We start from the raw sequence: 144179 nt of genomic DNA, 5'->3' as shown, positions 1-144179 counted from the left end.
TGACTATCTCCTTCCGCAAATTTAAGAATGAATACAAAAATTTACCACTCTTGATAGCACATGTAAAGTTCAACATAGGTTCCAAATGTAACAATAGCTACGAGTGTTTGTAGGCGCAATGATTCCACGGGAAGGTTTTTAAATGGCATTGAGAAGTTGATATGGATCTGACGATAAAATAGTACGGATGATCAACTATTGATTTCAGATGTGGTGAGTGAGTTTTTGTTTAATGCTGTTATGAACAGTATTCCAGTTACATCACAGCGTGTCAGCTTAATGTGGGTGGAATGCAATAAGTGATGCAGGTCTCAGACATTTACAACTTTGGTGAAACCCACGAGCACAGGTATGGTGCTGACAAACCTTGAAACAATTGGGGCAAACCGGGATTCAAACCCAAAATCATTGGTTTTTTATGTGTCTAAGGGACGCAACTCTGCACAGCAAATTGTGCACAGGTATGTGCTGACAAACCTAGAAACTATAGGGCCAAACTGGGATTTATAGGTTTCCGGCGTGCCTAAGGGACACAATTATGTACAGGGAATAATGGTGCCTTAAATGACTGGGCCAGTTGGGCCCTCTACAGTTGTAGTGATGTTTCAGTGTAGACTCTGATTTCATTATCACTGGCTCAAGGTCATAAAGAACTTGATCTATCATACAATTTTATCGTTAGTAACTTCAAGTGGATTATCTTGAACAATGATTAGAGCTGTCTTGATTATGATTAACATATTCTTTATTGAAAAAATGTGACATCATCCTAAATTGATACCATATGTAACATCAAGGTACGTAACTCTTTAACATCTTTAAATACTGGCCATTGCAATTTCACATTCTCCTAAAGAAAAATTTACAAAACCATAGAGAAGCCAACTTACCCTTTAGACTTCTTTGGTTGTTGAAAACAAGATCACAGTATTTGCAGGTGAAGATGCTCTTGACCTTGAGGTCCAAGTCACCTTGACCTTCCTCCCAGAGCGGAGGTGTTGTCACAGGGCTCGCAGCAATGAAGGAGGACTCAGACTGCTTCATCTGACCAAGGGGTGGGGTGAGTGATCTCAGCGGGGTGGGGCTGTGACTTTGTGGCTGTTGGGGGACGGCAAGAATTGACTGACCAAGCTGTTGGGGGAGCAAACATGGGTTCACCTGAGAGAAAATGAACCTGTCTGGAACAAACATGGCTTGTGGGTAGATGCGTTTCAGATCCTCGACTTCTTTAGATAGTTTGCTTTTGGTATCACAAGACAACTGAGATTTAGCGATGGTGGATGGTACAAAAGCATGACCCAGTCTTGGGAAATATTCATTGTTTTCTCTTTTTTCAATTTTCGCAATTTTCTTGGCATGAGATTCTTTGCCCCTTACAAGCTGCCTTGGGGCCAGGCTGAATTGTGCCAGAAAGTCTTGCTGGGAGACAGAGTGAGGGTCAACAGCGTGACTGTCTTCCAGACCCCGCTGGGATATGTGTTTTACCATGTGTGTCTGCATGATGTCCTGCTCCACAAACTCACAGTCACAGAACGGGCACGAGGTCAACTGTTTCCCAGTGTGGACAGGAGTATGCATCAGGAGGGCAGCCTTACAAGGGAAAGCCTTCTTGCACACGGTGCAGTCGAACCGATGGTATTTGCTACTGGGCTGACGTGTACAGTGCTCACACCATGCTTTGGCTATCAGGGGAAACTTGTTGCTTGTGAAGTCAACAAAGTCCAGATCATAAAACCCAACAGAGATTCCAGCCTCATTTGTGTCTAGACTGGGTGTGGAGGACGTGCTGGGTTCGTCCTTGACCTTGACCCCATTTGGGTCAAGCATCTTGTGACAGATTAGTGTCCGAGTGTTTGGCAGGGAAGGCATGACTGGGAAGGCCGACTCATCTTCTTCCTTGGTGCATGGCTTGCCAGACTGGGCCTGCAAACATCATCATCATCATCATCATCAAGAAATATATCTAGAACTTACTTCGACACAAAAGAATCTTTCATATTTTATGCTATATATATTGAAAATAAAGGTTTCCATCTCATCACAATACTTTCCTTGAAGTTTCCTTTTTGTCATGTGCAAAAATGTTGGAAAAAAACTGAATCAAAACAGCATCATGCCATGAAAGGAAAATATAAACACACGTCTTGTATTACAATGAAGAATATGAGTGCAGGAGCATTGTGCAGCAAATACTATTGTCTGCACAACTTATTAGGGATAACTGACAGTGGAGAGGACTTCTGTGCACGTGATGACAGCCAAAATACAGAATTGATGGCAATGATGTAATATACGCAGGATATTCACAATAATTACTATTTTTTTACTTACATCATTTTGTATTACAATAAACACAATGACACTGAGTAGCACAACAATAAAAGCTTCACATGAACGTTTAAATCAGGAACGTCAGCTTCAGTGCAACACTACCACTTACAGGCATCTGACGGATGGTGTTTTCTATATTCTGCTGCTGCCGCTGTTGTTGCTGCTGCTGCTGCTGCTGCTGCTGCTGCTGCACTGTAGGGAGGGTTGTCATTGACAGGGACGGAGGAGGGTGCAGAGCAACACCAGGAACCATGGGCATCTTCAGGGGCAGCTGATGATCCCACTGGGACTCTTCAGAAGGTCGCTTGCTGCCACCAAATTGTGGCATGTCCATGGGGGCCATGGCATGAAATGCAAACTGAGCTGGCGGTCGTTCAAGGAATCTGGAGGCAGCTTCAGGTGTACTGAGATCGAGGTCTTGCATAGAAGGGTGCATAGCTGTTTTAGGGCGCCATCCTCCCTTGCCACGGCGAGAACCAGACTTGATGCCATGCAACATCCCCTGCTCGGCTTCCTTGCTGTGGATGCGCATGTGTCGGTGCATGTTTCCGTTGGTTGTGAAGGACATTTTACATACTCGGCAAGAGAATGGACGTTCACCTGAAAGGGATAGCTATATTTTAATACAGGGTAAGTACAGAAAATTATCCCAGGAACATCAGACCAAAAAATCGTGGGGTTTCCAACCTGACAACCTATGACCACCAATCCAACTTAAATACAATATATTTGGTTTTGGTATAAATAAGTATCTTTGGTTTTAAACCTAACCATAATATCATTTATCAGCAAATGAGACAAGCCGGTGACCTATTCCTGCAAACAATCATTGCGCCAAAGTGGCCTGGTATCATCATCATTTGATTGTGAATCATTAACACATGCTCATGATAACGTCGTAACCATACAATGGACTCTCACTTCTCATATTTATGGGAATGGTCTTGTCGCTCTCTACCCGAGGACCAGTGAAGATCAGTGGGTAGCATTGGTCTTAGCAACCCATTCTTGCTGTAAAAGGCAACTATGCTTGTCGTAAGAGGTGACCAACGGGATCAGGTGGTCAGACTCGCTGACCGGTTTGATGCATGTTAACATATGATGTTTTCATAATGTCAATCACTGGATTGTCTGGTCCAGACTCGATATTTACAGACCGCTGTCATATAGCTGGAATATTGCTGAGTGCAGCGTTAAACAACAAAGAAACAAACAAAAGTCTTTACCTGAGTGGACCAACATGTGCCTGTCCAGGGAGCTCTGTGAGCTGAGGATCTTGCCACAGATGGTGCAGCTGTTGGCGGAGTTGGAACTGATGGCGGTTGAGTTGTGTTGGCGGATGTGGACGGTGAGATCATGCAGTGTGCTCATCTCATCCTTGCACACTGGGCACACGAACTTGGCAAGGCCATCTTTACCTGCTACAGGGAGAATCTGGGAGGAGAGAGAGAGTGAGTGAGTTTGGTTTAATACTATCACTGTGTGTCAGAGTGAGTGAGTGAATATGGTTTTACGCCGCTTTTAGCAATTATTCCAGCAATATCACGGCGGGGGACACCAGAAATGGGCTTCACACATTGTACCCATGTCGAGAATCGAACCCGGGTTTTCTGCGTGACGAGCGAACGCTTTAACCACTAGGCTACCCGACCGCCCCACTGTGTGTCAGAGGGATGTGGGAAGAATGCACAAGTCCAGATGTTAGATGCTTAGCATTTTGGTTAAACCTGTAAGCAATGTGATGGTGCTGACAAACCTAGAACCAAAATCAGGACGAATCTGTGATTTGAAGCCATGTTTATAGGTTCCTGACATGCCTTGGGGAAGCAACTCTAAACATCAAATTAGACGCCTTTAGCAATTGGCTAGCACTGAGTGTCCTCTGGGAAGAGAAACTTCAGATTGTCAGAACAATATCATTGCAGGGGATATAAACATCTGTTGTCATTGAAACGAATCATAAAACCCTGGAAACAATGCCACAAACAGCAAACAATTTTATAAATTTTCAGAGACTAAGCATTAGTCTACACACAGTGTCAATCACAAATGGTTATTTCTGGTATGACAGTGACCAAGACATAGACTGATTTATTAATTAAATAATTTCCTGGCATCATAGAACCTGCACAATATTTAGATTTACAAAGACACTAAAAACTTAGGCTAAATGAATGAATATCATGATCAAAAAATAAAACTGACTTTTCAAAAACCCTATCTTGTACTGACAAATCAGCAAATCAGCAAATCACAGAACATGTTTTGCATGTGACACACAAGATTGGATAAGACAACAATGCTGACCTTCTGTTCTTCGCTGATCTTTGCCCCCCTCTTAATAGGCCGGGAGGATGACGGGAACGCAGGGTAGTTTTGGCTGGAGGAATATAAGCTGGACGGATTGCTTGGGGACGGAGGGCGTGACGACCCTGCCTCACTCGGAGGGCCGCTGTGTGACTCGGGTTGGTTAATACTGGTCGGTGGAACCTGTGAACTGGAGCGATCTGACAGGGACAGCTCGGTCGCAATCTCCTCATCTTGGAAGTCTGTGTTGATTGTCAGAGGGTTCTCTTCGTCATCATCTTGAAAGTCAGTGTTGATTGTCAAAGGATTCTCCCTGTCATCATCTTGAAAGTCAGTGTTGATTGTCAAAGGGTTCTCCTCGTCATACATTGAACTCTGAAAGAAGGAGGACGGCCATTTGTCAAGACTTCAATGGACAAAGTTAAGAAAATGAAACCATTTGGTTTAAGGCAATAACATTGATGAGAGTTCGTTACTGAACCTTTTTCTCAGGGAGAGGAGTCTGGGTATTTCAGTTATGGTCACAAACATATGTCAAAGCAGAAACAAAATGAGGACTATTTTTTTCCAGTACTACCCGGTATGTTTCCGTTGTTCTTGACCATCACCATTTCCTGTCAATATCCAGCACAAGGTCAGCGATCACAAAGCTAGTCCAAGCTGTCAAAGCTAGTTGATTGCAAAATGTTTGTTTGTTAATGTTTTTGAAACCACACTCAGCAATATTCCAGCTATGTGAATAAGTGCCTGTGAGTAATCGAGCCTGGAATAGACAATCCATTGATTGATATTGTGAGAAACGATCAATAGTTGTTAACCATTACAGTAGCATTGTGAAATTTAGGCCTTGATTATCATTCTAATCAATGTAATAGAAATGAATAAAGTATTGCTGACAACGTTAAAGTTGGCTAATTTACTCTGGCCTGTCGCTACTCAAACCAAAGGGAAGTAACTCTGATCTGAAGTTGTCGTAATCTTTGCTAATCAACACACAGCAGGGTTGAAATTCAACTGAGTCTTCTGACACATAATTTATTATTTATTTTGTAACTAATTGCAACTATTGTAACTGTCAATGTTATGCATATCGACAATACCATTGGTGTTTTTACATTAGTATTAATATAATACAATCATTGGGCCAACAACTGCAACACATCAATAGTGCAGTAAATCCTTACACTCCTGGTCCTGAGTATATGACATTGTAGCAGCTCTGCCCTAATGTTAAATGTTTTATGGGTCCCATCAGCTGACACTACAACAGTTCCTTGTTGTCCGTGCTACAGGTAGGTTCCTTCGGTTGAAGAAGTTGTAGGTTAACAAGAGGAAATCATTGACAGCCGAATAACAACATATCTTTGTCTCGATGCAATAATTATTATTTCCTCATCTTGAAAAATTCAATATTCAATATATCACATCCTTTGTAAGAATTGATTGTTAACAAAGGGTTAAGAACAAGTGTTTATGTACATAAACTGTCAAGTACCACAAAGTCAAGTACACGGACAAAAATTTATACTCGGAAGTTGCGCATATGATATATGATTTTACAAGACAATTATTTCCTTGGGGGAATACCTGATCGTTGTGGAGTTCTTCAGTTGCCATGACGACTGGATCAACAGACTCTTCCTCTTCGTTTTGGCCAACCCCATTAGCACACACTGAAATGAAAGCCCACTGCATATAGACATCCATATACAACTGACCCTATACTACTGCACATATACAAACATATACTGTTGCATATACAACCATATACCACTACATGTACAATGGTTTACCACTGCACATATACAACTGTATACCACTGCTCATATACAACTGTATACCACTGCACATATACAACTGTATACCACTGCACATATACAACTGTATACCACTGCTCATATACAACTGTATACCACTGCACATATACAACTGTATACCACTGCACATATACAACTGTTTACCACTGCACATATACAACTGTATACCACTGCTCATATACAACTGTATACCACTGCACATATACAACTGTATACCACTGCACATATACAACTGTATACCACTGCTCATATACAACTGTATACCACTGCACATATACAACTGTATACCACTGCACATATACAACTGTATACCACTGCACATATACAACTGTATACCACTGCTCATATACAACTGTATACCACTGCACATATACAACTGTATACCACTGCTCAAATTCAACCATATACACCTACATATACAACTGTTTACCACTGCACATATACAACTGTTTACCACTGCACATATACAACTGTATACCACTGCACATATACAACTGTATACCACTGCACATATGCAACTGTATACCACTGCACATATACAACTGTATACCACTGCACATATACAACTGTATACCACTGCACATATACAACTGCATATCACTGCTCATATGCAACTGTATACAACTGCATATACAACCATATACACCTACATATACAAACGTATACCACTGCATCCATACAACCATGAATTACTTAATATATTCATTTACGGATGATTGCAGTGAATACAAAATGTATATTCTCCAATGCATGGATGAGCAAAAAGTAATGTATGAAGGTAGTAGAATCTTGTTATTTCCTTAATTAGCATCAACATAGACCCCATGACAGCGACCCCTCTATTTACACCAGTCATGGTTTGGATGTACTACCAGCCTGTAAAACAGCCTCTTATCCTGACAACATGGGCAACAAAGAAACAGTCCAGATGATATACTAAATGACTGACTTAGAATCAGCCTTCTTTCAAGTAGATCCCTTCCTCGTAATCTGTGGATGGGAATCCATCATAACTCTACATTCATCTCCATCAAGTATCAGGGTTAGTCGTGAGACTCTCCATCACCAGCTACCTGCTGCCATCCATCACTCACATCTGATAAGCCTGTATCTGACAGCTGGTATGATACATCTAATAATGACATCCCACATTCATTATTGCCCTTCTCAACCCGTTAAGACCTGTGGGTCTTCAGCAACCCATGCTTGTTGTAGGAGGCGACTACCTGCACCAGGTGATCATGCTTGCTGACTTGGTTGATGCATGTCATTGTATCCCAACTGCATAGATCAATGCACATGAAGTCAATCACTGGATTGTCTGGTTCAAACTCAATTATTCACATACCGCCATCACATAGCTGGACTGCAGTGTTAACAACAAACAAAGAAACAAACAAATTGCCCTACTCAAGATACAGCTCACATGCTTGGTTTTAAGGGACAGACAAATATGAGCCAAGTATGCTCAAATGTAGAAAATGGATGCAGAAAAAAAATAACGCATCCCGAGGGACGCACAATAATATTCGTCATACCCACAATGCATCAAGAGCAGTTACAGATGTCTGTTGACCCCTGAAGATCCGGGGTAGAATAGGTCTTCAGCAACCCATACTTGGCGTAAAAGGCGACTATGCTTGTCGTAAAAGGCGACTAACGGGATCGGGTGGTCAGGCTCCCCGACTTGGTTGATACATGTCATCGATCCCAATTGCGTGGATCGATGCTCATGATGTCAACCACTGGATTGTCTGGTCCAGACTCGATTATTTTACAGACCGCCGTCATATAGCTGGAATGCTGCTGAGTGCGGCATTAAACAACAAACCAACCAACCAACCAACCAACCAACAGATGTCTGTTCTTTCATCCATCAATCATGACCATTGATTCATTCCAGGCTCTCAAGTACTTATTTAAACATACAGTACACAACTGGGTGTCCCTTGGACCCCAACTTTTGTATGTCAAGGTAAAACCCTGTCACATGCATCCAAAATAACAGTAAAATATTGACAGCGAAACCCTGTAAGTCTGATCCCTGAAACTCTTGAAGCCTTGGCTGTTTTAAACATCTATATGTAGTCAAGGAACAGCTGTAATATGATCCATTAATATGGAAATGTGTCAATCTAGATGGTTCAATTGGGAATACCATGCAAATTAACATGGTTTCAGTGTATTAAGATAACTAGCCATGAAGGCTTGTCACGCTGTCAAAATGCATCCTCGAAACGAGTCACTGGTCCTGTCACCTATGCTGTGCTACATATGATCTGGATGTTGAAACATAACACGTATCATTTCCTATGTCAATATTGTCATATCGCCCTCCACGGAGACATCCTCCTCATCTCACAGGCCTCGTCCCAGCACCCAGCAGTCCCATCACTCAAGGATCATATTTTCCTTCAAACTGCTTCCCTTTTGATGAATCATCATATACAAAGCAACATAAAAACCGTGTCTGGTGAACTGCGAGATGACACCAGGAGACTAATCGCTGATGATCAAACGGTACAGAGACAAAAAGCTCCGTCAGCGATGTTGTGATTGATGCATCAGTGACAGCAGTCAGGACAGAGGAAGGGTTCGCACCTCGGGCAAAAACATCAGCTATAGGAGCCTGAGAGGGAGACAGAGAGGAAGACATACAACATGATGGATAGAGGGACTCATTTCTAGTGGTGTTTCTCAATGTCATAAAAGGCCTACCATACTTATTCATCCTTAAAGGGAGGTCGGGTAGCCTAGTGGTTAAAGTGTTTGCTCATCACGCCGAAAACCCAGGTTCGATTCCCAACATGGGTACAATATGTGAAGCCCATTTCTGGTGTCCCCTGCCGTGATATTGCAGGAATATTGCTAAAAGCGGCATAAAACCAAACTCACTCACTAACTATTCATCCTTAAACTGCCAGGCTGCTACAAGTGGATTCATCATCTCATCAGATATAACACACTAAACACTCTAATGAACAATCCCAACCAATCAGCCTTCATTCAATGATGGTATCTTGAAACAATCACAACGAATTTGATTTCATTTAATGACCTTATCACAAAACAAGGCAATCCCAAACAATTTCACTTTATTCAGTGGCTATTTCAAAACAGCCCAAATAATTGGACCGCGTGAAGGGATGGGTACACAAGTGTAACAGCCAGATAGTGACAATGTAACGGCTGTTTTATTCTTTATCCTATGTGCTGACAACTACTTCAACATGTCCAATACACAAACAATGATTAAGGTTATATTCCGCTTACACCAGATCTGTAGCAATGCTCAGGAACTCTTGCACTAGGACAGGCTTTAACAGATTAGAATGGTGCAGATGTCTTGTATCAATAAGGGGTGGTGGGGAAGCCTCGTGGTTAAAGCGTTGGCTCATCTCGCCAAACACCCGGGTTCGATTCCCCACATAAATACAATGTGTGAAGGCCATTTTCTGGTGTCCTCTGCCGTGATATTGCTGGAATATTGCTTAAAGCAGCATAAAACCAGACTCACTCACTCACTCTTGTATCAAACAACCCAACTGATGGGTGTCACCATGACTGTGAAAGTCAAGAGAAGATCTTGCATACTTACTTAATATGACGTATGCCCTCATGTCATCATCTAGCGATAGCATTTAGAGATGCTGAGTTATCGTCAACACATCAGACAGTTCACCTATCCCGTGATACAAGACAAGATGAAACAAGCACCTGTTGAGGCTCGAGAAGTGTTGCCCGAGAAGCACTCATCCATGTAATGATGTAGACATCAGCATGTCACAACAGGAGATGCATGTGTCAGGGGGTGTGGAGGGCTGCCAAACAGTGGCCTGTGACAAGTTGGTAATATGTAGCGTGATACTTCTGTTGTGGTACAATGGACAACAAGTCATTGCATGATCATATATATATATATATACATGTACACACTAGTATCAACAACAGTAGGATGTATATAAAATATATATATATATATATATCCTACTGTTGTTGATACCAGTGTGTACAAATATATATATATATATATATATATATATATATATATATATATATATATATATATATATATATAAAATCAAACTGTGGTTTTAAGAGATTTAACATAAAAATATTACATTTTCTGCAACTGTTGAATTATCGAATGCCTTATTTCCTGATATGACGACTACAGGTCTCCCAAGAAAACCAATGAAGATCAGGCTGCTGTGCTTTCTAAATAGTCTCCAAAGTCTGTGCCATCAGTATCACGCTCTCACTATCAGTACATACACTGGAATTCCTGGAGCTTGGACACCCATGTTTCAGGGATACCCTAGACCAACTCTTAGCCTCTGAAAATATATATTTTGGATTTAAACAAGCACATGCAATTAAATTGAAAAGGAGCCCCTGAACCTGTGGAACATCTAGACTTGCTTCTATGACAGGCTCTGTGATGCTAGGAAATTCATTCATTCATTCATTCATTCATTCATTCATTCATTCATTCATTCATTCATTCATTAGATTGTATCTTGATCACTGTCATACCAGAAATTGACATTGTATTTCTAGACTTTTGTAGCTGCCCCGAGAGTTGAAGGTCTGTGGCTCAATCTTTGGCCGTGACAAAACAAAAGATGGTTAAAAGACGGTACTTGGCATTAAGGGAATTAAACAAGAACAAGATACTGTGTCTGAGGATATCAGTATTTAAACTGTGTCATGGTATTTCAGTGAGCTAGCACTATAGAACCCGCATTACTCCACATGCATCACATATACACATCAATGGATGTTGCTATATAAATGCCTTAATGTTGAACCCCATTCACTCCTCACATAGTCAACCAGTGCGTTTTCAATTGCAGGCTAGTTTATATCAATCATATATCACCAGGACGTCAACAACCGTTATACAACGTTCCTCATCAGTGAAATGTTGACAGAGTGACAGGAAGAAAATTATGTTTTCTCATGAAGTGAAATAACAAGCTGATGCTGTTTATACTCTCATATTGACAATAGAAGCTATCAAATTCATTATTGACAACTCATTTATGACTGCCTACAGTCAGTGGCAGTAGTGAAGTCCTGTACATAAGCTTCCTGTTGTTCCCAGTGACCCCCGAGTCTACTCTACACAAGCACATCTATAGTGATATGGTGTAGGAAACCTCACCAGAGAAAGCATTCTCCAGGAAATACTATCACCATACAGTTGCTAGGGGTGTGAGTCAGAGCTTGTCGCAAGGACTGTGCAATGTATACAACTGTATACAATGTATAGTATTGCTTACTATTTCCCTTGTAACACACACGTTTGAGGAGGATATATACAGACGTATAACCTTTAGTCACAGGAGGATACGCAGTTAGTGATTAGTATTCAAAGGTGCTAACTCATGAATATTCATGAGTTTCCTGGACATCAGCCTGACTTTACAGTAATCCAAAGCTTTCTCCTGACTATGTGTGATGTTACGTAATCATCTCCAAAGTTATTTACTTAGCTAAACATCCAGTTTATTCTGAGTGAGTGAGTGAGTTAATATGGTTCTATGCTGTGAGTTAATATTCCTGCAATGTCATTATGGGAAACACAAAATAGGGGCTTCACACATTTTACACATGTGGGGGATCTGAACCTGGGTGTTATGGGTTACGATTTAATATCAGATAAATCAAGAGGAAACTAAAATTATCTATTACCCTACCAATGTGAAATGTTTCAGAAACTAAAATCCGACCTTGGGACAGGATTACCTTTTTAAACAGTAATTGACTTTTGCCTATGTATTGATTAGTTAGCAGGTAGGTCAACATGTTAACTGATTGACAGGGCTTGAAAAGATTCTTAAACCCAACTTATCAAGTAGATATTATTTTGTATACTCTGCAATATTTTCACTTGTCCTATTAAATCATCTTATGTTCTTAGTTAGTTATTCTCCTTTCCTGTTATTAATCTTTGAGTTAAGGGTATTTACGATTAGCAGTACAAAATAATTCACAATCACTGCCACCCACATTCATCTCCGCCGATTCAAAGTCTTTCGGCCATGAACATTTAGTCATACTGAGTTTTTTTTAAATATATTAATTTTTTGGGCCTGTTTGGTAATGAAATCATGTTTTTTCACACCAACCCCTCTATTCCCAATTGAAAACAGCCATAACCCTCACAAAATCATTCACTTTCAATTTGACATTTGAGAATCAGTAACTCATGAATATAATTGCACCCCTGTAATTAATAGTTTCGAAACCTGCAGCACAAACCCACCTTTTGTTTATTTCTTCAGCAGACAGTTGCCAAGTATGCCAAGTATAAAAACATACTTTAGGTTCAAAATTATCCTGCATATTTGATTGAAAACAATTAAATGAATTGATACGATTGAAATAAAAATATCGCCCAGTAGGATGACTGTTTCTTTACATCTTCCTCGCCCTGCACATACTGCCACTCGTCAATACGATCCCCAAACCCATCCCACCGCCAACCCCCAATATATAGCGACCTATATGGCAGATGAAGAGGATTAAATGATCTTTCAACCCTAAAGTGTGTAACCATTTGTTAGTCATCACACTCACCCTCCAGAGGGCGCTCTGAGGGATTTGCTAATTGTTGAACTAATGCCTAAGGCAAAATATTTATCAATCCAATCCAATTTTTTCCTTGTCATTACTAATTAAATTTATTGAAATACTGCAAATAACTGTTTTTATTACTTTGTGTATTATTTTTATTTGCAATTATTGATTGCTTCTCTTTGCTGATTTGCAAAAAAGTAATACCTTCTGAGCCTTGTGCGTATCTTAATATCTTTTATGAAAATGATGGTTTAAAGAAGGGCACTTGCTACATCCACTACGGTAGGTACACCTGTCATCTGGACAATAAATCAATCGGCATCATAACAATATAAACATAACTCAGTACACAGGATCCTCTTGAGCATCCAGGCCAGTGCACATATAGTTTCAACACGCCCTTGAGGGGGGCCATAAACATGATAAAAGTCAGCACGTACATCCCTCCATCCCCAAGTCAAACACTAGAGCCCCCAGTCAGAACAAAGGTAGTGGGTGTGGCAGGCAGTCACAATGCTCACTAGCCTTGTGTCAGGCATTGCAGTGATGCACGATGTCAGATATTTCATCCACGCTCCCATATCCAGGCAGAGAAAGATTCTATTGTGTATATAGGGCCTTTCAATGACACTTTTTAAAAATGAACCACTTCACAAATGTTAAGTTGTTTAGGCAATTTAAAAAAATAATTTTAATCAATTTTCATTAAAAAAAGCATATAAATATTAGTTGGTATGAAGTCAACAAGTCAATCATGATCAAAGTGTTTGCCACACTGGATGCAGAAAGAACCTGCTGTAACCAATCATATTGACTTGAGTCATGGTGGGTGGGATGGGTGTAGTGGTGGTTGGTATTAAAGTGGAGGGGTGGTGATTGGTGGGGTGGAGGGGGGGGGGGAGAGAAGGAGAGGGAGGGATCAATATTGGGGTAGGAGATTTGTTGTCCTGTTGCCTGTGAGAGTAATTTCAGGATGTAGTACATTCCTTATTGTCAAGTGGTGTTACGTGTGGCTAAACACAACATCCATTAGGTCTGCATCACCTTAAGGTAAACATGTAGCCAGACAGACCTGGTGTATCACCACTTGAATATCGCCTCCGACAAGAACTGCGGCTGACAGCTTGAAGTATACAGGATGTATAGGGGTGTTATCAGGAGGGGCTGGAATGTGGGGTGGGGGGTGGCAAAAGTGTTGAATCATGATGGAGATAGGGAGGTGAAACAAGAGATGCCTGTTGAATGCAGGAGTCTGTTGTAGCTGCAGACCTTGGTGGATGTTGAACAGTTACTGTGACAAGCCTACACAGCCTCTACTCTTGAAACAACAAGACATCGACAAACTTGGTACAAATGCACTTGGAGGGGGTGGGGAGATGGGAGGGGACTTGGGTGGAAAGACGGGGTTGGGTAGGAAGGTGGGGTAGGGGATGGGGTTGTGAGGGGAACAGGGTGGAAGATGGGAGAGGACTCGGGGTTGAGGAGGGGTAGAGAGTAGGTAGAAAGGGGGACTAGGGGGGATGAAGTTGGGAAGATAGGGTAGGGGATGGGTAGGGAGGATTGGGTCGGGTGGGGTAGGTCGGGATGGGAGTAGGGTGGGGATGAGGGTGGGAAGATTGGGTCGGGTGGGGTAGGTCGGGATGGGAGTATGGTGGGGATGAGGGTTGGAAGATGGGGTTGGGTGGGGTAAGTCGGGATGGGAGTATGGTTGGGATGAGGGTGTGAACATGGGGTTGGGTGGGGTAGGTTGGGAGGGGAGTAGGGTGGGGATGAGGTCGGGAAGATGTGGTTGGGTGGGGATGAGGGTGTGAAGATGGGGTTGGGTGGGGTAGGTCGGGAGGGGAGTAGGGTGGGGATAAGGGTGTGAAGATAGGGTTGGGAGAGGGCAGGGTCGAAGGGGAGTAGGGTGGGGAGAAGGGATTGGGTGGGGGCTGAACAGTAGGGAGATTGGACAAGGAAGAAGGACAACACCTGTAGACAAACATAACCCTGGATGCGGGCCACCCCCTCCCTGAGCTGAGTGGCACCCTGATGTGGTCGACACCCTACCTGCATATCTCCATCTCAACTGCGGACTCCTCTCGACAGGGACATGCATCTGTATCTGTGGTGTACCTAGCTTCATGCTGCCAGGTTTCCGTCACTACACAGACAGGAGGCTGCAGCGATCACTTACGGATGAAGTCAAGGGGAGCAGGTCACATCACTGTGTCAAGCTTGTCATGTGTCTCCCATGAGAGATAGTATGTTGCAACATTCACTGTCACTGTTAATCTAGTATTGCTGTATTTGAAATTGATTCAATTCCCCAGCAACACAGCAACTGCAGAGACACGTATACAATCTTCTCTCTATGAAGTGCTTTGAGCCAAATGTGCGGGATGACAAGTCAAAAAGACCCGGACTTTTACAGCAAGGATGTAGACACCAGAGACCTCACCTTGACTGCACCCTTTTCACAATAGTCATAGAAACAGCCCTTCAAATTCCACACAATATTTATAAAGCTGCTCAGAAACAAGAATACAATGCCATGCTCTGCAGCTTCAATGCACAGTATGGCCCATTGAACTGCATCTTTGATTCAACTATGGAGTTAGTCTGACTGAATGTTTCAAAAGACTGCGTGAGAATTAAGTTTCCGTAACTGATGTGACGAGAGTGTAATCCAACATCTTCCCTTTGAAAAAAGTCAGGTTGTGAAATGACAGTCCCACCTTTGTTGGTCATACAGAGTTAGGGTATCATACATACCCATTAACAAGGTCTGTTCATCTAACCGTCTACAATGTGATGATGTCCATGGGCCCTCCGTATTTTACATATATTTTCACTTTTTTTGTTATCTACGTTTCACTTGATCAACACCAGTGTATATATAAAATGGACGTCCACCTCATCAACTCATCCACAAATCCAAGTTTGAATCTTGTCAACCGAGTTCACTCCGTTCTTCAACCTGTACACAGTACAGTATACAATATATACAGTAAGATGCACGATTATCCTGATCACAACTGTCAGTACATATGTCCAGTTTCTCAATGTCAATCTTCCTTCAACTGTGTCTACACCAAACCACAATCCTTTCCTCGTTTCAATGCAAGTGTCCAGTTTCTCAATGTCAGTCTTCCATCAACTGTGTCAATGCCAAGCCACAGTCCTCTGCTCGTTTTAGTGCAAGTGTCCAATTTCTCAACTGTGTCTATGGTGAAGTACAGTCCTCTCCTCATCCTCGTCCGGTAAACACGTCCAGTCTGTCCACCGTCTGACCCTCTGTCCTTTCCTCTGAGGATCCACACCGTCTGTGTCACCACCTACTCTGCCCCGAGCAATCTACACTTCTCCTCTCATCACTCGCGACATCCTCACGCATCAGACGCCTTCTGGCAGCTCCAGGCTGAAGGCAGTCATCATAAAGCGTTATCAGCGTGACAGCTGCAGAAGCAGCAGATACATATCCATGTCTCCAGCGACTTCCTTCACCGAGCAGAATCTGCCCCAGGGTGTCCTGTCGCGATGTGTGCGCTCCCCCCGGCCCTAACAGCCTTGGCCCCATCATCCTAATTCATCATCTCCCCTCCTCATGCACCAGCGACAACTTGGGCCGCTGCGTCTAGATTATCGCCTGGTCTCTCTGTACAGGCACTTCCTGTCCCTGACACATGGTTCATACCCTCAGCATCGTAAACCCTACATCACCGTAACATACATCGCTGTCTGCAACACCAAACTGTCTGTTGCGTGTTTTGCCATGTTTGGCTTGAAACTTCCGTCAGGAGATGCATGCATCATAATTCTAAATGCACATACCACAGTAAAACACATCCTCCTGCATGATCTCATCTCAATCTGCTGCTCACCTGGGCATCGCCACCAAGACAATGAATGTGTCAAAAACAATAAAATTCCCATTGTCGACTTCAACTGATACATAATTGCTTTTTCCTGTGTAGAATGTATTAAAACAAACCAGTAATTTATTAGGGGCAAGGAAGGGGGGGAGGGGGGAGGGGGGGAGGGGGGAGGGGGCAGATAGTCAAGAGTTTTTGATGCACTTACGTACTGAAAATAATACATGATGACCTTCTCCTCCCCGTGACATTGTTCAATTTTTTCAATAGCCTTCCTTTTCTAAAAAGACAAAATGCAAAAGCACTTTATTTTTTATCATAAAATGTCCATTTTCACATGACCCTCTCCTAATATGGGTATTATCTTTGTATGACCATGCCCTACAGACTGTCAAAAATTCGGGGCGACCCTCTGACTCCACTCCCCATCACAAATAATCGGTCCCTTAGAAGAAGTTTTTTTACGACTACTTCATCCATTCACAAATACTTCATCTGACTATTTTCCTTCTCATACTTCGCAATTTTTCAGGAATTTATACTTTCTAAATTTTTTTTGTTTTTTTCTATATGCAAGAATAGTATAGTCTCTTCATGGTGGTGTAATTGGTAGTTGTGTAGAGGCAGCCCAGATTACAAATACTGTTGTATACTGATCATGCTGGGATGAGTTTGGTAGCATACATTAATAAATTGTATATCTTATTGCATCAGACCCGTGAAGATTCCGGGGTAGAATAGGTCTTCAGCAACCCATGCTTGCCGTTAAAGACGACTATGCTTGTCGTAAAAGGCGACTAACAGGATCGGGTGGTCAGGCTTGCTGACTTGGTTGATGCATGTCATCGATCCCAATTGCGTGGATCGATGCTCATGATGACAATCACTGGATTGTCTGGTCCAGACCCGATTACTTATACAGACCGCCATCATATAGCTGGAATATTGCTGAGTGCAGCGTGAAACAACAAACCAACCAAACCAATATTATTGCATCAGTTATTTAAGCTCTTTCCTTCACACGGCATTGATAGAGACTGGCACAACCTGAAGATGTACTGATTCTCCCTGTTGGATAACGAATACATGAAACACCATGAAACAAACACTGAAACACATCATCAAGTCAGACCTGTGATGATTCAAGTTGGCGTTGATATTCAGCAACCCATGATTGTTGTAAGAGGCAACTAACAGGATCAGGTATTCAGCCTCTCTGACTTGAGTCATGCATGTCATCATATCCTAATGGTATAGATCGATGCTCAACTTGTGAATCACCGGATTATCTGGTCCAGACTGGATTATTTACAGCTCATATAGCTGGAATAGCATCAAGCAATTATCAAACAAACCATCAAAACAAGAATTTATGAGGGTTCAATGCCATGCTTCAGAAAGACTGAAACATCTGGAGTAGAATAGCTCTTCAGCAACCCATGCTTGCCGTAAAAGACGACTATGCTTTGTTAGAGGAGACTAATGGGATCAGGTGGTCAGGCTCACTGACTTGGTTGATGCATGTCATCATATCCAATTGCGTAGATCAGTGCCCATGATGTCAATCACTGGATTGTCTGGTCCAGACTCGACTTATTTACAGACTGCCATCACATAGCTGGAATAATGCTGAGCGCGGCATTAAACAACAAACAAACAAACAAACCACTCCCTATGAAATCAGAAAACTGACAACAAGGTTCCAAACTCATTGAGCACCACCGAGAAGCTTTTGATGTTGATCAATACTAAGGTACTATGCTGAGTACACACAGTGACATGAAACACCCTCTAATGTTGTTTACACATAAAACAATACAAACATTGAAGAACCTAATCATAAATCTATTAAATCCATAACTCAATCAAGCCTAATACCAAACCACCTTAAAAACAAATAATCTTCACCTTACCCCTTCCTTGTAAACTAACCATTTTCATAAATAAACAATGAATACATTCATCATTGAAGACTTAATTAAAACAACAGGTAGTGGCATGGATCTGTATATACATTCAATAAGCTCTTGAATCAAGGAAGTAAAACACTCATTGTCTAATCTTATCTTGATGACCTCCAAGCTTTGATCAGCTGACCGGACTCAATACCCTTGGGTCATTTCTGACCAGGATTACCACATTGTTATGATCTGCTGGATGCCTGGGGAATATCATCAGGGGCAATCACTATGTCAACATAAATGAGTGCAAACTATACTACTCAAAAGAAGTTAAGAACACCCAATTTTCCATAATACTGCAGTTCATCAATCATGTCATGACAGTTTCATTATAGTCATATGAATGTGTTTTCAAACTTCTCTTGAGTGGTATATATAAAATACAGGTTTACATAACTTATTTCTATAATTAGAGTTTAGAAATGCATCTCAATCCAATACTTCCTGCCACGCCCATCAAATTTGATGTAGTTTTCTTCTTAGTACTGAGACCAAGTAATCTTATTATCCATTAATGTTTGTTCATCAAGTCAATAATCTTTATCTGGTGACTCCCGCAGTGATATTGCTGAAATTTTGCTGAAAGCAGCGTGAAACCCAACTCACTCACTCACTAATCTTTCATCACTGAATACATCTGGACCACCAGGGATATCTCCACCTCATTGTTGTCGCACGCACGCACATGTAAGTGCAATAATCTTGGACGTTAAACCCCATCTCACCTTACCTCTCCCTCCATCCATCTCCTTCCCTCGTCTGTACCATGCAACAATCAGTAGAGATACCGGTTGTGAATGATGCTCACATAAGTGACCCCAACTTCCTTGTTGAGTCATCTTTATCAATTTATCATATCTTCATCTTTTTACAGCCAGCCAGTCCCTGGTCAGAACACATTCCTGTAGCCTCTGTTTCAGATCCCTGAGTAAATATTTCATAAAACAATCACATCCATTCTATTTGCAACCCCTTGTCTGCTCTGCCCCTTGCCAGCTCTAGCAGTCTATACCCATCCCCTTGCCCGCTCTATCAGTCTCTTCTCATCCCCTTGCCAGCTCTAGCAGTCTATTCTCATCCCCTCTTCAGCTCTAGCAGTCTATTCTCATCCCCTTGCCAGCTCTAGCAGTCTATTCTCATCCCCTTGCCCGCTCTAGCAGTCTATTCTCATCCCCTTGCCGGCTCTAGCAGTCTATTCTCATCCCCTTGCCAGCTCTAGCTGTCTATTCTCATCCCCTTGCCAGCTCTAGCAGTCTATTCTCATCCCCTTGTCAGCTCTAGCAGTCTATTCTCATCCCCTTGCCAGCTCTAGCAGTCTATTCTCATCCCCTTGCCAGCTCTAGCAGTCTATTTTCATCCCTTTGCCAGCTCTAGCAGTCTATTCTCATCCCCTTGTCAGCTCTAGCAGTCTATTCTCATCCCTCTTCAGCTCTAGCAGTCTATTCTCATCCCTTCTTCAGCTCTAGCAGTCTATTCTCATCCCCTTGCCAGCTCTAGCAGTCTATTCTCATCCCCTCTTCAGCTCTAGCAGTCTATTCTCATCCCCTTGTCAGCTCTAGCAGTCTATTCTCTCCCCTCTTCAGCTCTAGCAGTCTATTCTCATCCCTTCTTCAGCTCTAGCAGTCTATTCTCATCCCCTTGCCAGCTCTAGCAGTCTATTCTCATCCCCTCTTCAGCTCTAGCAGTCTATTCTCATCCCCTTGCCAGCTCTAGCAGTCTATTCTCATCCCCTTGCCCGCTCTAGCAGTCTATTCTCATCCCCTTGCCAGCTCTAGCAGTCTATTCTCATCCCCTTGCCAGCTCTAGCTGTCTATTCTCATCCCCTTGCCAGCTCTAGCAGTCTATTCTCATCCCCTTGTCAGCTCTAGCAGTCTATTCTCATCCCCTTGCCATCTCTAGCAGTCTATTCTCATCCCCTTGCCAGCTCTAGCAGTCTATTCTCATCCCTTTGCCAGCTCTAGCAGTCTATTCTCATCCCCTTGTCAGCTCTAGCAGTCTATTCTCATCCCCTTGCCATCTCTAGCAGTCTATTCTCATCCCCTTGCCAGCTCTAGCAGTCTATTCTCATCCCTTTGCCAGCTCTAGCAGTCTATTCATATCCCCTCTTCAGCTCTAGCAGTCTATTCTCATCCCTTTGCCAGCTCTAGCAGTCTATACTCATCCCCTCTTCAGCTCTAGCAGTCTATTCTCATCCCCTTGCCAGCTCTAGCAGTCTATACTCATCCCCTCTTCAGCTCTAGCAGTCTATTCTCATCCCCTTGCCAGCTCTAGCAGTCTATTCTCATCCCCTCTTCAGCTCTAGCAGTCTATTCTCATCCCCTTGCCAGCTGTAACAGCTTCATCTTCCCAAGACAAGGGTGTCAACTGAACGTGAAAGTCCAATTTCCACCCTTGCCCAACTATGCTGGAATTTCTGGGCTCGATCCTAGCCAGTGGCTATTATGAGTTATGTCCCTTTTGTGTCCCTCCTATTGACCAATCAGATTCCACTTCTCATATCATTTGCATTTGCTTTAAACAAAATGGTGGTGCCCCATCAGCATGATCTGATTGATAATCAAGATCTATGTTGTAAAAAACATTATAAAAAGGGTCTTACTTCACAAAGTGAATCAAATCATGTGAGTACCTTGATTAAAAACATGAAAAGATTTGGAAAATATCTGTTGACGCCAAGTTTGAGTTACACATGCTTTGCAAATCCAGCAATCCACCGAAATCTGCACAGCATTTTATGAAACAGATGTCGATTTCATAAGATGATTTTGATTGGACTGTGCATAGACTCTTAAGTCCAGCCAAAATATAACTCCATAATTCTGAATTAGGAGCATTGGGGGTTTCTTTATTACTTGTACTTAACCTTACATACATTTGATTTATTTCAGAACAGCATGTTAGTCTAACATCTCTGTTGCTCTGTCTCACAAGGGCGGCATTTCCCAAAACGAGCTGACATCACAACCATTCAGTATTCACCACTCGTATCCGTCTCACAATGGCGACATTACCCAAAACGAGCTGACATCACACCTATTCAGTATTCACCACTAATATCTGTCTCACAAGGGCGACACAGGGGCGGTCGGGTAGCCTAGTGGTTAAAGCGTTCGCTAGTCACGCCGAAGACCCGGGTTCAAATCCTGACATGGATACAATGTGTGAAGCCCATTTCTGGTGTCCCCTGCTGTGACATTGCTGGAATATTGCTAAAAGCGGCGTAAAACCATACTCACTCACTCACAACGGCGACATTACCCAAAACAAGCTGACATCACACCCATTCAGTATTCACCACTCATATCTGTCTCACAAGGGCGACATTACCCAAAATGAGCTGACATCACACATGTTCAGTCTCCCTCCCCTGACCAAAACTACGAAGAAGTGAACCAGTCCAAACTGTCACATTGAGACCAACTAGGTCACAGTTCTTCAAGGCAGCCCAGAGGATTAAGACATACAGAGCTAGTCCCAGTGTTGTCAGTACTCAGTCATAGCCTCCATCCACCATCCCAGGCTTAAAGTGGGCTCTGTTCAGTTGCATGGTGCCAATTTTCATTACAGGACTCAATGTTGTAATTAAAGCCGTTTATGCAACTGGGACATTGTCTCTTTGTCATTAGAAAGATCACTGATTGTCAGGTTGATATACATTGAAGAGTTTGAATACAGAGATGTGTAAACAACTGCATCCATCTTGCTAGGACTGTCAATTTGCCTGAGTGTAGTCCCCCTTTAAAACAATTACAGCCTTAAATGTCTTTGTTGAACAGAGGCTAAGAATGGTTAAACCAGGTTCTCCCTCCCATTACTAATTTTTCAGTACCTGAATTTACCAGAGCCCAAAGCTGTCCAAATGTACACCTGACCAGGCCTAAAGATACCAGCCACCTAGGCTTCCATCCCATCCTAGAAGAACATCCCACCGCAGACCAGACTGTACCCAAACCCCAGACTGCCTGACCAGATGATAGTTAAGCAAGACACGACTCCCCTTCCCCCTCCCCAACCCCTCCCCCACTCATCTATCCATCCATCTTCATTTGTCGTGTCTAGTCTCGCCTGAGTGGCCACTAGGTGGCAGGGTGCATCTCTGCCATCTTGTAACTCACACTTGAGATGCTAACAGAGAAGGGCACACCGGGAGAAGCAAGATGCCTTCTCTGCCTCCATGCTGCACGCAAACAAAGATCAGAATCTCGGCTTCCTGGACCTCCCAGGGTGGCTATTTGTCAAGAAGGGAAATGTAGAATTCCTCTCTGATAAATTATAGATTGAAGAAGTGCATTTTGCTTATACAGATCAGAAAGCCATTAACCTTACCGTCTATGTGTGACGCTGGTAAATGAAAATTTAATGCTTTTACAAAATTGAATAACAGTCTGTACACATATTCAGCATGGTATCCTTACAAAAACATTTTCTTCATCTTATTCAGAAGCAAGTGGTGCATAGAACAAAGAAATCTCTTAGAAAATAGAACACAATTTAATTAAATCATCATTCGTGTTCAGTGAATAACTGATTGGACTACTAAATATAATTGTTCAGCAGGATTATGGCCAAAATGAAACCACTTTCCAACAAAATTAAAATAAGAAACTATTATCCTTTCTGCAAATTAGCCTGCCTAACATTCCTTATATTCATGTTCTCATATTTTTCATTACACAACAATAAAAGAGTTTATAATAAGCCTACATAATTAAATCCAACTGCGGTGCAAGGACAGAGAGCCAGACAGGAGAATGTGACAAGATGACAAAATCAAAGACTGTTTTGTGACATATTTTTGTTTATATTAGAAACATGACATCACTGTTTTAACCCAATGCAAGATATTTGACATTCTGTATGACAGGTTACTTCATACTCATACAACAGTGTTCCTCCTTTGTCTCATTTCTCCATTTCAAAGCTTGATCAGTTCAATAATGACAAGAATGCAGATGTATGTTTTAAACAAACTGCACACCCACCTTCATTGAAACTCAACCTTTGAAATACGGCCGAGCTTTTTTGCTGAAGAAATCATCCCTAAGATAACGCCATAATTGCTGTCAGGCATGACAGGAGGGGCATACAGATAGCATGATACAAGTTAAATAATACACAGGGATTTGTGATTTACTGATAACAACCAACAGAAGACCACCTTGATTAAAATGGGAATCATGAAACATCTAGCTGTGACTCGAAAAACCCATCTTTTTGTTGCCGTGTACACAGCCCGGGCAGTAAAAACTTTATTCACCGGGCTGTGCTTTATATGAAAAGTCCCGTTACTTTTGTCAATGGGGAAATAAACCGCGAAGAAAACATCTTTGTTGTGGCGGTATTTATAGTGATTTCATGTTGAGGCTGGCTTTCTCATCGATGTAACTGCTACCCGGCTAACGGATCGCATTGTGCTCGCTGAAGCAAAACCGGCTTCCGTGGCCATGGAAAGATTATCTGCCCTGGGTAGAATGCAGCTCCCAGCCCTAATTGCCGTCATCATGGCTCGTCAGGGTGCTAGTACACACCACACATGCATGTGTATGCGATGAACCCCACTACGGCTTTGTTCCGCCAAACAACTGCCTCCTTAAGGTGGGGCACCTCCATCTATAGTCCGCCTTTCATTACCGTCTATTGAACATTTGCCAATGCTGCTTGGAGACTCTGATAACAAGCCATCCCATGACAAAGAACGGTGTATGTAATATATTGTGTGCGGTTAATCTTTGCTGATGGACATGGTAAAATCCTCTCAGCCTTCTTGTATAAGCTAAGGCCTACCCGTCAGCCGTTTGCCAATATGCGTTGTGTTGGCGGGTAGACTTTCCCGAGCCCTAATCTCATGGTTCTAGATACAGCCTAGCATGACTGGTTCAGACATCTTCCAAACAGGGTATTAAGTTCTTATCTCCCGGGTTCTCGCTGCCCTGCCATTTGTCTTAGTGACTGCTTCATATCACGATGATATATCTCTACACACTTGTTTCTTCACAGTCTGAGTAATGGGGAACAATGGACATTCGAAAACTTAATAAAGTTTCTATATCATGCTTCAGAATAAAAATGGTGAATGGGGAAAACGGATTGCATGTGAACATATGATTTAAGACATGAGTGGGTGGACATTCAAGGGTGGGACTAAATAATTAATTTATTTTACAAATATGTTAATCATGGCTTGAACTGCAAAGGAAAATATCAACAGAAGCTTTTATAAGTGGTGGAAAATTTTGCTTGTGACATCAGGGAGACTGGCCTTATAGTCAATGTCTACTTCTTTACTGTTCCAGAGCATAAACTGTTAAGCCACTTTCACCTAGTTCTAATATTCACACTCAAATAGCCACATGAAAAAGATTATCAACCTCGTTATCATTTGGGAAACTCTGAATATTCAGGCAGTGGATGTATGTGTGACTGATTATAATGTATTGCTTGGAAATATAACTGATACAAACAATGTAGAAGAAGAATTGAAAGAAATGTAATGTGGAATGTTTTCAAAGCTACCAACCTCCCCACTATCACTCGATCCTCCACCCTTTATAACCCCAACCAAAACCTATCCATCCCCTTCAGTCACAGGCCCTATTTCTATCACCCCCACCACCCCCTTCTATCATCCCAAATTTCACCTTCTATCAGTACCACCCCCCTCCATTTCTGTCACACCTACCCCTTCTATCATCCAACCCTACACCTATTCATCTCTATCATCGGCACCCCTTTTTATTGTCCCACCCAGCTCCTTCTATCATCCCAACTCCACCCCCTCCATTTCTATCAACCCCACCCGTTTCTATTGTCTAACCCCCACCCTCGGCCTCTTCTATCATCCCAACCCCCGGCCTCTTCTATCATCCCAACCCCTACCCTCTTCTATCATCCCAACCCCTACCCTCTTCTATCATCCCAACCCCCACCCCTTCTATCATCCCAACCCCCACCCCTTCTATCATCCCAACCCCCACCCCTTCTATCATCCCAACCCCCATCCTCTTCTATCATCCCAACCCCTACCCTCTTCCATCATCCCAACCCCCACCCTTCTATTGTCGCACCCCCCACCCCTTCTATTGTCCCACCCTCTTCTATCATCCCAACCCCCACCCTTCTATTGTCCCACCCCTACCCTCTTCTATCATCCCAACCCCCACCCCTTCTATCATCCAAACCCCCACCCTCTTCTATCATCCCACCCCCCACCCCTTCTATTGTCCCACTCCTACCCTCTTCTATCATCCAAACCCCCACCCCTTCTATTGTCCCACCCCTACCCTCTTCTAGCATCCAAACCCCCACCCCTTCTATTGTCCCACCCCCACCCTCTTCTAGCATCCCAACCCCCACCCCTTCTATTGTCCCACCCCACCCTCTTCTATCATTCCAACTCCCAACCTACATATCTATCACCCCGCCCCGCCCCAACCTCCACCCCTCCAGGCCCTATTATCACCCCAACTTTGGACAAAGATGGCAGCCATGTAGAACACGCACCCCTACCCTGAATGAGACAGAGGATCAAGTGTACTGTATGGCTCATGGACAGATTACATTTATCATATGTGAGCATTGTACCCTCACATCCTGAAATGGTCTTAGCTATGGGTTACCAAATGTCAGTTGCCTGATTATAAGGCTCAGCTCTGGGAGATGTCCAGGCACGTTGGTCCCTGGTCCCCCATCCCAATCTAAACTACCTAGTTATGTGAGGCTATAGCTAAAGATGTATTGAACTAGCAATATTTGCCCAGCTAGGTCCCGCAATAAATACATTCTCCCATCGCCCACCAAGCTTGCAGTCAACACAAGCACCGGTAAATAAAACCTGATCAAACACCCCACTCTAATAAAATCAGAGCTGACAGTAAGTTAAACTTGAAACTGCATCCTGCATACCTGTTGCTAAGATACTCGACAAACACAAAACAATTTTCACACAACCCTTTCTTGCTTCATACACATGCTGGGAAGCCATCATAAATCGTCCAGCCCGCTCGGTGCTGGATAACTGTGACCCTAACGCTTAAAAATCGCAGCCATCATTATTCAAAATCGATTGATATGGTTTTTTTCAGCTGAGGGGTATCTAACAGGTAGTAAGCATTGATTCTGGATTGAACTTGTGACCCACGTTTTTCGGTGGTGCAATTCTGGCTGGATGATACGATAACGTACATGATGTTTGAGGACAGACAGAGGACACAGGAGGACAAATCAACGACAAGGCAGTCATGGACGAATATTAGATGAAAGAAGCTTCACCCCACATTACTCGCTTTCCATTCAACACACAAGAGGATACGTTAGTCATTTGTGCCTCAAATAGCAATGCGTAACTGCATTGACAAAACTCGTCGAGGAATATGTACAGACAATTGTGTAGTATAGCATGAATAAACATGATAAATGGAGAATAAACATATATCATCCATTGAATATTGGAGTGCAGCTATCTTATTGTATGGAGTATCAGTTGCCACCAACATTTCTTTGTACTTCTCCACAAGGAGGTGTCCCAACAATGATGACTTTACGAGACGCGCTATTTTTTATTATTTAATGGCTTTTGACATGTTGGTTTTGATTAGTTTAAACATGCTACGCATGCGTTTATATCCAACACGGCCGAAGTAGCTATACATATAAGATGAGCACTAATTATCTGTAAGTATTAACCATGTATTAATTTCCCTGTATTCAACTTTATCCATAAAGGCTCAGACTAAAAGACTCAAGCTACAGTGAGTGAGTGAGTGAGTGAGTGAGTGAGTGAGTGAGTGAGTGAGTGAGTGAGTGAGTGAGTGAGTGAGTGAGTGAGTGAGTGAGTGAGTGAGTGAGTGAGTGAGTGGTACTTTACGCCACTTTTAGCAATATTCCATCAATAACATTGGAGGATACCAGATATGGGCTTCACACATTGTACCCGGGAACGTAAACAGCGAGACCATGTTAACCTGGACAGAATTCCCAGAGAACCAGGATTCAGACCCAGGCTCACTGCACGCTTATATCAAGGAGAAAACAGGGGCACACACCATTTTCACAACACAGACTTTGATGCAAAAGAAACCAGTTGCAAGAGAGAGAATTTTTGCATGTCACCTTCTTTATGATGAGGAACACAAGTTCGGAGTACATGCATACATCATCAGGTGAATGAATGTTTGGGTGTACATCCAAAAAGAAGGAAAGTTATAACACAAAAAAGGTGGAAATATTAACAAGCGAAGCCAACAGTTAATTAGCACTGATTGGTGATTAGCAAGGGACAAATAGAAGCCAGGAGTTAATTAGTGAGTGAGTGAGTTTGGTTTTACGCCACTTTTAGCAATATTCCAGCAATATCACGGCGGGGGACACCAGAAATGGGTTTCACACATTGTACCCATGTCAGGAATCAAACCCTGGTCTTCGGCGTGACGAGCAAACGCTTTAACCACAAGGCTACCCGACCGCCCCCAGGAGTTAATTAGAACAAAGGACAAATAGAAGGCCTTCTATTAATCATAAAATGCTCATGAACTAATTTAACTGTCCCAGACCTTTTTCTATTTTGTTTGGCTTTATCTGTGATTATAAAAAAAACAACTAATAAATTGACTTATGGAAAAATATGACCCAGGTTGACATTAGGATTTATATTCTCTACCCGATTAACTGATGCAACTATTGTGGAGAAGATGGGGAGGTGTATATGGACAACAGTCCCCATCAACAATCATGTGCTCATGTCACTGCACTTAACGTTTTGTGACCAAAGTCCATATGTAGACCCAGTCTGACTTGTGTGGGTGCAGCTTGCATATTCTCTCAACCTGGGCTCGGCCTGTGTGCAGCTAGAGTACCCTGAATCCATAATCACCCTCCATCAATCTACCACACTATAGTCCCTAGCAACCAACTGCCACACTATAGTCCCTAGCAACCAGCATAATGTGCAGCCCACAGTAACACGGACCACGAGGCGGTGACAAGCTGGCTGGCAGGCGGGCGAGTCTCCCCTCCCGATGGTACAGCAAGTCACTTCACGTACATCAGGGGCATTGTGGGAAGAGGACGGGAGTGAGGGGGCTTAGTTGTAGGGTACTACATGCACGAACCACTTCACCGCCTCTCAGCTGATAACACTACATGGTGTTCCCTCATAATTGATTAACATATACAGCGATGGAAACTAACAGTTTTAGTCCACTCGTCCTTATAATGATAACATATAGCAAAACCCTCAAAAGGAAAATTTCTAGTAGTCCTAATGACACCTTAAATGTTGGGCAGTTTGGCAAGGACAATATGAGTCAATAAGCGCCAATTTGTAATGCCGATATATGTCATTTCAAATAATTATAGAACAGACAATTGGTACATATATTAAATGTATTGGAAAAATATTTGACAAAAATAAATGTATTGGAAAAATATTTGACAAATATAAATGTACTGGAAAAATATTTGACAAAAATAAATAAGATATAATGGAAGATAGAAGATATACCTTGTGTAAAGGCTAAATGAATCATTCAGGATGTAAAATAACAATACTGTTGAATGCTCAAGTGAAACCTTGTTTTGAAGTTCAAGGGACTATGGAAAATGTCTTGAGACCAGCTGTGGGTAGACATTGTGGGGTTACTGAGATGATACAGTGACATCATCTCAAACAACATCTTGAATTAAAGGAGTTCCACTTCACGAGATTTCACTGTATATTATTTCTCAAAACATTTTGATTATACTGCAATCCTCTACGTTAATTTGTCTCGGAAGGACTATGAATTATTTCAGACAGCATCAGCAGGGATACATTGAGGCAATATTGACACTTAAAATGGTTGACTTCTGAAAACAGTGTTCAATAGATTGTATTAATCAATGGCATCAATATACCTGATTTGATGTCAAAGCGACTCACAGGGCAGAATGGAAGAAGATCCATATTTGTTGTTATTACAGAATACATTCATCCTTCTGTACAAGTGACAGAGGCTGCCTTGATCCTGGGCCTGCCATCACTAAGATGCAAAGGCAATCTTAAACTACCTCTTGTCCAGACAAAACTGAAGGTGTGATGGAGTTGGGTCTTACTCGTCTTTTTGCAATATTACCATCACATCACGTAGGGCTGGGACGGGTAACTCGGGTACTCGGGTCGGGTGGGTACTGAGTAGGACCCGGGTACCCACAGGACCTGGACCCATGGTTAGTCATGTGATATATTGTTTTATGACAAAAATTCACAATATAACTACATGGTGACACGACAATTTAAGTCTCTAATGTTCGCATTTCTTCATGACTATGAACATGTTCCTTCTGACTTATATATGTTTGAACAAAGCTAAAAGGTCAGTCAACTTCTGTGTATGCATGACCACATCATTATACATACAAGTATCTAAATACATTCTGCCAGGGCTACTGTCAAACTATTCCCAATCAGACAATTTGTACCTATCTCTTGACACCAACAGCGGGTACCCGGGTAGGGTCGGGTAATTGGGGTGTGGGTACCCGGATAGTAAAATTGGACTCTAACAGGTCCCAGCCCTAACATCATGGTAGTTTCTGTAAGTATAAAACTGTCTCTAGTTCTATTACTGATGGGAATGAGCTTCACACATTGTACTCATGGGGAATCAAACCTATGGTGTGAAGAGCAAATGCCGATTTGGGAGTGGAAAAACAATTAAGAATTCTTTTTCAGAATGAGCCATCTAGTATGGTAGGATGTAGTTCCTGAAACAAAGCTTTTTTATATTATGTCCTCACTCCCGCCAAACACCTATCCTTATCTATGAAACTATGATACTTAAACCTGAAGTGTTTGTCAGCCACAAAAAAGGAATACTTGGTTCTGGTTACATGCTAGAAAGATTGGGAAAATATTTTCTCTTAAAAAATCATAACAGTAAAAGCTAGTGAACTCCCCTCTACTTGAACTCACTGTAACTTTGTAAGACACTGTGTGCAGGTGTGACTGTTGTTTGACACCTCACACAGCACTATTCCAGCTGTATGACGACAGCTAGTAAATAATCAAGTCTGGGCCCAACAATCAAGTGACTGATATTGTGAGCAATGCTGTCAGGGTACAATGACACGCCGTCAACCACGTCCCCGAGCCTGACCACCCGATTTCTTTGGTTGCCTTTTACGACAAGCATAGTGGCCTCTTACGACAAGCACAGTGGCCGCTTACGACAAGCATAGTGGCCTCTTATGACAAGCATAGCGGCCGCTTACGACAAGCATAGTGGCCTCTTATGACATGCATAGTGGCCTCTTACGACAAGCATAGTGGCCGCTTACGACAGGCATAGTGGCCTCTTATGACAAGCAGAGTGGCCTCTTACGACAAGCATAGTGGCCTCTTATGACAAGCATAGTGGCCTCTTACGACAAGCATAGTGGCCGCTTACGACAGGCATAGTGGCCTCTTATGACAAGCAGAGTGGCCTCTTACAACAAGCAGAGTGGCCTCTTATGACAAGCATAGTGGCCTCTTATGACAAGCAGAGTGGCCTCTTACAAGCATAGTGGCCTCTTATGACAAGGAGAGTGGCCGCTTACGACAAGCATAGTGGCCTCTTACAACAAGCAGAGTGGCCGCTTACGACAAGCATAGTGGCCTCTTATGACAAGCATAGTGGCCTCTTATAACAAGCATAGTGGCCTCTTACGACAACCATAGTGGCCTCTAGCGACAAGCATAGTTGCTTCTCCCAAGAAAATTAGGTTGCTGGGGACAAATTCCAACCCAGGAACCCCTGTGAGTTTCAAGACAATGTAGGAATTCATGGGTCTAAAGACAATGTAACAATATGAGACTGATGAGACTCCTTCAGCCATCTGCTATAACACCAGAAGTTTTATTCAATCATCCACAAGATTTCGAAACAACGCTCCTGTGAAAATATGGATTTGAAGTGGTCTTCACCAACCCATGCTGGTCATAGGAGACGTCTAACTGGATCGGTTGGTCAGATTCTCTAAATTGGTAGATGCATGTCATCGCATCCCAATACCGTAGATGGATCCCCATGATGTCAATCACTCGATTGTTAGGTCCAGACTTGATTCTTTACAGATGGCCACCATATAGCTGGAACATTGCTGAGTGTGGCTTTAAACAAGAAACAGACATCTAACAACCTGGTTCAATGCTTCACCGACTGATTGTTTATCTGAGCAATGGTTCACCTGGGATTAAGTGAGAAGTGTTGGGATAGTCAAGGAGGATTTATTTTATGTGCATCAATAAAATGTTTAGGTTGGCAAAACTTGGTAACCCAGAAACGAACAACTTTTTTTAAGACCTCAAAAAAAGAAGTGACAAGGATGATTTTGCACAATCATCACTTTCACATGGTTTTCAGTCAGCTTTAAATGTTTTAATAACCATGGTAACCATCCCAAGCTGTGGATACTGACTGGAAACAAAATGCAATATTAGTTTCTTTTCTCTTTCTGTTTAATTTGAAACAGGAAATGGCGAATGGCAAATGAACAGTGGTATAAGGGGATAGTGAGTGAGTATGGTTTTAGGAATATTCCAGCAATATCACAGGAGGCGACACCAGAAATGGGGCTTCACACACTGCACCCTTGTGGGGAATCAAACCGGGCCTTCAGTGTGATGAGGGAACGCTATAAGCACTAGGCAGTCCCAGACAAGCTCTGGGGTAAAATTATCAAAATTCTGTGTCTAAACTTACAAAATTATTCGTTAGGTATTGGTATCACTTGAGTGCAAACTTTGAAGGAACAGGTTGAGAAGTGAGAGGATTTAATGATTGATCAAAAAGAAAATTCTGCGGTAAGTAAAATTTTCTGCAAATCTTTACATTATTATGGAATTGCAGACTTTGTCTGGGACTGACTAGGATACCCCACTATCCACATACAAAATAGAAATCTTTCACAAGATATACTGGATGTTCTGAGAAATAGTGTTGTGTGTTAGAAATATTGTTTGCTCTTCATTCCTAAGAATTTATTTTATGCCTTCGGTGCTGACTAAAAATATTATTTATCTCAAACAAAAATCTCAAGGGCCAAACGAGAACAATAAACAGTTGGTTTCCAGGTTGTGACGTATTTGTACATCTACAGTAGCTAAACTGATACATGCATCTGTGGTTTTGTATCCTCCATGAGGAGAAAGGCTATGAGAGTCTGTGTTATCTATGCTGATTCCCCTTTAATATAGGGCCAGAGTGTTGTTGATGGGGTAAAAATCATACAGTCAAAGCCCTCCTTAATGAGGTCTCCCTATCAGCTGTCTTAAATATATATCCAATAAACATTGCGTATATGAACGTAATTTATGAAAACATTGTAATATTAAGTTGGTTAACTGGTGCCTCCCAGCACCCGGCAGTAATTTAAACATCATGACAATGAGTGAGTGAGTGAGTGAGTGAGTTGGATATTAAATGCTGCAAGCGAATTGCATCGCCTTAGTTGACCGGTCCACCCGTGCGCCTTTTGAGTTTATCATAGGAATATAGATTAAACAAATACAAATATATATTAATACCAAGATTTTTCAAATGTTTTAAAACGTCTTTCTGTAAAACGCATTAACTTGAGTTTTAAAGAATCAGCACATAATTTTTCACAAACGAACAACAGCACATCTCAAATTGTGCCTGTCTTTCACAAAAACAGTGTGGGAATTTTCAATACTTTTTTGTAAGAAATGCATTGATTTATATCATTTTCATTATCAATTCCATTATTGTAACATGCTAGGCAATATTCAATTTTAATTCAATACCAGTTAAGAAACATTTCAGAATAAAATATTGGCATTTCCATGAAGTGATCAAACCTTTCATCTGACAATATTTTGAAACACTAACCTTCGGTTTCTTCACTCACCATTTCACTCTTCCCAAATAATAAAATATGCAAATTATCTGAACAGAAAAGTACCCTCGGGGACTGAACAGAATATCTTGGCATCTAGCAATTATTAATAACCTTCATCATCGACATGCCTGAACAAGAGTATGACATAACATAATCTCTGAGATGCCAAGCATGTAAGCTGCCAGAGTTAGGTAAGAGCATATAAAAGTAACACTAAACAAGGTCTGAATACAGGTATGCTCAACACTAATCACCCACACCCCACCAGCAAACGAGTGGCTTCTATTCACATTCAATCACACTTATCCTCTCTAAAAGGTAATCTTCTCAACTTAAAAGAATGTGACCATGCTTAGAAAATTATTTTTTTCTGATAACTAGGATATTTCAGATCTACTGAATGATCATGACAATTAAATTTTCAGCTAAACATTATACTTCTGCCAAGATGAAAAAGGTGTGGATCTCTGTGATCTTCTTTGTAGAAATAAGACTTGATGAAGCTACAGCCAGTGATACTTGAGGTATTGACCATGTTATTTCTCTCCCTGACAATGTAACATATTGTTGTAGTTTTTCACTCTCAGTCCTGTTATACTAGGGAATATTCAGAGAACCAAAGGCCATGTAGGACAATGTATCACAAACTCAGCTGTCATAGTAAATTATGATATTGATGTATTTGATAATATTGTATCAGTATTCACATTGCCTGGTTGTATGGAGAAACAGCTATTCTATGGTGTGTTAAACTGATAGCACATTTGCAGAAACCATATCAATACAGATTTGAACACCAAATCAATAGGAATCACGGTTTTTAGGAGGGGAATAACCATTACACATTACCATGCATTGCAAGCTGCAAAATATGATGTGAAAACTGCCAAAGGTACATTTACATAAGAGATTCAAATAGTCAGGTTGGTTTTCTGTAAAATATATAACATTTTTGAAAGCGTAATTTGTGACCTAATACATCTCTTTTCATATAAAATGTTTGATTAAAAAGAAATTGGTATGATGTGCAAGAAGTTTGAAGGTTTGCAAGAAGATAGAGCCATATAGATGGTATGATGGTATACAAGTTATTCATCTTAAAGTCTGTTATACACTTTATTCATTTTAAAGTCTGAGTTTTAATTCAGTTTTATCAATATTCCAACGGAGGACACAAGAAACTGCTTTCACTAACCTGCACCCATGAGGGGTACCTGGGCCTTCAGCGTGATGAGCAAACACTCTTAAACTAATCTCCTCCATCACCCCACACTGTTCGGGAATCAATCTAAACACTGAGGGTCATGATAAGAAAGAATGTGTAATTAAACAAAACCTGATTCTACCCAAACAGCAAAAAGTCTTAAAATAATACAATAATCACCGATTTTCAGCCCTAACTCTCCAAATTGAATTTGATCGCAAAAAGATTTATTAGAACACTTCAACTCTTTTAGTATTAGTATTAATTCAGTCAACACAAAAAAGGTTTTTATTTATAAGGATCCTGACTTTTCAATTTAGGCCCTTATCATGAAGCCAGTCAGCAAGTCAGAGTACCCAGTGTGTCCGTGATGTACCTACCCCATTTACACAGTCGAGGACTGCATTATAGCTCCACGGTGTGAAAGGATGAAATGTACGGATGTCTATATACGTGTTGGCTGATATTTACATTATGTGTGTCGCAGTAATAAATGGGGGAGAGGAGGTCAAAGTTTCATCAGGCACCGTTAACAACCAGCCCAGGGTGAGGCATTCAAGATCAATTCATCCACCCAAGATTGGATGACGGTATCGATTAGGAAAGGTATAGCAGTTGGCAGACTAAAAACTTCCTTATTACAAAGTCAATACTTCTAAATACTGATGGGTTAGCTGGGAGAACAATAACGCGAAATCCGACCCGTGAAATCACGCAAACACATCACTCAAAGCCATATAAAGAGGAGGAAAACTACTGAAAACGGTTTTTCATCTCTTCTCAGAATGTGGTATTTGGTTCAAAACTGCTTTGTTATCAAGACGATACTAGATGATATTCATACATTAACATCGGTTGCCTCACGCCAGGCAACCGTAACAATAATACCCAACAGGTATTTCCCACCGCCTCTGATGACTCAATACAGATTATTTAACCATGCATCACAAAGCATAATTGGAAGTAGAAGAAGGAATTATATGCCTAAAATCGCAGTACGACTTGCAAATCACCTTTGATGATAACGGTAATCTTTTGTGTAGCTTCCCTTTCAAAAGGGGTGTTGTCAGCGTATGAATTTCTAGTTCAACAAAGTACATTTTACTCCTTATTTAAATAGTTAATACCGTTACCCGAACAATGGAAAATTGATGGATCAGGATGGTGTTTGACTTCAATAACAAGTCATGATAAAGGGGTCACTAGAGCAGAACACTGCTGTAACATTCAAGAATAAAGTTATATTCATCCTTGGTACAGATTTCCGTGTTTCACACTCATAAATTTTCCTAACTTATCCCTTAACATATACACATGCATTCATCACTCATAACCCACTCACATTGTAACCAATGGTTTTGAAGATTGTTTCTTCGAGAAGCCTTAAAATTGAAACTTTTTAAGTTCCTATCCGTAAAAAAAATTTGGATATGAATATCTAACACACAACACTTAAACTAATAACAAGCTGAAATTAAACTAAAAACAAGCTGAAATAGGTAGTTTTCATATTTTCTTAAAAGAACAAAGACTGATGAAAAAGAGTTGTACTACAAAGCTTTGACATGTTCACTTATGGAGCAGGTATGGGATTTAATGCTGATGTTGTACACTTGAAAGAGCATAAAGGGATACATACCTAAAGACATGGTATAAATCTAGTAACATCACAACAGAACAAATCATACAATACATCCCTGAACAATGTTGTACAACATGTGACATACTGTTCAATGCTTCCACTTGTTGCCTTTGTCTGTATTAGCTACAAGTTGACTGGAAAGTTGATTGTCAACTTAATGTGCAGCTGGTACTTATTCAAGATATAAATGAGTTTGTTCATAAAGAAGAATGTTTGTTGTATCTGTGGTTGTTTTCATATTTAGGTGAAGGATGCCTTTTATTATGAGATTAATCAGCAGCTGCTATCTTCCGAGAAGGACAACTAGAGGAAACATAAAGGTGGTACTTTTTGCTTTTCTATTTCTAGCTTTTTCCATCTGAAGTCACTGATGGAATAAAACCACAAAACTGTCTTATCAAGCCAAAAAAATAATAATGTTCTGATTAGATTTTATTCAAACTTAGCTTAGATAGGTAGGCCTTTTAAAACCAAAGAAACCTACAGCTATATCGGACAACTGCTGTAAAGTTCACAAGTTTAGTTTGTCATGTCCTCTTTGTTCTCTCACCAATTGTGATCGCCATGGAAATAATTAGGGTCAGAACATTAAATGAGGCTCGGTCTGGAAACAATTAATGTTTTTAACATATTTTGAAAGAATTTAAAAGATGTAATTTTTAAGAATTTGTTAGGTTTTAGTCCAAAACAGAACCATATCATTTCGGTATGCCTCACAGACTCTCATACAACCATTTTTAACTGATGGAAGCCAATCTACAAAACATATCCCCTAAATAAGTCCTCCCTTACATCCACGCTGACACACAGACAATGTTTATTGTAGCCACTTGTCTGAGAACCAGCAACATGGGTCTGCCTCCTGGCTGGCTGGCTGGCGACGGACAAGATAGAGAAGATAGACGGCTGCAGCGTGTAGAGTCACAGATGTACACGGTATTATCAGTCCCGCCAAGCATGATAAGCACACCCACTACCATGTGCTGTATTCCACGCTAGCCCATCTCACCGAGGCCATCTGCATCTATGTAGGACAACATCCTACAGCCTGCTATCTTGCCATAGATGGCTAACAGAAGGAAGCAGCATGGTTTAAGAAATATTACAGCCAGATCATAATATTCACAATATGGTGATTCCATATAGAAATTTCTACTTTGTTACATACACATAACAGCGGTCAGAATCTATAAAAATTTATATGTTTTCTAAATTACAACATGTTTACTATTATGTTTGGATATTATTGTTCATGGGTTAGGGTGATGATGTAGTGGTTGGAAGTCTCATTCCATCGAAAGTTAACGATTAATTTTTCATATACTTATTTCATATTTTTTCATAATGTGGGTGAGTTGGGTCTTATGTCGTTTTAACAACATATTCCAACGTAATCACAGTCGGGGTACATAAGACACTGGCTTCACACATTGCATCTATGTTTGGGGTGGGGGGGGGGGGGGGGAGGGGGGTGGGAGAGTTGGACGGGACGTGCTGTCTTCAGTGTCAGGGGATTGAGGGAGAAATTGGGATAAGGTGGACGAGTTAGTAAGCGTTCATGGTAACTGATGTTTTGCAGAAATTCAGCCACTTCGTTTATACTATCCTTCGACCTGACTGACATTGTATAGGGATGTTAATCTCACCATACAGCACTATACAGATGCTACTTCAATAACATGCATTACAAGATTACAATGAAACATAATTGTTAATTACTAGTACACATGTCTTTAATAATAGTGTTCATACCACATCACTCATTCATTATATAAGACTTGTGATGATCCGGGTTAGAATAGGTCTTTAGCAACCCATGCCTGCTGTAAGAGATGACTAACGGGATCAGGCTCATGTTATCAATCACTGGATTGTCTGGCCCAGAATCAATTATTTACAGACCTCTGTCGCATACCTGGAATATTGCCTAGTGCAGCGTTAAACAACAAATAAACAATATATTATATATAGTCCAGCCATATCTTCATCCCAACATTGACTAACAAATATTACAAACTACAAGACTTGCTTTAGATTACATAATCTCCTTCAACCACATCAAAGATGTTTATTCAATGATTTATCGACAAGTACACTCAGTGCACATGTAACCGATATTATCCTAACAAACATAGCTGCCACTTTTCAACCAACTCCCACCCTGAGCCTACCTCACCACAATACTCTACCCCTTACCTTCTCAGCCTGTCCCTCCCCACAAATACAGTACCTGCTAACCTCTCAACCTACCCCCCTCCATCCCACCTCCTATTCCTGAACCCTGAACCCCAAACACCTAACTCCCCCCCCCCCCCCCCCCCCCCCCCCCCATACAACCCTCTCCCCATCCCAGCTCCTACCCAACTCCCAGCCTACCGTGCCCTGTCCACTCTCTCTTCCTTCTACTCTCTCAACCTATTCCTCCTGTCACATTTACTTCAGTCAACCCATTCATGTCCTACCTTCCTCCCCTAAACTCAAACACAACCCTCCAAAACACCACTACCTCCTACCCCTGCCATCCCAGCCTAACCCATCAAGCCCTACCTGCCTACTCCCTCTGCCTGTCCTCTATTCCTGAGTCTTCCCCCCCTCTTATCATCCCCCCTGCTTACCCCCCCCCCCCCCCAATCCTCTGTCCCTGAACCCTCTTTCCATCAACTCCTTTGCATCCCCTAAGAAATCGCTACCTCTGACCCCCCCCCCCCCCCCCCACACACACACACACACCCCTCTCATCCCAGCCTACCCCCTCCAGCCCTCCCTGCCTTACAGCCTGTCCTCTGTCCCTGAACTCCCCTCCCCTCTCATCCCAGCCTACCCCCCCTACCCTCTCATCTCAAAGCAGATCCCAGCTTATGGTGGTAGCTTGACTTTGCCAAATCAAATGCAAACCTCCTTCTGATAATAAACTGCTTCATGATCGATTCTGATTGGCTGTTGCTAGGATATCAACAAACAGGGTATTCTCTGCTTCCTTGATGACTTGTGAAAGTAGATGAATGATGTGTTTATAGGGGAGAAATTAAAAAAAACACTTCATTACTCCATTGCAAAATCAATAAAGGAAAGTCTGAATCACGAAAAGGAATGATTTTTTCCCTGAGTGAATGTAATCGAATACTTAAAGTCAAATAAATGCTCAAAACACAAACCTCAATTGGGTCAAATACGTTCTGACTTAAGAAAAATGTACTGATTAAGAAACATAAACTAAAGTCATCTTCATTAAATAAATTATACATATCATCGGAATAATCTGTTTGAGAAATAAACCTTTTCTCAGTATTTCCAAGCATATGTAAGTATCGGCCTCTGTGCACAACCATAGTGTTAGCCACATAAATTATATTTCTAACGGTGAATTTCAAGATGGAGGTTGAAGAGTAGGGGCGTGATGTTCGACCATCTCCACGCTAAGCTTCTCTAGCCTCTATCAGCTGAGACAGGTCATATAAATCTCAGGGAGTTTTTATTGCAGCCCAGAAACTGGTACTTGAAATGATTTAAAAGGATGAGGGTCAAACTCCATATCAGGTTACATCAGAACCATTTCTGTACATACTCAGCGTGGATTTGCAAAACCTCAATGCTTGCACACTATGCATATACATGGGTAAGCAACACGCTGATGTGTGAGCATCCGGGGTCGAGGGGTATGTTTGGGGAGACCGGGAGATCATATCATATCATGAAAGCATCTGGAATCTGGAATTTGTTTCTGGTCTGATTGAATTATATATAATTCTTTATGGTAATCAAATGAAGAAATGAAAATTTGACAATATAGTTAATTACAAAAATCTACATCTATCACAAAGACTTAGGAAAATCTATTTTTTGAAGACAAAGAATCCAAAACAATGCAACATCATTTGTTTGATTGGTCAAAAACAGTTTGACAATTAATTTTCCCTCAAAACTTGAAATCATTTAAAAAATATTTCATTATATCTTAGAGCAATTTATTTCATAAAAATCAAACAATAAATTTTACATCTATATTTTTATTTCGAAAAAAAGTTTACAAACAAAAAGAAAATTAACAATAACCATGCTATGTAAAGTCCCATATTTGAGAAGATTAAGGAACATATTCATAGCTGCGCCGGGAGACCATGATGACATGATAAAGAACCCTAGAGAAAAGGCCTAGCGTGGAGTCATCGGCTCACGAAATGCATCTACGACCATCCACGCCTGGTAGACACCATTATACAAAAGGTAATATCTGGACACATGCCAAGATTGTCATTGCTTCCTGAAATAACTTGTCTGGGAGATAGGACCTCACATCATTACCCACGTTCAGGGTGCCAGGTAAATAAAAAAAAAACTAATTATGTTCTCAAGCCAATATTAGTCATGTTGACTTTTATTAAAGTTTTATTTGAAAAAAGCATCTTAGCAAATCTTAATTTTGTCTGAGTCTGTCTGATAAGCTGGAGCCAGAAGATGGATAGCGTATATTGCACTGAAATATGATTCAGGGCAGTGCATGGCGCGATGAAAGGACCCGTCACTCAAAGCACAGGAAATTAAGGAGGATGCAAACATCGTAAAAGTGGGCAGCCCCGATCGGGGTATTGTAATATGGCGATGTGAATATTGACTTTGTGCTTTACGTGAAAAGTGATAAATGGTACTGGACGCAAAGGCCAACCCCGTACATCACATCCCTGAGAATTGCCTGGGTGGGCGGGGTGCATACCCAACCCCGGCTACGGAGAGTTGATATCACCTTGGCAACGCGACACCGCTCACCTTCGCTTAAACATCCATGCTCAGGACTGATGCTTCGGTATTCTCAGGATCATCATGTTCATTGCAAATAACATACACGCGATCAATCAATCAAATCATGAACAAATCCATTCATAAATCACTTATAAGAAACTTTGTGACAAGTTCAGTCCGCCAACCTGACTTCGGAGGCCAGTCCTGGCCTGTACCCAAAGATGTTCGAACATCAACTTCCCTATGAAATGAATCAACGAATCGAACAAACTGTCTCCCCACATCATCAACAAAAACATCATCTTTGACAAATACAACAACAGTTGTAAAACTATGACACACCTGAATAAAGTATATTACCTGACTTGACAGGCCTCGGGTTGGCCTGCTTGCGCCGTGACATGATGCTGTCGGCAAATGCTAGCTTCGACTGTCTATCAGTTTCATTCCGTGTTACCTCTGGGCATGCGCAACATCTCCCAGCATGCAATTTCCTTACCTATAGCAGCCGACAGGTAGGGGGATCAGACGACAAGTTGGGTTTGGGTGCTGGGTGGCCCAGAAAACTCTGACTAATATTTCAAGTAAACCAAAGTTCGGCCGAATATTTTGATGCTGGAGGTTTTAAATGTATACTTTGTTAGGAATATGCACGCAGGTAAAAAGGTAAATTGATGTACACTTATTACATCAAACTCTGAAAAAACGGACGTGGATATATTTCGGTGAGGCAATATTCTACAAGTTTTTTATCAGCTGTGGCATATCTAATTGTACTCGACTGTACCCAAAATGAATAGCTGTAGGCTTAGCCATCACGTGCCTCGCGGAGGTAATTAAAATGAAAAGTAAGGATGCTTTTTAATTATTTATTTGCTAATTCAATCATCAAATCGATTACTTGCTCGGGAACAATGGATGCATTGAGTAGTAGCTTTCTGCATACTGATTTGTATTAACCGCTGAGAAAATCATACCTCAAATGATTGGAGCTGACGGTGGCTTTACCAAACGTCCCAGTAACCAACATATTACGAATTTACCGAATTTGAAAAACAACAAAAAAGAAACTAAATGTTCATCACCCAGAACGAAGCACATCTTATAAACTGACGACAGATGTAACTATCGGTGGCATAAACTTAATTCACAAAACCGATAGCGGTGACGACGAAGACGAGGATGTTCATGATTAGTATAAGTGATTACTGGTAGTATAAGTAGCATATAACATCACCACCACTACTACTACTACTACTACTACTACTACTTCTACCGCAAGTATAACTACTACTACCTCCGCTACTACGGCTGCTTCTACTACTATCACTACATGTACTACTATGACTACTGCCACTACTACTACTACTACTACTACTACTACTACTACTACTATTACTATTACTACTACTGCTACTACTACTACTCTCCGGGAAGCACAAATGACTTGTGATTAGTGATTAATGTATGACTGGTCAGACCTAATGCACGGATCAGGGTGGAATGGTGTGGGATGACCATAGTATAATCGTGGACCCAATGCCCAACCCCAACCCGACACACACACACACACACACACACACACACACACACACACACACACACTAAATCATCCTGGATCCGCATGTGAAATGAATATTTGTGACTTTAAGTTTTCTATGAAACTAATAACTTTTTACAACTGAATCCAATTTGTGTTTTACAAGTGTCCAGCTGCTAGGCGAATTGAGAAGAGCGAGCCATGTAACATGGCTCTCCCCTCACTATGTGACGGAACATAATTATCGACAAGTGATCTGTACCCGGCCGCTATCGGTATCAGCCCGCTCTGTCCCATGCAGCGCGCTCAGGGCTGCGCGTCCCAACACGCGCTTCAACCGGTGATGGTGCGACAAAGAGAATGGGGTACCTCAATATGGTAGCCTGTAGGTTTATTGAAGAATAGAACAAAACGCTTTGTGGAATTTGTTTGGAATGCTGATGGATAAAGCGTGAAGCCTAACAGCGTATTGGGTGCCGAGGGTAATTAAGGTGACTTGCTTGATGCTGGTACTTACCTGTGTTGTTTGTTGCCGGGGCAACAGCGCTCACAAACATTGACGCGCGATAGAAAGTTTTTGAAACTGATATCGATGCGCTTTGGGTATCATGGCCTTATCTCTGTATAATTCTAAAATGAATGTCGCTGTCACAAAAAAACAGAAAGTGAAGTTATTTTCATATGTAAATTGGATACCTGAGGTTACATAAAGAGACAGGTTCATACGCGGACAAACATCGCACTTACAAAATTGTTATCGGGGAAAATACAAATATGTTAATAATCCCGGTGTTTTATAGTTTTGACCAGGAAATATTGTGTGCAAATAGTCCTTGATTCGGGACTAGTTTACTGTTAGAAACTGCATAAATTTGAAAACATAATCTATTAATTATATTGTGTGATATTTATTAACGGCAATGGAAAGTCAGAGTTTGATGGGTGTGACCTCCCTCCGCCCTCCCGCCCTCCCCAACCTTATACACACCCAGGTGTACTGTATGAAAGAAGAAGGGCTTTGTTATATGGTGTAGGCTAATAACACGACATACATACACGTATATCAGGTCATTAGGCCCAAGAAACACGGTTTAAATACATAAATATTTAAAACAAAATATGTACACTAAATCATACAACCCTATGATGAAATGTTTTATTTGACGATCAGTCTTCCCAAATACTTCATGATCTGATTAATTGTAAAGTAAATGGTCATACATCACGCCATATATCATCATATCTCACAGAGACTGGTTGAAGATTTAATTGACTGTCAGTGTTGAACCGACATAACAATCTGTGTACTCACACCACCATCTCCGTCGGTTTGCATGTTAATCAAGCATTGAAAAGATGACACGCAGAACCGTTAGCTAACAGAGAGGGAAGGGAATATGACACCCAGATCCACTAAAGCGAAAGAGGAATCAACCATGCGAAACAGGCTGTTGCTGGGATCTGTGGGAGTTAGGAAACCAACCTCCAGTTATGTCCTGGTAGAAGCGTCGCTTTCCATGCATCACAGTCACATCTCGTGCCGCTATGACTGTCTTACACAATGAGCCTGGTCGGGAGAAGGAGTAGGGTAGTTCATTGGTTAAAGCGCTTGCTGTCCACGACGAAGATGCCAGTTCTATTCCTATTGTTACAACAATGTTGTATACTGGCATTGCGTCATCCATTCCTATATCATACGCGACGAACAGGGTTTAACCAGAAGGTTAAAGGGTCCCGAAATAAAGTAATATATAAGTTTAAATAAAGTAACTCTATACGCCCTAGTATTAAGGAACCATCAAGTCGGGTGCCTAGTGTGAGTGAGTATCATTTTACGCCGCTTTTACTACTCCCGCAATATCACAGCAGGGTTCACCCGAAATGGGCTTCACACATGTGGTGCGCGAACGATTTTACCACAAGGCTATCCCACCGCCCTCAGAGCCCAGAGCTGAAAAGAGGAGGGGTAGCTAGAGCTAGAAGGATATAAGATAGAACCGTGATGATTGTTTGATTAAATATACATGATCTGATGATGGTATGAGAGACTAACTAGCGTAACGCTGATGACCCCGAGTTATATCCCACATGCATGCATGTTATAAACTGTGTTATATTGCACGCACTCACACCCCGGTTCATCCTCGATTATCCTATGTATTATATCTCCATTCTATTACGATAAATACCGTAAGCTCATTCGCTTCTTCAGCTTCGTCGAGTCCGACTCGAATGACACAATGCTACAAATAGACGCACAGTCACACTGCACCTGTGTGAACAAATCCTGATTAGAGATACTTGTGACGTCACTTCCTAAATGAAGCTGTATACGAGAGCGAATGGGTCACAGCATTTATCGTAATAGAATGGTGACAAAATAATTTGATAATAGAGGGCGATGGGGTTTGATAGAGGGTTTGATAATAAAGGATTACCCACACCACAGTAACAGCCCCTTAGTGAACTTATCCTTATATCCGACTCATATAGACTCCGGATCCTGCTAAGACGTCTGAGCGCCACTTTCCCGGGGTGTGATATCATGCTATATCAGCCAGTTTCTCTCGCTGGTCCACTCTCGCTCAGTTTGTATGGTGACCTGACCCAGTGTTTTGCGTCATGCCTATTCTATATGAATACTGGGGATTCCCCATTCCCCCCGGGGCATGTGACGTTCTATGGGTATTACTGTATATGAGAGCACTGCGTACATTTACTATTGACCTTTCATTTAGGTTAGGTGGAGGATGTGATCAGATATACCTTTCCATATACAATCACAGTGATGTATTTGGTGAGTATTACAGTTTTGCTCTATTATTATTCAAATATTGCACTAAATACCCGTGGCTATTACTTCACTAATTATATTTAAGAAATAAACGACGAGTTTGGGGGGGGGAGTTTTTTTTTATCGAAAATAAAACACAGCAGGCATTGGGCCCCTCATGGTTTATTCTCGCTGCAGTGTTTTATTTTTACTAAAATAAACCCTTCCACTCGTATACATACACGTATATGTGTGTGTGTGTGTGTGTGTGTGTGTGTGTGTGTGTGTGTGTCTGTGTGTGGTTAGTTTTTATTTTCCCTTGTTCCTTAAGTCGGCAGTTATGATAATAGAAAAATGTCGCTTAAACATCTGGTACGTTTGTGGTTTACAATGTCCAAGCAGAATCTATTATATGTGACTGTCCTTGATAAACAATACCGTGCCGCCAGTACCTAGTAGTCACATTCTCTAAGTATCTATTAGTGTGAATTCACCAATTAAGGTAAGACAAATGTATATGTTTATCATGCTCCAAGGGGCAGTAGTGAACGTTATGTGATATGACAACATCGCTACTTGACAGTCTCCTTGACAATGATGCTTAACCTTGCCGAAGTATATTTAGAGCCGATAAAACAGCTATATAATGCATATATTAAACTGAAATATATTCTTTGATATCTTTTTTTCACTTTGTTGCCTTCTTTTTTATTTTTGATACTCGAAGACATTATCTAGTTTATGGCCAAGCTGTTTTCCCCTTTGGTTTGATTTCTTCTGGTGGTCTAGGGTTAATATCTATAAGAAAACATGATATATGTAATTATAGGAATATTGTTTGGGATGGAGGGAGTGAAGAAAACGACGATTCTGATGTTATGAATTGTTTGTTGTCAGCTAGATTTATTATATACAGGTGTAAAGTACGAAGTAGGCACAATTTATGGATAACAACTTCTTTATTTTACTGTAAAGGCGACTTTTCGGTAAGCAATGGTTTTCCGCAATGGTGGAAAATTAAGATCGGACGCAGAATGGACTAATGACAATCGTGAACTTGAAGGTGTAGATAGATTTAGCTATTCAGGAAATGTTATTAAGTGTAACGGTCCATTGGCCACTACACAGAAAACATTAGCAGGAAAGGGATTAAAATGTGTGAATTGGTTCACTCCCAATTGTCAGACGTGCCAATCATCGGACAGGTCAGTGAAGAGTGACCAGTAGAACTGCCTGTCTTACCTACTTAATTAATGAGCATCTCAGATACTTCAACTCGTGTATGTTTATGCGTCGTGTTTGATGTCCGTCTTTTTCCATTGATATAGAACACGGATCTCTGCATGTTAATAAAATCGGTTGACCTTAGAGTTTATTTTGCATTCTTATCAAGTGAATTAAATGCTAGAAAGAATAAGAACGTACTAAAATGATAAACTTCTCCATAACATGAACAGAATAGAAGTTATATTCAAAAAGAGAAATTGGGCTACACGCCCCTCGTCTTACAATTTACAGGTACATGGCGGAGGGGGTCAACAGCAAATAATAGAAGCCGGATTTGAGATAATTTGCGATGTACATGATAAGAGTTTTATTATTATATATTAACAACTGTTTCATTTTATCTTCACTTGGTAATATTCAGTGATATATTTAACTATATAATTTTGATATTTTGGACATATCAATAAGAAATGGCTCTTTGCTATTTACTCTCCACCTTTCACCATTATGCAAGGAACCATTTACGAAAAAACATTATATTTTGCGTATAATCCCACATGTAGTATATGTAGGGTTTCCATGCCCGCAGTCTCCCACATCAGCACCCCAACCTCTTCAGATTTGTGGAACTGGTACAAGGTATTGAGAAGTCACAAGGTGCTAAGCTGACCCAGATATACTTTGGTGCTGCTCCCCCACCCAGGAAGAGTGAGTGAGTGAGTGAGTATGGTTTTACACCGCTTTTAGCAATATTCCAGCAATATCACGGCGAGGGACACAAGAAATGGGCTTCACACATTGTACCCATGTCGGGAATCGAACCCGGGTCTTCGGCATGACGAGCGAATGCTTTAACCACTAGGCTACACGACCGCCCCTCCACCCAGGAAGAAGGTGTATAGAGAGTCCGAGGTGAGGCTGCTGCGCCTGAAGGAGAGGTTGTGCGCTGGGCAGAAGACTCCTCGAATATTTGGATGAGGTTGGACATTTGCTAACGCTGGGTTGAGCAACAATAATTTAGTTCTTTGTCATTTGTGTATGTATGTTCCACTTAGCACTGAGGTAAACATGTAACAATTACCAGTGCACTCAACCTTACATTATCCCGGAATAAACCATTTGACAATTGGGAGGTGACTTGTGATTGGCTTGTTGTTTAACGCCGCACTCAGCAATATTCCAGCTATATGACTACAGTCCGTAAATAATCGAGTATGGACCCGACAATCCAGTGATTAACATCATGAGCATCGATCTGCGCAATTGGGATTGATGACATGCATCAACCAAGTCAGCGAGCCCGACCACCCGATCCCAAGGGTAGCTTGTTACGACAAGCATGGGTTGCTGAAGACCTATTCTACCCCGGATCTTCACAGGAAGGTCACCTGTTATTGTACCCTCAAAAATAGAAAACACCCAAAACGCAATGTGCATTATTTGCTGCATTTGTTTTATCCACCAGGAACTATGGATGTGAGATATGGGGATATGCTAGCTGTATCTAAAAAATTGAATTTGACAGACACCCTTTGTATGTAAGTAGATATGGTTGTATTCTTAAATAACAAATATCTATATTACAAACAGTGTATACAATAACATTACTTCTGGTACAAAGAAATTTACGTTTTGGGCTAATGATGTTAAAAACATGTTACATTTACATGGGTTTAGTTATATCTAGGAGGAGCTCACGTCTGTAAATAGTAAGGCATTTCTAGTTACCTTTAAGCAAAGATTGGTTGATGTTATATTTATGCAGAAAAGGCAAGATGATAAGTAGCAATGGAAAATTGGTTTTATATAAGCATATCAAACAAACGTTTGGTTATGAGTTGCATTTAAATGTCATAAATAATAATGAAAGCAATTACTTTGTTTAGAACATATTCACATACATTTCAAATGGAAATTGTAAGATGTTAAAATGTACTGAGAGAAGAGGGGTTTTGTGTAAATTGTACGTATAATAATCAGTTTTTTGATGGAGATGAATGTCATATTATCCTAATCACCCCAAATATGTAAATAAACGTACACTATATATTTAAAGGTATAACTGGGCAAATCCTAATGTTTATAAGCTTGTTCACTAAGGTAAGGTTCTTGCATTTTTTAATCAGGTCATCATAAGACGTTATCGCGCTTTATAATTGCAGCATGCCCTATACGTATGTACAGTAAACTAACGTTATAACGAACTCAAAAGGACCACTAACTTTAGTTCGTTATATCCGTAGTTCGTTATAAGCATTTCGACTGTCAGACATCTTGGATTAAGTCATGTGACCACATCATGTTACTCAATAAGTAACAAAAGTGTCCCTGTACATCTTTGGGTGAGTGTTGTCACAATGTCATCAGTGTCATCAAACACTTTCGATGATACACCAGGGCGACTCTGAAAGAACCGACGAATGGCTTCTAGTTGCGTAGCCGTTGCAGATGGTGTGAGAAGTTTTGGTTTGGTTTGGTTTGTTGTTTAACGCCGCACTCAGCAATATTCCAGCTAAATGACGGCGGTTTGTAAATAATCGAGTCTGGCCCAGACAATCCAGTGACTGATATCATGAACTGTCAGACGTTCAGGTTCGCGTGGTGGTTCAGTCTCAAGGTCATCATCGGAGTTGGGAAGGCCGGTGTTTCACTGTGTTTCACTGTGTTTCACTTTGTTTCTTTCCAGCATCGACATCAGTGATGATGTGAAACTTAATATCGATGTTTAAAGTTTTCCGCTTGCGTGGTGTGTCTGCAATATGTATATGTATTTTGTGGACGAAAAACCAGTTGGTTCCAGTCTAAATTAAGTTCTATTCTGTTTCTGTTCTGTTAGGTTTCCGAATGGCAGTGTCAGGACAGAAGGCCAAGCCAAGGAGATTGCTGTGCATGGTGCGTGCTTTTCATCGAGTATTGTCGCCAGTTCAGAACATTTCACAAGTACATATTTGTATCATTTATCGTTTGTGAGCTGACCTCAAAAGATGTTTCGTCGAACTGAAATTGCGTTACATTCGTCACTAGAGAGTAGGACGGGAGTTTTGGCGCTGAATGGACGTGTACACCACCATTCCAGACCAACTCGTGTTATTCCGGGACAAGCCGAATGTGACGGAAAGGGGCGAGTGGTGATGAATAGCATAAAAAGACATCGAAGTCAATTTTTAGAAATAAACAATTAATGATAAACGCGACAAACCCCTTTCGATAGTTATAAGAAATCTCTGCTATAAGCAAAGTCCCTTGTACACTTCCGACTACCATATCATGATAACGTGTTAAGTGAACAATAATACTTCACAGACTGCTTATATTATCAGTGACAAAAGAAAAACTGTGGATACGAAATTAGTGGAATGTTTAGCACAAGAACGGAACACAAGCCCCGCCCACTCTGTTATCAACCAATCTGCTAACAGGATAGTCCTATAGTGCGCATGGGCTACATATTTAATCACATAAACGCAAAAGAGATTGCTTGGTTAGCCAATCCAATTACTTGTAATTTATTTATTGTGATCTATCTTGTTACTGCCATCGGAGTTTGAGCATGGTAACACTAATGGCGAACAGGGTCTATTGTGACGTAACAAGCACATGACGTCACAAGCATATTGACGTCATGACATCTGCATAGGTCGGCCGGCCAGTTTGTACGGATGTTTACAAAAGAGCAACTTGCCAATCAGACAGCCAGATTATTCTCATGATAAATTCGTTTCCCGGAATTAGCCAATTATACAGTTATGCGACGTTAGTAACAGCTGTCCTTTCTGTACGTGTATACATATGAGTCCTTCCTGGTTGTCAAAGAAGTCTCGCAGTCGGTGGAGCGCGACACGAACCTAACGGCAAACGCTTTTCTGTAACGTATTGTGATTCTAATAGGTTGGAAGGGTAATCCATCACACACAGCTCGTCAATGTGTTGACTCCATGTGTCCGTTGTGTCAAACAAAGGTCCAATCTCGCACTGCGTTTTGTTGCTGTCTGTTCAGTAGGCGAGATGCGATACCATGTCACAAAATCTGTGTTTTCCATGTAGTGTTATTTCCTTGTTATAGTGTACAATAGCATGTAACTAGATGATATTGGCACGGGAGGAACAGCAAAACAAATGCGTGACGTTAATTTTCCTGTGATGTTAATGAGGAAACTGATTTGAGTCGATATTTGTGTAATTTAATACAAACAAATGTCTTGTTTTCTCGAACAGCTTGATCAGTTAATAATGGTGGAGTGAATCAAAAGAACGGAAGGTACGGATTATTTAAGCAGAAGTCCAGCAACATCACAGCATTAGTCCCGCAACATCACAGCACTAGTCCCGCAACATCACAGCATTAGTCCAGCAACATCACAGCATTTCACCAGCAATATCACATCATTAGTCCAGCAACATCACAGCATTAGTCCCGCAACATCAACGCATTGGTCCAGCAACATCACAGCATTAGTCCAGCAACATCACAGCATTAGTCCAGCAACATCACAGCATTAGTCCCGCAACATCACAGCATTAGTCCCGCAACATCAACGCATTGGTCCAGTAACATCACAACATTAGTCTAGCAGCATCACAGCATTAGTCCAGCAACATCACAGCATTAGTTCAGCAACATCACAGCATTAGTCCAGCAACATCACAGCATTAGTCCTGCAACATCACAGCATTAGTCCCACAACATCAACACATTGGTCCAGCAACATCACAGCATTTCACCAGCAATATCACATCATTAGTCCAGCAACATCACAGCATTAGTCCTGCAACATCACAGCATTAGTCCAGCAACATCACAGCATTAGTCCAGCAACATCACAGCATTAGTCCAGCAACATCACAGCAGGTGTGTGTGTGTGTGTGTGTGGGGGGGGGGGGTATCAAGGTTAGATCTTTTTTCAGCTACAGAACCAGATTAGTTTTTATTTAAAGCTATGAGCCTGCTTTTTTTTGTTAGAATTACACTTTGCAACAAAGTAATTTTCTATATTTTTCAACAGTCTTGGAGCATAATGATTTCTTTGAAGACAATTCGGGGACAATTTCTGTTTTCCGATAAAATCCCAGTGTTCCACACTGAAAATCACAGGGTAAGTAGTATTGAACATTAACTATCCATACATTGTCAACCATTGAGATATCTGCATTTCCATACAAAACTAGTTGATATCTAGCGGAAATTTGTTCACAACTCATTGCGTTGGCTAGAATACAACTTCAATATTAAAATTATTGACATGGGATTTCGCATGAATCATCATAGTAAGGCCTATTCTGTATAAATCTTTATTTAATTGGCTGCTCATTTGTCTTAGTTTGGTATGAATTATATTCCCAGATAAAGACTTACATCATATAGAGCCATGACCAAGAGGCGATATGTTTAATACCCAACGATCAACGACGACGTCCCATACTTGGAATAATGAGGTTTAGGTGGACATTTTGTAAATGCCGCCTCCGAGTTTAACAAACACATTCCTTTATCCGACAATATTGATTATTTGTCATTTATGTACCATTTGATATGTACATGTTTTGTTTGTTTGTTTGTTGTTTAACGCTGCACTCAGCAATATTTCAGCAATATGACGGCAGTCTGTAAATAATCGAGTCTGTACCAAACAATCCAGATATTGATATCATGAGTATCGATCCACGCAATTGGAATACGATGGCATGCATCAACTAATTCAGAACCCGTTTGTCGCCTATCACGGCAAGCAACATGTACGTTGGTCATTGTGGGGGCCAACTTACATCCCTGTACCTCGCGTGTGACTCAAGTAACAGGTCACTGATAGAGATATCTCAGTATCACGCAAACAAGGCCCAATGGATGAACAATTAGTAATAACAAACTTTGTTAAGGCGTGAGCTTTGAGCGTGAGGGTATAAAGTCTATCTGATATAAAATATCGACAATTGTTTGCTGCGTACGTTAAAATCAGGAAGTCATTAACTACCATGTCAAAAATAATCTTTATATGAGAAGTTTTGTTTATTTGTTGTTTAACGCCGCACTCACCAATATTCCAGCTATATGACGGCGGTCTGTAAATAATAATATCTGGACCAGACAATCCAGTGATTGACATCATGAGCATCGATCTACGCAATTGGGATTTGATGCATCAACTAGGTCAGCAAGCCTGACCACTCGACCCCATTAGTTGCCTCTTACGACAAGCATAGTCACCTTTCACGGCAAGCATGGGTTGCTGAAGATCTATTCTACCCCGGATCTTCACGGGTCTTATATGGGAAGTATTTTCGCTCCTTCGCGGAGTTCATCAGCGTATAAATGTTATTACATATTATAGCTAAAATGGATAGAATTATCATTAAACCGCCCGCATATTATTAGAAATGAGCGGGCCACTGTAACTTGATGATGCCCTCATAATGTTTGACGACGGACCATTATCACGCCCGTTGATAGGTGACGTCATATTGATGTTCATTATAGCTAAAATGGATAGAATTAGGAGATAAACATACTGTGTTTTCAATGTAGAGCTAGGTTACCTGTAGATTTAACCCCGCTAAATTGAATTTGGAACCGAACGCGCAGCGTGAGGTTTCAAATGTTAAATTTAGCGCGGACGCGGACGCGGACGCGGACGCGGACGCCCTAGACTCACAACACCCATCCTTGGTCGTCACATCCGGACGCCCTAGACTCACAACACCGATCCTTGGTCGTCACATCCGGACGCCCTAGACTCACAACACCGATCCTTGGTCGTCACATCCGGACGCCCTAGACTCACAACACCCATCCTTGGTCGTCACATCCGGACGCCCTAGACGCACAACACCAATCCTTGGTCGTCACATCCGGACGCCCTAGACTCACAACACCCATCCTTGGTCGTCACATCCGGACGCCCTAGACGCACAACACCCAACCTTGGTCGTCACACACGGACGCCCTAGACTCACAACACCCATCCTTGGTCGTCACATCCGGACGCCCTAGACGCACAACACCCAACCTTGGTCGTCATATTCGGACGCCCTAGACTCACAACACCCATCCTTGGTCGTCACATCCGGACGCCCTGGACTCACAACATCGATCCTTGGTCGTCACATCCGGACGCCCTGGACTCACAACATCGATCCTTGGTCGTCACATCCGGACCAACTAGACTCACAACACCCATCCTTGGTCGTCACATCCGGACGCCCTAGACTCACAACACCGATCCTTGGTCGTCACATCCGGACGCCCTAGACTCACAACACCGATCCTTGGTCGTCACATCCGGACGCCCTGGACTCACAACACCCATCCTTGGTCGTCACATCCGGACGCCCTAGACGCACAACACCCAACCTTGGTCGTCACATCCGGACGCCCTAGACTCACAACACCCATCCTTGGTCGTCACATCCGGACGCCCTAGACTCACAACACCCAACCTTGGTCGTCACATCCGGACGCCCTAGACTCAAAACATCGATCCTTGGTCGTCACATCCGGACGCCCTAGACTCACAACACCGATCCTTGGTCGTCACATCCGGACGCCCTAGACTCACAACACCCATCCTTGGTCGTCACATCCGGACGTCCTAGACTCACAACACCGATCCTTGGTCTTCATATTCCGACGCCCTAGACTCACAACATCGATCCTTGGTCGTCACATCCGGACGCCCTAGACTCACAACACCCAACCTTGGTCGTCACATCCGGACGCCCTAGACTCACAACACCGATCCTTAGTCGTCACATCCGGACGCCCTAGACTCACAACACCCATCCTTTGTCGTCACATCCGGACGCCCTAGACTCACAACACCGATCCTTGGTCGTCACATCCGGACGCCCTAGACTCACAACACCGATCCTTGGTCGTCACATCCGGACGCCCTAGACGCACAACACCCAACCTTGGTCGTCACATCCGGACGCCCTAGACTCACAACACCCATCCTTGGTCGTCACATCCGGACGCCCTAGACTCACAACACCCAACCTTGGTCGTCACATCCGGACGCCCTAGACTCAAAACATCGATCCTTGGTCGTCACATCCGGACGCCCTAGACTCACAACACCGATCCTTGGTCGTCACATCCGGACGCCCTAGACTCACAACACCCATCCTTGGTCGTCACATCCGGACGTCCTAGACTCACAACACCGATCCTTGGTCTTCATATTCCGACGCCCTAGACTCACAACATCGATCCTTGGTCGTCACATCCGGACGCCCTAGACTCACAACACCCAACCTTGGTCGTCACATCCGGACGCCCTAGACTCACAACACCGATCCTTAGTCGTCACATCCGGACGCCCTAGACTCACAACACCCATCCTTTGTCGTCACATCCGGACGCCCTAGACTCACAACACCGATCCTTGGTCGTCACATCCGGACGCCCTAGACTCACAACACCCAACCTTGGTCGTCACATCCGGACGCCCTAGACTCACAACACCGATCCTTGGTCGTCACATCCGGACGCCCTAGACTCACAACACCCATCCTTGGTCGTCACATCCGGACGCCCTAGACTCACAACACCCATCCTTGGTCGTCACATCCGGACGCCCTAGACTCACAACACCCATCCTTGGTCGTCACATCCGGACGCCCTAGACTCACAACACCGATCCTTGGTCGTCACATCCGGACGCCCTAGACTCACAACACCCAACCTTAGTCGTCACATCCGGACGCCCTAGACTCACAACACCGATCCTTGGTCGTCACATCCGGACGCCCTAGACTCACAACACCCATCCTTGGTCGTCACATCCGGACGCCCTAGACTCACAACACCGATCCTTGGTCGTCACATCCGGACGCCCTAGACTCACAACACCCAACCTTGGTCGTCACATCCGGACGCCCTAGACTCACAACACCCAAACTTGGTCGTCACATCCGGACGTCCTAGACTCACAACACCGATCCTTGGTCGTCACATCCGGACGTCCTAGACTCACAACACCGATCCTTGGTCGTCACATCCGGACGTCATCCCATGATTGTCGTAAAAGGCGACCAACGGAATCGGGTAGTCCACCTCGTTGATGTCATGGTATTCCAATTGCGTCGATCGATGCTCATGATACCTATCATTAGATTGTCTGGTCCAGACTCGATTATTTTCAGCTCGCCGTTATATAGCTGGAATAGTGCCGAGTGCTGCGGATAGTTAACGTACACATACACCTTGAATGTTTATGAAATAAACTGCCTCCACATTTTTCACAATTTGGGCGAAACTCCAATGATGAATTTATTGTGGCCTTATTAAGAGATTCCTTTATGAAAGCGTATTCATTCAATCAGTGCCGATATCATAGCGAAAACCATACAACAAATCAAACATGGTCAGTAGGCTAACTATGATTGATGAAATGTATCAACGTTTATGACAGTTTATGGCGCTGTGAAAACTGCACGTGGAATATCTGAGTCGGTCAACACAGAAAACAATAGCGATGTGCAAATAATATTGTGTGTTTAAGCTATTTTATGTTCATATTTACAGTTTACGCCAGTTCATTAATCAGTAGGCAGGAAAACGGTATCTTGTAGTCATGGGTTTTCATTTATGTTGTACTTATTACACCAGTTTATAACATTTATCCAAACACACATTATTGGGGTGATTTGGTCCTTTATTTCATAGTATATTTAATCTGACTGTTCATGCACGTAATGATCACACGGATTTCTCTGTCCCGTTGGCAAGTTATACCGAGCCAAATCAAATATATCACATTTGCCAATTTCTATGAATAAATGACTATTTAATCTTTCATAGATGTCGATGATACTGATTATTTTGGTAATGAAATAAAACAATTATGATTGAAAAACCGTTTTTCAAATTACTGCAAATGGTCAAAGGGCACTAATAGCGTCTATATGTTTATAAAAGCGTCCGTAAAATATCTACATAACGGTAAGTCATCCCACAGGACCACGTGTTTCACAACATAGTCTTATTACAGTCTCACGGGGATGTATTTGGATTGTAATCACTTCCGTTAATTTACAGTACTACATAAAAGGTTTCTATGATTTAAATGTGTTAGTATGAAATATATTGACATCTTAGTTCCTTTACAGGCATAAATTAAAATCGCCATCCATATTAAGGTTATTTTATACAAGTATACCAGTAATTAATATCCTTTCTGTTGAACCGGTACCCGTTAAAAGACAATATTTAAAAATATATTAATATGTTCACGAATATGATTGATAGATTATCATTCACTCCCCAACCCTCAACCCCCCGCAAACACCACAACTAAATTAATATCCGTTAGCCAAATTACATTTTGTCTGTTTGTTTGGTGTTTAACGCCGTACTCAGCAATATTCCAGCTATATGACGGCAGTCTTTAAAAAATCGAATCTGGACGAGTCAATCAAGTGATTGACTTTCATGAGAATCGATCTACACAATTTGGGATACAGTGACATGTATGCATCAACAATGTCAGCGATCCTGGCCAACCCGATACCGTTATATTTAGTCGCCTCTTACGACAAGCCTCTTTCGGCAAGCATGGGTTGCTGAAGACATATTCTCTACCCTGATCTACACGAGCGAGCCAAATTACAACGCAATGCATAACAAATATATCCTGAAAATGAACAAACATTATTGAGGATTACAAGCGAGTGTGGAAAGGTTGTGTATGGTGCCACACTGGTTACAGACGTTTATAGCGCTACTTTGGTGAAACTTTCCAGTGCTTGGATCATACGTAACCAGGGCAGATTCGAACCCATTATGAGCGGATCCTGGCAGATCGCTGTGAATAGAAAGACGTACATATTTTGTCTCAGTGATATTAAGAATTCAACAATTAAATGTTTGTTTTGATATTTTCCTGAGTATTGCCAAAGACCCAAATCTATTTTATTGTCTCTGGTATTGCTGAGTTTATTCACATTGCGCATCGTCGACAGCTCCTTGCTAGACGGAGCCCAGTACAACCCGGAAGTGTGGAAGAACGGGTCACGTTGTTATCATGTGACTTGTCGAGTATGGCGACTTCCAGTGAACGGTGAACTGTTCCACCCGTGTGATACAGCACTCTGAGAAACGCAGGAAAGGGTGCACATCTCTGGATGTCTTGAAATATATCACGGCATTACAATGAGTGTGTTAGAGAGTATCAAGGGAACTTTCCACAGTGTACAGCAGGATATATTTGACGGGTAAAGTTTCTGTCATGTGGTTGACTTTCTAAACATTGATAACATTTGACGTTGACGAACAACAGGAGCTGTTATCATATTGTCATCATATATATTGGTAACTGGGGTTCAGATAACATTGGAATGTACTTGCATGTATTGAATAACTCACTTCTGATCGGTATAGTGTTATATTCTCAAGCAATGCACGACCAGCGCCGTCAATATCAAGAAAGCAGTGAAAGTAGCGAGTTTCCGGGAGGTTATCTCAATGTTGCATTAAAGGTGCAAGTGCAGATTTTAAAGGGTGTCAGCCATTTTTTATGTACATGATGTGAAGTTTATTTTATAAGAAATATGACATACATTATTTGATGCATTGCAGGGATGAGGTGCATAGTTAACACAAATCCTCACTAGATCTCATGGAAGCAGGCTAAAACGGCACTTCAGCAAAACGTGACCGATTTCTCTGGCGAAACGGGCACCGCTTTTGGCGAAAACGGCTACTATGTGTCGGGCGAAAACGGCACCTCTATTTTTAATAACGATAACAATTTTTTTTGTAGTAATATATAGATCTATGGTTTATTTACATGGTATTTGATGAATCTTGACTGTAGAGGCAACAGACTGGCCTCTCTGAAGAGCTCTGGGATCAATCTGTAGATCCCCAGGCACTGCTCGCCCACCTTGTTATTGATACGTCTATGTGAGATATATAAGTTGAGTTCACAATAAGTTGAGTTGCGTATAAGCTTAGTTGGATTATAGTTGGAGTAGAGGCTAATTGCTAATGTAAACTTGTTTTAACATCTCACAATTATTGGCGTTTGCAAGTTACAATGTAAGTTTAATATCATTTATTTGACCAAGGTAAAAAAAAATAAGGAGCTGTTTTCGCTTGAGTCGAGATGCCGTTTTCGCCAATGGGTTCCGTTATTGCCGGGTGACGTTTTGCTGAAGTGCCGTTTTCGCTATAACTCATCTCATGTTCTTACCCTGCACAAAATGTATAATAGTGTTCCACATTGTAATTCTCTATACTTACTTAAGGCTGAAGGCGCTTACATCGTTAGATGCACAGCCTCGAATTGACATCCTCAGACGGCTGCGGACAGATGGAGTCAGTCTAGATGCAGGGGCTGATTTGCTCAACAAGTAAGTTCATAATGTATGTTACTGCTCATAGGTTGGTGTGGGCAGATGTTAGATATTGTGTGTGTGTGTGTGTGAATATCGGTCTCTGAGCAGGTCTAGATAAATTCCTGCTTGACTATCCAAAGATTTGTTAATCTGGAATAATTTGGTTTTTTCATCAATTTGGACAATTTCGCTTGGGATGGTGCTGTCTGGAACAACAGCGTTAACTGTTTAACTTCAGTTTGTTTTCTGATGTTGTAGATACCAGAGGACATGGAAAGAACTCCAGACATACACATCTCACACAGCCAAAAAGGCAGAGGTGAGTCCTTTTCATGCACAGTCGGCAATGGATATTTTAGAACAATCACTGGTTTAAATTTTTAAATCTTGCAGAATCAGGCACACACAAAAATTCAAAGAATTGCAGTGATTATTATATTTTCTTTTATCGATGAGTAGACACTTACGAAAACCTAATGTTGCCGTTATGGTAGAATAATATTCAATAAAATATTAAGTAATTTAGGTAGAGAAAATAATTGAAATTACGAGAAAAACTTGAAATCTTGATACAGTTATATCAATATTCAAAATAAGGAGAAATTTTTGAGTGAAATAAGAAGTGAAATAACGAGAAAACATTAGGTTGTTATAGAAAGCAAACCCTATTCAGGAACGGAAAAATCTCTTGGTACATTTCTGTACATCTTGAATTATAATTACCAATACCTCTTGCCTCTTTGCTTATGAAGTATGGCTGTGACTTGCTCGTCTAACTGTTGTGCAGGAGGTGGACGGCGAGATCAGTCAGCTGTACAGCAAGTGGAACAGACAGGTGGACACGGTCAGTCAGCTGGAGGAGGAGGTGTCCGAACTACCCGATGTGGTCACGCTCATCAAAAAACTGACCACAGATCTTGGTAGGTGTGTCAGAAATTGTATTTACGCCAAATATAGTGATAAAGTGACCAACAATGTGTTGATGATGGAGAGCTGACATAAGGATGTCAATTTCTTTATTGTTTCTGGCAGACTCTGATTGTCTGTCATGGCTTTGTGTTGAGCCCAGTTCGATTGGCTTGATGCTAAGGCTAGTCGTCCTGTGAAATTGGTGATACGTGTGAGAGAAATATTGCGCTTACTTAGATATGGCATCAAGCCAGTCGTCCTGTGAAAATGGTGTTACGAGTGAGAGAAATATTGCGATTAGTTAGGGATGGGTATGGTTGATGTGGTGACATCACTTTTGAAACAGAGCGATGGTGGTGAACCTGGGGTTTGTCATTACAAGATGGAAACTATCATACATGTACACTGGATGATGGAGGATGAGGATGAGTCAGTTGTCTGTGTCTCTGTCCCCAGGGTACATCAGGCGAGACTGTGAGGGGGTGGAGGGGGCCCTGGAGAGGTTGGAGAATGTCATTGATGAACTGGAGCAGCAGAAGAACATGAAAGCTCACCTGGCTCAACTTGCTACCTACAAAAAGAAGAAGATGGAAGAGGTACAGAAGGTGAAAGGTCAGTTGGAAACGTTAATCACAATTATGGTTGATGAGAGGCTGTGTGAAATCATGCCCTGCACATGTTAGGTCTTGATGTGAGATATTGCTGTGAGGTCTTGATGTGAGATATTGCCGTCAGGTTTTGATGTGAGATATTGCTGTGAGGTCTTGATGTGAGATATTGCTGTGAGGTCCTGATGTGAGGTCTTGATGTGAGATATTGCTGTTAGGTCTTGATGTGAGATATTGCTGTTAGGTCTTGATGTGAGATATTGCCATCAGGTTTTGCTGTGAGGTCTTGATGTGAGATATTGCAGTGAGGTCTTGATGTGAGATATTGCCGTGAGATATTGCTGTGAGGTCCTGATGTGAGATATTGCCGTCAGGTTTTGCTTTGAGGTCTTGATGTGAGATATTGCCGTGAGGTCTTGATATGAGATATTGCTGTAAGGTATTACTGAAAAATCTTGCTGTGAGATATTACTGCAAGTTCTTGAGTTATATAGCTGTGAGATCTTTGTGAAAAACTTTTGTGATGTCTTGCTGTGAGATATTGCTGCAAGGTCTTGTGAGATAATGCTGAAAAATCTTTTCGTGAAGTCTTGGTGGAAAATATTTATGAGCAGTTTTTCTGTTAGATATTGCTGTGAGATTGTGATGAAAAATCTTTCTGTGAGGTCTGGCTGTGAGATATTGCTACATAATGCACTACAAAACATTAACATTCTCCAAGAAATGTATTAGTTGATTTTATAACCGGTTTGAAAAGACCAAGTGTATCATGATTCTTACTGTCTTCTTTACATAACATCATAACTGTCAGTATCAGGTCTGACATGTCACTGTGTGGCTGGAACCTGTGGAATAATGGAGACCAAACAAACACAACAAGGATGGAACTTGGTGATTATTTGTTATTGTTTTTCTCCCTTCGTTCATGACAGTGACAGACTATCTGGTCTGTTATTCACCCAGTATGATGTCATATTGCACTATGTTTCAATGGAGACTATTACACTTACATTAGCGTTATACGGTACTTTTGCAGTTCAAATGGCTAAGAGTCACGCAAGGGCAATGCAGGAATGTGATCGGCGTCGCCAGGCAGATCTGAAGGAGAGACAGGAAGCCTTCGGCGAGGCCTTCACTGAAGACATGGACTTCTACAAGACACATGGACACACAGAACGTAAGACAGAAGACAGTCCAAATTTACTACATGGGTACCATACCCCCTGTTACCCTACCCTACCCGGGTACCCACGCCCCTGTTACCCGACCCTACCCGGGTACCCACTCTAGGTCTCAGGAGATGTCTCAAACTGTCCGATCAGGAATATTATTAGCATAGCCCTGGCAAAAGTACTGAGATACATGTATTAAACAATTAATCTGGTCATGCATACACTGAAGTTGACTTAAGTTATATCTTTATTCAACCATATGAAAAATCAGAAGGAATGGGTGCAGCCCTATAAGACAGACAGTTTAGATTGGCAGAATAGGGCCCTCCTTTGTTGCATGAGGTGTCCATTAATGCAGTGTTTGAAATAAGCAACTGCCCATAGGCCCGTGGCAAGTAAATCTGGTGTTGGGCTCATAGTTTTAATTTGTATGGGTCCTCGTGGCCTGCAGTAAATTTACTTGTCAAATTATTTATAAGCTACAGTGTTTTAAATGAGGGCTGATTAGTTCAGTCAGGGCCTGCAGCTTCTAAAGTCTGTGGGTCCTGATGGCAGCCTGGTATTTTATATTTCAAACACTGCCGTAATGTCTGACTGACCTCCATCTATGGTCTGGAAGGTAATTTAAGGTACCGACGTTTACTACAATATCTGAAAAACTATCCGACCTACTCCAGTCAAAGTAGCCCAACGGTAACACCGTATTCGTGCATGCGTGATTCCCGTGCACCCTTTCGAGTTGAGTTGATTGGTTCAACTGTGTCATATGGCCCTGTGTCGCAGGGGTAGCATTATGCAGATGGCTGTTTCAATGAATGCTCATTCCACCCGTGACGAACAGGTCTGGTTGTTGATGAAATATAGTGACAGCTAAACAGACAGATTTTTTATTCATGCATCGATTGTCTTTAAATGTAATATCCAGTTATTTATGACTGTTTGATAATCTCATACCAACTTTGACTGGAGTAGGTCCGATAGTTTTTCAGATATTGTAGTAAACGTCGCTACCTTAAATTACCTTCCAGACTATAGTGGTGGTGTAACAATACATTGGTACAGTTTTGTGATACATGCGATACATTACATTACATTACATTACATTACATTACAAGTTATGTTGGTGTGAAAACACGTGAATAGTAACAGATTTAAAAAGATGAACACAACCAGCTCACACAGATTCTCTGGTATTTCCTGGTTGTATGACATTCACATCTCGCATTTTCCATCTCAGGAATTTGAAAACTAATGATTCAGGGTTGTGATTAACCTGCAGAAAAGAGGGAATATTATCTGATGAAATAAAAGGAGGGAGAGGAAAAGTGGATGAAGACTAATGGTAACTGATGTGGGATTGGCTTCTGTTACTAAAACATCTCGTGATGTGGTAGTTTCACTATGTGATGTCGATTATTAAAACTTGAGTGACCTGAGTCCACCGATGTTACCACATTCTGGCAACCAGGGTTAGGGTAGTACTGAAAAACAAAATAAATGTTTCATTGCCTGACAAAAACTGCCATTGTATCTTTTCTGTTTAATGCATGTAAAATGACAGGAAATTACAAAATATCCTTTAGAACATCACACAGGGATGCAAAATCACCATCAAAGTTACTGTTGTGATTCTAAAGTATTCAACAATCGAGAGTTACATCCCTGACACATATCACAACATATATATGGAATAAATACCTAGTTAATTATATTCCTTAAAATGCTTGAATGACTGAATAAATGAAACTAATGAGCTTTACTAATGATGCTGGCATGTGGTATCACTGGTCGACCCTCCCCTTGTTCCAGAGCTGAAGGTGTCTGACATTCCAATGCCTAAGGTCAGCAGTCTGAGTGACATCACGATAGACGACGACCAGATGATCATCAACAGCTTCCTCGCTTCCACGGAAACAACGCCGTCCAAGGAGAGAGCTTCCGGTAAGACAAACACCAATTGGGCTGAACACAGCTTCCTCTAGACTCCTTGTGCTCTGATTCAGACACAATCAGGACAACGTGGATCCTGAGGCAGGTGTACTCCTTGTGCTCTGAGTGGACCATTGATTCAGACACAATCAGGACAACGTGGATCCTGAGGCAGGTGTACTCCTTGTGCTCTGAGTGGACCATTGATTCAGACACAATCAGGACAACGTGGATCCTGAGGCAGGTGTACTCCTTGTGCTCTGAGTGGACCATTGATTCAGACACAATCAGGACAACGTGGATCCTGAGGCAGGTGTACTCCTTGTGCTCTGAGTGGACCATTGATTCAGACACAATCAGGGCAACGTGGATCCAGAAGAAGGGTGCTATGGGTGAACAAACAGCTTTTCTTAAACAAAGTGTACATACATTTGGAAGTTGTACAGGTAATCTGGTCTGCAGAGTGTAAAGTTTTGCAACACTACAACCAGCGATACAATGGTATTGGGCGGTATGTTTTTTAGGGAAAATCACACGAGTACCAAACACAAGTTAACTCAAGGACTATGTACAGTCGTGTTGTACTTGTTGTATGTTAACATGTATCCGTCACACGTCTATTCCTCAAAATTTAATCTGTGCTTGCTTCAAATGATGTCTACAACTACAGACACTATTTGGACAGAATTATGACCATGTGGTGATGCTTGTACATGTATGACAAATGGTTTGGGTGATGTGTCTGGGGGAGCATTCATTGAGCATGTTGAGAAATGTCTGAGTGAGAAGATAGTTATATAGATGACCTAGGTGATGCGTCTGAGGGAGCATTCATTGAGGAAAAGTCTGATTGTGATAATGTTTTACAGATGACCTAGCTGATGCATCTGAGGGAGCATTCATTGAGGAAAAGTCTGATTGTGATAATGTTTTACAGATGACCTAGGTGATGCGTCTGAGGGAGCATTCATTGAGCATGTTGAGAAATTTCTGAGTCAGAAAATAGTTATATAGATGACCTAGGTGATGCGTCTGAGGGAGCATTCATTGAGGAAAAGTCTGATTGTGATAATGTTTTACAGATGACCTAGGTGATGTGTCTGAGGGAGCATTCATTGAGGAAAAGTCTGATTGTGATAATGTTTTACAGATGACCTAGATGATGCTTCTGAGGGCGCATTCATTGAGGAAAAGTCTAATTGTGATAATGTTTTACAGATGACCTAGGTGATGCGTCTGAGGGGGCATTCTTTGAAGACGATTACACGGCAGAGTACAACATACAGGATGATGAAGACATCTTGGAGGATGATATCGACAAGATGGCTCATGAGCCTGCCGAGGGGGACGAAGTAGTGGAAACTGGCGGTGTGAATATAGACTCAGACGATGCAGACATCCTTCCAACAGAGAAGACGGATGCAGCAGGGGATGGAGAAGAAAGTGGCGCAGAAAAATCAGATAAGCAGTCCGAACCTTCCAACAATGTCACCGACCAAGATCAGTCTACAGAGGACACACCAAGCTAGTTGAGGCCAAGCTGAGGTCACCTACATTGTGAAAAACTACATCGTGACCAATCTCAGTGATATTACACATACTGCTTATAGTCTCTCTCATCATACGATTACAAGATAAGTAAAAATGTATTTGCTTAAAACGTTAAACATACTTCCAGATTGAGTCAGGGACTGCCTGAGAAGTCATTGCTAGGACCCATGTATGACCCATGTATGGCGAGTACAGCTATATATGCAACTAACGTCCATACAAGTTGGGGTCACAAAGACCTGTACCTTGATTCATACTGTTCCTGAATGTAGAACTGTATTAAGTGACTTGTTTACCTAGTTGTGCTACCTTTAGCACCCAGGAAACACAGGCGTGCTTCCTTTGAAATTCATGATATACTACATTGGATAGACTACTACATTGGGCTGAAACAAGTGAAAATCCACTGATGGTAGTGATCATAGTCTGGTAGCATTTGAGGGCTATAATTCTGAACCAGTTCCCAAGGCTTCAGTTTTGCTACAAACTGGAACTGAATAAAACTGGTTTGGTATGTGGTCTGTTATTTCGAGGATAGAGCTCCTTTATACACATGCTTAGTAGTCATATCTGGTAGGTGGTGGAGCGTGTCATATTGCGATCCAACTGTCGAGAGACATATCATGTATTGAAGATACTATTGTTAAACACTATTCTTTGAAAAACACTGTTTTAATTTAATGCAATTATAGTACGATGATCAACACAGAAATTGAAAAATAGGAAAAGTAGGACCTTATGTGTGAGGAACATGTTCACCTGGGATTCAGGGACCCAAGTTGCATTTCCCAGGACTCATTCCTGCAAAAAATATGTTTGGTAAAAATATGCTTGAAACCATGGTAACAATAATATGAGATTAGGCATGTCTCATTACAGACCATTCAGTGATGACTCTAATCTAGGATGTTATCAGATTTATCACACATTGGACCTCATTAATCCAGACACCTGTTATTGTAATTGTATTGTAATATGTCTGGATAACTGAATACTCTGTGTACCTGTCTAGTTGATGTGGTTAAAATGTCCAGGACAGAGGTAGACAGTATCACGCTCCCACACTCAGCTGTTACCGGTGTGATACAGGATGATAAGTAGTCAGTAGCTAGGTGCTACTATCAGGCACCTGATGATCTTTGGTATGTTTATAGTTGTTCAAAATGCAATGCAAGTATTTCATTATTTATGCATAGATGTGATGCAGTTCCTCCGGGGATGTTATACCTCATGTAGCTCAGGACGTGCACGTAGGTACCTATGTGATCAATGTTTTTTGTTTGTTTGTTTTTTGTTTAATGCCCATTCAGAAATATTCCAGCTATATGACAACGGTCTGTAAATGATGAAGACTGGACCAAACAATCCATTGATTGACATCATGAGCATCATGATAACATGCATCAACCAAATCAGTGGGCCCGACCTTCCGATCCGGTTAGTCGCCTCTTATGGAAGCATGGGTTGCTGAAGATCTGTTCTAAATCGGATTTTCATGGGTGAAGTGATCAATGTGGCAGCGAGGTCTGCATAATGAAGGTCCCTCCCTGTGTGGAGGGGCCGGAAATGTCCAGAGAGTTGTATAAATATTTCCACGGTTACCGAGTAGATGTGTTAATGGGCTTCCAGTAATTCCGTGTAAGGCGTTACATTATTATTTGTTAGATCACAGACTGTTTCCTGCTGAAGTCCTAAGTTGGGAAGTAGAGTTTAGACCTGGCCAGAGACAAACACCGATAGATATTTGCCATTTGGATTGATGATGGTGCTACTGATGAAAGAGCAGTTCCCTATGGTCCATCGTCTTTAGTCTTCCCCCTGATGTGCTATTGCTGGAATAATGCTAAGAGTGGTGTAATAACCAACTCACTCACTCACTCACTCAACTGTTCTTCGAAGACTGATGGAGTAAGTTTGACAGTCTGTGTGTCAAGGACAAAGGACAGAGCTCAAGGTTTGTTAGGCCTGGAATATTAGTGATCGATTTCGTGATTTTTGTCAGCGGAATAAATGTGTAATTTTTTGTGATAGAATTTCATTTTTTTCTGAAAATAAGATGAGTAGATCCGTGATGCCAAAAGTAAAACCTAATGGCCTAACAAATGGATAACAAGTGGATAACAAGCGGATAACAAGTGGATAACAAGCGGCAATGGGGTGTGTTCTCTCACGGATGTGTCTGATTGTCCATGTGGGTAGTCTGTGAAGATTGCTCCAGGTGTCTCTGCTGTCATATTGATTGTTGCTTCATGCAGAATTAGAACACTATTCAATGTAGTGAAAGTGAAGTTTGTCTATATATATTATAGACAGAATATTTTATGTTGTTTCTGCAAAGGGATTTTATGACAGTTGTTTTATTTTGATATTATATATCTGTTAATACCAGCTATTGCACATGATGGATACTAGTTAGCGCACACTTTTAGTAGGAGTTAAAAGACATCATAGATATGACACAATACTCATGAGGGGGTCTCAGTGGATATACCGGTACATATTGATTTGATGGTTATTAGTTTGTACTTCCCTTCCATTTTTTAACATATATTTAGACATGTTCCATCTGTATTTATTCCCCCCCCCCCACACACACTTCTCCCAACGTCTCTCCAGCCCTCGTTATATCGTATTATCATTAACTGTGAATGGAGGTGATTCACATGAGTGAGTGAGTGAGTGAGTGAGTGAGTTGGGTTTGACGCCGCTTTTAACAGTATTCCAGTTATATTACGGCATGTCAGCTTAATGTGGGAGGAAAGCCCGAAGTGATGCAGGTCTCAGACGTTTACCACTTTGGTGAAACCCACGACCATGGGTATGGTGCTGACAAAACTAGAAATATAATCAGGGAAAACCGAGATTCGAACCCACAATCATAGGTTTCTGGCGTGCCCACGTGATGCAACTCTGCACAGTGAATCACGCCTTAGACGACTGGGCCGCCAAGGCCCCCTGATTCAAACGAAGCCTGTTTAGTAGGTCTATGTATGTGGTGGATTTCATCATGTCCGTCAACAAGGTTAATTAAGAAGGGGTTGCATGAGAGTGTTTCTACGTCTGTATGTACTTGAGACAAGGATACGAGTGGTAGTGAGGCATGTAGGCTGAATAATTACTTAATAATGGCATTATAATAACTGTTGCATGTCATGTCTAGACAGTGTCTGGTATCCACATCTAGACCATGTCATGTCTAGACAGTGTCTGGTATCCACATCGACCATGTAATGTCTAGACAGTGTCTGGTATCCACATCTAGACCATGTCATGTCTAGACAGTGTCCAGTATCCACATCTAGACCATGTCATGTCTAGACAGTGTCCGGTATCCACATCTAGACCATGTCATGTCTAGACAGTGTCCGGTATCCACATCTAGACCATGTCATGTCTAGACAGTGTCCGGGTATCCACATCTAGACCATGTCATGTCTAGACAGTGTCTGGTATCCACATCTAGACCGTGTCATGTTCACAGTTATTCAGCCAAGCAAATAACGGCCATCTGTCCTCTGGTAATACAGAGACACCTGGTGGTCACCTGTTCTATCTTCAGTGTGTGAGTGAGTGTATACCTCTCTATCTTGTCTTGAGGCCAGACACATTTAGTTCCTGGTTTTACAAGCGAGTTCTACCCTGTATGCAACGAAAGGGACAAACACATTGTACGTTTGAAGAAACAAACACTGTTAAATTGATAAAACGCCATTTTAGACCTTCATGTCAAGATTTTGTTAAAATGAAACACATTATTAATCCAGACCACATTTTCTTTTACATATTTGTCTACTTGGCATTTTAACTAAGATATTGGTAACATAAGAAATTCAGTTGGTCTGGTCTGTTGAGGAACTAGATTGCTGTCATGCAGGGGGGTTGCCGATGTGGGTCGGACCCGTGTACTGAAATATACCATAGCTGGATGGGTTTGGCCGGGTACAACATGTATCTAAGTTGGTGCTGACTCCATGCTGCGTGTGCCCTATAGTGAAGCACTAGTGTCTGGTAGGGCCTAGCGGTGGTAATGTACGTGTAAAGGGGAATCATTGAACTCACTATGATCATGTTTTTGTTACTCTCACAAATCTTTTTATTCTTGTCAGATGATTAAAGACATCTTCAGTGACTAAGTCACTGTGGTAGAAACAATAATTTAACAGAATCATGTATAGTTTACACTAAAATATAGCAAAATGCACTGAATGTCCGTCAAAACATATTTCATTTGAAAACTTCTTTTTGTCAGGTTTTTCACACGTTAATTGTTTTCTTTCAAATGTTCTAAATCCACAGAAATCCTATTTCTGAATTAGTATGTTATCGATTATCAAACAATGAGTATGTTGATGAAACAGTCAGTGGTACCACTGTCCATGCTGATATTCCCCCACTTCGTGGAGCGATATGAAGCGTAAACCATTAGGATGACATCATGCTATTGTTGTGCAGTTCATTCGGAGCCAGGAAGTCACTGGCCATTCTGATCAAAATGTGAATGAGAAGTCAGGGACATGTTGATTCTACTTCCTGAATCAACAGATTTGAGTGATTTCTTCGAATTAAACCATGTTTTGGTAGATATATATATGATAATATATAATTACTTTCTAATTTTGCATAATGACGCCAGTTGCTTCAGCTTTTCTTGCACAAGATACACGTTCAGAATGACTAGTTAACAGAATAAACTGCAACAACAATAGTGTGACATCATCGCGATGGCTTGACACTCGTTATTGTTGTTGTTCTTGCCGAAACCTGGGACTGGAGAACTTAGACTTGCCTGTAATATTTTTACCCCTGCTATGTCTGTGTGTGATTATCAAATCTTTGTGTGTGGTTTGCCACTGTGCTACAGTAATGTCATACGTAGGTGTACAGCAACAAGCTATGTTGATTAGGATATGTTGAAAATATTTTTCGATTAATTTGATTGTTAAAACTGCAATTATTTTATGCAAAAATATAATAAATCCATTCCATAAAAAGACATTGGTTATGTGGTGAATATATGGAGGGTGCCAGGAGGATGCCAGAAGGATGCCAAGAGGATGCCAGGGGGATGCCAGGAGGATGCCTGGAGGATGCCAAGAGGATGCCAGGGGGATGCCAGCGGGATGCCAGGAGGATGCCAGGGGGATGCAAGGAGGATGCCAGAAGGGTGCCAGGGGGATGCCAGGAGGATGCCAGGGGGATGCCAGAAGGGTGCCAGGGGGATGCCAGGAGGATGCCAGGAGGGTGCCAGGAGGATGACAGGGGGGTGACAGAAGGGTGCCAGGGGGATGCCAGGAGGATGCCAGGGGAATGCCAGGAGGATGCCAGGAGGACGCCAGGAGGGTGCCAGGAGGATGCTAGGGGAATGCCAGTAGGGTGCCAGGGGGATGCCAGGAGGACGCCAGGAGGGTGCCAGGAGGATGACAGGGGGATGACAGAAGGGTGCCAGGGGGATGCCAGGAGGATGCCAGCGGGATGACAGAAGGGTGCCAGTAGGATGCCAGGAGGATGCCAGGGGAATGCCAGGAGGGTGCCAGGGGGATGCCAGGAGGATGCCAGAAGGGTGCCAGGGGGGGTGCCAGGGGGATGCCAGAAGGGTGCCAGGGGGATGCCAGGAGGATGCCAGGGGGAAGCCAGGAGGGTGCCAGGAGGATGCCAGGGGGATGACAGGGGGGATGCCAGGAGGATGCCAGGGGAATGCCAGGAGGATGCCAGGGGATTGCCAGGAGGACGCCAGGAGGATGACAGGGGGATGACAGAAGGGTGCCAGGGGGATGCCAGGAGGATGCCAGCGGGATGACAGATGGGTGCCAGTAGGATGCCAGGAGGATGCCAGGGGAATGCCAGGAGGACGCCAGGAGGGTGCCAGGGGGATGCCAGGAGGATGCCAGAAGGGTGCCAGGGGGATGCCAGGGGGATGCCAGAAGGGTGCCAGGGGGATGCCAGGGGGATGCCAGAAGGGTGCCAGGGGGATGCCAGGAGGATGCCAGGGGGAAGCCAGGAGGGTGCCAGGAGGATGCCAGGGGGATGACAGGGGGGATGCCAGGAGGATGCCAGGGGGATGCCAGGAGGATGCCAGGAGGGTGCCAGGAGGATGCCAGGGGAATGCCAGGAGGACGCCAGGAGGGTGCCAGGAGGATGCCAGGAGGATGCCAATGGGGGGATCTTGATGGTTTGAATCAACTTATTGGTCAAGGACTGGTCAGCTGGTGAGCTCATATATGGTCAGGAGGATGCCAGGGGGATGCCAGGAGGATGCCAGGAGGATGCCAGAAGGTTGCCAGGGGGATGCCAGAAGGGTGCCAGGGGGATGCCAGGAGGATGCCAGGGGGAAGCCAGAAGGGTGCCAGGGGGATGCCAGGAGGATGCCAGGAGGATGCCAGAAGGTTGCCAGGGGGATGCCAGAAGGATGCCAGGGGGATGCCAGGAGGATGACAGGGGGATGCCAGAAGGTTGCCAGGGGGATGCCAGAAGGGTGCCAGGGGGATGCCAGCGGGATGCCAGAAGGATGCCAGGAGGTTGCCAGGGGGATGACAGGGGGATGCCAGGGGGATTCCAGAAGGGTGCCAGGGGGATGCCAGGAGGGTGCCAGGAGGATGCCAGAAGGATGCCAGGGGGAAGCCAGGAGGTTGCCAGGAGGATGCCAGGGGGGATGCCAGAAGGATGCCAGGAGGGTGCCAGGAGGATGACAGGGGGATGCCAGGAGGGTGCCAGGAGGATGCCAGGAGGATGCAAATGCGGGCATCTTGATGGTTTGAATCAACTTATTGGTCAAGGACTGTTCAGCTGGTGAGCTCAGAGTCGGTATTCTGTGTCTGACTGGAGTCTCCATGTTACACTGTTACATCTCATCTCAGGGGGCTGGCACTAAACAGACACAGACAGACCGACACATACATACACATTCACACACACATTCACACGTGCATGCACATCGCTGGCCCAGTCGTCTAGGGCGCCGCGATTGGCTGTGCAGAGTTGCATCCCTTGGGCACGCCAGAAACCTACGATTGTGGGTTCAAATCCCCATTCGCCCCAATTATGTTTCAAGGTATGTCAGCACCATACCCGTGCTCGTGGGTTTCACCAAAGTGGTAAATGTCTGAGACCTGCATCACTTTCCTCCCACATTAAGCTGACACGCCATGATATAACTGTAATACTGTTAAAAGCGGCGTTAAAGCCAACTCATTCACTCAGTCACTAACTCACTCATGTGAATCACCTCCATTCACAGATAATGACAATACAATATAACGAGGGCTGGACAGACGGCGGGAGAATGTGTGTGTGTGTGGGGGGGAAATAAATACAGATGGAACATGTCTAAAGATATGTTAAAAAATGGAAGGTCCAATATTCATGGTCCTTATAGATATAAAGTGGACTAATATTCGTGGTCCTTATAGATATAACGTGGACCAATATTCGTGGTCCTTATAGATATAAAGTGGACCAATATTCGTGGTCCTTATAGATATAAGGTGGACCAATATTCGTGGTCCTTATAGATATAAAGTGGTTCAGTCCTGGAGTTAGTGGTTCAGTCCTAGAGTTAGTGGTTCAGTCCTGGAGTTAGTGGTTCAGTCCTAGAAGTAGTGGTTCAGTCCTAGAGTTAGTGGTTCAGTCCTGGAGTTAGTGGTTCAGTCCTTGAGTTAGTGGTTCAGTCCTGGAGTTAGTGGTTCAGTCCTTGAGTTAGTGGTTCAGTCCTGGAGTTAGTGGTTCAGTCCTAGAGTTAGTGGTTCAGTACTAGAGTTAGTGGTACAGTCCTGGAGTTAGTGGTTCAGTTCTGGAGTTAGTGGTTCAGTCCTAGAGTTAGTGGTTCAGTCCTAGAAATAGTGGTTCAGTTCTAGAGTTAGTGGTTCAGTTCTGGAGTTAGTGGTTCAGTCCTGGAGTTAGTGGTTCAGTCCTAGAGTTAGTGGTTCAGTTCTAGAGTTAGTGGTTCAGTCCTAGAGTTAGTGGTTCAGTCCTGGAGTTAGTGGTTCAGTCCTAGAGTTAGTGGTTCAGTCCTAGAGTTAGTGGTTCAGTCCTAGAGTTAGTGGTTCAGTCCTAGAGTTAGTGGTTCAGTCCTGGAGTTAGTGGTTCAGTCCTAGAGTTAGTGGTTCATTTTCCTGGAGTTAGTGGTTCAGTCCTAGAGTTAGTGGTTCAGTCCTAGAGTTAGTGGTTCAGTCCTAGAGTTAGTGGTTCAGTTCTAGAGTTAGTGGTTCAGTCCTAGAGTTAGTGGTTCAGTCCTGGAGTTAGTGGTTCAGTCCTTGAGTTAGTGGTTCAGTCCTGGAGTTAGTGGTTCAGTCCTAGAGTTAGTGGTTCAGTCCTAGAGTTAGTGGTTCAGTCCTAGAGTTAGTGGTACAGTCCTGGAGTTAGTGGTTCAGTTCTGGAGTTAGTGGTTCAGTCCTAGAGTTAGTGGTTCAGTCCTAGAAATAGTGGTTCAGTTCTAGAGTTAGTGGTTCAGTTCTGGAGTTAGTGGTTCAGTCCTGGAGTTAGTGGTTCAGTCCTGGAGTTAGTGGTTCCGTCCTAGAGTTAGTGGTTCAGTCCTAGAGTTAGTGGTTCAGTCCTAGAGTTAGTGGTTCAGTCCTAGAGTTAGTGGTTCAGTCCTGGAGTTAGTGGTTCAGTCCTAGAGTTAGTGGTTCATTTTCCTGGAGTTAGTGGTTCAGTCCTAGAGTTAGTGGTTCAGTCCTAGAGTTAGTGGTTCAGTCCTAGAGTTAGTGGTTCAGTTCTAGAGTTAGTGGTTCAGTCCTAGAGTTAGTGGTTCAGTCCTGGAGTTAGTGGTTCAGTCCTGGAGTTAGTGGTTCAGTCCTGGAGTTAGTGGTTCAGTCCGGGAGTTAGTGGTTCAGTCCTAGAGTTAGTGGTTCAGTCCTAGAGTTAGTGGTTCAGTTCTAGAGTTAGTGGTTCAGTCCTAGAGTTAGTGGTTCAGTCCTGGAGTTAGTGGTTCAGTCCTGGAGTTAGTGGTTCAGTCCTGGAGTTAGTGGTTCAGTCCGGGAGTTAGTGGTTCAGTCCGGGAGTTAGTGGTTCAGTCCTGGACTTAGTGGTACAGTTATACCTGATCTTACAAAAGCTATACACATCTCTTTCACACTTTTCAAAACTGCTGTATAAAACAAATAAAGTCTCTCCAATGTATAAATAGCTTTATTTGTGTATGGCTATCACATGCTGGTGGGGCAGTGCCATCTCAACAGTACACATCACAGGATCTGGAGCGCGGAAATCAACATATACTGATGGAAAACAATGAGGGAACAATGTTGATTGTCTTGGTAATAGTGGCACCTCATATCCACTGAATAAGACAGTGGAATGCTTGTATCTGCCAGTCCTCAAGATTTCATGGCATACAAAAAATTTCTGTATCTGTCCCCTTATTAATTTCATTCAGTATATATTCGTTCACAAGAAAACAATAACATCACATGATCGCTATCTACCACAATCACAACCATCTTCCAATAGTCCAATCAAAATTGTGTAACAAAATCCACATCCGGTTCATCAACTGCCGTGCCGATTTCGGTCAACTGCCGTGCAGATTTCGGTCAATTGCAGAAGTTGAAAAACACGTGAACAATCAACATACTGTCAACAGAAATTTCCCAGATGTTTTGACCAAGGTGCTCACGTGGTTTGATGCACTTCGCAAAGTAAGGCCCGTTTTATTACAATACAGATCTTGATTATCGATCAGATCGTCTTTACTGGGCGCCGCCTTTATGTTTGAAGCAAATGTAAGTGATATGAGAGGTGGATTCTGATTGGTCAATAGAAGGGACATCGAAGGACATAACTCGTAATAGACGCAGGTGGTTCTACGATCAAGCCCAGAAATTCCAGTCTTGTTCAGCAAGGATGGAAAATGGACTTTTACAGTCAGCTAACTCCCCTGCCTCGGGAAGATGATCCACGACACAATCAGTTTTCACAACCTTGTCACATATCTGATCATAATGACAGTCCATTGGTATAAAATCTCTTTCACGAGTATCTTGTTACAGATCTGATTTTAATGACAGAATATTGGTATAAATCCAATTGTGTTATGACAACAACATTTTCAAACAATTATTAAACTGGACACCCTTTTCCCTTATACAACTGTAAGTCTCGGCACTACGGGGTATATAAGTGCTATATCTTAACTCTCCAAGTATTGAATGTTTGGACAATGTCCAGGTGAGCTACAGTACCTCTGTATATTCCAGCTGCAGACGATGCAGGACTCACAGCTTCATAAACACTCACACACATACTTGTAAAGTGTACGTTGTCTTTTGATTACTGGTGGCTGTATGCTACTGAACATGTCACAGGAACACTGCATGCTGGGACGTTACACGATGTCACAGGAACACTGAGATAGTGCATGCTGGGACGTTACACGATGTCACAGGAACACTGAGATAGTGCATGCTGGGGCGTTACACGATGACCGCAGTTAACTGTTTGAACCATAAGGAAGAGAATTTATGGATGTCAACTTCTTTATTATGAGGAACACAATGTTTCAGAGTATATACTTCATCAGGTGAAGGAGTAAGCATCTTTTCCGAGACGCTGTGTTCCTCATAATAAAGAAGTTGGCATCGATAAATTCTCTTCCTTATGTGTATCACTTTTAAATGCCTTTCAGACTTTTTTTGAACCGTCTATTTATGTTATATCAACTTGAGATGAAGTGTCACATCCTTCAGTTCCATGGCAATATCGAATACTATTTGTACAACAACATATCCAAGCAATCAGACCCTACCCAGATACTCCCTCGCCCATCAAAAGTTGAGTTGATATTTCTAAATACAAATGGTGTATATGATAGTTATACTTGGTAATTGGTTGCAAAAATATAAGTACATTATGCAATATTCAACCATATAGGACAAATATTCAAATCTGTGCTCCTTGTGACAGTAGATTCATCACAGTATTTCAAACCATTTTCCACATAATTGCTACACGATTAAGTAAAATATTTGACAAATTTTGTTAAAAAAATATCTCCAGTAATTTAGATTAGCTACATTGTTTCTGCAGGTATCATCACAATTGATAATCACTTCGGGGGAAAAGGATCATTATATTTTTCTTTTTGCAATTAATTCTTAAATTACTATTTTGCAGTTTACAAATTTATGGAATACCATTTCTGTTTATTGAATATAGCAATTTCTTACACCGTCATCAAGCTGGAGTGATGATGTAAGATTCTACATCAAAACGTCGCTATATGCAATAAACTAGAAGTTGTTATCCATGAAGTTGTACATTTTCTTACTAAATCACCAACTTTTAGAATGCCAATGAAAAAGTTACTATTTTTCAAAGCCAATTATCCCACTTATTTTTAAGTGCACTCCGTATGGGGTTGTCACATCTGTGTGAACACACTGCAATAATGCCTTGTTGGGAACAATGTCACTAGTTTTTTCTCTCTTTGTTATTTAACACCACAATCAGCAATATTCCAACTGTATGACAGCGGTCTGTAAATAATAGTCTGGACCAGACAATCGAGTGTTTGACAACACAAGTATCGATCTATGAAACTGGGACACGAAGAATTTTATACGCCAAAGAGATATACTTGTCTATAATGACGATCCCTGGAGATACCGGTACCCATGGCGCCAGTGATCTGCTGTGTTGCTGCTATCATAGACAGGGGAACTCTAACACTCGGGAGTACATACTAAAGGACTTTAACTCCAACCACAAAAATCCAAAATTATGGTCATCAAATATTATGAAGTGCCCTGACGACATGGAGGGGCTCGTGAAGCCGTGCCCAGCAATCTGACCTTTCCCATGAAATCTGAAAACCAAATTTTCATATTCAGGATGCATAGATATTAATTCCATATCATGATTGAAAACAAAACTTGTCCCAACTTGGGATAACTAGAAGTATGTTTGCATTATTTGCAAAATATGTAAAAAATGCAAAAATACAACCAGGTCCATGTCAACCGTTTTCTTGAAACTTCAAACATATTAAGACATCTCTCCGGAACATTTACTATACAAACACTTTAGATTTCAGCACATCAGATGAGAGCAGCATCAAATTACATACAAATTTAATTCTTGTTTAGAGTCATCAAGGCATTACACATGAAGTTCAATATAGCATGTATACATGTTCATTGAACCACCTTTCTATACAACCTTTTCATTAAAGGTGTATTCTTAAATGTCTAATGCAAGGTGAGCTCCAAAGATCCACAGCCAGTCATGTAGCACCTGTCCTTACCTTGCTCTACACACAGTTGGGGGGTGTCTGAATCTCTCGTAGCAGTCGTCGGGAACGTGGAAGGGTTGTGGGGGCAGTTGCTGCAGGTTGACATCAGGAGGCAGTTCGGGGATGTCGATCTCCTCCATCAGCTCTACAGTTCTCTGCTGATCCATGGTGAGGATCATTGGGTGATCCAGATCTATTTGCAAACTCATCTTGTTGGCCGGCACATTTGGGTCGCCCTGATGAGAAAAGCAAAGAATCGTTGAAGATGACAAACATTAGAGAACAACCTGCTAGGAATTATCGGTCTCATCAGTGAAATAATTTTGTATGTTCCGAGCCTTGATGAGGAAAAGACATAGACTTCAATGTTTTGCAACTACTGTAAATTTGCGCCATAAATTTACTGCAAGTCCCTAACAATGACCTTAACTGGATCTGGAAAGTTTTGCGACACCCTGTTTAGATTACCAAAGATCAAAGCCACTTTTGCAGGTGTCATATTAGGAAGTAGGAAGCAGCATGATAGAATGGTAACTCATTGTCAGTCAGTGATTATTAAACTATTGATGCATGTGTTGTAGTTGACAAGGGAGGTTGGAGTAGCGTGTTTATCCAACAGAATAGACTAGCTAGTGAATAGTGACATATTTTTATGGTTACATGCTAGTTTTTCTGTCCTTTGTTGACCTTTTTTTGTCGAAATGTACTTATTATGTACATCCTTTGATAGTCACTATGAAATACTGCTGATGTGACTTTAAATTATAACCCACTCACTCTTAGGTGAGGCTCTCGTAAAATATATGATGGCATCTCTGCACCCGATGTGACTTAGAGTTACCTCCCTTGGTTGTAAACAACCATAGCAGAATTGATCATTTGAGAAGTTTCATAAGGTGACAGTTTTTTGTGATGGCTGTCTAAAATGTTTGCCAATGTTGTTTATAATATTCAAGGATCCCCAAAAAGGCATTTCTAAAGAATATTTAAGTAGCACATTTATTTGTGAAAGAGAGACATTTCACACAACTACTTCCTTTGGAGTCAAAATCATGTAGATTTGATAATACCGGGGGATAAAATTAGAGTTCAGGATTTAAATGTCAAGGCAGAATAATTGATGACTGATCCCGACGCTCACCGTTATCTTCCTTCCTTCCGCCTTCTTCTCTGTATCACTGTAGGACAGCTGTATAATCTCGTTGCCATGACCACCGTAGTTGCCCTTGAACAGGCCCGGCTGTATCGGAGCCCCTGGCTTCACTGGCTGCTCCATGATCCGCATCATGGGGTACGAGCATCTGTGGAAGGGAAGCAATAAACGTTTAACCAGATCATGAGTGAGTGAGTGATAACTGCTTAATGCTGCATCATGGGGTAGGAGCATCTGTGGAAGGGAAGCAATAAATGTTTAACAAGGTCGTGAGTGAGTGAGTGAGTGAGTGAGTGAGTGAGTGAGTGAGTGAGTGAGTGAGTGAGTGAGTGAGTGATTACTGCTTAATGCCGCATCATGGGGTAGGAGCATCTGTGGAAGGGAAGCAATAAACGTTTATCAAGGTCGTGAGTGAGTGAGTGAGTGAGTGATTACTGCTTAATGCCACATCATGGGGTAGGAGCATCTGTGGAAGGGAAGCAATAAATGTTTAACAAGGTCGTGAGTGAGTGAGTGAGTGAGTGAGTGAGTGAGTGAGTGAGTGAGTGAGTGAGTGAGTGAGTGAGTGAGTGAGTGAGTGAGTGAGTGAGTGAGTGATTACTGCTTAATGCCGCATCATGGGGTAGGAGCATCTGTGGAAGGGAAGCAATAAACATTTAACCAGATCATGAGTGAGTGAGTGATTACTGCTTAATGCTGCATCATGGGGTAGGAGCATCTGTGGAAGGGAAGCAATAAACGTTTAACAAGGTCATGAGTGAGTGAGTGAGTGAGTGAGTGAGTGAGTGATTACTGCTTAATGCCGCATCATGGGGTAGGAGCATCTGGGGAAGGGAAGCAATAAACGTTTAACCAGGTCATGAGTGAGTGAGTGAGTGATTACTGCTTAATGCCGCATCATGGGGTAGGAGCATCTGTGGAAGGGAAGCAATAAATGTTTAACAAGGTCGTGAGTGAGTGAGTGAGTGAGTGAGTGAGTGAGTGAGTGAGTGAGTGAGTGAGTGAGTGAGTGAGTGAGTGATTACTGCTTAATGCCACATCATGGGGTAGGAGCATCTGTGGAAGGGAAGCAATAAACGTTTAACAAGGTCATGAGTGAGTGAGTGAGTGAGTGAGTGAGTGATTACTGCTTAATGCCGCATCATGGGGTAGGAGCATCTGGGGAAGGGAAGCAATAAACGTTTAACAAGGTCATGAGTGAGTGAGTGAGTGATTACTGCTTAATGCCGCATCATGGGGTAGGAGCATCTGTGGAAGGGAAGCAATAAATGTTTAACAAGGTCATGAGTGAGTGAGTGATTACTGCTTAATGCCGCATCATGGGGTAGAAGCATCTGGGGAAGGGAAGCAATAAACGTTTAACCAGGTCATGAGTGAGTGAGTGAGTGAGTGAGTGATTACTGCTTAATGCTGCATTATGGGGTAGGAGCATCTGGGGAAGGGAAGCAATAAACGTTTATCCAGATCATGAGTGAGTGAGTGATTACTGCTTAATGCCGCATCAGCAGTCTTGTAGCCAACATGTGAATATGAGCGCTGACTAAGTTCGTGATAATGCACTCGCTTTATTCACATAGTCACAAGTTCCAATCCCAATCCCAAGGGGTTTTCCAGGGAGAATAAAATGTTCAACTTCTTAAATTAAATTGCACTTTCTAATTATTTTTAACAAAAGCATGAAATTCTTATGATTTCTACAATATATTTCACCAATAGTAACAGATGCCGAAGTTCAGCACCCTCAGTTAGGCAGTTTCAGAGGTGCTTACACACCCAAATTGCAGTTGGAGTGAAATATTTCAGTAAATCAAGACCACAGTTTAAAAAATGAAAACAGCGTCTTGAGATAAGACTCCCTATGATCATAACGCAGGGCAACACTGACACTCCATCTTGACTCACCCCAGCTGTGTGGTGACGAGGAACTTCATGAGCAGCAACTCCTGGCCATGGACGAAGAACTCACTTGGAGGACGACCTGTCTCCTCCGTCAACCACTCCTCAAACTCCTGCACACACATGAAGCAGCGGCCATTTAACATTCAGTGTGGGAACCACCTTCCCAAGGCAAGGGAGTGAACTGTCCATAAAAGTCCAGATTCCACCCTTGCCGAACGAGGCTGAAATTATGGCGCTATATTTTGGCTGGACGAATGAGTCTATGCGTAGTCCAATAAAAATGAAATCAACATCTAGTTCATAAACAACATGGTGACTGCCCTGCAGATTTCAGTCGATTGCAAGATTTGCAGAGCAAGTGAACTGTCAACTGGGCATCAACAGATATTTTCCAAATCTTTTTATGTTTGTTATTGAGGTACTCAATTGATTTGATGAACTTTGCGAAACAAGACCTGTTTTACTACAATCAAAGATCTTGATTATCGATCAGGCCGTCTTGACAGGGCACCACCATTTTGTTTGAAGTAGTTGCAAGTGCTATGAGTGGGGGAATCTGATTGGTCAATATGGGGGACATAGAAGGGACATAACTCATAATAGCCAGTGGTGGCGCTACCATTGAGCCTTGAAATTCCAGCCTAGTTCGGCAAGGGTGGAAAATGGACTTTTAAAGTCAGTTAACTCCCTTGCCTCCGAAAGATGAGGGGAGCCAGACAATCATATTTTGACCAACAACAGTATATAGTACAGCATACATAGTCTGAGCATGTTCTGAAATTATAGACTTTTATGTTTTTGAGTAAAATTCTGAGGACAAATTAATTATTTCTAGCATTTTTGACAGATTTTAAAATTATTTTTGTTTAAATCCCTGGTTGTACACAATACAAAATGGTTGCCCCTATGTGCAAAATACTTTCTGGCATTGCCTCGTGCACTGATCTGGACAGCTTCTGGCTGTGATCAGGAGTGACACATCCTTTTTGTCCATCCAGAATCCTGGCTACCCAGAATCATCCTAGTGCTACACGAATATTCTAGCTCTAAATGAGACCCGTAAAGATTCCAGGTTAGATAAGAATAGATTACCAGTTCCAAATATAGAATTCTATTTTCTTGTGTCTTTTATTTGTGTATTTTGACAGGAATACAGAGTGAATACACAATGCCTTTTAGACAGTGGTCACATGTAACAAATGTTACATTTGGGATAACACTTTCTTAGAAAAGTGGGGCAGTCAGGTAGCTTAGTGGTTAAAGCGTTCGCAGACCAAGGTTTCGATTCCCCACATGGGTACAATGTGTGAAGCCCATTTCTGGTGTCCCCCGCCGTGATATTGCTGGAATATTGCTAAAAGCGGCGTAAAACCATACTCACTCACTCATTCTTAGAAAAGTACAGATTCAAGTACTTTTTTAGATTGAGTCCCATCCAGGATTCGAACCCCACATTCCGAATGCCTAATTACCATCTTGGTGACTAAGTGGGTTGGATGACAACCCAGGACACCAACCATCACATAAGCTGATTAGACTTTCAGTCAGATGAACTAACTATCAGAGTTTGTTACAGAATGGAACTCAGTACCTTCTGCTTCCCCTCAGGGTGTTGGTGGTTGTTGTTTTCAGAACATTGAAACAACAGCAGGCTCCCATCTTCTCGCTACAACAGAGTAATACACATGTACTGTATCTACGACAATTTAGCGGGATGGGGATGGGGGTGGGGGTGGGGGGCGGGGGTTAGAGTAAGGTACTAGCTGGCTATCATGTTCAAAAGTGGGGACAATGGGCAGCCATTTTGCATTTTTGGGTTTAGATTGTTTGCTAGTTGTACAACTTGGCAAGGTCGATAATAATACAATAGTGAATCATAGTGAACCACAGAGAATCACACTGAACCACAATGAATCACAGTGAACCACAATGAACCACAGTAAATCACAGAGATTCACAATGAACCAGAGTGAATCATTACTTCCCTCGACTAGGTAGTCTCACTAGTCTTTACACAGATTTCGGTAAAAACCTATCAACAGTCTTTTCCTGACAAGAAACTATAGTGAAACCCTGTTAGTCTGAACACCCTGATTTATGGACAACAACTGCTTAGTACAAGTTCACTTCCACCAAGGGACATTACTCTGACAATTCCCCATAGTGCCTAGAGTAACAGGGCTTCCGAGTAGATTTTTCCCTCTTACCCAAAGCAGTTGGCCCTTGTGGGGGCCATTAAACCCCTTGAGACAGAACACCTCCAGCGTGGACCGGTCCAGGGACATGCTTATGGAGAACAGGGGCCGTATCCTCAGTGGCTGGTCGACATGAGGGTCTACAGGTGGGAGACATTCTCTGCCTTTGATACATCCCCTGTCAAACTGGAAGGAGAAAGTCAACTGTAGGGTAACTTCCTGGGGAACGTCACTATCTTGAAATAGTTCACTGCAGGATATGGCATGGCTTACTGGAACATTTTTTATGTGTATGTTATGGATTCCAACATGAATATAATATACCGTATTTGATGTAATAAGTGCCCAGGGCGCTCTCAAAATTAGAAATAGGGGGCTCTTATTAGAATATTATTTTGGTGGAAAGATAGATTTCGTGGTTTATGCTGACGGTCTGAACTCTTTATATACGACAGATATATTTTTCCAGAATTTAATTGCCCATAATTAAGGGTGCATATAACACACGAGTGCGTAGACACGAATAATTAAGTCTTGTGTACATTGATCAATCAGAAAGGGATGCTAATTGGGATTGTTCACTTGCCAATATATTAGCAAATATCACTGTTGGTGCTTATTAGAGCAGGGTGCTTATTACGTCGAATACGGTATCTCTAATTGTCCTCCTAACATTAGACGAACATTTAGTTCCAGAAATAAACTGATCTTAATATTCAAATATATATATCTATAAAATCGATAATAAAATCCAAATGGAGCCCAGAACAATGCTTAATTTCAGGCCTAGAGCTGAGGCAATCTAGACTTGCCAAATCATTCTAGACAAGAGTTGGATTAATTTTATGATTTATTCTCTAGGATCTGGGAGGCAGACTAGCAAAACATAATCGTCTCACAGTCAGCCATAATACATGGATTATTAGATCTTTATCCCCAACCATCTCACTATCACACTGCCACCTCACATCATTTTGTGGTCGTCAATTTATTGATTTTCAGATTTTCTTGGAAAAATAAACAAATATATTTGTTGTCATGACTGAATGAGGCTAAATATACAATTACAATGTTATTAAACAACATCCAAACTCACCAACATGTTATAAGTCACGCAACCCTTTAGTATAAAATCAGTCAACCTAACTAAACATTAATCAACCCTACCTTAATGTTAAAGTGTCAACTCTACCTACCTTTAATCAACCCTACCTTAATGTCAAAGTGTCAACTCTACCTACCTTTAATCAACACTACCTTAATGTCAAAGTATCAACTCTACCTACCTTTACTCAACCCTACCTTAATGTCAAAGTGTCAACTCTACCTACCTATATTCAACCCTACCTTAATATCAATCAGTCCTCCATAATGACCTACTTCTGGCTGCCACTTTCCAATGCAGTTACCAAACTTATGCAGCACTGAAAAATAAAGACAGTTACCAGGGTTACAATACATGCCAAAACATTTTAGTTGACAAGTATTTGCTTTATTTCAGGGGCAGATTCAACAACAAATTTGCATGGTGGCAGCAGGGCCTGCTCCTTTCAAAGGTCACTGGCCCTTCTCCGAACTAGCTGGCCCAGAACTAAACCTTCGAGGCCACAGGGGGGCTTTGAAAATTTTAGAACTCCTCACCCCGAAAACGTCATGTCCGGCCCCTTAAATCTTGGCTTCCATTTGCCTCATTTCGATGTTATGAGCAAATAAAGTTGTGCTGTTGTACACAAAATTACAGAATGGCTGCCAGTTGTGTCATTCTACCGAGATGATCTTTGAGTGAACCATTCACACAACCTCATCTCCACTAAAAAGACTCCTGGGCTAAGGCAAATTGTTTGTCCAGGCAAGTTTCATTAACGTGACTAAAGACATTCAAATACCACTTACTTTGACATCTCAAAGTTTATGAAGTCAACCTAACAGTTAATGATTACAGAACTTACACAGTGACAAAATCCTTGTTGAACACATGACACTTATTACAGCATCAAGGCCTTGAAATATCTACCTCACATATTGTCCCTCTTTAATTTTCAAAAAATGTTCATCACTCATATCGGGTGGTCTGGTAGCCTAGTGGTTAAAGCGTTTGCTTGTCACGCCGAAGACCCGGGTTCAATTGCCAACATGGGTACAATGTGTGAAGCCCATTTCTGGTGTCCCCTGTCGTGACATTGCTGGAATATTGCTAAAGGCGGCGTAAGACCCTACTCACTCACTCACTCACTCATAACTCTTATCCAACTTACCCTTTGTATAAAACTGTTTGTATGTGAGGTCCCATCCTTCCACTTCATCAAAATTGTAATCTGAAGAAGAAGCCAAGGGTTTGTCTTTGTATTCTGTCATGCGTACACTTCTGTTTAACACAGCCAGTTTCACTAAGAACAGGAATTTTATCATCCGACATTTCAAACAATTACTCGCTTGTATGTAGTGTAACACCCACTTCTGTACTGGTATATGTATGGAAGTTATGAGAAAATTCCAATAAACAGTTCAGTATAGACACTGTATAATGAGTTATGTAACTTTAATCTGCCAGGAGCCTCACGTCATTGGCTGGAAACCAAAATGTGACCCCATTATGAGCCTTGGTTTTGAGCCTTGGTTTGTCAGCACCCTCAGTGCTGTGGGTTTATGAGTGGTAAACAGGGCCTGCATTGCCATAGGCTTCCCTTTCACACTTAACTAGCATGACAAAAGCATCAACTCAGAGCAAATTTACAATACGTCTGCCACTGCAAATAATGTTTAAAACTGTCTAAAAGAGAGTGTTTTTCATGGGGAGTTATAACCTTGACCCTAACCCTAATAACACACCATATATAGGCATTAATGAATGAATGAATGTCTTTGAATGAATGAATGTCTTTATTTCCTCCAGATAAATCCGAAGATTCTCAAAACATCAAGATTATGTAATTAAATAATCAAATAGCACAATAATCAAACATATATACACATATATATAGATACATATCAATGTCCTGCATATTTACAGGATATAAACAGTGAGAAATATTGGTAAGGTTACCACACGTTGTTTAGAATATGTTTAATTTGATATAAATACTTTGAAAATTCAATAATTGTGAAATGCCACGTTTTTTCATCAATGTCATTATTGTCTGCACCAAGAAAGATGTATGTTGATGTGCAGAGCTCAGCATAGCAACAGAATTCCAAATGGCGGGCTAACATGTAAGATCGACTGCCGCTCCAGATTACTATGCCTCAATTACTTTTTCAAAATCCAATGAAGACATATAAAATGGTTCCTATAACAGATCTGAGAATACTACTACTTAAAATGTTAAAACCTTACAATTAGTGAGTTTAATAAGTTGAGAACATTTTGTTAACTTCTATCTCCAATTCCCTTGCTCACTGCTTATATACCACCTACCAGTCAGTGTTTGATATAAAAAAAAACAAATTGCCAGGCTGCCATCAGGACCCACAGACTTTATAAGCTTAAGACTTTGACGAAACTCTTCAGACCCTCATCAAAAAGACTGCAACTTATTGTGAAAAGTAAATCAACATGTATATTTACTGGAGAACATAAGGACCCATACAAATTTGAAACTTGAGCCCATTATACCATTATCTAGCCGTTAGCCATTTGGGGGACTGACAGTCAGGACAAGACCCTGTTTCAAGCTGAATCTTGCCTTGACTGTTGCTGACTCAAAATTGCAATTGTCAACAGTGTGAGCATCAATCAGTCCATATCCATACGTGCAGTAATGATATACGTGGATATGTCAGAACACAAACAATTTAAAGCGTTGGAGAATGTCTAATGTCATGGTAGCACAGCTGCTGTTTCAGTGATAGTCTGTCATACAGATCGTCAAACAAATATATTCAATACAGACCTTGCAATCTTGCAAGTCTATAATAGTTGTCAAGTCTAGATTACTGCACTTTCAGTTCTGAAAATGAAGAGACTCTCCAGCATTAGAAATTTGCACTAGTCCTATAGTCCTTGCCAAACTGCCCAATAGGTAAGGTATCATAAGGACTAGTAGAAATGTGTCATTATTAAAGGTTTTGCTATATGTTATCATTATAAGGACTAGTGGACAAAAACAGTTAGTTTCTATCGCTGCTCTCCGGTCTCCTTTTGGCTTTTCATTATATTGTATTAACATAATTTAAAAACGTTTTTTCTGTAAAATACTGTCGATGCAGAGACTAGATGTTAGTCTAGTTCAGTGATAGAGTGTGGGTTATGCAACCTAGCTGCTATCAGCGCTATTGCTAACTTGGAAATGAGAGACAACTCACCTTGCCCGCATCGATGTTGCCATAAAGACTCTAAACTAACCAAATCTCTACACTGTTTACTGACAAGAGCAACCGTGGCGAGATCTGACGATGACAGAAATCTCAGTACATGAGCAATTAATTCAGGTGGCAGTTGTAAGATACTGAGTGTCATTCTCCAGACTGTTTGTTTACATTGTCAGTAACTTCCGGACAATAGTTACAAAAAGTTGGAATTGACTCCGTACAGCGACGATGCAGGTGCTTGGAGTGTAAGCTCCACACCACCGCCGCCAATATTAACGTCCGTTCTTCATCAACTTTGTTCATGCGAAGGGAGTTTGCTGGAAGAGCTTATAAGCGTAGCGCTGTTTCGAGCTTGGATAACAAACTCTATCGCGCGAGATTCGGGAGATTGGAAGGCTCACACGGGAGTGTTTACAGTCAATACTTGGTCAACGGTGGGCCTTGTTACTTTTCTTGAATTTGTAAAAGGTCGGGCCATCATTTACCCTAAATATGTTAAAACTTTATCAATGAATGGAAACGGCGCCATGCACTGCCCCGTTGCTCCTCATTGAAACAATGAAAATATAACCCTCATCGAAATCTGGTAAATACGGCAATCAACAGATCAAAATGAAACAGTAACTTGCAGTTCTATGATCTACTAGCCTATCACATTTCTACATTGCAGACACGCTAAATGTTGTGATACATGTTAGGGCTGGGACGAGTCCGAATTTGCTACCCGAGTACTCACCCCCCTTTTACCCGACCCTACCCACCCCCCTTTTACCTGACCCTACCCGGGTACCCACTGTAGGTCACAAGAGATAGGTACAAAATGTTCAATTGGGCATTTCTTTTACCATAACACTGGCAAAACGTATTTAGATACATGTATAAAACAATCTGGCCATGCATACACTGAAGTTGACTCAAGTTATATCTTTATTCAAAGATATGAAAATTCAGAAGGATTGGGTGCATAGTCAGAAAGAAATGCGAACATTTGTGACTTGTAGTGTGTTCATAGAGTTCTAGATACCTTTTGTCATTATACAATATATCACATGACAAACCACGGGTCCGTGTACTCCTGTGGGTACCGGGGTCCTACTCAGGAACCACCAATCCCAGCCCTAGCTAGTACACATACTTCAGTACTAAAGGCAATATAAAGATGCCAAGAGCATGATTGCATTGAGTGGTATTTTGTCCATGCTGTAGTGTGAAAAGTAAAAAAAATGAATCTTATTTATGATTTGTACAATGTCTTGAAACACCAATAAATAAGATTCAATTTGGGAAGTCGGCCAATATGTTTGGGTTAAGATGCGTGATAAACAATGGTTGCCTGCCATGATGTAAGATGTTCCTTATCAAAACCTAAGAATCTCCAATATGACTTCCATCTTCTAAATGAAAATATCATGATTTAGGTAGTCACTTCTAGTTTTGAACTTCTTAATCATGCATTAGTTACCCAATTTTCAGCCACTCACTTGGCCTTAATACTGTTACTTGAGTATGAAGTAAACTGAAGTAACAGTATTTAAGGTGTAGTCAAGTCAGGGCTTTTGAAGGAGGCCCTCTTAAAGAGCAGGGTGGAGTTTTAATGTTGTGTTTATTAGGACTGGGACGAGTCCAAATTTACTACCCGGGTACCCGCGCCCCTCTTACCCTACCCTACCCGGGTACCCACTCTAGGTCTCTGGAGATGTCTCAAAATGTCCGATTGGGATATTTTTTAGCATAGGTACCCGAGTTACCCGTCCCAGCCCTAGTATTTATGTAACAGTAACCAACAGAATGCCTTACTTTCCTGTTGGATTACTGTCAGTCAATCATCTTACCATATGCAGTTACATCACAGATACCGCCATGCTCAGTGATTATAATCCTCAGTAATGAGCCACCCAACTGTGCAACTCATCTCTTTTATGAACAATAGAAAGAAAGATATGCCAAAACATTCTTTGCTAGTCAAACTATCAGTCAAGCAAAATGGGAGTTCCAGCCATCAGGTGTTCAGAAAGCCCTGAGTTGACTTGGCCCTTAGCTGAAAACTCTGAAAGGAATTGGCAAAACTAATTTTGTTCTATATTTGTGAAGTTACTGTTATAGTTTTCTAACATTCCTGTTTCAGTTTTCTTTGCATGTTTTACAGTAATATACATGTACCTATTTCCTTACATTAACTTATCCTGGTATCCTAAGACTATAAAAATTCTTGTTTACATTTTATATTTTTAGAAATCATCATGCCTCCAGCAGCCTTAGGACAGACTTTGTATGAAGCCATTGAACTACTTCTCAGTGGAACAAATGTACCAGTTAAAGAAAGAACTCAGCTACAGATAGTAGCATACAAAAAGATCAGCCTGTATAAACTGGAGTTCAAGATGATGCAAAACCCTGCATCTGGGAAGCAGGAAAAGAGGATTGTTTTGAAAAGCAAAATAGTTGCCAAAAAGAGTGAAATTAAACACATCATAAGAAGTTTCAGCAAGGAAACAAAAGGTGCTGGCTCAAAACGGTTATATAATCTCATTTCAAAGTACTTTCATGGCATAAGAAGATCACAAATCCTTGACTGGCTAAAGGAAAGTAAAACTATGAAAAAGCTCCGGCCACAATTTTCAAATAAAGCACCATTGAAACCAGTGTATTCTATTGCTCCCATGGAGAGACACCAGATTGACATTGTGGACCTGTCTGCAGTAGCAGAAGAAAAAGACGGGAAAACATACAAGTATGTGCTTTCTATTTTGGATAACTTTTCCAGATTTCTGTGTCTTGTCCCAATAACAGATAAGTCTTCAGAAACAGTAGCAAAACCGTTGACTGAAATTTATTTAGACAATCAGTGGGGCACCCCTAAAATCATCCAAACAGATCAAGGGGGTGAATTTAAAGGCATGGTGAAGACCCTCTGTGTCAGACTTGGCGTGCGACTCATCCATTCGAGGGCCTATCATCCCCAATCCCAAGGAAAGGTATGTTTAGCTACCTGATAAAGGGGCTACTTATAGTATTTGTACTGTTTTGTCAGCTGCTGCAAACTGTCTTGGCTATTAGTTTGTTGCAAAGATCCTTTCGACTCATATTGCACACATGGTACCCGCCTTTTTTAATCGGGTCATCATGAAGGTCAAATGTCGAAGTATGTTCAGGTTCAGATTCCTGAGTATTAAGCATAATCACTACACTGCTAAATGGCAACATACTTTTATCAGTAAGGACTTTCTTTCTTAGTATTGTTGTATGGTATTGTAGCTGTTGGGACAAACATAGAATGATGGGACAAACATAGAATGATGGGACAAACATAGAATGATGGGACAAACATATGCAGACGTGCCTAATCTACCAGTTTCCCATTTTACATCCAGTGTATTTGTTTGCTGGCCTGGGGATTATGTATTCCACATATGCAATCAGTTTTATCAATTTTAGGGACTAAATAAGCAATTTCAAACAGATTTTGTGTCTTTACTCCATTTATCTTGCCCTTTATGTTTGGATTCAATATATTTATATAACATTCTTTTCTTTTGAAAACACATTACTTTATCTACTACTTACCAGTAAGACATCCCGTCAAATACTAGCCAGAAAATGAAAACCCCTACTTACATAAGATATTATTTGCTTGGACTGGCAAAATAATCTGCCTGTTTGGGGTGATCAAGAGTTGGCAAGTATGAATTTGACAATCATGATAAAATATAGAAATGGAAAATAATTTTAGCGAAGATAGATTATGTTTAACTTATTTTCACCCTATCATGTACATGTTGTAGATTATATGTGTTATTAACATGATTAAGTCAATATTTCATTGTCCTGATGGAAGCACACTTTCCACACAAAGTTTGCAATATGTATACATTCAAACATTTGCTTGAAACTGGACATTCTTATTTAAAGTATATTAATTTAGTAACATTTGTTTTGTGTTTTATCCAGATGCCACGATACAAAAAAGGATTGATTGGAAGGCGACCTGAGCGTGCTGGCAAAAAGTCACAAACCCTAGATCCGCAATCATCCCTAGAGGACCCAGCTACGCCCACCACACATCATGAAGACCACACTTACACAGTATCTCAACCAGTTGTGTTTGATGACAACACGTAGGTACTTTGAGTATTACTGTCTTAACTAGAATTGTGTATTAATCGAACAGGAACTGTATGGTAAGGGAGCAATTAATAATCAACATGCGTACTCTCACATTAGTTTAGGGACATATGATGATGTCTGTATTTTGTAATTTGTGTTTCAGTGTTCGACAACTGCAGTGGGCTGAGCCGTGGGCAGAGTTTTACATCAACCCAGTTGAGTACCCTGAAGAACTAAGAGAATCTCACAGTCCTGAGAAATCAACAGATTCTGACAATTCTGCTGATGAGTTTTATGTCCTTGCGGGAGAGATGCACCAGTACAACCATGAAAACAATCTTGATGATGTTGTCAGTAGCATTCTTCATCACAGAAGATACAAACAATATTTATCTTTGAAAAGGACTTTGTTTGAGGAGTATGAGCAACTTGGAGACTTCACAGTTATTCAGACCATAGATGATGTGATTACTCTGGTTCAGTTCTATGACGGTTCTGAGTTGGCTTTGAAACTGTCAGTGACAATCACGCCGTCACTACTGGAATCCATCTCGGTCCACAGACAGAAAATCCAACAGGATCATGATTTCTGGATTGGCTTGCCCAAGTTCTTGTCAACTGTAACTGATGTTAAGTAACTTTTATCAAAGTTGTCCTCTTTCCAAGTTTGCCTTGGTAATTATGAGGACAAATTCAGTCACCTGGTGCCAATAGGTGTTGGGTTGAGTCAGGCAGCTGCTTCTGGCATGTCCGCGTACAGAGAGGGGGACTTTGGAGTAAACACCAACAGCATCCAGTTGAGCTCGACCGTTAGGTCAACAAGTTGTGCCCTGTTGGTGTTAGGGAAAGGGAGATGTGGTCATTGTGGTAGATATCAGTCTACCCTCAGGAAAAATCTGTCCCGGGAATGTTTATCTCCTAAACCTTGTCAGCCACAACCTGATAAACTGTCTCATAAGACGCATAAACACATGACGAAACTAGAACTTGTGCACAAATATATAATTATTAAAAACTCATAATCAGTCACTTAAGAGTGAGCTGGATCAACTGAGGGGGAAAGTGTACAATACAATGTGAAGCAAAGGGCTCGAGCTACATGATTCTAATGATCAAGACTGAAGAATACAGTTCTGTGACACAGAAGCGCTTGTTTTGTTCAGAGATGAAAGTTGCAGGTTCATATGCCCTAGAACCTATCAGGACCACCTCTGTGGTCAAGTGGTAGAGAATCTACCCAGAGAGTGGAAGGTCCGGGGTTCTATCCCCAGCCGCGTCATATCAAAAGATGGTACTTGTTGTTACCCTGTCTGTTCACTCAGCATTAAGGGGCTAAAACAAGGACTGGTCGGCTTGGAGTCAGTATACTGTGTCCGGGTGGGGTATTCATGTTAAACTGCAGCATGGTAGGCTAGCACTATAAATCGGCATCAGTCCGGATTAGTACAAGCAGCCACACACACACACACACACACATGTATATGCACGTCGCTATATAAGTACAATATTCTTGGAAGCGATGTTAAACCCCATTTCACCTCACCTCAGCCTATCAGAGCTTGAACTTACATGATATATGTTCAATATGTTACACAAGGCCTTTTAATCATGTTCGTTGTTAAGGTGTTCAGTGAAAATAAAGTAATTAAGAACCGATGACCTGAGATGCAGTTGCATGTATTTCATTAACATGTCTCGTGAAAACAGTCCACCAGCATATGAAGGGGCACCAATCTCTGGCTTCTTCTCGGCTGTCTGACACTGCTGGGGCGGTCGGGTAGCCTAGTGGTTAAAGTGTTGGCTCATCACGCCGAAGATCCAGGTTCGATTCCCGACATGGGTACAATGTGTGAAGCCCATTTCTGGTGTCCCCTGCCGTGATATTGCTGGAATATTGCTAAAAGCGGCGTAAAACCATACTCACTCACTCTAACACTGCCCGCTAGGACTCACTAGCTGCCGTGAGTCGATTTGTTCGCTAAAGCAACTGAGCTTGACAAGAGACTGGGCTACCGTCTGTAAGGACACCTAAATAAACTTTGAGGCAATATCTGTTTTATGCATTTTTGAAAACTGATTGGTTACTCGTGATCTTTGAAGATTTCGACAAAGGGTACATGTTAATTAATTTCTTCAGCCTAAAGAAACAGACCAAGAGAACGGTGGAAGCTCATCGGATGTCCTTATTTGGAAATACCCCTGATGGTTATGGTTTCATAATAAAAAAAAAAGTATCTCTGCAACTAAAGCCTTTTCAGATTTCGGATTGCACGGATAATAAGATTGCCATCTCTTGTTGTCATCCATGTTTCCTGGTATAACCCTACACTTGTGTATTTGTTGTCACTTGAAGCTCAGTTAATGAATTTATTACAAGTATAATTAGTGGAAGCACCACTCAAATTACCTGACTAAGATTCCCAATTGGCATTTCTTGTGTCTGGAGTAATTATTTAGTCTGAATCCAGGTTTGAAGTTGAGTGAAATGATTGTTATGTGATATGCACGTGGCAGCCCAGCAAGAGTGATCAGTTCATTTAATCTTTTCGTGAATCAACTGATCATTCCTCGCCATCAAAAGATCAACAGAAAATATTTTGATTGATTAATCACTGTTATCTTGCACAGTGGATCTGTCAAAAGTAAGTTTACTAAAGCAGACCCATATCTGGACATGAAGTGCCAATGTAAAAACAACATACTTTGTTCAAAGGATGAACTTATAAAGAATGATTGATTGTTCATTGTTATCTAACTCTATGTTTTTTTAAAGAACCGTGGACATTATGAAAATAGTTGTCATGTGGGCTTTCTCAGCCGACCTTTGAGACTTGACACCTATGCGAAACACCTGAAACAAACTGAGTCATCAGTTGAGAAACAAACACGGGTTATAATATCCCGAAATGCTATATATATTTTAAGATATTTCATTGTTACAGAGACGTGTGACATCAAATAAGTTTATTTGTACCTTATATTATGTGAATATTCACGGATACATTCCTCAAACAAGGTAACTGCCTAAATTTATACATACAATGTATGTTTGTACAAACTTTGGTAGGTTGTAATTATGTTATTATGATATTTGCATTTTGTTTTCATTCATTTGCTGTTGCATTGAATAGAATCATTCTTGTTCCTCTACGTTTTTGTTGGGAAGTTCGATGTGATACAGACGTTGTTTTCACAAGCCTTTTTGCTTGTAGAGGTGTATATGTTACAGTCATTAATGTGTAAAATGGGATTCACTCAGGCAATTCATAAAATGTTTAGATATTTCAGTAATTTACAAATTGAGTGAATTTATTTAACAGCTTGACTAAAAATTATTAAGAGGTTCAAAAGACCTTAAAACATCACAATAGACTAATTATGCTAGGATTAGAAGCCCAATCTACAGAAATGTACTTTGAATTTCCTTTTCTTTTAATCCTATCGCTTTCCGTCATGACATTAATCATCAAAATGTTTTCATTATAACATAAATAGACACTTTTCAGTCAATTTGTGAAATAACTGAATATTTAGGTGTTTAATAAATTGCCTAAGTGAAAACGTTAAGACATTTTGACTATAAAATATACACACAATAAAATAAGCAATGCTCAGGGGAAATATTTTCTTTGTGTTGCAAGGCAAAATAGTGTCACTGAAAATAGCACAATACCAAGCAAGTGACTCATCAAAACTTTGTCACCATTACGTATGCAAAGATACTTACATGTCGGTTTTATTTTCAAGACTAAACTATTTCAGTTTGCTGATCAATGTGACCATACGCACTTACACAATCAATAAAAGCGACAAATGCGCTTAGGAATGACGCAACACAGGTTGCGAACTTGTCCAGATTTTTCCTCGATCATCTGGGTACACACAGGGGAAAAAACAATAACAAAGGCAACAACCAGTCGCGTGGAATTGCTTAAGATCAATAGGAACAGCACAAACACGTTCGTTTCTTTGTTTAATGCCGCACTCAGCAATATTCCAGCTATATGACATGCATCAACGAAGTCAGTAAGCCTGACCACCCGATCCCGTTAGTCGCCTCGTATGATAAGCATAGTTGCCTATTATGACAAGCATGGGTTGACCTCTTCTATCCCGGATCTTCAAGGGTCACGAACAGCCCTCAAACGTCGGGTATTAATACACATATGATATGAGCTGAAAATGTTTTGTTGTTTTGGGTTAATAAAAGCAGTCAGGGTGTGTACTTTCTTTTGTACTTCAGTTTAACATGACTTAAGGCATCGGACGTTGTAGTCCTGATCAATTAACAATTATGGTCATATGACGATCTTTGTTCTAAGATCATCTTGATTGTACCAAACATTGAGAAATATGACACCAAAGGCAGTAGCTGCTGGAATTCTACTCCCGATAAAGGGAAAGTTGACAGTTGGAAAGTATGTCACCCTGAATCTTTATGCATAGATCTAAATATGAAACAGGTGAGGCATGATGTAACACGTTAAAAGTGTTCAGGTCTGTCGAATGCTTAATTAACCTGGTCCATATACAATCAGGTATTATAAACCGCCACGAATTAGCTAGAAGATTGTACAGACCGCAGTCGCTCAGTTGTAAATTGTAATTACTCTAAATTCCAGGTAATTTGTCATATTTCAAATTCAACAAATGGTATTTTTGGTAACTGGGTATTTCAATTAAAACACTAAACTGTCTATTGATTTGTTCACGGGAATTTATTTTGTACACAGCATTACAATATGGCGGCCAGTTGTCATTCTACTGAGATGATCCATTTAATAAAATTAAATATACGCAGAGAAGGGGTGAATACTTGACTAGCCAGACGGTCCATCTACTTTACGTTTCAGCAAGCCCTTTGTAATTTTAACTGACCATGGGCCAATGGGCCAGCAGTTAAATCAAACTCTGGACAGACTGTCTTTCAGAAAATTGAATTGCTGCACCGATACTGCCTCACTGACACCTGAGAGCAAGAGTCACCTGTGTGGTTTTAGACTTGTAAGCCTTAAAGGTACAGAGTAAAGTCAATCTTAGAAAAAGGATGATCTACTCTGACCTGCAGCTTTTTATTGGCACTAGTTACATAAATAAGTTGCCAGCCTACATGGATTGCTGGGAGTAAAAGATATTTCAGAAACTGATCCACCTCATCAGGACTCAATGTCAATGAATGTCAATGATGGTATCCCCACCCTCTAGACATCTGGCATTCCACTTAATTTGTCTTGGCAACCAATTTAAGGGATGGTCACTTGAAGGGGAATGAAAGAGAATTGGTCTCAAGACTGTATTGTAATTTTGCCGATGCCCCCCATATTTTTTGTGACAATCCCCCCGCCACCAGTCAAAAGAAAAAACTAAAAAAGTAACAATTAAGAAAAAAACATAAAAAACACACAAAATAATTCATTGATTTTTATTTCATTCATTTCAAAACTGAAATAATGGCATCTGCATACCTGATAAACTTTTCATGGCATTCAGCATACAGCACTGGGGCATCAAGAATACCACTGAACAGAGCTCCAGTTCGCCGATTTGTATGGGAGCCAATCACTCCATGAAAATATACAACAACTTCATATAAACTCTTTAATGAGCTTTGTAACATATAATTTCTTTGTGCAACAAATAGGTTAATGATAAATAATAAAAACAGAAAAAAGTGCCGACGTCCTTCACCACATTATAAACATTATTGCATCTGTGAAGACATTTCAACAAAGATATGAAAAAAACATCTTAAGGCACTTCAGACTGTAGTTCTCATAACTGTGATAAAAAAGACTTAATTTGTATCAAAAACACAACACGAGTACTAATCAATAATAACATGGTTTTTCTTAATTGTTCTCTGATAAGTCAAAACAACACTAACATCACTACAACCACTAATATCACCAAAATATTATTCCATCAGGAACAAAACCATTTACGTTTAATATCTAAAACCTGTCAGAGCAGGGTTTTAGTACCATCAAATTTTGTGAATATTTTTTATCATTAACTTTCCCGAAAGTCTTTAATATAACATCGCTATATATACATGTTGTATAAGATCATGATGATGGTAATAGTCACAATGTTGCTGACATAAGTAAAACGAGGCTGATAAAGTACTCACGGAAATGAAAAAAACAACTGTTTTTCTTAATTTAAAAATCGACACAAAGTGTTACGTAGCTGTAAATACGAAATAACAAAACAACTCGAAAAGTACTAGTCTGGATTTGCTAGTTTTATCTCAGTGAACAATACAAAATGTACTTTACAGGAGGTAATTTGTCGGCACTTTCAACATTCAAAAATAAAACTAAGTCCAAATTGACATAGCAGAAACAGACTATAGGCATTATGCACCTGTTCTCACCTGTCTTCAAGGTGTCATAGGTCACCTTGATCTACTTACACCTGGTTATGCCCTGTTTCACAATAGTCTGTTTTATTCACATTTTTACACACTTATACGTGTAAAAAGGCATAAAAACATTTGATACGCTGTATTTGTGTCACGGCCCAATTAGTACTAATTTAGTTGTTTGAATATATACATATTTTGTAGATGAACTGCATCTATTTAAGATCAACAGGGTTTTTTTCATTTCCGTGAGTACTTTAGTTGAGTAAGACAAACAATCTAACAGGCTGTGTCGAGTGAACAGTAATTATTTGACATCAGTAAGTATTTCAAGAAAAAAAAATTCCTCGCCATACTATGTGTAACACCAGTTCAATGCTAAATTGGTACAAAAATACACCCCCTGAACACGAAATAACACAAGCACTATGCTTATGAAAATATGTGTTGTTCACATAAATCTCCTGAAACAGACTTGCTTTTATCACAGGTTATTAATTGTTCACTATTCACATGCAACTGCCAAGAGTCTGAATCCTCCTTGTCCACTGTGGTCATCACATGAGTGTCTTCACTCTCTGCTTCTTGCGTGTGGTCATCTTGTGGATAGACTTTATCATAACGCACATATGAAAAGTAACAGTCAAATCCAAATGCAATAGTATTGTCATACAAAACACGGTATCTTGTAGGTAGAAATAGAAAGTTGATCAACTGGGCTGGGGGCCATACAATCCAATCAGCTAGATATAATGTTTTGCCTTTTTCAACCAAGTCCTGCTTGACCTTGTCCCAAGAGTCATTTTCCATATAATTTAAACTCATGAGAAACATTCCTATAAATAGAGGTGAACAAACCAACTGATCCACTAGAATTTTCTTAAACACAATCCGAAGTGTCCTCCCTGGCAGCCATCGGTCAAGGAACATGTACCAGAAGTGGCAGAACGGACCTACAAGGAACCCCGTGCAGGACACATGAAATGTTCTAGTCTTGTCCCATGTTCTGTTCTTGTGTTTGCAGATCTGGAAGTTCTGCTGGATGACATCCCCAGTGAGGGAGAGTCCTACCGTCAGAGCAGTGTTAGTGTACAGGAGGTATTTCTTTGAAAATAGTTTCTTGCCTCCAATGCGAATGGATTTTAACACCGGTTTCCATGCCAGCTGAAGAATGCCATGTCCTAACTTGTTCATGCTTGGAATAACTGCCTTGGAGTTAAGACATCAAAGAAGCTCTGAAAAGAAAAGTTCACATAATCAATTATACGATAATGTAAGTTTCAGTTTAGTTTGGGTTTGATTATCCATGCAGTGTTAATTGAAATCAGAAAATGTGGCCCGGTAAAGTCCACTACACCCTCTATCAACCTTCTTCAGTTCCAACTCGTGGCGAGGAAATTAAGCATTGAGAACTGGTTCAGAATAATAGCCCTCAAATTCACAGGAACTCGATGACAGCGTGTGTAGCATAATTTCAGAAAAAAAATCACCCCCCTTGATACATATGCAGCCTATAGAGGGGTGTGATTTCTTCTATACGAATATAATATGCTTTGCACGCTATCATCGAGTCCCTGTGCTCAAATGCTACTAGTCAGTGAAGGCTGCCATCATTGGATATTTAGTTTTACTCGTTGATTTGTAGGCTTATTTCAAAGGCTGGTAGAGACGTCCGGGTTAATTAACAAACTGATGCAGTCTTAATCAATGCGTCAGTCATATGATCATATCCTCTTCTCACAAAACCTCACCCGCTTCTCTCCTTGCATCCACTCATCTTGTCAACACACTGGCCCTTCCAGCTCAAGGGCACCGGTTTTACGAAAGCATGACCACCATACCTAACAAAATATTATTTGTTAACCTAAAACGAACAACGAAAATATAAAATTGCAGTAAAGCTTGGTAAAGAATTAAGAATATTCTTTATTCTACTTACTATTAATAGTGTTATCTTACCGTAATAGCATAACAGTGTTGGATACATAAACAAATAACAATAATGATTGATTATTTTCAATTCAGATAAGAATTCATATTTTTGTACTTGCCAGGCGGAAGTACAGCGCCATCTACAAGCGCCAAGTAAGTGTACTTTTTACAAACATGTGGAAAGCACACCTATTAGATTAGCAGACATTATTTGTTACGTGATTATCTTTTGTGGAACTAACGTAATTCATTGTGAGGTTTTCAAAGGTACTTGTTAGTGAAGACAAATCCGTCGACTGCAATCATTCCAAGTCGTATTTTGGCTTACAGTGAAGTTCGTTCGCTGTTGATGGCGACACCAATTGTTTCAATGTTTGTGAAGACATCTGAATCTTGATTGCCTTTGGAACTGGTGTTCTAATGGTTGTGTTTATTGTCCTAATCATACCATTGAACACGAAGTTTTAGTGAAACACTTGACTTTAATGTATTTGAAGAAATTATGTTCATGTGAGAATCAGACTGTTTCTTTTTGCAAGCTGGCCTTTAGTTATTGATTCATACTAAGAAAATGCCTGTAGATCGATGTCATTAAGTAGGCTGGTAAACAGTCACGATCTATGATGTGACAGTGATGTCACACTGGATGATGACATATATGTAAAATTGGATACAAGGAGCAGATACATGATAGGGCCTTGATAACTGAATATGTTGGCAATATAGTGCATGGGATAGTTAATTGTTTCAATTATTCTTACCTGATTTTGATTGTAAAGGATAATAGTGCAGTTATTGTGTATTGTATTGATGCAAGTGGAATGTACCAATTTTGAATATAGCAAGAATTTGGTTGTATGATGTTCTTAGTTAAAAAGCAAATGTTGACACGTTTACACGTAAGGCTTATTTATTCCTTAATTTGTACAGCACTGATGATTTTTTTTAAGCAAAGTAAGGTCTCACACACTGAATTACATGAACAGAAGCCAGATGACATGGTTAATAATTAATTTGTCTTGAGATTCACATTCCTTGAAATTATTAATAGTTTTTCTTCTTGGTAGAACCTTAACTTTTGAGTGAGTTAATTGTTCAAGGGATCTTTGTATTCAACATGTTCAAGTGGAAAAAAATCTTCATGTTTAATGCTTGAATATATCCTGATTTGTTTTTCAGAAAATAGCTTAAAGTTACTGAAACTACATGATGATGAGACCACCAGGCATGCGACCTCCGGGGATGGGACCACCCAGGATGAGGCCCCCAGGGCCTGGTCCCCAAGGACCACCTCGACCCATGGGTCCACCTGGTCCGCGTGGACCACCGAGACCGGGCCCACCAGGCCCACAGGGACCGCCTCGACCTCCAGGCCCTCCAGGACCCGGGCCTGTCAGCAGTAATACAAATGATCCAGCATCTGCCAAGTCTCGAGTATTTGTTGGAAATTTGAACACTTTTGCTCTGAATAAAGAAGATGTAGAGCAAATCTTTATGAAGTTTGGATTAGTCACAGGAATATCCATGCACAAGGGTTATGCATTTGTACAGTATGGGCGAGAAATGGAAGCAAGAATAGCGGCAGGGGCTGAAGATGGGAAGAATTATGCTGGGCAGGTTATTGGTGAGTATCCAGCTTTACAAACTAACTCTAGTTTACTTTTGAATGTTATTCCAGTATGTTTTCATTGATGGAAATTAAATAAGAACATCTTCTAGCACAAATAGTGATAACATGGCAATACTTACCACAGTGTTTGAAATTCTACTATCCCTTAGGATACCTTTAACATGTTTAACATTACAAAACTGCTCCTGGCTAGTGCTAATTTCCATGTGTGGGTTTGTCATAATGTCTACAGACTAGTGGTACGATACACTGCATAAGTGTGTCATGGTTTTTTATTTCTCAATACAAGTATTGATCACAGTCGTACATTAAGTAACATATTTTGATTTTTGCTTAGAGTTAAACATTTACTTTTTTAACTGTTACCACAAACATTAGTAGTAAAATTTGTAGTGAAAACGTATATATTTTCATCCATTGCATCATACTTGACACTGCCAACTGTAAATCGTCAGGTATTTGGCCATCCTGTCTATGAAAATGATGGCTTACATATCACAGATAAGAGCACATGCAATTATTGTGATATGTAGCAGATATTGAGCATGGTATCTGATGTGTATCAGATTGCACAGTTGGTGTAATGTCCCAGCCCTACTACATACACTACCTGTGAAGATCCGGGGTAGAATAGGTCTTCAGCAACCCAAGCTTGCCGTAAAAGGTAACTATGCTTGTTGTAAGAGGCAACTAACGGGATCGGGTGGTCAGGCTCGCTAACTTGGCTCATGCATGTCATTGTATCCCAATTGCGTGGATCGATGCTCATGATATTATTCATTGGATTGTCTGGTTCATGCTTGATAATTTGCAGACTGCTGTCAATTAGCTGGAATAGTGCTGAGTGCAGGTTAAACAACAAACAAACAAAAGAAATACTACAGACATAAATAATTTAGTTTCTACACTGGGTATCGTATGTGAGAGAGACTACCCTGCGGTTCATGGAAGCTTCATCACAATACTTTATAACCAGATCATTGATACTTTACAGCTTTGTATACCCTACGCTACTCCATCACCCATGAGACCCGTGAAGATCCGGGGTAGAATAGGTGTTCAGCAACCAATGCTTGCCGTAAGGCATTTATGTTTGTCGTAATAGGCGACTAACGGGATCAGGTGATCAGGCTCGCTGACTTGGTTGATGCATGTCATCGATCCCAATTGCTTGGATCGATGCTCATGATATTAATCACTTCATTGTCTGGTTCAGACTCCATTATTCACAGACCGCCGTCATATAGCTGGAATATTGCTAAGTGCGGCATTAAACAGCAAACAAACCAAACCATGACCCATGAATACATATGGCCAGTTTACTGTCTTGTTACTATAATTAACAAACTAATCCAGCGACGACCTGTTTCATGTGATAGACAAACCAACAAGTGCTCACACGAATGAGTACTCATTGAGTACACGGAGCTCCAGATTAGCTGTGTACATGGTGTATCTGCATAAAATACGCATCAGAAATGCAGAAATATGCAGTGAAATAAAATTCAAGCGTATCAAATACGCAACGAACATTACAGATACGCTACAAAAATAAAACTTGTGCGTATCATCAAAATATTGTGAAGTAACCCTGCGTATTCAATTAACAAATCAAACTTATTTTGAAAATATATACGGACATGCCTTACCAAAATCCACGATGACAGTTACATCATGATCATTTGCCATCACACTTTCTTGTGGAAGTATCGCAGTATTTTTCAGTCCTATAAAGCTCTCGAACCCACATGACAATTGTTTGCAGGGACTAGATGAAGTGTTTTTAAATATTTAACTTAAATACCCACATGTGTAAAAACTAGTGGGTAACAGAAATTTGAATACCCAGATAGAATTACTGATACCCAATGATTTTAAAATGCATGGGTAAAATACCCACAACACCAAAAGGTTATCTGGAGCTCTGGTTTTTTATTTGACATTGTGTGCAACAAGGGTCTCATCTGTGTGGTATCTGCTCTACACATTGCTTCACTGTAAAGCAGTGGTAGGTTTCACATAAGGTTCTTTCTCTTAATAGGGCTCATTTGACATTCATGAGTTATACATGACCTAATTTCATAAGCTGACTGACTGTGTGTGTGTGTTTGTGTGTACAGACAATGTAGGGAACGTAGTGTATGCAACCCATGAAGATTTGTCCATGTCCAATATGTCGTATCTTGATCCATTAATAAGTAACATGTATAACTGAGTTGTGGACATGCTGTTATCTGACTGTGCACCTGAAGCTGTTGTTAGATTACTCTACGAAATTTATTGACTGACTTGACGTGTCTGGATTCCTAACATGCATAACCCATTATTAACTCCCCTAAGAAGTAATCTGTACCAAGTGAATCGGTGTGCGTTTAAGTGACAATAACAGTATTAAGATACTGGTTCTTCTTTCAGCAACAAATATAGCCTCTGAGCCGAAGGGCCGTGGAATCAAGAAAACACCACCCAATGAAAGGTAAGTTTCAACCACTCCAGGGAATGTTAGCAAGGTGATAGTTTGTGCAATTTTATGGAACAAGAATGACATGGGTTCAGTGTTAACATACCCTACTTGTCGGCATGGTCAGAGACAAGTAAGTCCAGGAAGGACAAGTCACATGTCTTTGTGGACTACCACTTTTACCAATTCTGTTGCAGATCATTTTTGCAGACTTGTGAAAATATAATCAATTTGTAACCCTGATCAGGCTGATAACTAATGTCATGTTAACCTTAGATTTAAGAAATTGTTTTTGTTTAACGCCACACACTATATTCCCGTTATGTGATGGCTGTTTGTAAACAATAAAGTATGGACCAGACATTCCAGTGATTTACATCATGTGCAGTGATCTACACAATTGGGTTATGATGACATGCATCAACCAATGCCTGACCACCCGATTCCATTAATCGACAAGCATAGGCGCCTTTTATGGCAAGCATAGGTTGCTGAAGACCTATTCTACCCCGTAACTGCTTTGGTCCTGTTATAAGTGTTTCTCTTTGCAAAGCTAAAATATTAGTTAATTTTAGTATGACCTGAACTGGGATTTCTTCTAATAATTTCAATTTTCGGATTTTTTTGTGATGATTCCTGTGGATCTGTGGTCAAATTTTGGCCCCTGGGAATATTCTGTGTACAAGAATGTTGACCGTGTTTATGTCACTCCAAAAATTGGATGTGAAAGACATTTCACATCGAAGGTGATCAGTGAAAAAATAACCTTGAGGTCTGGAGTTGGTACTCAGTAATTAGACTGGCTGCCTCTTTGTTTGTATGTAGAATGTTTCAAATAAGTGTCTCTAATCTGCAATATCATCTCATCATTCCAGGCGTTCAAGTTTGAATTCAAAGCCAACAACGCCCACAACTCCGTCAGTTAACTCCAGCATGAAGCGCACCCTGGTGACACTATCTGGCGACACATCAGAACCCCCGACCAAGAAGCCCACCCCCTCCACCTCCACCTCCAGTAGCGCCACCAAGTCGAAAATCTCCTCCATCAACACAGGTGGGGAGCAACATTCCAAGCACTGTAGCTGACCTTTTAAATCTGATCTGTTACCAAAACATGATACCGCTCTGCTTGAAGATCTGATGACATATCAAGCGCTATAGCCAATCTTATGTAAATCTGATCTATTACTCACATAAGATACCTCTCTGCTTGAAGATCTGACGACATACCAAGCACTTTAGCCGATCTTATGTAAATCTTATATGTTACCCAAACACGATACCTCTCTGCTTGAAGACCTGACGACATACCAAGCACTATGGCCAATCTTATGTAAATCTGATCTATTCCTCACATAAGATACCTCTCTGCTTGAAGACCTGACGACATACCAAGCACTTTAGCCGATCTTATGTTAATCTTATATGTTACCCAAACACGATACCTCTCTGCTTGAAAATACGATGCCTCTCTGCTTGAAGCCCCAACAACCTCAACATAGGACAGGTGAACCCTCATCAAGTGTGGACTACCCCATCTAAGGGCTATGTACATAACATAATGGCACTAAAATACATGTATACTAAAGAGTATGCTTAGAGCCAAGTTCAACCTTTACTTGCTGATTCGGGGCGGTCGGGTAGCCTAGTGGTTGAAGCGTTTGCTCTTCACGCCGAAGACCCGGGTTCAATTCCCGACAGGGGTACAATGTGTGAAGCCCATTTCTGGTGTCCCCTGCCGTGATATTGCTGGAATATTGCTAAAAGCGGCGTAAAACCATACTCAATCACTCACTTGCCTATTCAACAGTTTTTTTTGGCATAGACAGCTTTAGACAGTCTTGTAGTGGTAAACGTTTGCTTCTGAATGCCTGTAGTCCCTGCGAATATGCTTGTATGAATATCCCTCATTATCATTGACCTGTGAATATCTGTGTTCGAATAGATCTCTGACTGATTATCATTTTTGTGCAGCCTCCGTGGACGTTCTGATCTGTGGTCGGTGCAAGCTCCAGTTTAACAGTCTACACAGTTTGGCACAGCACAAGAAGATTCCCTGTCGATTACGTTTCAGCTGCCAGTGCCAGAAAAACCCTCCGCCCCCCGTGTCAGGTTGGGACTTCATCCTTTATCACGATATGATGTATCGATGAATATTTTATGTCAATGCTGTATACAAATTTGACATTGATAAGAAGTTAATAATGCCACAGAATTGTTTACATTTAAATTTTAAACTTATCCTACCTCACACTTTGCATATCTTCTTCCTTCTTCGATCCTACATGGAAATGTGCTTGAACCATGTTTCCAGCTTCTTAAACAGAGTCATTTAGCCAAACACACCCCAGCACCTATGGTATCGACCAACAACTGGGTCAATTATGTGCTCTCGTGCACGGTAACATCCCACACTTTGACCGTGCGCGTCATTCTACCAACTCATTCTCTTTCTCATCAGCAACCCGTGTGGATGTATTGCTTGGATAATATGTATTTTTATGGGGAAGAAGGGCAAACTTTGTCCGTCTGGTGCTAAATGTCGACGCTGGGGCACGGGTGGCTCAGTCGTCTAAGGCGCCTCGATTCGCTGTGCAGAGTTGCGTCCCTTGGGCACACCAGAAACCAATGATTGTGGGTTCGAATCCCGGTTAGCCCCAATTATGTTTCTAGGTTTGTTAGCACAATACCCATGCTCAAGGGTTTCACCGAAGTGGTAAACGTCTTAGACCTGCATCACTTCAGGCTTTCCTCCCACATGAAGCTGACACACCGTGATATAACTGGAATAATGTTAAAAGCAGCGTTAAACCCACCTCACTCACTCACTCACTAAATGTCGACCCACATATTCAACGTCAGATGCTCACAAGATGTGCTGTGATTGTCGTGACCAGTGTACTTTGGACTCTAGATGCGGGAAATGTCATTTCTTGGAAGATTCTGTGGTTATAGACACCACTGTCTCCGACAGATTTCAACAGATGATGTTACCCTACCCGATCTCACAACCACTCCTCTGTCATTTCTCCATTCCTAAGGTCAACCCTTCTTCAATTTCGGCGACTGCTCCTAACAACGCTCTCGCCTAGTCGGTTGGACCTGCTCCTCCGCTCAAGATCCCGCTTTTAGATCAGTCAAGTTTGCACAATCGTGGGAGGAAAGACAATGCTCCTTCCAAGGCTGCTTTTCAGGACATTCCCGATCGTCAGAAGGAAGCCACACAGGATCGAAATCAGTGTCTAAGGATCAAGATTGGCGCTCCCACTCTTAATCTAAACGCTTCTCGGACTACGATCATACACACTGCTCCTACGTTCAGAGCTCCCCAGACCCAGACAGGCATCTTAGGAATCCTCTCATGAATCGAGGTCCACCTTGATTTCGGGTGATCGAACTTCAGCTTGTTTCCCCTTGGGATGGTCTTCCTATTACAGAGGGGGCGGTCGGGTAGCCTAGTGGTTAAAGCGTTCGCTCGTCACGCCGAAGACCCGGGTTCGATTCCCGACATGGGTCCAATGTGTGAAGCTCATTTCTGGTGCCCCCGCCGTGATATTGCTGGAATATTGCTAAAAGCGGCATAAAACCATACTCACTCACTCACTCCTATTACAGAGATCGCTTCCCTATCATAGATTACCATCACCAACATTGAATTTACAGCCAGTGGGAGTATCCACGCCATGACACCTACACAGTGTACCACCAGTGATATGTATACCTGTACCCACCTGGGTTTGCAGATCTGCTGCAGACCACGCTCGCTCCCTGCTTTGTCATCCCACTGATGACTGATTCCAATACAGTGCCAAACCGCATCACTCTCCCTCCAGGGATCGGTGTTCGTCTCTGGACTCTGATCAGGAAGATCTCTCCCTCTGTCCAATTTGAGCACTTCACATCATCGTAAAAGATCTCAAAAGAGACTCTTCATTCCGCTATAAACAACATTCATCTCGGAGATTTCGCGTACTATGCTCTCTTTCGGCTTAGCTGCATCATCCTTCGAGCATATACTTTTGCTGAGCTGCCTCCGCCCGCACATCCAACCCATACGAGACTCGAACGGTTGCTTCCACCATGGCCTTACACAGTAACTGCACCCTCTCTGCTACCATGGCAAGGTGCTTCTGGAAGTCGGACACAGTTTTTGCCTCTCACTATTTTCGCGTTATCTCAGTCACAGATGTACCAGGTTTCAACAAGTTGGGCCCTTTGATTTTGTCGCAACAACTGTCACAGCCCAGCTAACACAGATAGAAATGTAATGTACACATGATTCTTGCTTTGTTTTACAATTGTTTATACATAATTATCTTTAATCGTTAACCTTGATGTTGAGAGCAAATTTTTATTGTTTGGGTTTCCCAGACCTAGTCTCTTTGCTGGGGGGATTAACTGGTCTGTAGAGACTGTTTAATCTTCAACAATGATGTCACCGTAAGGCCCGGCTGTTACCATGGTTACCAAATAGAAGCGTCACAAACCTGTATTCCGCTCACCTCTGCCTTGAGTATTTGTGATGCGGAGTTTTCGTTTGAAGGTCCTCTCTGGATATTGTCATTCTCCTTTATGTCATGCACACGAATGCGTTTGATAACCAGTTGGTAACTCTTTTAACGCTCCATCAAGGTTTAACCTTGATGGAGCGTTAAAAGAGTTACCAAACAATCACACCCAATTGTCTGTGGGAAATAGCTTAGCATCCTCTTTGAAGAATCAATGCCGGTCCGGGATGTAAGTCGTTTATGTGTTTTCAGCTACACGAACATTGACATGTGAAAACATGTTCGGCATGTATTCCCGATCTCATGCTGTTTCGTTAAATCCCATCTCAGTTCTTCTAGTCTGATTGCTCTAAGAAAGAGAGGTGACTGGTTGTTGCACGTTTCCAGATAGGAATGAATAAGAAGGAAGATATGCAAAGTGTGAGATAGGATAAGTATATGAATATTCAATTTGTACTTAAATTTCCAATAATCCCCTGCCATGTTGTGGCATGGGGGATATAGGAACGGAGTTTGTTGGTCTCCAAAACTATGAAAGTCAGAGAAATGAAATTTTACACCCTGAGATTACTGGTCATGATCTCAAATGAGTTCTAAAACTGGTGTCTTAAGTTATTTTTTTCCCAGAGTTACTTCCCTTGTTACGTTTTTGGATTTTGAGTAATGTCCCTTAATCCATGTTGCTGTACAAGGTGCATAGTGTCTGCTATGGGGACAAGTTTTCTCAGAAACTACTGAAGTTAGCCTTTCTACGAGATACTTATCAAGACTGAATTCAAGAATTGGAGCTATTAATGATTATTTCTAGAGAAGAGGCCTTTTGTGTGTATTAATTTCACGTTTAGTCATTTTTTCTGATGACATGAAGGGACCCTAGTGCCTATCTCTTCTTAAGGCTTCATAAGACTTTTGTAATAGTATATGTTCACTAAATAAAATTCTTATAGTGAAAAAGCTGTTTTCTTGTTAAGATTACCTTGGGTAAGAGTGATGATAAAGAGGCAGAGAAATCAAGTTTAGACTTGAAATGGATCAGCCTTGTTCATATTTAACATTAAATTAAAAATGCCTTCGACCGAAATATTGTTTGTACTTTTGTTTAAACTTAAATTTCAAGATGATTTAGATATTTAGAACATTTTAGAAACTTAACCATTTCATATTGTTGGAGAAAATAGGTGCCCACTAAGGTAAATGGTCTGTTATTATATGAAGAAGAAGATTGATGTTAGTGTCCATTCCAGATGAGCCGTCGCAGCTGTTGTGTGCATCCTGTGACGCCCAGTTTAACAGTGCGTGGTCCCTGGTACAACACTCCCAGGCTGAACATGCTGTCAAGATCTTCAAGACGGTGAGCTGTCATCTTTGTTGCTTCCTTAGGACAGCTTAAGAGTTTGATGTTGGACAGGAAATGCTGAATTCCTTAGATTTTCAGACATAACCCCCACATCTGCAAGAACTTAATTGTGAACATGCTGAAGTCCTGCTTGTGATCCTTCCACAAGTTGTGAAGCAAGTTTTGTGGACTGTCACGATATTTCTTTTAATTTGCATTTCTTTAAAATGTATCTTGTTTTATGTATGACCATGAGGAAAGTGACCTTGAGCGTACAGTTGTTGATTTTGTCGGATGGAAACGTTGCAGACGTTTACCACCCCATCAACTTACTTCAGGAATCAAAATTGTATCCAACATCTAACTTTGAACAACTGCCCACTTAATGAGGTTTAAGTACAGAGTGTGTATAACCACTCATTTGTGATGATGGCGCTTTCAAAATTTTGAGCCTGTTTAGACCAAGGTTGCTGTAGATGACTGATGAGGATTGTATGGTCACAATGGGAGGTGTAACGATATGGTGGGGTCGAGATAAGATACATATCCCACTACTATGGGTGCAATACGGTTCGTATCCCCATACAGTTCTTTTATTTGACGAGTTGATACTCTTTCATTTTGCAGGTGAATCACTACCCTAATCATTTGTTATTAAATTTCAAAGATGGGATATTGTAGGGTAGAAATGTATAAAACCATGAAACACTAGAGATTCTGCGGAGGCTGGTAGTTGAACAGTTTCTGTTACTGTTCACATCTTTTACACCAATATTACTCGTATTGAGAGTATGGATGGTAGGGTCGTAAATCAATTTGTGTTTCAAGCCTCATATCACAATACAATACTATTTTGCTCTATCGTTACACTGCTAGTCATAATGTCTGACCAGGATCTTCATTTGTCCTCACGGCTGAATGATGAGATGGTTGCTCATGCTGTTGACCACTGGTTTGCCTGGTCCGGAAAGTGTCAGGTTGCTGGCATGTGCATTAGCATTCACTAATTTAAGTGGTTCAAGAAGAAAACCCCCAAATACTTGAAATGATCATTGTTGTCGGTTATAAGAGGCAGCTTGATGGATTGGGTGGTCGGACTTGACGACTTCGTCATTTGTCTGTCATCATATCCAGATAACATTGATCAGTGCTCACAATATCCATCAGTGGATTTGATTGTCTGGTTCAGGCTTGATCCTTCACCGCCTGCCGTCATGAAGCTGGAATATTGCTGAGTGGGTGCACACAAGACACTGTGGTGGGGTATCCTGATAGTTGAATCTTTCACTCACCAATCCCAAAGCCTAGGTTTGATTCCCCACATGGGTACAATGTGTGAACTCCATTTCTGGTGCCCTGGTTGTCATAAAGTCGACTCTGCTTGTCGTAAGATGTGACTAACAGGATCGGGGGGTCAGGCTTGCTGACTTGGTTGATGCATGTCCTCGTATCGAAATAGCGTAGATCGATGCTCATCATGGTCCAGAGTTTAATTTTTATATAAGTGGAATATTGTTGAGTGCGATGTTAAACAACAAACAAACAAACATTTCTGGTTATCCCTCTTGTAATATTGGGGGCACGGGTGTCCAGTCGTCTAAGGCGCCGCGATTCGCTGTGCAGAGTTGCGTCCCTTGGTCATGCCAGAAACCTATGATTGTGGTTTCGAATCCCGGTTCGCCCCGATTATGTTTCTGGGTTTGTCAGCACCAAACCCGTGCTCGTGGGTTTCACCGAAGTGTTAAACCTCTGAGACCTGCATCACTTCGGGCTTTCCTCCCACATTAAGCTGACATGCCGTGATATAACTGTAATACTGTTAAAAGCGGCGTTAAACCCAACTCACTCTCTCACTCTTGTAATATGGATGGATTATTGCTAAAAGATGTGAACCCACACTCACTCACTCTCCCACTCACTCCACGACACCTGAATCTCATGTGACATGTTGTTTATTGTTTCAGGACGATGACAAGGAAGAATCAGGCAAGAGTGAGGAAAACGGTGACGACAGCACGCTTCAAAACAAGACTGGGACAACAAAGAAATGATCCTGTTCTCTAGTTCATTCATCATTTGGTGTAAATTTCAGATGTCATGCCATGTTCTTCAAGCTTGTCACTGGTGTCATCCCCCATCAGCAACAGATGGCACTGTGGCAAGTGGTCATACCTGTTTGGTTCCATTCCGTTGTGCGTTCATCTCGGAACACTGGCTCTAGATCTTCTTTTGAATGTATGGCACTATTACAAATCCCAGTTGACATGAGAAACATGTTTCATCTCCAAAAGCACACAAGCTTCAATACTTCAGTCTTGTATACACTATCCCCCTCCATCACCCATGAATACAGAGGACTGCTTATTGGTGTACTTGCTAGTTTGCCCCCAACAATGTAGCACAACTCTGTCCCAAGAGGGACACCAGTGAGTGCTCAGATTACAGCGTGTTGTGACTCTCCGCTCTACACTGGCATCATTGTCAGGCAGTGGTAGTGTTCACACAATCTTCTAGTCTGTCATACTCATTCTGAAACAAATAGATCCAAAACAGCCTATGCAAGTCTATAATGTTTGGCAAGTCTAGATTACAGCAATATCAGAAAATGAAGAAAGTCTCTGGGCTCCTTTTTATTATATTTTTTAACTCTAATTTAGCTGCTGTTTTTTTTCTATTAAAATGTTCATTTCAGAGACTAGATTTTAGTCTAACAATGTTCATGCACAAAGTAGGGCCTAACTAGCATCATGAGCTAGCAAGGACCTCAGTTCGTTAGCTTACTAAAACTTAGGGGTGAAACGATACAGCAAGGTCACGATCTATTCATATCATGATACATAGGTCACGATCTATTCATATCATGATACATAGGTCACGATCTATTCATATCATGATACATAGGTCACGATCTATTCATATCATGATACATAGGTCACGATCTATTCATATCATGATACATAGGTCATGATCTATTCATATCATGATACATAGGTCACGATCTATTCGTATCATGATACATAGGTCACGATCTATTCATATCATGATACATAGGTCACGATCTATTCATATCATGATACATAGGTCACCATCTATTCATATCATGATACATAGGTCACGATCTATTCATATCATGATACATAGGTCACGATCTATTCATATCATGATACATAGGTCACCATCTATTCATATCATGATACATAGGTCACGATCTATTCATATCATGATACATAGGTCACGATCTATTCATATCATGATACATACATCATGATCTATTCATATCATGATACATAGGTCACGATCTATTCATATCATGATACATAGGTCACGATCTATTCATATCATGATACATAGGTTGCGATACGATAAGAATACACATATTTACATCTAATTGCCTTTAAACTTCTTACTATAAATATTTCACATGTTCGTAGTGGGTATTTTTAGTAGTGAACTTGAAACACTAATTACAACACATTTTGCGATATTTGACTGACAATAAGGATGTGGTAATTAAACGAGTAGTGGTAATTTATTTTAGGAAGTGTATCATATTTTATCAATACAGAAAAAATGTATCGTATCGTCACATGAAAATTCACGGTGCACCATATATCATTTCACCCATACTGAAAACAGATGTGTGCAACAACTCCCTGGAGTAGTGGTGTACATATTCGCAAATGTTGGTGAATATAGTCTATACAACCCCATGGAGTATTGATGACAGCACTGAAGCAACACTGTATATACATTGACCCTCACCAGTGGGCTCATTTCACCGTAGAAATTTTTGCCAAAATATGATTTTATCTTGTGCTTGTCATGTCACTAGATTGTAAAATCTTGCGATTTTAGCCTGATTTCTGATCTTGAATGTAATAAATGCATATTGTATTGACTGGCCTGTACTTCAAGTCATGTTTGTAGAACTGGATTTATACGTCATCCTTGTATAGAACACTCTTTCTTTAGTTTGTATACCTACTGAGGAACCAGACAATCCAGTGATTGACATCATGAACATCGATCCACGCAACTGTCATCGATCCCAAATGCGTGGATCGATGCTCATGACGTCAGTCACTGGGTTGTCTGGTCCAGACTCAGTAATTTACAGACCCCCATCATATAGCTGGAATATTGCTGAGTGCGGCGTTAAACACCAAACAAGCAACAACTTAGTGCTAAAATTAGAGGATGGAGGCAGGCTGTATGTTTACGGCTGTGTATTCAAGAATTGTAATGGCAGCTTGTCATGGGGGAGTTAAGCTGCAGTCGAAACATAGGATACTGTCACACATGCATGTGATTAAGTGATGTATTATGATTAACATTCACAACTTCATCACACCCAGGTAGGATGGGGAGGAGGGGGGTGTGTTTATCACTTTGCTCAATAGTAGGCAAGATCGGTACTTGTGTGCTGGATGACCATCATTTCACTCCCATTTCAACAGTCATAAAAACTTTCCTACTTACTGCACATAGCACTTAAGGGCATGTTACCATAGTTACACAAGTATTATATTTTGGGTAAGTTACATTTCAAAAGATCGACCAGTGAGATCTGTGCAGATTATCTTAATACATGCAGTGTGATGCTCTGAAAGACATCTTCACCAGTAACAGTATTTTTCTCCCAAATTTTCTACAATGTAAAATTAGTGACAAGAAAACCTATTTTTCATGGTGGGGGTATGGTTGTGATTTTCTTGTAAGACTTATATGGAAGGCATATAAGACAGGAATATGCCTGGAAACAACACTCCCCCAAAGAGAAAAGAATATTTTCTGCCTGAAGGCGATTATAATGCAAATGTCAAACAAACATACTTTGGACGCACACAAAGCGATGAAAAAAAGGCCAACAGCTTGCCCACATGAAATATATAGAGTTATTTTTTTAGAACCAATTTTAAGCCTGAGTTAAGCCAGTTTAAGAGTGAGGCAATGCTTTTCTCACTTACTCTGTCTCTGCAGTGTTTTGTTATTTTCAATGTCCAGTATTTCGTCACAGTAATCAGACTAGCTAGTGCTGTATGACCCAAATAATGATATTAAGCATTGTTACAAATCAAAAAATGTAGTTTGTGCAATTTTAAATTCTTTTCATATCGTAGTGTACATTTTGTCATTGTCCCATGTAAATATGTTAATTGTCATCTCACAAGTTGTAAGAATGGGAGCATGTTCACATGATGTCAGAGGTTTCCAGGTAGTCGTTGGGGTAAGGACGAATTCTCACCAGAGTTTTTACATACAGCATGGGGTAATTCAGATTAATCTTTTTTTAACAGATTGTCATTCGTGAATGGGAACTGAAAAATGCTATTAACAGAATTAAATTAACTTTCGCACAATTTCCTGTATTAATTTGTTTTTGAGACCAATTAAAGCTTCTTCTTTTTATCTGAGGTTGCCCCATAATGGGTCAGGGGTATGGGTGGGGGTGGGGGTGGGGGTGTTTGTTGGTAACCTAGTGGGTAAGGTGTCATGCCAAAGGCCTGGTTCAATTCCCCAATGGGTACAATATGTGAAGCCCATTTCTGGTGTCCACTGCCACGATATTGCTGGAATATTGCTAAAAGTCGTGTTGGACTCTCCCACTCACCCACTCACAGGGGGAGTGATGACCCTGCTTGGGGCTGCAGGAATCACAATGGTCATGTGCTACAGTGGCTCCTGAACAGTTTAAAGTTACGCTTAAGAATGAAAGGACAGTTTTATTAATTGTCTGGTTTTGTTAAAATTTTGTGCAACGTAAGGCTAGGTCTTTGTGTGTTAGTCCAGGGTGGGTAGCCTAAGGGTTCAGTGTTTGTTATGCTCCAAGGACCTGAGTTAAATCCCCACTTGGGTGCAGTGAAACCCATTCCTGCTGAACATTCCTACAAACATGAAGAACATACCCATTCAAACAAAGGAACCTCACAGTTACTGCAGGTTACCATAGTTACCAGAATTTACGTAGTCTAACTTGAGCTGGCATGTGACAGTTTGTATCTACATATCAAACAGGTGTTGAATAACTCACTCACTCACTCTCCACATGCTGTCTCCATGACAACAGGAACTCAATTAGAAAGCAAAGTCATCTTCAAAGGGATGCGTTCATACAGGTCGTTAACAAATGTGTATGTTGATCAAATAAGTTTAGCAAGCTACCAGTGTGTGAAACCCAATCAGATAATGCTTGGAAAACTGTTCACTTAAACTGCCAGTGGCTTGAGAAGTTGTGTACATATCCACAGATAATAGTATTTTATGAATAATTTTCATACCATATAACTTCCTTAGATATATATATATATATACACACAGAACTAGTACACCTGTTGTAGGTATGTTAAGTCTCAAGTGACTCGTCACTACCTGATGCCTTGTGAATATTTGATACAGCCATGGAAATGATACACTTTCCAACTGCCAAGTAAAATATTATACCAGACATGAACTGGAAGCCCCAATATTCTAATTATTAGAAATTATCCAAATGTTTAAAAAATGTGAGGCAGGTGCCATTTTGTTATGCGGGTTTTTCATCTTTTTGAAGCTTCTGTTAAAGTCATGTGTGTACATTGACTGTCAATGGAGGTGATTCACATGAAGTTTCACACGTTTGGTAGAACTGTGTGTGTGGTGCAATTTAAGTAAAGGAAGTAGGGTACAGAGCCATATTCTTCGTGTGTTTGGGGACAGTAAACTGTGAGGCAAGGTCTGGATGAACCTGTAATATTTTTGACCCACCAGGAGATAAGGGACTCATGGGTAAAAAATCAAATTTTGACTTTTCATAATATTTTGAAACTACGGTACATGACATCAAACATTTGAACTCCTTTTCCAAATAATAACTGTTTATGTGATAACTACTGTTCTTAGACGTGTCTGATGAATTGAAAGTGGACATGTTTGCTGAAATATTTTGAAATAATGTTTTTATTACATTACGAACTAACGAGAGAAAAATAAGATATTTTTTTACAGTCCATACACATGGTGATCCTCACTGAAGTAAGTTGTCGTCACAGCATAATCGTATCTTAGCACCGATAGGGTCCCTTTTGTCCTGGTGGGTCACATTTAATGTATTATGGCCTGAGTGCTTTGAGTCCTGTAACAGTGAGATATTTCCATGTCCCTACCAAGTGCTAACTAGTCTTGTATGATACTGATGCAAATGTCTGTTAGTATGTCAAGGTTAGAAATGTTTCTGGGAATTCTTGTCATGGTCCTTTCCTTGTCTGTGAAATTATCTGTCCTGTGACCATCTGCATTGTTTTGTTAGAAAACTGGTACGTTGTGTGTCGTGTCAGACTCACGATTTTACAATGCTGTACATTTGTATGTCTTAATGAACATTATGTTTAGTATTTGCATAAAAGTAATGACTGTTCCATCAATCATTCTTCAATTGTTTGGGTAAGAAAGACTTGTTGAGAACAAGTTACGACATGATTATTAACCATTGTTTCATGTTTCTCAACAAATAACTTGCTTTCAGATTTTCTTGTATGTGGTTGAAAGGTTTTTTCATTGTATTTTCAGTAGGGCAAAGACAGTTCCAAGTGGTGATGATGATAATGCTCGAATGTGGAGTCATTATTTGCCTGAAGGAACCTCTTCTAGATTATTAATGTTAACATTCCCAAATGAGCGTGAAAGATAGTCACAGTGTATCAGATGTTGAGGGACACAGGTGGCCCAGTGGTCTAAGGTTCTGCATCACCCTGTGCAGAGTTGCTTCCCTTGGCAATGTTTTATCTCATGGTTGTGGGTACAAATCCTTGTAATCCTTGGTCTGTCTACACCAAACTCTTGCTGGTGTGTTTTCAACAACATTGTAATCATCCCAGGGTGGATCCAGCATGTTTAGAGGGAGGGGTCCAAAATATCAGAAACCTCTTTCAGTCAGTTGTACTGCCTACAACCTACTACATTTGGTTTTCAAGGTGGGTGGTGGGATGGGTGGATGGGTGGTGGGGTGGGGTGTTTATGCTATCTTCCAGCTGAATTGGTGACTAGTCTCAATTCATCAGTTTCACCCAACATTGTCATATTGTGAATGCTGTTCTTTAAATTCTGTTGGTAAAGATTTGCTACACACCAGAAAAGTCAAAACACTTGTTAAGTATAGGATGAGACATGTCAAGTATGAGATAAAGCTTGTCAAGTATGAGATAAGGCATGTGAAGTATGAGATAAGGCTTGTCAAGTATGAGATAAGGCATGTGAAGTATGAGATAAGGCATGTGAAGTATGAGATAAGGCATGTGAAGTATGAGATAAGGCATGTGAAGTATGAGATAAGGCATGTCAAGTATGAGATAAGGCATGTCAAGTATGAGATAAGGCTTGTCAAGTATGAGATAAGGCATGTCAAGTATGAGATAAAGCATGTCAAGTATGAGATAAGGCTTGTCAAGTATGAGATAAGGCATGTCAAGTATGAGATAAGGCTTGTCAAGTATGAGATAAGGCTTGTCAAGTTTGAGGTAAGGCATGTCAAGTATGAGGTAAGGCATGTCAAGTATGAGTTAAGGCTTGTCAAGTATGAGATAAGGCATGTCAAGTATGAGATAAGGCATGTCAAGTATGAGATAAGGCATGTCAAGTATGAGGTAAGGCATGTCAAGTATGAGGTAAGGTTTGTCAAGTATGAGATAAAGCATGTCAAGTATGAGATAAGGTTTGTCAAGTATGAGATAAGGCATGTCAAGTATGAGATAAGGCATGTCAAGTATGAGGTAAGGCATGTCAAGTATGAGGTAAGGTTTGTCAAGTATGAGATAAGGCATGTCAAGTATGAGATAAGGTTTGTCAAATATGAGAAGACATGTCAAGTATGAGATAAGGCATGTCAAGTATGAGATAAGGCATGTCAAGTATGAGATAAGGCATGTCAAGTATGAGATAAGGCATGTTAAGTATGAGATAAGGCATGTCAAGTATGAGATAAGGCATGTCAAGTATGAGGTAAGGCATGTCAAGTATGACGTAAGGTTTGTCAAATATGAAGTAAGGCTTGTCAAATTTGAGATAAGGCTTGTCAGGTATTGGATAAGTATGAGATAAGGCATGTCAAGTAGAGGATAAGGCTTGGGCAGTGACCTTGAATGTAGTCGTAAAGTCTTACCAAGGGGCTGGAAAGGGAGATGAGGATGTGTTGAGTGAGAACTGCTGAAGCATCAGGTACCACTCAAAAAATGTTAAGGACCACCAAATTCTGTCCCAATACTGTAGTTAATCTCTGATGGCATGGCAGATTAACCCCCGGGATGCTACAGTAATATGAAAGAATGGTCTGGTCCCTAACTTTCTTTGAGTAGTATATGCTACACAGCTATGGACACTGATACCACGGACTTGTATATAGGTCCGTGCTGATGGCACGGCTGATAATTCCTTCGGTATAAGGGTTATTGCAGCAGACTCAATGTCCTGAACTGTTATGCAATGATGTAGTTATTATTTAGATGTTAGAACTGGACTTTTAAGCATGGTTGAACTGCATTATTTGCTGTCTGGTCCAGACTCGATTATTTACAGGCCCCTGTCATATAGTGGGAACATTCCTGAGTGTGGTGCTAAACAACAGACAGACCACAGTCTGGTTTTCCCCACATGACTGAAGTGGTTAGCCTGGTACTACTGTCATTGGTCTGGAATAGTGCAAGAAATGGAATATATTCCTGCTCACTCTGGTGCGGTCATGTGAGATAGGTAGACTTGTTTACAATGTGTTCCTACTCACAGCATATCATGTGCTAGGTGTATGGTCCCACTGTGCATTCAGTCTTACAGTATCCTAAGACAGAGACAAACTGAACCAATATTTGCCAATATTTGTGAGAAATGTATTCAGTTGTGGCCTCCCTGACTGGTGAATTAGAAATAATTAATTGAGATTATGTAATGTCTCTTTCAACAGGTGACTGAGTAAACCCACACCTTGAAATAACTGTTTAATTGGCATTCTAGAAGGTGGTGCGTTAGTAAGAAAACGTACAACTTCATGGATAACAACTTCTGGTTTAATGCATAAAGCAACGTTTTGATGTAAAATCTTACCTGTTACTCCAGCTTCATATTGGTCTAAGAATCAACATCAAAATGTCAATATATGCAATAACCAGAAGTTGTTATCCATAAAGTGGTACGTGTTCTTACACACCTTGAAACTCGGTGTGCCTATCCACAAGGCAAGATGTTGTCCATGATCCCTTGTTTTTTAGCCACTTCTAGATGTCTTTCAGAGTCAGGTCTTGTTAAATATACAGTGGAGTCTGTGTAAACTGAAATTGTTTTGGACTAGACATTGAATCAGTTAGAAAAACATGTTCTGTATTTGTCAGATTTGTTGAGCTCCATGGTAACTTTGATGAGAATGTAACACTAGGACAAATAGGTCAAGGGGAAGGAAGTGTTTTGTTCTGTGCGAGAAAGTTTTTCATAACAGATTTGAATTTTGCATTTTATTCATTTTAGTTACGTTTGGATACAGGACATGTACCTCTGTTTGGTGTAAGTTTCAGAAATGATAAATGTATGAGTTCACTGTCCCAGGAATTTGCCTGGGTCTATCTATTCGTGTGTCCTGGTGTGTGGGGTGGGGTAGCCTTGTGATTAAAGCATGCACTCATCACACCGTAGGCCCAGGTTCGATTCCCCACATGGGTACAATGTGGGAAGCCTATTTCTGGTGCTCCCCGCCATGATATTGCTGGAATATTGCTAAAAGTGGATTAAACCCATCTCTCTCTCATCATCCCCTGACAATGTGGGAAGTTGCTTGTAGTATTATTTGAGGGTTTGTCTGGTCCAGACTTGAATATAGGCCACCATATAGCTGAGAAATTGCTGACTGTAGCTTTAAACACCACTCACTCACTAAGTCACTGACTCACTGATGGAACTACTGCTGAAACAAGTACATTTCTGGAGAATTAGTTGGTATTGCATCATAATTGTCTTGATTTCTCTTGATTTAATCTCGGACCAGTGTAGGGAGGGTAGACGTCCACAGTGGACATATTTGACATTAGATTGACTTCAAAGTACAGGGACTGTAAAATTGGAAAGTATTCTGATTTAGAGATTATTCTCAGATACATGATGACTTTAAGGTGTTCTGTTGAAATAATAATAGAATGTTGGATTACTTAATGAAATATGTGATTTTAGAAATTTGTCATGAGAGTCCTTGACAGATTGCAACATGTGAAGAGTATTCTGAACCTGTTGTGTAAACTGTACAACACTGACACAGCTGTACCAGGCCCAAATGAGTTAATAATATCCTTATGTGTTAAGATAAATTCTTAATAAAAAGTGTCAAAAATTGAATATTGTCAGTTATGTGTTCTTTGTGTGGTGTACATATTCTAGTGGTAAAGGCTTGTCATGGTGGTGTTCATTGTTGTATTATAGCAAACATGTATGCAAGCAAGGCAGGTCAATCTTTATTTGTTTGTTGTTTAACGCTGCACTCAGCAATGTTCCAGCTATATGACGGGGGTCTGTAAATAATCTGGACAAGACAATCCAGTGATTGACATCATGAACATCAATCCACACAATTGGGACAGGATGACTTGCATCAAGTCAGGGAGACTGATTATCTGATCCCATTAGATTAGTCGCCTCTTACGGCAAGCGTGGGTTGCTGAAGACCCGGGATCTTCAGGGATCGGTCAATCTTGAAATTGGCACTGAAGGCTTGTTAATAAATGTGACTGTATCAGACCCCTGAAGATCTGGGTTGAGAATAGGTTTTCAGCAAACTAAGCTTGCTGTAACAGACGACTATGCTTGTTATGTGGTAAGTGGTCAGCTTGCTGCCTTGGTTTATGCATGTTGATGCAAAGTAACCAGAGGTTTCATGTCAACATTGAACTATGCATGTTAAGAATCGAACCCGGATCTTCCATGTGACCAGCCAACTTCACCTGCCTGGTGTCCCCACTGCGCTTGTGCACACGCACGCTCACACACATGCACACACTCACATCTTAACATCATTTCAGCTATTTCCCAGTGTGTGAACTTCATGTAGGAGGAAAGCCTGAAGAGATGCAGGTCTTACACGATTACCATTTTAGTGGCACTCATCAGCACCCGCATGTTTGGCGCGGACAAACCAAGAATCATAATCAGGACGAAACTGGAATTCGAACCAACGATCATCGGATTCCTGTACGTCTGTTGGGCTGCATGAACAAAATTGAATGTTTCTGGTTCACATTTTCTCAAAAGTGGGGAGGGCGGTAAGGGTTCATCTTTTATTTATTTTCAAGAAAAAGTGATACATTTTCCACAAGGATTGACCAACAAACTCAAATGGACACATAATGATCTCGGCCTTGTAATACATTGTCAGTTGTCAAGCACTTTGTCTAACGGATAACAAAGCATGCTTCATACGACGCGGGTTTCAGGGTTGAAAAAGGTCCCCAGCAACAATATGCTGGTCGCAAGATGCGACTGAAAAGATCGGGTGGGCAGGCTCGCTTTGTATATTTGCTCACAACACCAGTCACTGGATTGTTTGGTCCAGTCTCGATAATTTACAGGCCTCCGTCATAATTTTGTGTTGTTTAACGCCGCACGCAGCGATATTCCAGCTATATGACAGCGGTCTGTAAATAATCGAGTCCGGGCCAGACAACCCAGTGATTAACATCATGATCATCGATCTGCGCAATTGTGATACGATGACATGCATAAACCAAGTCAGCAAGCTTCACCAACCGATCCCGTTAGTCGCCTCTTACGATAAGCATGGGTTGCTGAAGACCGATTCTAAACCGACTCTTCACGAGTACCGCTGTCTTATACGGATGATGATGATGTCTTACGCCGCAATCAGCAAGAATACTGACTGTTTCTGTTATACTTCACAGCTGTCTGAAGATAGTCGCACTGTGTTTGACAGCTTCTATCCACACAGCCAGGTCAAACCCATCGTTCAGTGAATGAATGAATGAATGAATGAGTATGGTTTTACGTCGCTTTTAGCAATATTCCAGCAATATCACGGCGGGGGACACCGGAAAATGGGCTTCACATATTGTACCCATGTGGGGAACCGAACCCCGGGCCTTCGACGTGAAGAGCCAACGCCTTAACCAACAGGCTATCCCACCGCCCCATGAGTTTCTCATGTGTGTTTCTGATGCTCTGTTTAATGCTACATTTCACAGCTTCTTCACGTGACCTTTAATAATCGAATCATAACTAACAGAACCAGAGATCCCAAGGGAGACGAGCAACACGTCCTCCACGCGATAGGGATACGATGACCCGCTAAAGGCGATAGAATTGGCCACCCGATTCCAATATGTGTCGGGATAATTCTGGGCTGGGGCCTTGTGCCTTTAGTAGCTAAATTTGAAATGAGGCCCACATTTTCAAATACAATGGGGCATTTTAACATTGTGCCTTGTGCTTTATTGGCAAGTGTGTGTGTACCTCTGGAATATTTGAAATTCTCACATAAAGGGCCCTATGTCAGACAATTCCTAGAGTAAATTCCTTTGAGTCCACTATGCTTGTCGTAAGAGGCGACTAACGGGATCGGGTGGTCAGGCTCGCTGACATGGTTGATGCATGTCATCGATCCCAATTTCGTGGATGGATGCTCGTGATATCAATCACTGGATTGTCTGGTCCAGACTCGATTATTTACACAGACCGCTGTCATATAGCTGGAATATTGCGGTATGCGGCGTTAAACAATACAATCAAACAAACACACATGATGGATCGGTTCTTGGTGTGTGTGGCTGTTTGCTCTAGTCCGGACAAATGTCGATTTTATATTTCTAGACCACTGAGATACCATGCCGCCGTCTTTACATGGGTCGACAGCTACATTCAAAACATCAGTCTCCTTATTTCTGAATTTTGTGTAGGTAGTGTTATGTCTACGTTTGTATGTCACAATGGGGTTAAACTACCACACCACATAATCACTGGATTGTCCGGTCCAGTCTAGATTATTTACAGACCGCCGTCATATAGCTGGAATATTGCTGTGTGCGGCGTTAAAAAAACAACCAACCAACCACAGCACATATGTATGCAGGAAATATATATGGTAATCTCATGTTTATAAACGACATATCTGTATGTATGTGCGCCACCGAAGACCCAGGTTAAACTTCCCACATGCGTACAATTACAACTTGACAACATACATTCAAACCACACACCCCCCCCCCCCCCCCCCCACACACACACACACCATCACCCGAAACACAGCATGATATGGGTCGAGTAATGCTGAGGCGGCGTTATTCCCAGACAACATTTTCAATCGATCAATTGATGTAGATGTTGCGTGCGTTGTCTACTCCATCATATATTCTGCAACATAGCTCGGTGAATTATTGAAACATTTTTTCACTGAAGGAATGTTTTCAAAATCAGCTTATCACTGAAATCCAGAGACCACTTAACAGCGTTGGAAATTGGCACTAGTCCTGTAGTCCTCACCAAACTGCCCAATGGTAAAGGTATCCTAAGGAGTTGTAGAAATTGTCAAATTTTAAGGGTTTTGCTCTATGTTATCATTACAAGGACTAGTGGACAAAAACTGTTAGTTTCTAACCCTGCAAAATAGATGTGGTCTGCTGAAATCCATCGAATTTTCTGCGCAATGAATAATTGATGGTACCAGAAACCGTCAAGAACTTCTTTTGCGATATGTGATATATCATGAAGGTAGGTGTTGTACTATTTAAGTAAGATATGGTGTATTAATGGTCAATACGATGAAATAAAAACAGATTCTGGCCCCATACAATTTATTGCATTCGATTTAAGTCATACCAATTAAAGTTCACAAGTAAATCATGATGATGACGTAACAAAGCTATTGAACAGCTACCATCGGATTAACGACCCAACTGCACTTCCTCGTTTGTAGCAAAAACATGCAGTGTATTTCCTCGTGAGTAATATGCATTTCATTAGAGAGCCAGCGGCAAAAAACACGCACCGACCATGCTGCGTTAAATGCGCATGCGCGAAGCTACTTTGCTTCATGTCGACAAGCATACAACGCCCTCCAGTGTCAAATTTTGTTACCAAAGGTAAGCCCATACTGACGTGGTTACCCGCAAATACAACGAAATCTAGTTAATTTGTGATCAGACTGCATCTAATAAATGTACAAAAATCTGAAATGTAGTCACGAATAACGTATAAGTTTACTAGAATGGGAACGGTGTCGTTTTCTCACTGCGGATGTAAATGTGTCCGCCATTTTGAATGAAAAAGACGAAGAACACATTCAAGGCAATATTTAGTTCCCAGGTTCGGACGAAAGCTCAAAGTTCTTATCAAAAGGATACAGATTCAATCTATGAACAATATAAAATCATTGTGGTGGGAATTAAATCCACGGTGTTACAAAAGAAACTATTATTATTCGCGCACGACCTGCTGTCTGCTCCTGGGTCGGTGTTTTCGCAGAGGGCGCTGGCATGGCGGTGGGGGCGCTGAGTGTCACCCTTGTATCCTCCTAGCGGCCAAATCTTTCTTCACTACCCTAAACTCTTGATAGAAGCCAGGGAAACACACATCAGTGATACAATCTACAATTAAAGGAGAAACATTCTCTTAATATGTTATGGGAAACGAAAGTCCATTCTCAAGGACACTCGCCAGCCACTTACAATGTAAACAAGCATCAAATACAGAGAATCAAATGTTGAATATATGTTCGCGTACTTAGACCAGCAGCTCACTCTATCCTGACAGTCAAGTTAAAACAAAAGGGATATGGATGATAAAAATGTGGCATAAGGTTCTAATTATAAAGTAAATGTTAAGATGATATGATAAGTGTCCCCATTAATGTTTTTTATCTGAAATAAATGTTGAGCCCAAGCTATGAAAAAATAAAACCAATAAAATCCATTAAAACCTTTAACTGATGTGTAGTTGTAGAGTAAGTTGAACCATTCTACACTTTCAATATCTACTAGATCTATGGGAATTTCAGATAGGGATTATCTTTTGATGTCTTCTCAAAATATCGGATATGTCATAGAATCTATACAATCAATTACACAGGATTATAGAAACATTTGGCTTGAATTATAGATTAAACTTTTGTACATGGACAAGTGCACATGAAAGAGACGGGCAAGTCACATCTTTTATCTTGTAGATGCCCTAGCCATACACGCTCACTCACTCGCAGATCTTATGATTTCTCAACCTCGATTATCCGTTATGTTATACCTGTAATCATATATAGCCCAGCGTCAGAAATTGGCTCTAGTCCTATAGTCCTTGCCAAACTGCCCAATGGTAAAGGTATCGGAAGGACTATTAAAAATTTGCCCTTTTTAAAGGTTTTGCTTTGTGTTATCGTTATAAGGACTAGTGGACAAAAACTGTTAGTTTCTAACCCTAGCTGTTATAAGCCTGAACCAGTCTCTGAGACAGATACATTTAATGAAATCAGAAGACTGTAATAAATGAATTGGGCTTATAAGATGTTTTTCTGAGTATCACAACATTGATATTATTTATTATGATACATACATTCTAGTTGTCAGAGTTAGAAATTGTCACTAGTCCTATAGTCCTTGACACACTGCCCAATGGTAGCATGTTTAGAGTCGTGTCATTTGAACTGGTCTTCAACTGAAGCTGTCATGGTGATTTTGTACAGAATATTTATTTTATTAAAATGGAGATACACTATTAAGGATGATTTCCCAGGATGCTTTATGAAAAGGTGGTAAATCTTTTCAACCTCTGGGACCTCCGCCATGGTCTAGAGGTAGAGTATCTGCCTGGATAGCGGAAGGTATTGGGTTTCAATCCCCTGCCGCGTCATACCAAAAGACGTTTAAAGATGTTACTTCTTGTCACCCTGTATACTGTGCCTGAGTGGGATCTTCATGTTAAACTCCATTGGCTAGCACTAGAAAATTGACATTTGTCCGGACTAATTTACAAACTGCCACACACACACACATGCATGAATGCTAAAGGCGTGCAATAAGCTTGAAAGGAAGTTACACCCCATTTCACTTCACATCTTTAACCTCTGCCATGTTTCCCTTTTCGGTGTGTTTTGTAGTCAAACCTTTTATTATCCCCTGCCAGAAAGTGGGAGTGGGATATAGGAATGGCTGCTGTCTGGCTGTCCGCCTGTCACATTTTGTTTCCAGAGCATAACTTGGAAACCATTTAAAATTGTATGATGAAACTTTGCATATGTATCAAACATGCAGTACTGATGCCTTTTGATGGCTTGGTGTTTCTACAAAAAGTATTTTTGGTGTTTCCATGACAACAAACTGGACCATGACTCAAATACTTTTAGCATTCAGGTCCGGAGCATAACTAGGAAACTGTTTAACATTTAATTCAAACACATGCTGAGCTACTGCCTTTGCTGTTTCCTTCTGGATCATGTATCCATTAGTATTTTGATATTTTAACTCTTTATCCACATTATCAGAGTACTGAAATTGTCTACATTTTGTGATCTACGTAGGGTTGTCAAAGAACCATCACACTCATTACTTCATTGAATGTAACACTTGTCAAAAGAACTTGTACAAGATAAATAGTGAATGGTGATAAACACAAACCACAATTTACAAGTCGTACCTGAACCAGCCAACTTCATTGCAGTGAGTTGAATTATTTTTTTTAGTGCTGGCAATTTGGCCATGTACAGAAAGATCCAGTGAACTTGTCAAAACCAAGTTAAGAAATAGATGCCAAACTTACTTTATCTGGAACAAATCTATAACAGTTCATTAGTATGATAGAATAATGCCCTTTTCAGATTGTCACCGTATGTGCATGGCTAAACATGTTAATATGAATAGGTTTTGAAGAACCAGTCAAAGAAAACTTATGCCACTCAAAAAGTATTTTCTTTTTTTGTCACTTCCTTCTAGATATAACCGAATCCATCTGGATTGTGCAGATGAAGACTGTGAGAAAGCAGGTGGCCCAGTTAGGACTGAATTTAAAATTTGTATTTACTACTTGTGAATACCAACTGTGTTGATATTGTCATTTCACTGTTTATCAATTTTCTGAGTAGATTTCTAAGTTGTATCTTTTATTTGCAGGTAAGCTAGTGGAGCCAGGTAAGCCAGTGGAGCCATGGACCAGGTGGCTGGGGTAACTCCAGCCTCTGGCCAGAACTTAAATGACCTTCAAAACTATCTGGTGACTTTTAACAAGGAAATTGAGGGAGAACAGACTCCAGGGACTCAACACATACGCCCCATACAAATATCCACTGTGCCTAACAAGGGTCAAGTGGTCATACAAGATGGTGGTGCTGCTCTTGCAGGAGCTGACCCCACAACTTCTCAAGCACAGGCTGTTGGTGGATTCTACAAGGAGCAGGGTATCATTGATGGTAATCTAGAGGGAACTGCAGTTCAACTTATTCAGGGGATAGTCTCGGCCCCATTGACAGGGGCTGAGCAGGTGCCAGATGATGCATCTGCTCTGGTCGGTGTGGAAAAATCTGAAGCAGATGCCATCAATTCCCAGTACCAGACTTACATAGCAGATTTAACAGGAGATGGAACACAAATTATTGGTGGGTTGGATGGCTCAATTTCTACACAGGAGATCAGTTCTTCCATGGTTCAGAGTTTGATGAATCCTTCATCATCAGGGAACATCATAAGGATTGTATCCATGGGGGCTGATGGCCAGATGCAGTTTGTCAGTGAAGAGATCCCACAGGGTACCGAACTCACCGAGGTACCTAAAGAACTAACTCCTCATAGCGTTGAAGGCATTGAACAACCGGATGTTATCGATGGAACCGATCCAGTTGCAGTCTTGGCTTCAATTGCAGCTAATACCTCCAATGCTGTGAATCATCTTCAGGCAGTTCCAGTTAGTCAGAGTGAGATGCATAATGCCCAGCTGGTGGCCCTCCAGAACTCCGCGGACAGCTCTCAGCCGCAGCTTGTAGCTGTGCAGGCTGGGGACGGAATGGATGAGACTCTTCAAGTTATCGGTGCAGCTGAAGGTGCTACGGACAATTCAGTCATCTTCAATGCTGGTAACTCATTCCAGACTGTCACCATTGTTCCTTCTGAAGTCGGCAAGGATGGTGAGGTGAGCTACGTCCTGATAGTTTCACAACCAGATGGAGAAAAAGATGCAAATGGTAAACCTATTACGACTGATATGTCTGTGTTTGACTTTAAAGAAGAAGCTCGGGAAATAAGCACGGAAGAGATAATTGATGAGGATGGAACAACCAAAAGAATATTGAAAATTACACCAAAGAGAGCATTTGCTACAGGATCTCCCAATCAACTGATGTGTCATTATTGTAACTACACAAGTCCGAAGAGGTATCTCTTATCTCGGCACATGAAGTCTCATTCAGAAGAACGCCCACACAAGTGTACAATCTGTGATCGTGGTTTCAAGACAATTGCATCTTTGACTAATCATGTGAACACTCACACTGGTCACAGGCCACACAAATGTAAGGACTGTGAAGCAGCATTCACAACATCGGGTGAACTTGTGCGCCATATTAGGTACCGGCATACTTTTGAGAAGCCTCATAAGTGTTTAGTTTGTGACTATGCTAGTGTTGAACTCAGCAAGTTAAAGAGACATATGCGCTCTCATACAGGTGAACGACCATATCAGTGCCCAAACTGTGCATATGCAAGTCCGGACACTTACAAATTAAAGCGTCATCTACGCATCCATACAGGCGAGAAGCCGTACGAATGTGATGTTTGCCATGCTCGATTTACTCAGAGTAACAGTTTGAAAGCCCACAAACTTATTCATTCCGGAGACAAACCTGTGTACCAGTGTGATCTATGTCCAACAACTTGTGGACGGAAAACAGATCTGAAAATACATATCCAAAAACTTCACACCAGTGAAAGACCACTGATTTGTCGTAAATGTAACAAAACGTTCCCAGATCGCTACTCCTACAAAATGCACAACAAGAACCATGACGGGGAGAAATGTTTCAAATGTGATTTTGGGAACTGTGACTATGCAGCTTTGTCACAGCGCCATCTGGATAGTCACCTGCTCACACACTCGGGGATTAAGCCCTTCGAGTGTGATGAATGTGATCAGACATTCCGCCAGAAACAGCTCCTCAGACGACACAAGAACCTTCATCACACCCCGGACTACATGCCACCAGCTCCCAGGGAGAAGATGCATGACTGTTCCGAGTGTGAGAAATCTTTTGCTCATAAGGGGAATCTTGTACGTCACTTGCAGCAGCATGGTATAGAATGTAGTTTGTCAGATGATGAGGATTCGGAGGCAGGTACCTCTGCAACGAATGTGCCCCAAGTCAATGATCAACTACACAATAATCTTATGCAGGACTTGCGAGCAGGGAAGCTGGGTAATGCTCCTCAAGTTGTTATTGTTCATCCTGATGGACGGGTGGAGGAGTTCTCCTCCAGGTTAGATCCTGCCGAGAAGGGTGTTGATGAACTATTAATGGCAATAGACAGCTCTGAGCAACTCAACATGGAAAAGAGCGAGGGAGTCGTTCCTGAAGGTGTTTATGAGTCTGAAGCACAGAATGATGAGGTAAACATTGGTTTCTGCCGTATTTTCAGTGCGGTCTCACAACACACAAGTCACAGTAACAGTTAAGTAAGTTAGAAGAGATCCCATAATGATCCAAGGGGTAGTCGGGAAGTCTAGTGGTTTGATTCCCGACATGGGCTTAAATGTCTGGTCACAGCTAAAAGCGGTGTTAAACCATACTCTCTCTCTCTCTCTCTCTCTCTCTCTCTCTCTCTCTCTCTCTCTCTCTCTCTCTCTCTCTCTCTCTCTCTCTCTCTCTCTCTCTCTCACACACACACATACACACAAACACACACACACACACACCATAATGATACGGGATACAGTGATAATTCTAGGTTGGGGCCTTGAGCTTTTAGCCCCTAAATTTGAAAAATGGGGAATTTTAACGTTCTGCTGTATGGCCAAGTGTGGGTGTACCTCTGGCATGTCTGGAATATATGAAATTACTGTTGTGAAACCTAGGTATAAAATTAAGCAACCCATGCTTTACATAAGGTTTGACTAATGGCATCAGATGATCTGATTTTGTTGACTGGGTTGAAGATGTCAATGAATCCCAATTGCATAGATAGATGCTCGTGATGTCAATCACTGGATTGTCTGATCCAGATTTGATTATTTACAGACATCTGTTATATAGCTTGAATATTGGTGTATTAAACAACAAACATTCAAAAAGATGAGTGCGGGCATGTGTGGTCAAGTATTCAAAAGGGATCAATTTACTGTGTAGAGTTACGTCCCTTACCAGGGGTAGACACCACACGTCAGATCAAACTAGTTTTATTGTCATTTTGGACCAGTGATTTTATGTACCCTGTCTTCTTCAAGCAGAAAAGAAACTAGGCTTTTCTGATTAAAACTTGCACTGGATTAGCTGATAATGGCAGTGTACTGATGAAACCTGATATTTGTGGTTTGAATCCTAGATGCGACCCGTGAAGATCGGGGGTAGAATAGGTCTTCAGCAACCCATGCTTGCCGGGAAAAAAGCGACTGTGCTTGTTGTAAGAGACGACTAACAGGATTGGGTCGTCAGGCTTGCTGACTTGGTTGATGCATGTCATCGATCCCCATTTCGTGGATGATATTAATCACTGGATTGTCTGGTCCAGACTCCATTATTTACAAACTGCTGTCATATAGCTGGAATGTTGCTGAATGCGGCATTAAACAACAAACCAACCAATTGAATCCTAGTGAAAGACAATCAGATTAAGACTATAACACAAACTATTAATTCAACACTCTTTGTGCATCAATACAGTTATTGTAAAATTGGTGTTATTGCGCAATATTCTTTTTCTTTTCAGATGAACCATTAACTTTGCATGACTAAATAATGTGGTGGCAAAAGTCCTGAAAATATTCAGTATTCCTTTGCAGAAACGAGAAGCAGGAACACAGGTAGAGATAGACTCTGACACTGATGATGACATAGAGGTCACCTTCCGCCAGCAGAAGCCTGTCAAGAAGACCGTGAAGCTCGAACCCCAGAAGCTGGACATGGTTGATCTCTACCCAATCAGTGAAATGAAAAGCTTGGTAGAGGTTGGCAACGAGATGAACAGTATCCTTCCCAAACCTGCACCTAGCAACACATACGCAGTATTGACAAGCCAACCTAAGACATCTACTCAAACCACATCATCGATCAATATCCCTAAAATTGTTACTGTGGTTGCACCGAAAAGTAGCGGGCCAGTCTCACCAACAAAGCAAGGTTCCGGTGATACTATGAGGTGAGCTGTCATTTGCATTGTTTTATGAACAATAAGCATGATAAGTCATAGCTGTAGGTGAGTGCTCTGTCAAGACAACATGGGTTAAAAATAATTATACTTTTATTAATTATGTCAAATCTGAATCGTTTATTTGTAAGCAATTAAGTCCCAACAATGTTTTTTTAGTTGAGAAAAAATGTTATCTTCAACTTGTCTTATCTGCAGTTTTGGCAACTGAGAGCAGTGTTTTGATGGGTTTGTGACTTAATACTTTCATATATATAGTACTTACATAGATAATAACTCCTCTATAATTGGTACTTCATGTTGAAAATGCTCATGTAAGTTAAAGTTGAGTTGTTATTTGGATGTTTTTGGATGAGTTTTTTATTTGTTTGGTTGAACAGTATCAAAAGAAAACAGAAAATACAAAAACAATTGTCTGTTTGCAAAAACTGGTGGGTCACAACGTTTGCAATTGTAATTAACGTGCAGTAGACAATGCTGGAGGATGCCATGAAACAAGTGGAAAGGGGAAAAGAGTAAAGACTTTAGAAAATTGTCAAGACAGTGATAGGATTTTGGCTGTTTATTGAGATCCCTTTCAATTTCTAAATATGCTACTTATAAAACTATTGTCAAATGTTGACTGTCCAAGTCATTCTAGAAATTTTGTGGTGGACATTCAGAGGATAGACTAAATATGACACGTATTTTGTCAACATGGTGTCACATATTATCCCATCCTCACTGACTGGCACTTCCTGGATAGTCAGACATGGTGTCTTGGTTGACAGTGTGGCGTCATACCTAATGACATTGCTCATTGCTCATGATACTGATCTCTGGATTGTCTGGTCCAGACTTTATTGTATAAAGGCCACTGTTGTATGGTGGGAGAATTGCTGGGTGTGGCATTAGGCAACAGCCATTGCTTACCCTATTCACGAACACCTGGTGTCATCACTGATTTTCATTGTTCCGTTTATATTACTTTAATCACTAATTTACGTTTTACGTGACCCGTGAAGAACCCGAGAAGAAAAGGTCTGCAGTAACCCATGGTTGCCATAAAAGGCGACTATGCTTGTCGTAAGAGGCAACCAACGGGATCGGGTGGTCAGGCTCGCTGACTTGGTTGATGCATGTCATCGATCCCAATTGCATAGATCGATGCCCAAGATGTCAATCATTTGCAGACAGCCGTCATATAGCTGGAATATTGCTGAGTGTGGCGTTAAACAACAAACAAACACAGGATTATTTCTGCAATATGTGCAAACGTAGCACAAATCTTTCCATATCTGGTTTAACTTTCATCTCTGAACGAACGTGATGAGTAAAGTGTGTCTACTTTCAGTGCTGTTAAGAGGAAGCTTCCTGTTGATGAGGGCTCCCCAGCTAAACGAACAAGGAAAGCTACAGCAGATAGCAAAGTTTGAGACATGGCTATAATAACACTGGTATGTTTAAGGTCTATTTGCTCACATTTTTCATGCCATCATTTTCAGCAGCATATACAGTATATAACCAGGTCTTGGCCAACACTGGATATAGGCCGACCCCAAGCTCGACTTGTGAAATCACTACCTAAATGGTATGCCTTGTACTACATATCAGGATACAGCCGATAGGAATACAATGCACATGTAGTGATGTTTTGAATCCAAGCTACAGCGGCAAAGCTGGCTTGTCTAAGGCTTAAAAAAATAAGAGAATTGGTTCCCAGGCAATGGCTTTTGAAAATATTGTGCAGGCGGGAGATGTTTTTTTTTTTTTGTTTGCTTATTCAAACTAGTATGCAATCAAATAAACAGTTTTGTACTATCAACCTGGGAAAGGGCCTTCCTACATAAACAAGCATACAAACTCCTATTGCCGCCATGACCATAACACAAGATACACAGCAAAGCAGTGTGTATGTAAAGGGAAGTAACTGTGTGCTATATTGGATCTTATTCTTTTTAAGTATTAGGATTTTAGTATTGTTTTTAAAATTGAAATAAAATGAAACGTGCAACATACTTTATGATGATGATATGGGCGGTGCTTGAGAACCAAGATTATTATTTTTTTTAGCCTCATCTAATAATTGAAGACATTAAACTGCTAATTCAAATGAGTAACTATGTAACTACAGTAAGTGGCTATGCTATTCTATTGGCATTCACTATTGCCCTGCCCTCCCTTTTATGCTGTTATTTTTATTTGCCTATATCCAGTAATATATGATGGAAACTTTTTGTCCAATCTCACTGGAGGGTTTCCTAGTTTCTGGCTTTTGAATAGTGTACACAGAGTGCCACAACTGGCACAAGTACAATAGTGTCTAGGGCACGAGATGTTTATCATGGTTTGTTTTTTGTTTCATGCCGCACTCAGCAGTATTACAGCTACAATATATGACAGCAGTCTGCAAATTATCGAGTCTTGACCAGACAATCCAGTGATTGAAATTATGAGTATCGATCCATGCAATTTTGTATGCATCAACCGAGTCAGCTAGCCTGGCCACCCGCTAGTTGTCCCTTACGACCAGCATGGTTGCCTTTCCTTGCGAGCATGGGTTGCTGAAGACCTATTCTACCACAGATCTACATTGGTCTGATGTTATCAGATTGGGAACCACGATGACTTTGCTAAGGCTTGACTACATTAGTCTTGACGCCACAGTTTTATAAAGATAAGAGTGTACTCAAATGTTCTTCTTTTTTCAGACATGACAACATTATTGCTGGAAGTGAATGCTTGGAATGAAGCTCACAGCACCTGACCATGTGTACAGTACATCGAAAAACATGTTACAGCATCATCAGTTGGGCCACTTTCCTTTCCAGACATACAGATCTTCATATTGGACAAATAGTTGGAATTAAGTGTCAATCAAAAAAAAAAAAAATCAGGAACTATTTTTAAAGGCAAATAGGATGATAGCATACTGACATATGATCATTAATATGTTTATGTTTGAAAAATTGTAAGTTATGCAAGTATTCAAATTATTCTATTTTTTGGATCTGTAAGTCAGGAAATATATTTGGGAGTGGCCTTCCTGATCCCACATTGGAAGTGAAAGTTAATTTACATTCCTGGGTGTAGGGGAGATAATTTGGATGTGTTAGGTTACCTCCCTTAGGTTACCCAGCCTTTTTGCTGTTTGGCTCAACATTACTTTGATAGTATTTATTATAGGAATAAAGCATGAGTTTTCTTTTACGTGACTCTTGTCTCCAGTATTAAAGTTTCATTTTGTATGGTTGTGTAGATATCTTGGTATGGCATTCTGGAGCATCAGATAATGGAAGGAAGTCTTGCTCTTGAAGTCATTTAATGAATGAGCTCATGGATGTGGTAGCAGATATTGACATCTCTTTGCTGTATTTAGTTCCTACCATCCACTGATCACACAGATGACCACATGTACTCCATTCCATGGAGCCTGAGAAACATGGGGATTCAATACTTATGTGTATTGGGGGCACGGGTGGCCCAGTCGTCTAAGGCGCAGCGATTCGCTGTGCAGAGTTGCGTCCATTGGGAACGCCAGAAACCTATGATTGTGGGTTCGAATCCCGGTTCGCCCCAATTATGTTTCTAGGCTTATCAGCGCCATACCCGTGCTCGTGGGTTTCATCGAAGTGATAAACATCTTAGGCCTGCATCACTTTGGGCTTTCCTCCCACATAAAACTGACACGCCATGATATAACTTGAATATTGTTAAAAGCGGCGTTAAACCCAACTCACTCACTCACTCACTCACTTATGTGTATCATGGCTGTTCATCGGGTTCAAGTGACTGATACCTCAGTGTATGTGTAGCAACTACCATGAAACAGTTCCAAAACTTTGTTCAACATTTATATATCAATATTAGTGGTCGAAAATAAGGGTTGAAATTTGAACATGATAAATCTTTATTGTCATTTTAATCAAGATAAAGATTGGAGGGGTCATAACCAATTTCTGTAGATCATGACATCAGATGCAGTCAGATTGTATTGGAAAGCAATCCTGTATCAATATCAACAGATAAATGTGTTATTTATATAAGGTAGTAATATATTCAGTGATACCTTACGTTGTAGTAAAGTATCAACCATTTATTTTATCATCTTCCTGAGGCAAGGGAGTGAACTGACTATAAAAGTCCCTTTTCCACCCTTGCCGAACTAGGATGCAATTATGGAGTTACATTTTGGATGGACTAAAGAGTCATAGTCCAATCAAAATTATGTAATGAACTAGACACCCGTTTCGTAAACAACTTGTCGGTTGACTGCAGGATTTACAAAGCATGTAAACCCAGATATTTTGCAAATTCTTTCATGCTATTAATCAAGGTGCTCACATGATTTGATGTACTTCGCGGGGTAAGACCCGTTTTATTACACAATAGACATTGATTATCAAACAGATCGTCTTGAATTGGTGCTGCCATTTTGTTTGAAGCAAATGCAAGTGATATGAGAGAGAGAATCTGATTGGTCAATAGGAGGAACATAGAAGGGAAGTAACTCATAAATAGCCACTGGTGGCGCTACAATCGAGCCTGGAAATTCCAGCCTAGTTCAGCAAGTGTGGAAACTGGACTTTAATAGTCAGTTAACTCCCTTGCCTTGGGAAGATGTACTAACATGTATCTTAAGGTTTCATGTTATTTGTTAGGAACCTTGCCTAACTTTGTGTTAATATTAAATTATGTGTATCAATACATTATTGGGAGACATTGATACAATATATCAGCTTTATTGACTGACTAACTTTAGTTCAAACTTCATCAAGGAATTACGAAATGAAATATTGCCTTTATAATCTTCAAGTTATTATTAGCTTAATTGGGAATTGAATGTGATTGTGTATTGTTCAATTTTTCATTCCAAAATGGCTTTATCAGGATATGATTTTTATCATGGTAATTGTAAACAATAGAGTAAATGTTTCAGGTAGATATTGACTTGTTTAATGTATGCTGTACTTATGTCAATGAGTCTAGATATTTGACATTCATGGAAATGTTAATTCATTTCTGAATCGTATAAATACTTATTCTAAGAGGGGAAGATGTATTTGGTATTTTTGAAAGATATTCAACTTCCCAACGAGTTACATTGTTTATGTCTGTGTTAATCGTCATGACATTATTTCTCTATTGTTGTAATGTTGATTTGTTACCTATTTGTGTTTTTTGCACCTATCTTGTATATTTGGATCAAGACACATGTATGCATGGAATAAACTACTTGTTTATGATCGGAGTAAGGCTTACAAGTCCTTTTTTCAACAGTTGAAGGTTCTAGGAAAAGATTTGTCCATGTTTCTCCAGGTTTCCTCTGATTATGGTTGTTGGTGTGTCAGCGCTAGGTAGTAAAGGACCAGTAGCTTCCTCCCTCTTGGCTCTCCTCCACACAGTGTTAGAGATAAAACTCAAAAGCTTTACAAGCCCGGGTAAAGATCAGATGCCCTTGTAATGTTAGGGAAATTTGTACTTGCACACAGGTTTTCCCTGGCCTAACAGGCTAGTGTTAAGTGCTAACCCAGTTATCTAAGGTACCACAATTCCTGTTGCTGGGGGGGCCACGGGTGGCCCAGTCGTCTAAGGCGCCACGATTTGCTGTGCAGAGGGGCATCACTTGGGCACGCCAGAAACCTATGATTGTGTGTTCAAATCCCGGTTCGCCCCGATTATGTTTCTAGGTTTGTCAGCACCATACCTGTGCTCGTGGGTTTCACCGAAGTGGTAAATGTCTGAGACCTGCATCACTTCGGGCTTCCCTCCCACATTAAGCTGACACGCCGCGATATAACTGGAATACTGTTAAAAGCTGCGGTAAACCCAACTCACTCACTCACTCACTCACTCACTCACTCACTCACTCACTCACTCACTCACTCACTCACTCACTCACTCACTCACTCACTCACTCACTCACTCACTCACTCACTCACTCACTCACTCACTCACTCACTCACTCACTCACTCACTCACTCACTCACTCACTCACTCACTCACTCACTCACTCACTCACTCACTCACTCACTCACTCACTCACTCACTCACTCACTCACTCACTCACTCACTCACTCACTCACTCACTCACTCACTCACTCACTCACTCACTCACTCACTCACTCACTCACTCACTCACTCACTCACTCACTCACTCACTCACTCACTCACTCACTCACTCACTCACTGTGCTGAGTTACATCCCTTGGGCATGCCAGCAACCCAGGATCGTGAGTTCGCATCCCGGTTTGCCCTGATTGTTTTCAGTTTTGTCCGCACGAAACTGTCATAGGTTTCACCAAGGTGGTAAACATACATTCTACAATACTGTTCAAAGCAGTGTTAAACCCAACTCACTCACTCCTCCACCTTAAGGCTGTGATGTGACTAAAATACTGTTCTAAGGAGCTTTAAACTGATGCACTCGCTGGTAGTACATGATGATACATAGATTCACGTGGGTTGTTGTTCTTTGATACTCCACTGTTAATAGGGATGTTTTATTTTTCCACAATACACACAGTTAATTCTCATAACACCTTGTGTACATTTAAATAGAATGACATCTGGTTATCCCTATCAAAAGTTGAGAAGTCCTAGGCATACATTCATGTTGGGAAGGAGTCTTCCAGGGATTACAATGGGGGCCCAGTGTTTACTACAGTATCAACACATTCGTAAACACACATACGCAATACGTGAACATAAACAAATGTGTTTTACAAGCATTATTTATAGGAAATCGAGTTTTTCGGACACAGATAATTTCCAACTACGCAAAAGCATGGGGATCACATCTAGGTTAGAATCGGTCTTCAGCAACCCATGCTTGTCGCAAGAGGCGACTTAGGGGATCGGGTGGTGAAGCTTGCTGACCTGGTTTATGCATGTCATCGTATCACAATTGCGTAGATCGATGATCATGATGTTTAATCACTGGATTGTGTGGTCCAGACTCGATTAATGACAGACCGACGTCATATAGCTGGAATGTTGCGGAGAGCGGCCTTAAACAACAAACAGAAAGGTATTTGGGAATCGCTGGTATCATTTGACTGCTTGATACATGGTTCCAGCCGATGTTTGGCCTTCCCAGTGGTGTTGTCGGGTAGTTGCTGTGGTTGCCTGTCCACACGACATGTGTTTGATACAGCTTATTCCGGAAGTGCATGGGAAAACCACACTTTAAGTACTTGTGAAGTGTATTTTCATTTTTGAGATACTGTACATACAAAACACAGTTATTGAACAGCCGAGTCCCATGGTGACGTATCAACAGTCACCCAGTTTCTAATTCCAGGGCAGAATAGTTCCGCTCTATTTCGTGTGTGCTGTAATAGTCGATTAAAATTTTGTTACAATTTATGAAGTGTTATATCCCGATCACGTGACACCGGACTAGGCTATAAAGGCACCACATCATGTACCATTTGTGCCTGGAAAAAGAAAAAAAGTAACAGCCCTGTTTCTGAACCATGACAAATGGCAACAATAGTCATCAGAAAGATGACATAACCCCGGCAGCTGTCTGTAAAGTAACCACAAGTAAATGTGCAATTCTGTATGTAATGATGTCAAGAGTTGAATGTTCTTGAAGAAGCATACATTGTTTACCCACAAAAGATCCACCATGGTCGCATCCATATGAAATGGAAAGTAAAACAAATGTGTTTCTGTGGGTTTTTTATGCAAACAAATGACAAATTAGAAGAAACAAAAACTAAACAAGCGTATAGTCAACGAAAGCATCTATATCCCCCACCCATTTTAACAACCCAGGTAACTGACCCAACATTTCTCTTAGCCCATGTCTAAACAGCTGCAATGGAAATCCTAAAATAAACATTTTTAAAACTCCTTCATATCAAATGGTACCAGTTCAGTATGTGCTTTATATGTAGACATGCAATGTTTGGTAAGGAATAATTTAACAGTTTATTTGTTAAACTCCTATATTAAGTGAACCCACCCTATTTTAAAACTTAAATCAAAATTGTTACCATGGAAACGTAATTTTTTTTTTTTCTCTAAAGTTCCTAAATAGCAAAAGGCACCAGTTCAGTATGTGCCTGGTAGACATGCAAAGTTTTGTAAGAAAGGATTTAACGGTTTTAGAGTTACGGTCCGGAAACGAACACCACCCTTATAGAACCTAAGTCCAACTTGTTACCATGGAAACGTGAAAAATAAAGATTCCTAAATAGCAAAAGGCACCAGTTCAGTATGTGCTTTATATGTAGACATGCAATGTTTGGTAAGGAATAATTTAACAGTTTATTTGTTAAACTCCTATATTAAGTGAACCCACCCTATATTAAAACTTAAATCCAACTTGTTAAAATGGAAACGTAAAAAAAAAAATTTCTCTAAAATTCCTAAATAGCAAAAGGCACCAGTTCAGTATGTGCCTGGTAGACATGCAAAGTTTTGTTAGAAAGGATTTAACGGTTTTAGAGTTACGGTCCGGAAATGAACACCACCCTTATAGAACCTAAATCCAACTTGTTACCATGGAAACGTGAAAAATAAAAATTCCTAAATAGCAAAAGGCACCAGTTCAGTATGTGCCTGGTAGACATGCAAAATTTTGTAAGAAAGTATTTAACGGTTTTTGAGTTACGCTCCGGAAATGAACACCACCCTTACAGAACCTATGTCCAACTTGTTGCCATGGAAACGTTAAAAATTTCTAAAATTCCTAAATAGCAAAAGGCACAACTTCAGTATGTGCCTGAAAGATTTGCCAAGTTTCAATCAAATACACTGAATTGTTATCGAGTTCTGCCCCGGAAAAGGAAATGATTACAGACGGACGGACGGACGGACAGACAGACTGGCTGATCGCTATATCCCCCCGCATTATATGCCGGGGGATAAAAATCATGGCATGGGACCACAGGAGCAGGGCGATACCAATGTCATCGGATAGAACAAACATATGACAACAAATAAAGAAGATATTGGTAAGTTGTGATTGAAATTTACTGACAAACACATCATGGTAACACAGGTACTGATTTTGACCTTAGACAATACCTTAAAAAAAAGTATGGAGCTGCAGGATTAAGTAAACGAGTTACGTTTGATGTTTCATGTGAAAATGTTCCTTAAAGTCTCTACTTGACATGACACGTGAAACAGATCAGTAGCGGGTATAACCGCCACGTGCCCGGATGACGCATTCCACCCTACGTCTCATGCCTCCAGTCAGACGTTGGATCTGTTGATGGGTCAACAACAACCACTCACTCCTGATGCAATTCTGCTTCCAATTGGCGTAAATCTTGTACAGGGGGATCTCCTGCCGCTCCAGAATATCCCAAACATGTTCAAGGGGGTTCAAATCTGGGTTCATTGCTGGCCAGGGTGCATGCGAACGATTGTCATCCATGTACTGAGGTCGCGTAGCAAGAGGGTGGTTGTCAAAATGAGGAACGACGACTGGCCTCAAAACGTCCCGGATGTACTGCGCCCCTGTTAAGTTGTCCCGTATGGTGACCAAATCCAACTTGCAATTATGAGAGATACACCCCCAAACCATCACCGAGCCCCCGCCGTATGCAACAGTCGGTTTAATGTTCCTTGGGGTGTAGGCCGTGTTCCGGTGCCTCCAAACTCTCCTTCTTCAATCAGTGACGTGGAGCAGAAAGCGACTTTCGTCTGACCAATGAATCCGTCTCCAAGTTCTCAGATTCACAGGAACTCGTTATTGGTCAGTAAATAAAAATATATACCCCCTATATGTAAGTCTTACATATAGGGGGTATATATTTTTATGACTCGTCTAGCCCTCAGTCCTGCTCCTTTCAGCCGGTTCTGTTGTTGAAAAGACGATTGGGCAACCACAGGGGTTTCAGTATTTGTTAAACAGGGTTCTCGGCGTATGAGACGAAGAAGGTCCCTGTCTTCGCGATGTGTCGTCATAGGAGGTCTTCCGGATCTGGGACGGTCCTGTACATCACCGGTCTGAGCATGTTTCTCGACTAGACTGCTTGCGACAGTGTGATGATACCCCAAATTCCGACCAATGGCATAACAAGACATTCCCGCGTTATGCATGCCGAGTATTTGCCATCTTGTGACGTTTGATAATCGCCTTCCTGCCATGGCCACACATTGTAATGTAATAACTGAAGGGTTGGAAAGCAAAACAGCCTAAGTCCTACTTGTCTTAAGTAGGACTTAGGCTGTTTTGCTTTCCAACCCTTCAACTATAAAACCGAGCTTAAGAAAGCAATTTTAACGTTTGGATGTACTTCTTTTAGAAATACTCGAGGGTAGCATACTGCACGGGCATACCATGCATGTCACGTGAGCTTTCGTCACGCATGACTGATTTCATCATCTCGAGAAAACATAATTCTTCCCGTAATTATATCTTTCATGACTGTTACAAATATTGGGACCAAACAATTATGAAATATATTAAGGTGTGCTTAACTTTTTTCTTTGTCTATAGGAGGCTGCTGGCTCGCTGACCTGGTTGATACATGCGATCGTGTCCCAATTGCGTAGATCGATGCTCATGATGTCAACCACTGGACTGTCTGGTCCAGACTCGATTCTTTACAGTCCGTCGACATAAAGCAGAAGTATTGCTGAGTGCGGCGTAAAACAACAAACAAACAACAGAGTTTTGAGCAAACGAACACGATCTTGCTATTTGCCATACACTGGCTGCTCATAGTAGTATTAACCTAACTCTTGCACCAGATAAGACTTGAACATGTGCAGGCTAATACACATGGCATACTGCCGACAGCTGGGACATAAAACAACGTTCACGCGATCGGAATTTTACAAGTTTCAGCCTTAATATGTTAACATTTATTGTTATTGTTATTGCCAAAGTTCTCAAGTGCAAGCTAAACATTTGTACATCATATTTATTCACAATGTAAATGTTCTCACCGGTTCACAGTTCTGGGTTACATGGATGTCAACCATACATAGCATTCGTGTTAGTTTGGAACAATTGTAACGCTTCCCGAGTTGTCAGCTCAACAGTGACATCCAGATCCGTACAGACTCCCAACACATTTTCTGTTCGATTCCTGCCCGTTTCGTGTTTTAGGATCGCCTAATTATCAGGGACGTCGTCTGTCATTCTACATGATTCACCACCATTAATGGAAACGAAGCCTTATTTTATAAAAGCCTTGGTTAACTTTTGACATTATTTTAATTTTGTTGTCACTTGCTCGCATCAAATCGGAATTTTGGCAGTTGAAAATGTATCTTGAGAAGAATACGGCATTTCATTGAAGTCTAGAAAATGTGATTCCATTAACTGGAATATTTGTAATAAATATTTGATCTCTGTCTGATGACAAATTGATAAACTAGATAAATGAGAAGTTTAATATTTAAAGTGTCGCCCTGAGAACGGATGCTACTTGTCAGTAATTTTGCAATGTTTCTGCAGCGAAAACGAATATGTCTTGATAAAAGAAGTAAAACAAATAGTTCATTATTTATTTTAAGAACTGCATCACAAGCCCATGTGGTGATAATTGTATTCATGATTCCATCGTTCTGTCACTACTGTCATATCGTAGACAACATTAAGATGGTTTTAAGAGAGTATTATCCTCGTGCTTCTTGTAACAAATGTACAGTTATAAAATAAGAAAATAACCGTTATGCTCTTTTTGTGTTGAAACTATTCAATGTACTGGCTGTACCGCGAAAAACGAGATTTGTACGTTCCGAGCTATGGACACCGTTGGTTTTTTTCAAATAAAAGTGACAATACCCTTTCCATAAAAAGGCGAATCATATAAAAAAGTCGTCCATGAATCACCATCAAATAGTGATGATACCAGGTGTTCGCGAAAAGGTCAGCTGTCCTCCACCGGTGGCACCCGTCACAAACCGTGTCCTCCCATCTGTCCGACATCCCACTTGTTAGACACTTTTAGTAATGGGTGATTTATTACTAATCCCATGCCTGTTACCTCCGGTGTACTTAGACTCAGCCCTTTCTTCACCCATTTGTCAGCCAGTAAGGAGTAAGAAGAGAACACCCCATCTGTTACTCATAAGTTTATTTACAGCACTAACAATTCATGTGACATGAGTCATTTCAACAAAATGTAATCAATGTCAGCACCAAAACACACATATCAAGTCATTTACAGCACTATCAATTCAAATCGGAAGAGTCTTCTCAACCCTAAAAAAGTCAAAGCACATGAAAGTCACTTAAACCACCTTAATGAGTTTGGCAACGGCATCCAGGGACTACATCGTAACCTTTTCCCCGCTGTCCAGTTTTTCCTTCAGTCGCGGCAGTCGATTGTCAATCTCCTTGTACACTCGCTTCCTAGGAGGAGGGGCTGCACCAAAGGTAATCTGAGACGATCGGCCATTTCAGTTCTCTGC

General features: G+C 41.2%; 9 protein-coding genes and 1 pseudogene across 11 annotated transcripts in view; 7 read left to right on the top strand and 3 right to left on the bottom strand.

The window, feature by feature from the left end:
• LOC139454565 (ras-responsive element-binding protein 1-like) overlaps positions 1-15212 on the bottom strand; it is a 25232-nt gene extending 10020 nt beyond the window's left edge. Inside the window, exons 1-6 of the mRNA XM_071236358.1 lie at positions 15090-15212; positions 6226-6311; positions 4639-5013; positions 3558-3765; positions 2441-2931; positions 891-1923 (exon numbers count right to left, since the gene is read on the bottom strand). Coding sequence (XP_071092459.1) covers positions 891-1923; positions 2441-2931; positions 3558-3765; positions 4639-5013; positions 6226-6311; positions 15090-15165 — 2269 coding nt within the window. The 5' untranslated portion in view covers positions 15166-15212. The remainder of the gene's footprint in view (positions 1-890; positions 1924-2440; positions 2932-3557; positions 3766-4638; positions 5014-6225; positions 6312-15089) is intronic.
• A 42685-nt stretch (positions 15213-57897) lies between these two features.
• LOC139454564 (dysbindin-like) lies at positions 57898-65514 on the top strand. Its single transcript, XM_071236357.1, has 8 exons — positions 57898-58063; positions 59099-59203; positions 59447-59507; positions 59976-60108; positions 60554-60709; positions 61742-61882; positions 63687-63818; positions 65025-65514. Exons 1-8 carry the CDS (start codon positions 58002-58004, stop codon positions 65333-65335), a joined length of 1101 nt encoding a protein of 366 aa, XP_071092458.1. The 5' UTR covers positions 57898-58001; the 3' UTR covers positions 65336-65514.
• Positions 65515-70371: 4857 nt separating this feature from the next.
• On the top strand, positions 70372-70833 carry LOC139453920 (S-antigen protein-like). Its single transcript, XM_071235365.1, has one exon. It carries the CDS (start codon positions 70372-70374, stop codon positions 70831-70833), a length of 462 nt encoding a protein of 153 aa, XP_071091466.1.
• Positions 70834-71183: 350 nt separating this feature from the next.
• On the top strand, positions 71184-71567 carry LOC139453919 (S-antigen protein-like). Its single transcript, XM_071235364.1, has one exon. The coding sequence runs from the start codon at positions 71184-71186 to the stop codon at positions 71565-71567; it is 384 nt and encodes a 127-aa protein (XP_071091465.1).
• A 31-nt stretch (positions 71568-71598) lies between these two features.
• On the top strand, positions 71599-72147 carry LOC139453918 (S-antigen protein-like). Its single transcript, XM_071235363.1, has one exon. The coding sequence runs from the start codon at positions 71599-71601 to the stop codon at positions 72145-72147; it is 549 nt and encodes a 182-aa protein (XP_071091464.1).
• A 4244-nt stretch (positions 72148-76391) lies between these two features.
• LOC139452794 (F-box only protein 31-like) lies at positions 76392-87309 on the bottom strand. Its single transcript, XM_071234411.1, has 9 exons — positions 87130-87309; positions 85083-85142; positions 84175-84251; positions 82840-83013; positions 82224-82298; positions 80636-80742; positions 78722-78881; positions 77593-77816; positions 76392-77154 (listed from the first exon to the last, which is right to left on the bottom strand). The coding sequence occupies exons 1-9, from the start codon at positions 87281-87283 to the stop codon at positions 76995-76997; spliced, it is 1191 nt and encodes a 396-aa protein (XP_071090512.1). The 5' UTR covers positions 87284-87309; the 3' UTR covers positions 76392-76994.
• A 3774-nt stretch (positions 87310-91083) lies between these two features.
• On the top strand, positions 91084-92319 carry LOC139452783 (uncharacterized; annotated as a pseudogene).
• Positions 92320-96680: 4361 nt separating this feature from the next.
• On the bottom strand, positions 96681-99442 carry LOC139454563 (mpv17-like protein 2). The gene is made up of 2 exons (XM_071236356.1): positions 99355-99442; positions 96681-98838 (listed from the first exon to the last, which is right to left on the bottom strand). The coding sequence occupies exon 2, from the start codon at positions 98795-98797 to the stop codon at positions 98036-98038; it is 762 nt and encodes a 253-aa protein (XP_071092457.1). The 5' UTR covers positions 98798-98838; positions 99355-99442; the 3' UTR covers positions 96681-98035.
• Positions 99443-99658: 216 nt separating this feature from the next.
• Positions 99659-114892, top strand: LOC139454562 (uncharacterized). Of its 3 annotated transcripts, none has more exons than XM_071236354.1 (7): positions 99659-99688; positions 100715-101159; positions 103581-103641; positions 104502-104680; positions 105601-105738; positions 109379-109485; positions 111435-114892. In XM_071236354.1, the coding sequence occupies exons 2-7, from the start codon at positions 100742-100744 to the stop codon at positions 111519-111521; spliced, it is 990 nt and encodes a 329-aa protein (XP_071092455.1). In that variant the 5' UTR covers positions 99659-99688; positions 100715-100741; the 3' UTR covers positions 111522-114892. The 3 variants fall into 3 exon arrangements, with proteins under 3 accessions (XP_071092455.1, XP_071092454.1, XP_071092456.1); XM_071236353.1 differs by lacking the exon at positions 99659-99688 and adding an exon at positions 99695-99802; XM_071236355.1 differs by lacking the exon at positions 99659-99688 and adding an exon at positions 99983-100045.
• Positions 114893-124500: 9608 nt separating this feature from the next.
• LOC139454561 (uncharacterized) lies at positions 124501-137036 on the top strand. Its single transcript, XM_071236351.1, has 5 exons — positions 124501-124562; positions 127578-130059; positions 131449-131804; positions 133147-133249; positions 134504-137036. The coding sequence occupies exons 2-4, from the start codon at positions 127612-127614 to the stop codon at positions 133226-133228; spliced, it is 2886 nt and encodes a 961-aa protein (XP_071092452.1). The 5' UTR covers positions 124501-124562; positions 127578-127611; the 3' UTR covers positions 133229-133249; positions 134504-137036.
• Positions 137037-144179: the final 7143 nt, after the last annotated feature.

This window comes from Haliotis cracherodii, unplaced genomic scaffold (genome assembly GCF_022045235.1).
Source record: "Haliotis cracherodii isolate W230 unplaced genomic scaffold, xgHalCrac1.p SCAF_10, whole genome shotgun sequence".
Classification (NCBI taxonomy): domain Eukaryota; kingdom Metazoa; phylum Mollusca; class Gastropoda; order Lepetellida; family Haliotidae; genus Haliotis; species Haliotis cracherodii.
This window is presented reverse-complemented; position numbering and strand designations above follow the sequence as displayed.

Excerpts from the sequence above, each read along its gene's own strand:
- LOC139454564 (XM_071236357.1), top strand. The coding sequence starts at position 58,002 with ATGAGTGTGTTAGAGAGTATCAAGGGAACTTTCCACAGTGTACAGCAG. Across the intron at positions 58,064-59,098 it reads CAGCAGGATATATTTGACGG|GCTGAAGGCGCTTACATCGT; the intron begins GTAAAGTTTCTG and ends TACTTACTTAAG. Across the intron at positions 59,204-59,446 it reads GGGGCTGATTTGCTCAACAA|ATACCAGAGGACATGGAAAG; the intron begins GTAAGTTCATAA and ends CTGATGTTGTAG.
- LOC139453918 (XM_071235363.1), top strand. The coding sequence starts at position 71,599 with ATGCCAGGAGGATGCCAGGAGGATGCCAGAAGGTTGCCAGGGGGATGC.
- LOC139454563 (XM_071236356.1), bottom strand. The coding sequence starts at position 98,797 with ATGAACAAGTTAGGACATGGCATTCTTCAGCTGGCATGGAAACCGGTG.
- LOC139454561 (XM_071236351.1), top strand. The coding sequence starts at position 127,612 with ATGGACCAGGTGGCTGGGGTAACTCCAGCCTCTGGCCAGAACTTAAAT. Across the intron at positions 130,060-131,448 it reads CTGAAGCACAGAATGATGAG|AAACGAGAAGCAGGAACACA; the intron begins GTAAACATTGGT and ends ATTCCTTTGCAG. Across the intron at positions 131,805-133,146 it reads GGTTCCGGTGATACTATGAG|TGCTGTTAAGAGGAAGCTTC; the intron begins GTGAGCTGTCAT and ends GTCTACTTTCAG.
- LOC139453920 (XM_071235365.1), top strand. The coding sequence starts at position 70,372 with ATGGAGGGTGCCAGGAGGATGCCAGAAGGATGCCAAGAGGATGCCAGG.
- LOC139453919 (XM_071235364.1), top strand. The coding sequence starts at position 71,184 with ATGCCAGGGGAATGCCAGGAGGACGCCAGGAGGGTGCCAGGGGGATGC.
- LOC139454562 (XM_071236354.1), top strand. The coding sequence starts at position 100,742 with ATGATGATGAGACCACCAGGCATGCGACCTCCGGGGATGGGACCACCC. Across the intron at positions 104,681-105,600 it reads AATCTCCTCCATCAACACAG|CCTCCGTGGACGTTCTGATC; the intron begins GTGGGGAGCAAC and ends ATTTTTGTGCAG. Across the intron at positions 105,739-109,378 it reads CCCTCCGCCCCCCGTGTCAG|ATGAGCCGTCGCAGCTGTTG; the intron begins GTTGGGACTTCA and ends TGTCCATTCCAG.
- LOC139452794 (XM_071234411.1), bottom strand. The coding sequence starts at position 87,283 with ATGACACTCAGTATCTTACAACTGCCACCTGAATTAATTGCTCATGTA. Across the intron at positions 85,143-87,129 it reads GCAACATCGATGCGGGCAAG|ATTACAATTTTGATGAAGTG; the intron begins GTGAGTTGTCTC and ends CTTCTTCTTCAG. Across the intron at positions 80,743-82,223 it reads ACCCTGAGGGGAAGCAGAAG|GAGTTTGAGGAGTGGTTGAC; the intron begins GTACTGAGTTCC and ends ATGTGTGTGCAG.